The sequence below is a fragment of the Nannobrachium achirus genome, assembly GCF_963921795.1.
Source record: "Nannobrachium achirus genome assembly, chromosome: 15".
Taxonomy (NCBI): domain Eukaryota; kingdom Metazoa; phylum Chordata; class Actinopteri; order Myctophiformes; family Myctophidae; genus Nannobrachium; species Nannobrachium achirus.
The window spans coordinates 29,793,926-29,924,297 of NC_137822.1; the positions used below are offsets into that span (position 1 = coordinate 29,793,926).

The window sequence follows — 130,372 nt, forward strand, 5'->3', positions numbered from 1 at the left end:
ATACTTTTGTTATGACTGGGCATCTGGACGAGTGGGCACCTGGACATCTGGGCACTAGGGGCATGTGGACATTTGGACGAGTGGGCACCTAGTCGAGTGGGCACTTAGGGGTGGAGACATCTGGGAAACTGGGCACCTAAATTAGGATTGCTCATGTTCTTAGTGCCCAGATGTCCCACCATTTCCTGCATTTGAGTTGGGAACATATACTTTTTTATTTGGTGGGGAACATAAAGTAGATCCTTTTTTTGGTTGAGTAGGGAGGATGGGTGGGGATTGGGGAACATAGAACCCGGGGAACATAGAACCTTTTTGGGAGGGAAGTGGTGAACATAGAACCTGGGGAACATAGATCCTTTTTGGGAGGGAAGTGGGGAACATAGAACCTTACCTGGGGTACATAGGGAGGACCCCGACAGTGGCTGCAGTGCGCCATGAGAAAGTGGAGTCACCAGTCACCTCCTCTTGAGTGTGTGGCTAAGGTCACTAGAGAGGCAGTTGTATCTAATGTTCTGCAGGCGGCAGTGGTGACAGCTGGTTGTGCACAGGTGGAAGAGACAATGCTGATTGTTTTGTTCCCTCCCAGCTGGCGGAGACCGGTTGCTCTGGAGGGCCAACACGACAACAACTGATGTTGCTGGGCTGTGGCAGCACATGTTAATATGGAGACTGAGGTTGTGGCAACAGTCATTAAAGTTGTTTGAGGCAGTGGAGTCAGGTGTTGAATTATGAGGCCATGGGGCAGCCCAGAGCACTGAGGGTTCAAGCTCGGTAGGAGCAGCTTTGTCGCAGACGCTGAAGCGCCACAGGGTGATGATCCCATTGTCAAAATGTCTTATATTCCATCTTCTGTCCTAGAGCAGTGGTTCTCAACTTGTGGGTCGGGACCCCCAGGGGGATCCCCAAATTACTTTGGGGGGTCCCCAGATGTTTAGCTAAACGTTAACATTGTTTTCTCACTCAACAGTAAACGGACCAACAATAAGTGTACACATGGTATCTGCACATTTATTTTTGGAGCCGTGGGCGGAGCCCATGGTCTCCCTCTGAGTGGCAATGTGTGTCCTGTCTCACCAGTGAGAACTGTCCCGTTGAGTTCGAACAGTACCTTTTATGACCACACATGTTAAGGGAGGGGCGCTGTTTTCAGGCCAGGCACACACACGCACACACACACACACACACACAGGGGGGAACACATAGAATCAAAAACATAGATCTGGAAGTGCTCAATTTCACGGCTCCACTTCGAACCAAGGTTTGATTTTTACAAATAGATTGAGTCAAACTAAATGTAATGCCAACTCTTACAATTCCAAGTGCTTGTGCAGGGTGGGGGGTCCCCAGTTAAAATATGATTATTTGGGGGGTCGCGGCCTGAAAAGGTTAAGAACCACTGTCCTAGAGCACAATGGAACCAGTAGTCAGGGAATATTAATAAAAACCTGTGAATAAATTCCTTACCAAACAATTTCTTCACCAATGTGTTCGTAAAGGTGTCTAGTAACATATCTAACAAAGATTGAAATTCAACATCCCTAGCAAAATGTTTGACAGCCAGGGTAATTCTGGGTCTCATTCACTTACTATACACTATACTATAAGGGAAAAAATTACTCCAAAAAATATGCTAAGTGGGATGTGGGGGTCTAACTAGGTGTTTTTAATTATTCTGAATCAATTGCAAGCATTTGTTTTGCACGAAAAACATTCATTGGGCTAAAAACAGCCCATAAATTATGATTTAGTGATGAGTCATCACTTTTCACAGTGGTATGGGGGTCCATTTTTAGCCCAAGGAATGTTTTTCGTGCAAAACAAATGCTTGCAATGGATTCAGAATAATTTAAAACACCTAGTTAGACCCCTCACATCCCACTTAAAGCATATTTTTGGGAGTAATTTTTTCCCATATAGTGTATAGTAAGTGAAAGAGACCCAGAATTACCCTAGCTGTCAAACATTTTGCTAGGGATGTTGAATTTCAATCTTTGCTAGATATGTTACTAGACACCTTTACGAACACATTGGTGAAGAAATCGTTTGGTAAGGAATTTATTCCCAGATTTGACAGGTATTCTGCTAATTTTCCCTGACTACAGGGCATGTGTAGAAGGCTTTGATTCCCTCACAGTAACTGTCAGTATAAAGGAGATGTCCTGCAGAGTGTTTTATGTTATAGCTATAAGGCAATCAGCTTGTGAGGCAGCATTCGTCATTGGTTGTATGTTCTATCAAAACATCCATGATTCCATGTACCGCCGTGGGCAAACTGTCCTGGCGAACGCAGCGTTTCTGTAGTCCCACTGGGATTTCCCGACAGTGTGAATATTTGTATGCCTAAAGTAAGCCCAAGGGCTTCTCCTTTCTATAGTCTACACATTTGACACCTTGCATTCATCTGGAAAGTAGTTTAATACTTGTGACAACTGTGAGCACAGAGATTATTTTCCTCTTCTTTTTTTTTCTTCTTTTTTTGCTTGTGTGAAGAGGGAGTTGGACGAGAACATGGCAGGTGCTACTTGTGGGTCTCTGCCTTGTTGAAATGTAACCATTTTGTGAGTTCACATAGTTCACTAGCTGTTTTCTGCTCTGTGGTTTGGTTCCTTTGTAACCTCCGGGTTCGATTTGCTACGGAGTATCCATGCCCCTGCTTCTGATATCACCCCTCTGGTCATTCATTTTTATCTCCGGTGGGGATACAGTATGTTTTATCCCTAGTTCTGCTAAGACTGAAGTAAACACAGTACACATTTCATTTGGGGATTATTATAGGACTCAAGTATTTTTTTAGTATTTTTATGTAGTTATGGGTTTGATTTTCAACCCATTTAGAACAGGTACACTATTGTGTATCATTTATTTGATGCTTTAATTATTGAAAAATAGCAGATATACAAGCTCACTGCGAGCTTGTGGATCTGCTATTTTAGAAAAATCGTGAAAATTTGAATTTTGACCCGATTCTATAAGTGTCTTTTGAATCCTTCTAAGGTTTTTTGAAAAACCTATGTTTCTATGTCAGCAATCTGGCTAGTCATCGTCAAAGAAAAGGTCCTTTTCACTTAAATGGAGCTCAGTTAGTCTGTTCTTGACATGTCAGTGGTTCTCAAACATTTTCATGTCAAGGACCCCCAAAATTATATTTATTTGGCCACAGACCCGCATCTCAAAATATTTAGTTCCAGGGACCACCCAGAAGCAAAATTTGAGTTACAAACGTTTGCTTTGAAAATACATTATATTCAAAGATTTGCACACATTTTCACGACTTTTTCAAAAATAGCAGATCTACAAGCTCGCAGCGCGGCACTCGGTGCCACTCGGTGCCGCGCTGTGAGCTTGTATATCTGCTATTTTTCACTGGTTAAAGCATTAAATAATTCTAGGCAAAACATCAAACCCTGGATAAACTCCTGTCTCCTCAGCCATGAATTCTACCACACCGACTGGGTTTGGGGGGCCAATTTCCATCCCTGCTAGACATGTTGAATATTTTCCACAGTGACTTTGCTCACAGTGACAGGGGTGACACTAGCATGTGGTGACACTAGCTTGCACTGATGACTTTTCACCATGTAACCTGTGGGAGCATTATTGGAAATATAGTGAAACATGCTGTGAGCCAACCTCTGGAATGCTCTCCACGTTGATTCTCTAACTGCAATCTGCTGCATCAGTGCATACAGAGTGGTTGATATTGGAAAATGTAGACTTGGTTATTATAAAACATTTTAAATATATGATTTTATTTGTGTTAGCTATAATATAAAAAAATATAATAATCTCATTCCACATAGCCAAAAAGTCAATAATAAGGGGAGCATTTATGTTTTTGTAAAATATATCGACTCAATGGAAAGTTTTTTTTACCGTGTCTGAGTGTGTGTGTGTGTGTGTGTGTGTGTGTGTGTCTGTGTGTGTGTGTGTGTGTGTGTGTGTGTGTGTGTGTGTGTGTGTGTGTGTGTGTGTGTGTGTGTGTGTGTGTGTGTGTGTGTGTGTGTGTGTGTGTGTGACGTTGGTGTGTGACGTGTGTGTGTGTGTGTGTGTGTGTGTGTGTGTGTGTGTGTGTGTGTGTGTGTGTGCGCGCGCGCGCTTTTGCATCAAGCTTCAATTATTTGTCATGTGTTTTCCATCTGCAAGCAGCTTCAGAAAAAAAATATATTGTGTTTCACCTATATAGCCAAAATTCATAATAATGCCGATCGATCTAAATAAATAAATCCTAAAACTAGAAGAATACCTGTATGAATCCACAGACTTCATCTCATCTAATTCATAGGAATGCATACGTACCTCCCAGCCTACAGCAGTAGGGGATTGGAGTTCAGTGAGTGACGAATGTGTGCGTGTGTGTGCGTGCGTGTGTGTTTAGGCGCGTGTGTCACCACCAGTTGTCTGTCTGATAACTGCTGTAACCTTGGTGGCTTATGTTATGCCTTCAGGTTTTATCTGCTCCTGAGTCCCGTGTGTCACTGGAGGGGGAATTGAACCACGGAGGATCCTAGATGGAAGGTCAAAGGGTCAGTTAAGTCTACAGTTTCACTGACAGAGAGACAAAGGGACACAGTAGAATAGAAGTACAGTCCGTCACACTGAGGGACAGATAGGCAAATACAGTAAAGTCAGGGGCGTCAATTGGGTATGCAGGCAGGGGTATGCAGCTGACATAACCTGGGTCCAGGGGGGGAAATAAAAGTTACTTTTAAATATAAATCCATGAATGTCTCTTTGTCTATCTGTGCTAGTTATTATGTTGTTAAATTACAGTACAATAACTACAAATGCAAAATGTAACAAAATGGTCACTTTAACAAGGTATTATAATTATATTCTCCACACTTGTGTTCTCCCCAGCTTGACAGAATGGTATATTCCCAGGTTCCGCAGGTCAGCTGCACAGGTGCAATGCATTATTGTTAATTGTGGCACGTTTACTAGCTAAGTTTAGCTGCACTTGAAAAACCATTCCAGGCTGCCATATCCAGCCCAAGAAACCGTAGAAACCTGTGTAAAAAACTGCCAAAAGTCTTCTTTTTTTTTCAGCCATTGTGAAAATAGCCGATCTACATGCTCACTGCGAGGCGTTGTGAGCATGTAGATCTGCTATTTTCACAATAGAACCGTGTTATCCAAAATGTAACGCCTATTTTCCATGAAGACTCACATCTTTGCCATACCCTGTCCCTAGCTTTTGCTGAACTAACGCCACTGAGTAAAGTCCTCCTCAGTGATCATGTATTGATTTGTAACTCAGAGAATGTACTGTACAATTGTACACTCATGAATATCCAGGCTTCTACAAGTCATGGAAGAAAATGGAAAGGGACACACACCAGCGAATGTATGGAAAATAAGGTAGTCAGCTGTAACAGCTGAGTGACAGAGGGACAGGCAGCAGGGGTTGACACCAAGGTCTCAGAGGCACTTGCCCATCGGGCAAGTACAGGTCATGTTCTACTTGCCCAAAGGTCATACCCACTTGCCCGAAAAGTAAATCGTCTATTATAAAATGATAGGTAAGATTTTAATTATCCTTCTCAATTTAACACTTATTTCGTTACTCCACGCCACGTTCAGGTGTTTAGACAGATAATGTATCTCTTGTTGTGTTTATAGACGGTTGCGTGACTTGCATCCCCTCTCAAATGAGCACTTGCCTAGTCGGGCAACCTGAAAGCAAACTTAACATGGATACAGCCAGACAATTTGGCAAACCTCAAATCAGACCGGTCGATTAGCAGATGAGTAAAGGAGGAGGGCAGACAAAACTAGAGGAGAAACAAATGGGGACACGAGTGCAGACAACCAAGGAGACAAACACAGGGTGGATATGTGCACCCAAACAAACAAAATCGGTCAAGCAGATAGACAGGGAGGGAGGCACAGGACAGCCGCAGGACTTGGATGCATACAAGTGGGTGGACAACAAAGAGAGAAATAGGAAATTAGATTGAACAACAAACCAAGGAGATAATAAGGCCGGCTTTACACTGCCACTGAAATCTAGCCTGAATCAGATCTGAGTCACTTCAAAAGTGGAATCCGTTTTTTTTTAAATAGTCTAAATCCAAACATGTCACATTCAGGTCACATGAAATCCGATTTTGAAAAACCACATCCAGAGGTAGTTTCAAATCCGATCCATATCGGATCTGAGGACATCTGATTCAGTCTGAAAGCAGCAACCACATCCACCCCATAGAGTTATATGCAGGTCACATGCAAGTCTCATCAAACTGGCCAAGCGTCACTTGCTGCGCGAGCAGCGCGATCCGAGCGCGGCTGTAAATTACATCATTACAGAGCGCGAGTATTTACTATTTGATTACAGCGCACTGAGCACATGAGAAAAACAAAAGAGAAGAGAGAAAACACGTGAGCTAAACAGTGAAACGAGAGAGAAGAGCGAAACACAAGAGTAAAGAAAAGAAGAGAGAAAAACAATATTAACGTGTGTTTACTATGGTCTATTATGTCGCATTTCCTGAACGTAATCAGAACGTAATCAACCAGCGTCGACGTAGTGACGTAACGTCATGACGCCTACGTCGTTACCACGGTAACCAAAGCATACATGTCGCCGCAGAGCAGCTTTGGGCTAACGCTGTCTGAACGCACAGATCAGATCTGTGTCACTTGCAAATGCTGTGTGAAAACTCGTATTTACTGTGTGACTCTCAGGGACGCGTGATTATGGATCCAACTGGGAAAGATGGATGGAAACGGCAAAGAGCGCTCGTTTTCAGTTATTGTCCACGACATTGCAAGCGGCGCGAAGGCCAGCGGACCTTGGTCCTGCTCTTCGCCCCCGAGCGCCGCAGGCGCGAGTGGCCGCGAAGAGCGGGCCAGGGCCGGCCGCGCGACTTACGAAGCCATGGTGAATGCAATCGTTATATTTATGCCCAGGCCGTAAGGCCTGGGCAAGCGCACGATAAACGCCATGATAATTGGGTTTTGGTGCACCTCGCGCGGTCCAAGTGACTACAACGGAGCGCTCCCTACGTCCGGTTCAGCCAATCACAAGCTTCAAAAATGAGTCCGGGGCGTGGTTATCCATCTTTCCCAGTTGGATCCATAATCACGCCTCAGGGACGTGCAGAGAATGTTCGAGAGGCAGGGGATGACATTTCTAAAGGGGCCTTTTGTTGAAAATATCGAAAATAGCAGACCTCCAAGCTCACAACGTGTCGCAGCGCAACACGTTGTGAGCTTGGAGGTCGGCTATGTTTGGTACTAAACTATGCATCATCAAGTGAATACTGGAGATGTTGCATAGAGCATGTATTTCTACACAGAGAGGGCAATTCTCTTGAATGCTGCCTTGGGGTATGGCATGGAAAGGGGGCGTTTGTATTTCTTTCACCATAGTAAAAACTGCATTCATGGTCTGGAGAGGGCACTTTTTACAGAGGGGTAAAAGGGCAGGGGCTCAAGCCCCCTTTGATGTCTATGTGTGCACGTGGCTGGTGACTCTTTATGTGGGAAATGTTCTGGCTTCGCGCTCTGGCTTCACTGTGATGTCACACTAACAGAATCCCTTTTATGCCCATACCGGTAAATGGAGTTCCCTGATGTCATCAATATTAAGCCCATATCTAACAGGACTTCATATGGAAATGCCCATATATGGAGGCCACATCGGCCACATACCACACTAACAGAATCCATATACCGGTATGGCCAAGACAGCTCATATCTGTGTGGCTGGTTCTACAGACAGGGATCTCTATGTATGGGCATTAAAGGGTATGATGTCAGATGTCATAGACATCATAGGACTTTCGCATAACGAATAACTGAGTAAGCATGTTTGGGCTCTCACAGTATATCTCCATATACAGTACATGGATCTCAATATATGGGTACCACGGGTCTCCATATATGGGTAACTGGTGCGACCTCGCCCTTGAGGTCGCATGTCGCCCTGAGGCGTCTTACTAGTTATAAACACTATGGAACCACCTCTTTAACTTTTTAAGAGTTCAATATGTTGGAGATGTCAGTGTGGTCATAGCTCAAAGAGCTTCTTTTTCACTTACTGTAAGCAGGGACAATTTGGCACAATTACAATGCATTTTCATTTCACACAACACACGCACGCACGCGAGCGTGCACACACGCACGCACGCACACGCACACACACACACACACACACGCACACGCACACACACACACACACACACACACACACACACCGTATGTATGGGAATTGCTTTTTGGCCCAGCAACAGCGATGACAGTAGCCTGTTTGAAAGGTGCAGTCTCTTATCTCACTTTGCATCCCTCTCTATCCCCTTCCTGCCTGATATTTTCTTGTACTGTTTTTTTTTTTTTTTTTAATCCCAACATTTGATTTTCTTCTTTAACCGACATTTTTTCTTTCTTTAGTTTTCACAGTGTTTGGAACTGCAGGAGTAACCCTCAATATGAGGGGTGGAGCTAATCTTGCTGAATCAATCAGATCTAATTTATTGTGCACACTGCCAGTAGGTCACAGAAGTACTTGTACTTCCCATATTTGTGTTCCACCTATGTTTTATACTTTTTTTTTTAAATATTTTACTTACTTTTTAAGAAGAGGCTCTGATCAGGCTGAAACCCTGACCAAATTTCAAGTCATAGGCCATAGGTAATTATGCCATTGACAACTCAATTGATGAGGCGCCGACCACGGTGAAAATTAAAACCGCTTAAAAGAAAAAAGGCCTCCAAAAACACTATAATTTATTATTATTTTAAAGGGCATGAATGACGTTTTGACATTCCTCAGGTACTAACATCATAATATGTATATGACTGACGTCACAGGCTGACCATGTGAAGTCTGAGATCCACATTGGAGGCACACTGTTACCATGTGGATCGCACCATGTGATTTTTGCATTTGTGTCTCCATCCGGAATCAATCAAATAATTGTCTTAGGAAATGCGACAAAAACTAAATATATATACCGGTATATTATTGAACTGAGTAATCGATAGAAAATAAGTCATTTTGGTGGTGAACTACTGTATTCCTTTAAGGGTTACAAACGTATAGATGAATACTGAGGATTTTACTCCCAACCACTGTTTCCCTCCCTCCCCTCTGGACATCTTTTCTCCTCTCTTCGACTCTCCTCTCCTATGCTCTCCTCACCAATCCATCTCCTTTCCCCCCTCCTACTGTATCTACTCTTCAAGCTCGTCTTACCTTTCCTTTGCTTGTCTCCTTTCTTATCCTTTTGTTTTTCCTCTCATCCGCTCCCTTGCTTCTCTCCCAAACGCTCTGCTTTTCTCCAGTGTTGGAAAATGAACTCAAATGTTTTCCTTAAAGAGGTGGTGCCATAGTTTTGTACTTTTTCTGTTTTTCATGTGTCTAGGAGGTTGAAAGTACTTCATTAGACCCCCTTATGTGTTTTTTTTTTTTTTGAGAAATGATGTATTCTCTTAGTATTTGTTTGTTTTCTCTTGGAGGCTGCCACCTTGTGGTGAAAAGTGTCAGTTAAAAAACACAGATACTAAGTGTGTCACAGTATCAACTCCTCCCCTATTTACCATTCACCCAACACTGTGGGGTGTGGCTATATCAGCTGGGTCACCACCCACCATGCCATCCATGCATACTTAATGAACTGGGGGTGTGGCCACATAAAAACCCAATTCTAACTCTTTCTGTATTCTTTTTTGGAAAAGATCTTCCTCCTAATATAATCATAATTCCTGATAATCATGTTTTATAGGGGGGGGGGGGGGGGAATCATGGCACCACCTCTTTAAGTTAAAGTATGAATACTGCAATGTAGAAATACCCTGTTACAAGTAAAAGTCTGTTATTCCTAAATGTATTGAGTCAAAGTACAAAAGTATTGGCATCTCATTGTGCAGTATGTCCCATTTCAAGTTTCAAAAAACATTAATGCGTTGCGATGCGACACATTGTGAGCTTGTAGATCGGCTATTTTCAAATGGTCAAAATGTATAGGGTTGAAGTGGTTGAAGTACGTATGTTTTGTAATAATAATCAAAATCTACAAAGTAACTTTGGGATCTGAGATGTAGTGGAGTAGAAGTAAAAGTACCGAAAATTAGAAATACTGAAATAAAGTACAAATACCTCAAAATTGTACTTCAGGTTCAGGTTCAGGTTTATTAGTCAAATGCATATCCATACAGGTATAGACATACAATGAAATGCTTGTGCCAAGAGCACAACTTAAAGGCCCACTTCACCTCTGGGACAACCAGATCTTATTTTATTGTTGTTTGGGACACGATCAACACAATCGAGTTATTTTTTGTGTTCAATCTGTTTTGAGATTAGTATTTCAGCATGACTAGTGATGCATTTGCATCATATGATGCAGCATGATGCATCATATGACGCAAAATGCATCACTAGTCATGTTGGCTATTTTCGCTACTTATTCATGGTCTGGAGAGGGCACTTTTTTAAAGACAGATAAAAAGGGCAGGGGCTCAAGCCCCCTTCGATGTCTATGTGTGCACGACACGTGCCTGCCTCTACATCTGCTCTCGCCTCCACTCTCCTCCCATCAGCAGCCCTCAGCCAATCCAATCCCTCTGATGTCACACTGTATCGGATCAATCAGGGGTCATTGATCTTCCTGTATTTTGGGGGGCGTGTCTCTCTTCATTATTAAGCCAGACTATTACTCCCTCATTAATCTAGATCAGACCATTAGCCAATCATTAATCTGTGTCGACCCCAGCCTGATGATTGGGTCAGCAGTAACCCCTGACCCTGTTGGTTGCCGCGGCAACAGGAGTTTGCATTAGTCACACTACATTCCGTCTGTCAGCCGCTGTTTAACGGCTAATTGGCTGTTATGAGGAGTGGTTAAATAAAGGCTGTTAACCGGGAGGATTTGTTCAATTATTCGCAACGTCTTCGTAATAGATTTATCTCACCGGGACTGGACATACTAAATGATGTATATATACAGTATATATAAATTATCTATTTGTATTTATTTTTGAATTTTTTCCTTATCTTATGTAGTATGTTGCTTTTTATTTTGTACTGTCTGAAATGAAGATTATTATATATAATTACTTACTATAGGCTACAGTAGCAGATTATATACTGTACTGTACACACACGCACGCACGCACGCACGCACGCACGCACGCACGCACACACACACACACACACACACACACACACACACACACACACACACACACACACACACACACACACGGAGGATACATATCTTGTTTTTTTTAATCCCTCAGCCAAGCAGGGAGATCTACAGTATACAGTACAGGCAGCACTTGGTTTAGCTACTGTATGAACAGTTACAGATTTAACCCTATAGTGTATGCTTTATATTTCCATAAAACGCCCTCTAGGCCCATACCCGACAGTACACCAGGGGTTTTCAACGTTTTCAGGCCAAGGACCCCTTAGTTGAGAGAGAGATGAAGCAGGGACCCCCACAACAAATAGATACCATATAGTTTCATCGTTTGACAGCACAATCATTCATTAGTGTATTTTGGGTTCATGTCAATTTGTGTTTTCAGATATTTAACCACTTGAGCCGTCATTACCTAATAAACTTGACCTTTTACTCTGTACTTAGTCGATCTACAAGCTCACAAAGCCGCGGTGTTGTGAGCTTGTAGATCTGCTATTTTTGGCTAACGTTCTCAGAATATGGACTATAGGGTTCAAGTGCATGCGTATAAAAAGGGGGAAAAGGTTTCTATCACACAAAGATGTGGAGGACCCCCTGTAGTAACTCTGAGGACCCCCTAGGGATCCCGGACCCCCTGATGTTGAATACCCATGCCCTACACACAATAACCTTTGGTTTCCTTTGGTACAAAGGCCTATGGCTTAGACAGTGTTAGATGATGTAACGCATTGCGAGTCAAGGAGCTGGTGGCTCAGAGCTGATGTTGGCACTGTGTGCATTTCACTGACAAACAGGTGAATCGGATTTGTCACTCACAGATGTTTTTGTACCAGGGTATGTTTTATTCTTTTACCTGTCTCTTTCCTCCTCTGATAGGCTATTTATCTGCATAATATGTCACTGTGTTATGTAATTATATAGGCTGTGTTACTTGTCTTTGATGTTTTCTGCCAACGTGGCATTGCATTTATTTTAAGAATCAGAATGAGAATCATCCCATCCCATTAAGAATGGGAACGCAAGTGTCATGTAACCACTTTAACCATTATTTTCTTATACTTTGGTTATCCAAAAATAGCAGATCTACAAGTGTCACAGAGCAGCACCGAGTGCCGCGCTGTGAGCTTGTAGATCTGCTATTGTTGAAAAATCTGGAAAGTTTTTGAATCTTTGAATATATATATTTTCAAAGCGAACATTTTGAACTCAAGTCTTTGCTTCTGGGGGGTACCTGGAACAAAATATTTTGAGATGGGTGGTCAAATATAGGCCTAATTCCACAGGTCCTTGACATTAAAAACTTTGAGCAGTGAGCACCACAGATGAAGAAATATACTTTTTTAATTTGGAAAACCACTACGATTTAGAAGACATTTTAGGTATTTTTCAGGTGTAAATTGATTAATAATCCGAATGAGAATCATCTTTATTGTCACATCACTTGTGTACAGGTGTAAAGAAATGGGTGAGATTTGTACAGTATTTTGCATAAGCTCCATCAAATGTTGTTGTTTTCCAGAAAGGGAGAAGATGAAAAGGGAGGGTGGGGCGAGCAAGGAGAGGAGAGCAGAGCAGGGAGGGGGAAAAAGCAAATATTAAATAGTCCTAAACTTGTCAAACTGAACATACAAAAATCAATATCTACATATACTGTAGGCCTAAAAGACCAGCCAATATTGTATAAAAACGTTATTATTACAAAAATAGCTGATCTACAAGCCGAGCTTGTAGATCTGCTATTTTCAAAAGATTTGTATCCATATGATAACTTGAAATGGGACATTCTGCATAATGATACTTTCTACTTTTTTAACTTATAAGGTCTACATTTTGATGCCAATAGGCCTACTATTGTACTTTTACTCAAGGTATTGATTCTTTTTTTCCACCACTTGCTATGTGCATATTGGCTAATTAGGCATACGGTGCAAAGAAACCCCTTTGTTTTTCTAATTAGCTGTTAGTTTTTCGCCTGTGTGGTCCGACTCCGTGGTGGTACAATAGGCTACCTTCTTGTTATTTCATTAGCCTGTTGGGCCACTTATCGATCCTTTTGTGCCAGTGCAGTCAGTGTGGTGTGGTGATGACGGGGTTAAAGGCTCACCTCTAGTGCGGGGCGCGGACCGCGGTCTGCATGGTGCTGGAGTCTGAGCAGAACAAGTGTCATCAGGCCAGGGTGAGGAGGGAGAGGAGACACAGGAAGAAAAGAAAAGAAGAAAAAAAACACCTCTTGCTTCATGTTTTAACTGAGGAGGAAACCAAACAGTTACCGTGCGCCTGCTGCACTCTGGATGCTATAATATGGAATACATTTATTTTTCCCATCTATCAAATAGGATATAGCGCAAAGAAAAGAGAGAGAAAATCTTCCTAAATATTTTCGTTCGGGGGTGATGTATTTCAGTTTCTGGAATGTGTGTTTTTTTTAAAGCACTATATTTTGTCTGCTTGTTTTTCCTGAGGTTTTTCCCCAATTTTCTCTGATATTCTTTATTTTTATTTTCATCTCTGTGGGAATCTTACAATCCGTATATAGGTTCTATATGTTCAAAAAGGTTTTGCTGATGAAAATCCTTTGAGATGAAAAACGACGTCGGCACGACTTTGGAATTGGCTTCGTTCTTCGCATGTGCGCGGCTCGTGGCCGGTCTGGCGCAGCCTGTTGTCACGGGCGGGGGATAACGCACAAGTTGAGCCGCGGAGCCGGAGCCGGTCTGAGGAGCGGCACTGGGGCGCACGCGGTGGAGCACACCGGGGGGCAGGAGGGGCGCGAGGAGCGGCGGGGGGACAGCTCCGTGTTTCGGTCACGTTGTGGTGGTTGCTGTGGTGGTTTTTGTTGTTATCGGAGGAGGAGGAGGAGGACACGCTGATGATAATGACGACCGGCCCGGGTGGAGGAGGACGGCGGCGGGGTGGAGGAGCCATGGGTCCGAGGCGGGCTCCATCACTGCTGCTGCTGCTGCTGCTGTGCGCTCTGGCGCTGCTGCTCCCGCCGGGCGCCCTGTCCCACCCGCAGCCCTGCCAGGTGCTGAGACGGATCGGCCACACGGTCCGAGTCGGGGCTCTGCACGTCCAGCCCCGGCTGCTGCTCCCCCCTTCCTCCACCGGCGGCGGGTATACTAATAACGACGGGGACCCGCGGGGCGAGACGGCGACAACAGCCGGCGGTGGTGGTGGTGGTGGCGGCGGGTCTTCCAGGCGGGTGACGCGTGACCTGCGGGAGTTGTTGTTGCTGGAGAGGAGCGGGGAGACGACAACAAGTGGAGAGGGAGGAGGAGGAGGAGGAGGGCCGGCGGGCTTATTAATGGGGAGTCTCAGGACCAGAGGCTCGGGCAACAGGAGTAAGAACCTGGCGCGGCAGCGCCTCGAGGAGAGCGCCTCGCGGGAGAGCCGCGTGTTCGCGCCGCGGGACTCGGCGCTGCTGGCCGCCGAGGCGCTCAACCGGGCCGGCGTGCTGCCCTACAACCTGTCCCTGGAGCTCGTCATGGCCGTGGGCTCCGGGCTGGGCGAGCTGCCCGCTTCCTTCCCTTTCCTCTCGTCCTCGACGCCGGCGGGCGAGGGCGCCGAGCCCGAGGAGGAGGACCCGCTGTCGTTCCTGGAGAGCGTGTGTCACACCGTGGTGGTGCAGGGGGTCTCCGCCATGCTCGCCTTCCCCAGGAACCGCGACGAGCTGGTGAAGTTGGAGTTCATCTCCCAGGCGCTGCAGGTGCCCGTCGTCAGCGTGGTGCAGCAGGAGTTCGCGCGCCACAGCGAGGTAGGGTTTACTTTATAGCTATATAGGCTAGTAACAGGCCTATAATATGATATTAATAAGTTAACAATCACTAACATTAAAGTAGGCTAAAACAAATGCATGCCCACAACAAGTCACAACTTGTTGGTCCATTGTAGCCTGTTTTGTTTGCAACAAATGGTCGCGCGCGTCTGTGATTAGGCTATTAATTCAGTGGATCCAGGTTCACTTTGTCTCTCGCTCCCAGCGCGCGCGTGTGTGTGTGTGTCAGTGTGTGTGTGTGTGTGTGTGTGTGTGTGTGTGTGTGTGTGTGTGTGTGTGTGTGTGCGTGCGTGTGCGCGCGCGCCGTGTGTGTGTGTGTGTGTGTGTGTGTGTGTGTGTGTGTGTGTGTGTGTGTGTGTGTGTGTGTGTGTGTGTGTGCGTGCGTGCGTTTGTGTGTGCGTGCGTGTGTGCGTGCAGGAGCTCTGCACAAGGTGCTGTGAACTTGTGTGTAGATGTAGGCCTAGCTACTATAATGATAAAGTATAATTTGTCTAAGTAGACCTATGCTGTCCCCAAGGGAAGAGTTGAAGGGATGAGAGACTGCTATAGCCTACATGTTACACTGACTGAGGGTGTGTGTGCATGTATACATTGATGGATTCGTTCTCAGTGGAAACTCAGCACCATGGAGAGTGCACAGAACTCTGGTCTGGTCTGGTCCGGTCTGGTCGTGGATGTAGAGATTCCTGTTGCCATCTCCATTCAGAAACATTGCCATTCAGAAGATTGACTTCCATTATTCTAAATGGAGGTCTCACCTAAACCTAACCTAAACCTAACCCTAACCTCAGTGGGGGTATTTCTGAATGGGGATGGTTCTAAGTGGGGGTGTTTCTGAATGGAGGTCTGCCCCCACAGTTGTTTACCCTCAAATTCATGTGTGGGTTGTTGGATAAACAGTGTTTAATGTTTACAAATACATAATACACATGACAGCAATGTGTAACGTGTTTGGCATTCATTTAGCTTTTCCTTCTTATTTTTGGAGATAGATTCATCTGCTTTTACATTCTGCCACACACAAATAGCCTCTTTCCTACACCCATCTCCTTCTAAATCACCTGAATCACTCAATTCCTCTTTATATTGTGAAAGTATTAGCATTATCAATCAATGGCTCATCAGATTGTGTTAACTATTGTCATAAAAAGAGCCATGGCGTGATACAAGCTAATTTAGTGTCATCAATCACTTTGTTAGATAAATGTAGGTGTCTCATTTTTGGGGAGTACAATTAATGGAGCCCTTCAATGTGAAATGTCTTGGATGAGCTGCTTTCATCTGTTCCAAAGCGGCACACTGACGCCATGCTGCAGAAACCTGATATCTCACTGATGATGTTGAACAAACCAAGAGCAGATAGACCACACAGAGTGTGCCAAAATAAGGGTTTATTCGCCTCATTTCTAACAGTGAACACTAGGGATGGGACGATAAGCGATATTATCGTCTATCGTGATAAAAAACACTCACGATAATCGTATTGTGGTGATTGAATTTATCGTGATATCGTCCTCCGTCATGCACTGGGATCAATTCACCTTTTATTTGCTGAGCTGCATATCCGGTACCATTTAAACCCTCTATAATTGGTAAAAGGTACTTATAAAATCTTCTTTTCACTCTCTATCAAATGTCTTTGCCAAAAAATAGCCGATCTACAAGCTCACAACGTGACGTGTAGATCGGCTATTTTTTGGTCAAATGTTCCGCCCCAGGATAATAGATTTAGATTATCGTGATAATATCGTAAATCGCGATTTCTTTTGTCACAATAATCGTGATATGACATTTTCATATTGTCCCATCCCTAGATGAGATCAGTGTTGGAAAGCAACTGGTACATTTACTCAAGTACTGTACTTAAAGCTATACTGTGTAAGATGCTCAACTAGTGGTCAGTAGCCCTATAGCAAACCACGGTCGCGTCCGCGTCTTTCGGCCGTTTTTCGTACCTTCACACCCCCGCGTCTGCCTCCACCTCGCTGAGATCTATCTTTAGAGGGGTCCCTGGTTCCTGTGCGTTCAGGCATTCCGGAGAAACGGACTACTTCACCCTGCCTGGTAGGCGAGATTACCTTTTGAGTATAGAGACACACGGGCGACTACAAATATGGCCGCCATAGCGACCCCACTTCAAGATGTGCTGTGATTGGCCGGCAGTGTATAACCCTCGCTGTGATTGGCCGGTAGTGTGATGACGTAATTTTGCTGGGAAATCCCGCCCCTGTCACGGCTAAGTAGAAAGCATATAAAGAGAAGGCTTTAGAAGCTGAAAATAACGGAGTGGGTGTTCTAAAACTTTAGCGATTTAACAGTTAGGACAATTTTAAGATTTGTTTTATAAAAAAAGTTACATGGTATAACTTTAAAGGGGAAGACCACCCATTTTCAATATTGTACTATGTCATTAATATACCTTAGAGGAGTTGTGTGGAAATAGAAAAAAAGTTCCCCCCCTTCTGTGTTGCCTAGAACTGGAGGATTGATTTTGGGGTTTGTATTGTAAAGTACAACTTGATGACATCACACCATTGTACTTTACAATACAAACCCCAAAATCAATCTTCCAGTTCTATGCAACACAGAAGGGGGGGAACCTTTTTCTATTTCCAGATTTTCCACACAACTCCTCTAAGTTATATTAATGACATAGTTCAATATTGAAAATGGGTGGTCTTCCCCTTTAAGTACACTTTTGAGGTACTTTTACTTTACTGGAGTATCCCCAATTTTCAGTTATTTTACTTATACTCCGCTACATCTCAGAGGAAAATATTGTACTTTTTCTCCACTGCAATTATTTGAAAGCTCTGCTCTATAGTTACTATAGTTACTTTGTAGATTTTGATTATTATTACAAAACATACATTAACCACTTCAGCCCTATATATATACATTTCGGCCATTTGAATACTGGTACTTGGTACTTTTAGTACATTTTGATACCAATACTTTTGTACTTTTACTCAATGAATCCAGATGTATACTTATAATAGAGTATTTCTACATTGCTACTTGATACTTTTACTGTTTAAACATGTGAGCCCTTTTTCCACCACTGGATGAGATAAGACAAGATAAAATGAATGGTATGGCCAATAGATTGTATTATTTATTCAATATTATGAAACATTCAGAGTATGTCCTGGGACCCAGAATACGAAGTGTATTCTCCCTGCATGGGACAGTACTGTATATTTCCGAAAAGGGCTGAAACATTGCAAATATTCCAAGATCCTGTGTGCTGATTGATGTGGAACCTCAAAGAGTCCATGTATAGATCATGTTGTTGAATATGATAAAATGTCCAATGTTCATGTCACGTGTGCTCATGGGGATCAGAAGACAAAGCAGGTCCCCTTGGGTCATTTGTTAAAGTGCATTGAGGATTGGAAATCTCTATTGCTAACTTCAGGCTACAGGTTAACATGACAGTCTTGGCAGCTTTACTAGAAAAAGAACATGAACATGGATTCACATGTAGTGGAATTCACTTTCCAAAAGATGTAGAGTTTGACTAGTAGGCAGCAGGCTAACAGTAGAAAGCAATTATTGGAAATACCCTATATACAGTATGTTGTGATTTGCTTTGTTTTTCATTTGATAATGATGCTATTTTGGACTTTTCACAACAGCAGCCCCCCAAGACAATAAATCATAGGTGAAATAAGGAATCCAAACTAAAGAATATGTGAATATGGAAAAATAAATAAATAAAATAAAACTGCAACACACTCAATCACGCTGTGCCTATAATCCCATCTGCCTCAGTGGAAATGTAAACCAGTATTGTGCCAAATATGCCACTTTAAGATTATCTGTTGAATTCACCACTGGAATGCCAAACAATGACATTAGGATAATTAGACATTATTTTATGCTAATCCACTCTCAAATTCAAGGCTTGCAGAAAAAGTTATTTTGCACACACACACACACACACACACACACACACACACACACACACACACACACACACACACACACACACACACACACACACACACACAAGAGATAGATAGGGAAATGCCTTTAGGTTGAAAACACTCTGATTCATCACTGGTATTGTTCAAGTACAGTATGTGTGTGTGCACATGCAGGTGTGAGAACTAGGGCTGGGCTGGTTATTTCATAATCTGGATAGACAGACGGTCATGCACAATCGTGATTTATTATTGTCTGTTGGTGTGTAAGCAATTCCCACCGCAGTTAAGCTTAAGTTGAGAGTGCGTTTGGGTTCAATCAACGTCCTGCCTAAGCGTAATTGCCAGGTTTTAGAACAAGAGCATGACTTTTTAAATATGACAACAAGGCAGGTCGCATTGAGTGTGTGAGTGAGTGTCCGTCCAATCAAGTCACTGCTTCTCTGAGTTTAATTTAGCTTGCTGGTTTGAAGGGCTTCATATTAGTGGCCCTCCTAGCCACGAAGCAAGTGTGTGTGTGCGCGTGTGTGCGTGTGTTTGTGTGTGTGTGTGTGTTTGTGTTTGTGTGTGCGTGTGTTTGTGTGTGTGTGTGTGTGTGTGTGTGTGTGTGTGTGTGTGTGTGTGTGTGTGTGTGTGTGTGTGTGTGTGCGCGTGCGCGTGTGCGTGTGTGTGTGTGTGTGTGTGTTTGTGTTTGTGTGTGCGTGTGTGCGTGGATACATGAGCAGAGACCTCCTTGGTAACAGGCAACCACATTGTGTTCATTTGCACATATACACACTCTCACTCTCTCACGCACAGGACACGAATGAATGCACGTAGGCACACACACACACACACACACACACACATACCGCCTTCACCCCACCATTAGTTAGCCTGAAGGCTTCTGGGACACTTGCCACCGACTGAGCTACAGTAACGCGTGTGTGTGTGTGTGTGTGTGTGTGTGTGTGTGTGTGTGTGTGTGTGTGCGTGTGCGTGTGCGTGTGCGTGTGCGTGTGCGTGCGTGTGTGTGCGCGCACGGCACAAAATGAATGGAGAATTGGAGAATTTGTGGTTTGGGCACAGAGAGTTGAGAAGTTTGGAGGCAGCGAGGGGTGAATGGTTTAGCAGGTAAGAGGCTAGGGATCTGGAAAAGCTTGAGAACACCTGGAGATGAGTTGCAGTCGAGGGAGGGATGTGAAAGAAGGAACAGTGTTGGCAGATGGAAAATGTTAAACTATCGTACCAGAGGCTTCACATTTTAAAGAAGATCAACGTACTCAGCCAAAAGAAGAGAAAGCGCAGTGTAATTTCCTTCACAAAAAGAACGTTCTTCTTTATTGTAAGCAACAACGTTGTTCGAGATGCCTTCTTGAGAAAAAAACACACCACCTAGGCTGCGTGCAAGCAGGCAACTTCATCGTCTTCATGGACCCTATTACTTGGATAAAACAGATCTGGTCTACAGATAATGTAAATTAATTGCTCAAACACAGTAACAGCAGTTGTATAAGTTGTATACTGTATAATTATGATGTAATGCTGTCTATGCAATGCATTTAATATGCTTGCTGTAGCAACATTTGTACTGGTGAAAGTAATGCTATCTCTTTTCAAAATCATCCAAAGAGTCTCTCGGTGCATATCATGACCTGTGTCTGACTTCAACTTCAACCTCCGTAATATCAGAGGTTTAATGGGCTGTGGCAGCCAGTTTCTGATACAAGTAGGTTGTGGTCATTACTGGTCGAAGAGCATGTACACAGTTGCATAACGCTTACTGTACATGTAAACTTGGATGTATCCTCCCGTTATCTTCTTCACACACTCCGAGCTGTGCTCGCTCCTGTGGGGGCATGCACGTCATGCATCAAGCATAGTGATTGACTAGAAAGGCCGACTTTGCCTCTAAGTACAAATCTTCCGGATCAAATTTCCTTATCTTAATCCATATATGTGTGAAAGCCACAGTAGATCATGAATCAGCTAGCCTGGAAACGAGATTAATCTGCCACAGCAAAACTATATATATATATATATATATATATATATATATATATATTTTATATATATTCCATTTCGCCCACCCCTGAGTTGTGGGTGACCAATCAGAGCCCACTATTCAAAGTGGGACATTCTTTTTTACTGTGACGTTTGAATCTGTTTGTAATCGACCCTGGGAAATGAATCTTCCACACCAAAGTTCCAGACTAACATCTACGCAGTGATATTAGTCTGGCCATGCCAGGCTATGAATCAGCAGGGTATATAAATGCATGCACTTTATTATTTTAATGGCACAATTATCATACATTTGGGCATTATATGGCATTTAGTCAGGAACACTCACGTCAAAGTATATTTAACCATTTATTGCAACAAATGGAATATAGTTAAACTTGGCTCCACGTTAGAATTTTGTACACACATGCTTGCTAAGCAAAATCAGGGAACTTTAACACTTTGCTAGCTGAAATAGAATGGCTTGTTGTAGATTAGCCGTGAAATTTCTATTATTGTATTATGATCTGAGACATAATATTATGTTTATTGCGACCGTCAGGTCGCATTTACTACCAAAACCTCCACCGGCTGTCTGTCAGTCAGTCAGTCTGTCCGTCATGTCACACTTTTCCCCAACTCATATCTCCGCCACCGTTGCCCCAAGACATGCCAAACTTTGCACACACACTCCTTGCCTGCCAATCCACAACCTCCACCTCTCACGTCATACGGGCAGCCATAGTTACACCTGGAATGTTGAATCTCCATATATGGAGATAACCTACGCATCACACAAAGTCTGACCACACCAGCCCATACTTGGGCATGGACGACTTATATCTCCATATACGGAGATGGCCATATATGGAGATACGATGACATCACAGAGTCCACAGCTGATGATGTGGCGTGATGTCATACAATACACAAACAAGCCCTATATAAAGGGGCAATTCTCACCAGGGAAGAGAGCATTCCCCACTAGCTGAGTATCTTAAGATGGTTGGATGTGATGATAAGCTATAAGCTTAGTTGATCCTGGCGATAAGGTCTGAGTCGAGGAATGCTCTCTTCCCTGGTGAGAATTGTGGTAGAAATATTTATATAGTAACAAATAGTGCCAAAGTACTAATTTGGATGTGCCTGCAGCTGTCAATCCAACAGCTGACATCCATGGACTGTGACTTCTACTTCTCCTCTGTGTCAGCATAAAACCTGTACTAAGTGATGCTATACATGGTCATTGCAACTTAACCAGTCAGCCTTATTATATACTGTATGGTACTTAGTATAGATGTTTAGATTCTATCTCCATCTAGGGAGAGCACCTTGGTGTATAAGAGGTGTCCCATATGACACTTCAGGAGTGGTCTGCCCCACGGGGCCCAAGCTCTGGCCATGGAGGCCAGAGCTCTGTCTTTTGTGAATGCTGATACTCTGTTCAACTTTTTGCCTCTTTGATGAATAAACCGTTGTCAATTCTTCAAATCCTTCATCCTTGTGGAACATTAATATTTTCTATTAGAGAATTGCCCCTTTATATAGGGCTTGTTTGTGTATTGTATGACATCACGCCACATCATCAGCTGTGGACTCTGTGATGTCATCGTATCTCCATATATGGCCATCTCCGTATATGGAGATATAAGTCATCCATGCCCAAGTATGGGCTGGTGAGGTCAGACTTTGTGGAGATAAGCGACCAACGGTCGCTTATCTCCCGATTAGGGAGTCTTACTGGTAAACATGAGCCCGCCACCCCTCCTTCTTGGACCGCGCCGTTGTTTTTTCTTTTTTTTCAATCCCCAGGTCGCTAGCTCACGTGATTATCTGGATCTCCATTGGGATAGAGTGGCTGTTTTGGCCGAGGCGTCTTCTCCCCGTGCGTTTCGCGTGCGCGATCCGTTCACGTAAATGTCTGCTCAAATAATCCACGGATGACTCAAGAGTAGATATGAACAGATCAAAGACGAGCAGAGCTATAGTGTATTTAAAGGAGCCTCCCTTACTGAGCGAGAGCTCTGATTGGATTAGAGAGTGTGATCAGCAGATCTGTGAATGAGGAAATGATCTGACTGACGGCTGATTACAGCTGAGGCCAAGCCCCCGGAACCTAGGGGGAGCTCTGAAGCGCCATGGACATGGTTGCCGTTTGAGGTACTGCATTTGGGGCTTCTAACACGCGCGCATTCTAGGCTTCTTTGTATTGGCTGCGCGTTCATAGTGGAAGTGCTTGTTTATGAATTGAACACAAACTATGACGCAAAAAGTGTCACAGAAGCCCCACTACGTCACGTTTCTGAGGCGTTTCCAAATGCGGAAGTACGCTTCATGCGCTGGGTGAGCAACTCAATGCAAGTGGACGGGCGAGGATATCTGGTGTCCTCTCTATACTTATTATAACTCTATGGCTGAGGCGGGCGAGACTCATGTGTCCTGCATAAACTAACGCTTTGCTTCATTTGTTGTTTGTACATTGCTCAGAGGGTAAAATTATCATACAAATATAATGATTATCATACATCTGGCACTGATGAGGGTGCACAATACTGGCACTTAGCCACTTTCAAACAGCAGTCCATATTTTCATTCTAGGCAAAACTATTCAAACATTTTGAAAATAGCCGGCAGGTTGTGAGCTTGTAGATTTAGACAAACAATATTGGCTTAAAATATTTACATTCATTTTTAGTTACCCTCTATTATTATTATTAGGTCGATCAGATCACATCTCACCAGTGTTGTAAAGTAACTAAGTATATTTACTCAAGTATACTGTACACTACATTTTGAGGTATTATTACTTTACTTGAACAGTTTAAAATCTTCAGCACTTTTACTTCTAGTCCACTACATCGCATAGGCAAATACTAGTTTGCCATCTCCTTTTACAAGAAAACAACAAACAGTTACAGTATGTGATCATTTCACTCAATATTCCTAACAGGAATTGAACCATGACCCATCTTTACAGAACATTAACAATATTATTATTTTTGAGCACTTAATGTCCCGATAACTGACATGGGGGGAATAAATCTACTCAGTTAAACAGCTTGTATATCGTCGTTGTCGGGTGTAAACCTTTTATATCCAAGCCCGTTCGTTTTGTATTTATCATTTTAAAAATGAACTAAACTAGTGAAAATAGCAGATCTACAAGCACACAATGCCTCGCACCGCGAGTCGTCGTGTGCTTGTAGATCGGCTGTTTTCACTACTTTTGTTCGACAGCCTTATGATGAAGCAGGGCTTCACTTTGCGAAAAAAAAAAACATACACATTTTGAAACTTGGAGATACAAGGTTTCTGCCCAACAGTGACGATATACTTCTCACTGGCAACAAATGCAGATTTGTGCAATGTGTAAATTGAATCAGGGTTAAGTCAAATTTGCATAATGTCATGTAATAGATCTAACCATCTTTTAGCACGGCGCATGTAGAAAAAAAAAACGAAATTAGATGTTTAAAAAGAACAGATAAGCTTGCTCACCAGTTACTGCACACTGGGTGCGTGGGAGGGGATCAGGGTGAAAGCAGAATTGCTTAATTGTACCACAGCCCTGGGTAACTTGTTTTTCTTCTTGGAAGTCCTAGCTGCAATGTTCCTAGTATCTCCTTACAGACCGCAGGAGGTTGAACAAGTGATGGCTGGGGCGGGATGGATCTTTAATGATGTTGTGAGACTGCCGCAAGGTGCCACAGGCACTGTGAGGTGAAGTTTGAGTACCAGATAAAGATAGGTCCCGATGACGTCCTGTGCTGTGTTCCCTATCATACCACACTTTCACACAGTAATATGTCGGTATGCTCACACAAGAGCACTGCAATAGAAGTTCACAATTGATAATGCCTAATTGACACTTCAAGCTCTGCAAGTTTTACCTGGGAAATCCTTGACAAAACCTTTCCCAATAGTCTTCTTTAGTTTCAATCAAGTAGGTTATTTCTTCCGCAAATACAGTAAGAGAGCCATTAATGGTCTGAATTATGGTTGATATGGCTTGGCTTATATCACATTTGTTTAAACTAACTCCTACTAGTAAGACGCCTCAGGGCGACATGCAACCTCGCCCATCTGGCCAGTGATGTATAACGGACCAGTTACCCTTATATGGAGACCCCTGGGGTACACACCTCCATTCCGAAACCCCACCATTCCGAAGATTGACTTCCATTATTCGGAATGGTGGGGTTTCCCATTGTTCTATAAGACCCCACCATTCCGAAAATCAGAAACACCACCATTCCGAACATGCAGTTTTATTTTTCACCCACCTCCATCCACCCCCACCAACCTCCACCAAGTTTCACCCAGCCCCACCCACCTCCACTAACTTTCACCTACCTCCATCCAGATCCCTCCACCCACCCCACCCATCTCCACCCGCTTTCACCCACCTCCACCTACTTTCACTCACATCCACCCATTTTCCCCACCTCCAACCATTTTCACCCATCCCCACCTACTTTCACCCAGCTCTATTCACTTTCCCCCAACCTCCACCCACTTTCACCCAGGCCCTCCCACTTTTACCCAACTCCACCCACTTTCCTGCCCCTTGGAGTCGGGTGAAAGTGGGTGGAGGTGGGGGGGCCAAAGTGGGTGGATGTGGGAGAAAGTGGGTGGAGTTGGGTGAAATTGGGTAGAGGTGGCTGGGTTAAAGTTGGTGGAGGTGGGTGGGTGGAGGTGAAAGTGGGTGGAGGTGGGAGGAAGTGAGTGGAGGAGGGGGAAAGTGGTTGGAGGTGGGTTGGGGGGTGAACGTGGGTGAGGTAAAGTGGGTGGAGGTGGGTGAAAGTTAAAATAATTTAAATTTCGGAATGGTGGTGTTTCGGAATGGTGGTGTTTCGGAATGGTGGTGTTTCGGAATGGTGGGGTTTCGGAATGGTGGTGTTTCGGAATGGAGGGCCGTCCCCAGACCCCTGGTACCCATTTATGGAGATCCATGTACTGTATATGGTACATCCCTTTTATGCCCATACATAGAGATCACTGTCTGAACCAACCACACAGATATGGCATTGCCATGTGAAGTTAGATATAGGCTTAATATTGATGCCACCAGGGATCTCCATGTATGGGCTAAAAGGGATTCTGTTAGAGTGGTTCCCATGACATCACAACATACAATCCCTTTTATGTCCATACATGGAGATCCCCATTTGAACCAGCCACACAGATATGGACCATGTCTTGGCCATCTGGCCAGTGATGTATATTGATGACATCAGGGATCTTCATATATGGGCATAAAAGGGATTCTGGGGAATAGGTGATGTCACCAGTGATATCACCTGTGATGTCACAGTGATGTGTCAAGGGAACCACAGTGTTAGGCGTAACCTTCAGAGATACACGGATACATGGACAAGATGTGCCGGATATGTCATCACAAGTGACATCAGAGCATGATGTCAGAGCAGCAAACCCATAGACCGTAAAAATGTGTACACACACAGAGACAAGCTGTGACATTTCTCATGGTAAACTACGACCTTCGGTCGCAATCAATTGATATTCGCTCACTTGACCACCTAAATTGGACCCTTTTCAGTTGGCAGGCTGTGACAAAGCAAGGAGAGCATACAATTGCTGTAAGGCAGCAGGAGAAACCTTGTATCTCCTTATTTCAACTCATGGGGTTTGTGTTTGTTTGAAAATGAATGCCATGCTTTGCCTTACAAGAGTGTGTCCCAAAAGTAGAGAAAATAGCCAGTCTACAAGCTCACAATGTGTTGCACTCTTCCAAATCTCATATTTTAGCTATGTCGGATCATTCAAAAATTTGGAAAGTGAAAGTTCAGTCTGCGTTAAAAATATAAATATCTAACCTATGAAAAGTGTTACAAAATAACCTCATTGGCTCCATATTGGAACTTAAGGTTCTTTTTTTCTGTAATATCCTGAAAAGTCACGGTTTTGGGCATACCAGGTCTTATGATATTCAACTTGCATGGTCATGCGGTGCTCGCGAGGCGTCACAGTTCCAGCCTGGCACGCAGTGAAATGTTGAACACCAAGTGCCTGCCAGTGTCCAAGCACCCACTGTCAGTTACTCCAGCGCTGTGACCCAGATAAATAAGCCCAGCTCTCCAGCTGGGCTCTCTCTGGCGTGTGTTATTGGGAGTAAGTTAGAGGGATGACTATGAAAAATGTTTAATATCACATGGCATAGGGCCATATAAGCTCAATACCAAGTTGAAAAGCACCCCTAACTTTATCACGTAATGGGAGTACATTTAAAAAAGATGACATAACATTTTTAGTATCGCATGGTATAGCGGCTACAGATTAAGCTCATCACCAAGCAGTGTAGCCGCTATACGCTCGACAACACCAAGTGGAAAAGCATCCTAACTTCAACATCAAATGACTCAGACCTGTCATAGATAGCAGTATAGATGCTCTGAGTGAGCTAGTTTTGATTGAACAACACAGTAAAAATCTAACTCTGAACAGCATATGAATGGAAATAAAATAAATTAGGAAGGGTTCATTTAACCTCTAAACCCTCATAGTTAAATATGAATTGGATTTAATGTGTAATGTCAATGCCTAAAACAACAATGCCTAAAACATTATGTGGCACTTCTAAAATGCTGTATTTCTTGTATCCACATACAGTGGATCTACACGTACAGTATATGTCAGTGTATATGTAGAGATGAAGAGCGTTTTTGACAATCAATGTGCATGATAAATCTTCATAGCCGGTGTTTAACTGTCGGAATCATATGCAATTATGTTGCATTGATTTTCATTTGGTGCTCCTAACTACACCATAAGTGCGGCTTCTGAAGAAAAGATTGGAGAAGAACAGCAATAAATCATTTAGACCAGAGAACAAAAGACCCGTTTCATGTTTCTTTCTGACTCAAAATGTTTGCCATGAGTATGTGCCAGGGTATGGGAAGCTGCTGATGCTGTTGTTTACACGCACGCACGCACGCACACACGCACGCACGCACGCACGCACGCACGCACGCACGCACGCACGCACGCACGCACACGCACACACACACACACACACACACACACACACACACACACACACACTTTAACACACTTTACGGTGTAACCACTTTGAATTTAAATATTTCTAGCATGTTACTCTTCTTTAGCTTCTTCCTGACTCTGACCATGTAACGGTGTAACATTTCACAGTATTGTATCGACATACTACAGAGGACAGTAATTGATGTTATCCTCCCGCCCCCTTTCAATTAAACATATTTAGTCAGGAATACAGTTAGGCGCGTTCGGAGATGCTTGCTAAGCAAAATCAGGGAACTTTAAGCAAAACCCCCCATAGGGATACAATAGTAGTACAATAGCAACTAGAAGAAGTGCTCTTCCGAGCACATGTCTCCACCATGCCACGCGTCTTGGTGATGCTATAATAGGCAAATGTAAAAAGAGTGGCCTGTGTTCTTCACCAATCTTAGACCTTTCATGGCGCCACCATGAGGCTGATTTGAACATTTTGTAGTGTAATTTCTTCCTTGGCCTTTTGCAAATGTGCGCGATTTCATGTTAATTGCACTCTGCGTTTGTGATTTGAGGCATTTTGTCCAAAACGGACCAATCTTACAAATTTTGAAAGCCAATATCAGCCAATCAGGATGGAATATGGACAATCAGACAGATCGGTGTCGATCACATGACTTTAAAGATACTGTCTACCGATTTGCGTGATTTTTGGAGAAAATCTGTAGGAGTAGTGTACGAAATGTGTTTTGCAAACATCGGCCTCATGGTGGCGCTAGAATAGGGCCATTTGAAAAATGTGGGGCAGAGGTTCTGAATTGGCATCCAGGAGTGTGTGCGCTCATTTTGGCAGCGACCGGGCCAACGGCGCCGGAGATTAGCTGTTAACAAACTCGGAGGACGGACGGACGGACGGACGGACGCACGGACGGACGGACGCACGGACGCACGGACAGGGGCGAAAACATACTCTCCCCCTGCCTTCGGCTGGTGGAGACAATGAATTGAGATATTAGCTTGATTCAGCAGACATAAAATTGCAAGTATTTGAGCCTATGCCAGACACTGATCAAAAGGTGGAGGCTGGGGTGGAGGAGGCAGCTAAGCAGCAGCAGAACCGAAGCTTCGGATGAAAGACGAGCATAGCTGTAGTGAATGCAAGCTGTATTTAAAGGAGGCTCAATTACTGAGCGAGAGCTCTGATTGGATTAGACAGAGTGATGTAATGATTAGCAGATCAGTGAATGAGGAGTAGGAAAGGATCTGACTGACAGCTGATTACAGCTGAGGCGGGCGAGACTCACGTGTCCTGTGCGCGCGCGTGTGTGCGCCTGCGAGCATGTGTGCGCCTGCGAGCGTGCATGTGTGTGTTTAGATTCTTGCATTAGCATGTGTAACATTCACTTTCTTGTAGAGCTTGTGCATTTACTATTTTCACCAACCTTTGGCTTATTTTTGCAGAATGTTCTAATCATTAGTTCACAGACACTTGACACTGTACATCCCTGTCTGTTTTTTACTTTACTATTTTTCAAAGTAAAGAAGAGCCCAAATGATTCAGCCACCACCACACCAAGTATATCTTTTCTTTCCGACTACACATAATGCATGATGATAGGGCAGCTGCAAATTTCAAGAATTCAGCCTGAGGTGTGTGTGATAAACCATTTCAGACCCTTGGTACATCTGCCAACCCTTCATACCACCCAGGCCCCCCCTCCCCCTCAGGTCCCCGGTCCCTGGCTGGCTACTATTTCCAGCCAGCTGGAATGTCCAGTGTCCCCAGTGTTGTATATGGTCGTGTCATGCGGTCCCCACGCCGCCCCCAAATCCTTTTGAGCAGGTCCCCAGTTCAAATATGATTATCTTTGGGGGGTTGTTTGGGAACCCTTGATGTAGAACACTAGAACAGAGTCAGGGCAGTCTTGCCTCATTGTGAAATATCTTCCCCCTCGTTATTTAGAGAGCTGAACAAAGAGACGGTTGCAGATTTAAGCTGGATCATCACAGTACGGCGGGATAGCAGCCATGAGTAAATCCCTGAACCTGGAGCAGAGAAAGCAGTGGTGGAAAAAGTATTCACATTTGTTACAATACTGCAACATTCTATATTACAAGTAAAAGTTGTTGAATAAAACATTTCTAGAGTAAAAGTACAAAAGTATTGGTACAAAAATGCCCTTATCAAAAGTAGAAAGTACTCATTATGCAGTATGTCCCAATTCACAAGTTTAAATACAAATTGAAATTTTGAAAATAGCAGATCTGCTATTTTCAAATGGCTAAAATGTTCTGTATATAAGGCTGAAGTGGTTAATGTTTTTTTTTGTAAAAAATAATCAAAATCTACAAAGTAACTAGTAACTAAAGTTTTCAAATAAATGTGCAGTAAAAGTACAATATCTGCCTCCGAGATGTAGTGGAGTAGAATTAAAAGTATTGGGATTTAGAAGTACAAATACCTCATGTTTTTTGTCGCATTCCTAAGACAAAAATGTGATAACAATAAATTTACCCCCATTCATTCCGGATGGTGACCCGTTTCGAAACGGGTCACCATCCGGAATCAATGGGGGTAAATTTACTCGAATCAAATCTTTGTCTTAGGAATGTGACAAAAACCAAAAAATATTATTGAACTCTACTCTCCATGGCATGACTAATCAATAGAAAAAAAGTCATTTTGGGGGTGAACTACTCCTTTAAGTACAATACTCAAGTAAATGTGCTTAACACCACTGAGAGAGAGTAGTGAGAGTCAAATGCCTTCCAGACCGTGATGCCATACATGTGGCCTTGTTTCCACCAAAGAACAGATATATTCAACATCTGAAATGAATCTGGTATATATAATTTAACCCACTGAGGCCAAGAATTATTGAATGCCCTAACTATTGAAAAATAGCAGATATACAAGCTCACAGCGCGGCACCGGGTGCTGCGCTGCAAGCTTGTAGATCTGCTATTTTATTTTTAATCGTGAAAATGTATGCACATGTTTCAATATATATTTTTCAAAGCAAACTTTTTTTTAACTCAAATCTCTGCCTCTGGGGAGTGGGGAGTCCTTGGAACAACATGTTTTGAGATGGGGGTCCGCGGCCAAATACATTTAATTTTGGGGGTCCTTGACGTGAAAAAGTTTGAGAACCACTGATTTAGAGGAAGGATTTAGAAGTCGGGTCAAAGATATTCAAAGACACTAACACTAACCCTAACCCTAACACATTTTCATGATTATTCAAAAATAGCAGATCTACAAGCTCACAGCGCGGCACTGAGCTTGTATATCTGCTATTTTTCAATAGTTAAAGCATAAAATAATGGTTAAAGTGGTTCAAATCTAACGCGACTCAGGCGCGTTCCCGGTGTTTGAGAGTTAATTGGTCCTGAAGTTGTTTCTGTTTTCTGCTGCACCGGTAATGCTTCCCACTGTTGACAATCAGCAGATTATGGAGAGGAATAAAGATTGTCCAATTTGCATGCGTAATGAGGAAAGTGATTAATGAGATAAATGAAATTAACCAATAGACGACTCTCAGGGATCTTTTTGCATAGCTTGTGTAAAAGTTGTGGAATCAATTAAAACAAAATAGTTGCGAAGTATGACTCTGCATGTTTGTGTAGTTGTTTGTGTATATGTGCACAAGTCTATTTGTGTATTTGGGTTCCGTACATTGGCTATAATCAATCAATAGAGTTTATCGTTCATTAGGATCCCCATTAGCTGTGAACCGCTAGTCTTCTTGGTGTCCTCAGTATAAACATTATCAACTGTAAGTGCAGACAAGTTAAGTATTATTGCTTGATTATTTAGTTTGTCTATTCTATACAATGAATTTACAGTATAATACAACGGTCATGAAGTACAGAAGTATGGCAAATGCTCATCACAAGCTATCTGAACCCAAACAGACATCTTTACCCAGCAGACAAAAATAAATAAAATAAAATAACATATAAACATTTTACATGATTAAAAAATATATAAACAAATTACGATTGCAAAAACGTTTACTTGATGTATTGTATTGATCAGTTAATGTGATTAATCATGTGAATTCATTGTTTTGGGTAATGTAACGTACACAAAATCTGCAATGCTTGACCATCATTGTTTCGACGTTCGTATTGCTTGGATCCTACCCTGGCTGTAAAGAGGAAAGAAACAGTCAGAGTGGTCACTGATGATTGATGGGCTGTAGTAGAGTAATACTGGGCAAAGAGGCAAAGCTAATTTACAACTGCCCTGAAGGCTCTGCATTTTAAGACATTTACTTGATAAACATGACTTCATGGACATCTATTACACTGTCTTCCCCGGTTCTCCTACATCTTTGTAGTCTTTCTTCACAATTTACAATTGTAGTAGGGTTAGCTCTCATGATAATAAAAAACGACATTTTGGTGGAGGTTCTTCCTCGGCCTATACTGGAAGTGTGCATGTGATGTTTCAAGCCAATCCAGCGGTATCCAAGATTAGCTGTCCACACACAGACACACACACACACACACACACACACACACACACACACACACACACACACACACACACACACACACACACACACACACAGTAGTACGCATGCATGCACGCACACTTTCAGTTATGATTATGATTTTATTTTCACTTTAGTTTGTTTTACTTTAAAATAATTGAATGTAGGTGTTTGTAAATGCAGATGAGAAAGAGTTGTTTGGCACGTGACTCCCTCTAAGCTTAAGACGGTACCACAACTCGCCTATTATTTTAACACACAATGTCTAGCCATTACTTGAACCGCTTCTTATTTTGCATGATTTTGTACACTCGCCGGCTGCTTCTGGATGCATGTTTCGTCCCTAATTGGAAGTCCAAGGAAATTAAGTTGATGCTGTGCAGATCTCCCCAGGCATGAAAAGCAAGTTGTGATTGGTCAAATAATGACTGCTTCCAGGGGAAGTACATAGATTAGGCCTACAATGAAAGTCCCACCCAGGGGTGTCGCACCAAATTCTGGGCCCTGGGCACAAGGATTCACTCACATTTTGTGCTTAAAGTATTGAAAAATAGCAGATATACAAGCTCACAGCGCGGCACTGCGAGCTTGTAGATCTGCTATTTTTGAAATATTGTGAAAATGTGTGCAAGTCTTTTAATATTTCAAATCCTTCTAAGGTTTTTTTGAAAAACCTATGTTTCTAAGTCAGTGGTGCTCAAACATTTTCATGTGAAGGACCCCCAAAATGATATGTATTTGGCCACAGACCCCCATCTCAAAATATTTCGTTCCAGGGACCCCCCAGAAGCAAAACTTGAGTTACAAATGTTCGCTTAAAAAAATACATATATTCAAAGATTTGCACAACATTTTCACGACTTTTAAAAAATAGCAGATCTACAAGCTCGCAGCGCGGCACTCGGTGCCACGCTGTGAGCTTGTATATCTGCTATTTTCCAATGGCTAAATAATGAAGGCTCCTCCACCTTGGGCCCAGTAGTAACTCAGTCCCACTTTCCCCCCCCCAGTGTGACGCCCCTGGTCCCACCCTGTACATTTTGCCTCAGGTCCTTACCTAGGCTTTTCTTCCTCGTGAGACGAGAAAAGCCTGGGAATGAGGTTGCAATCCCGGTGAGATTGCTTGAATATATCCGTTTGATTGACCGACGGCCGTGAACATGCATCGCATGCACATCGCATGCTACGAACGGCTACGGAAATTACTTGTGACACGGCTGCGGTGAAGGGTCTTAAGTGAACTCTAAGTGACTGCTAACAACAGAAACACAGCGTGTTTAAAATGCTAATATAGTATATCATGCTTGGGTGGGGGACAAAGAATGAACAGGACTTATGCTGCTCTCTTAGCTGCTGTCTTGACGGAAGCACGGTGTATGGCTGTGATAAGCCATTTCCAAGCTCAGAATTTTACAGAGCACCACATTGTTGGGTCCCTGTCTAAAATACTCCCACAGTTTTCAAGGTTTTTGTTTGTTTGATTTTTAGTTTTCTTTTTTTCCCTTTATTATTATTAGGTTTTTTTTAACTGCTGCAGCTTATTCTCCAGGGGAATCATGCTTTGACGGGGGCGCGTGGCCATGTTGTGACACGTCAATATGCAAATCGCTGTATTTCTGTAAACTATAACATCACCTAGCCCTATAATTATGAGAAGTGTGAAAATATGTGCTGTTCTTAAAGCTGTGTGGCGGGACAAATTAGACTTATGGCGGCCTGCCATAGTCTAGGAAGATGTGTAATTAATGGGAAACACTGAATTTGATGAGACTAGTAAATGCCTGTCTAATTAAATTAGATTAAATGTATTGATCTCCAAGGGGAAATTCAATTGTTACAGTTGCCAAGAAAAAAAAAAAAAGTGCATAATGTGCACAAGAAAAAAATAATAATAATACAATCTTATAAAACAGAAGATCTGGTTATCAAAACAATACTCTCCCACACGGTACAGTCCCTCCCTATTCACGAAGAGCTGGTTCACATTGGGTCGGGGGCAGGGACGTGCTGGCCCCCTGATTCAGCCCGGGAAAAAGAGTTGGAGAGGCCCTCATTGAGTGCTATAGAGAGAGATCTCTCTCATAGCCTTGCTGCTACCCAAAGATTTGCCATTTCAGATCATGACAAGTGATAAGCCAGTGGGCCAATTACATGAGTTAGGCCTATATTTCGTCGTTGTCAGTGGAAACCTAGTATATCCAAAACCGTTTGTTTTGTATTTATCATTTAAAAAATGATTTAAACTAGTGAAAACTGCCGATCTACAAGCACACAACGCCTCGCATCGCAAGGCGTTGTGTGCTTGTAGATCTGCTGTTTTCACTACTTTTGTGTGGCGGCATTGTATGATGAAGCAGGGCTTTGCTTTGGGAAAAAAATTACAAATTTTAAACTTGGACATACGAGGTTTTCTGCCCGACAGTGACAATTTACTTTGTTGGCCGCCCAGCCCCCAAAATGGAACGAAGGCCGACATTTTATTTAATTTTTTTTCCTAATGGCCCGCCTGGACCGGCCAGGAATGAACCGGCAGTTCGGGAGTTGTCCCACTTTTCCCAATGGCCAGCACGTCCCTGGTCGGGGGCGTCCGTCACTGTCTTTCCAGCTCTTTTCCCCCCTCTCCCTGATGGAGTACAGGCCATTGATTATTGCTACTGTAGCTGACAACCAATAATCCTCTCAGCAGAGTAGACTACACATTGCAGTCTGGTCTTGTAGAGTGAGGAGTCGAGGTATATATCAGGACGACACGACGATGGACTCTAGATCAGTGTTTCTCAAACCTTTACATTTTAAGGTCTCCCCTTAACTCTGACAATATACAAATGGAACCTTGGAGTTCCTGGAATCCACTTTGAGAATCACTCTAGATCAGTGGTTCTCAGCCTGTGGGTCGGAACCCTCAGGGGGGGTCCCCAAATTATTTTGGGAGGGTCCCCAGATGATTAACTAAATGTGCAACATTGTTTTCCTCACTCAACAGTAAACAAACCAACATAAAGTGTAAGTGTATAGAGGGTATCTGGTGACAAGTGACAATTTAAGGACTTTTTAATACCTCTAAAAAGATAAATTAAACATTGGCCAATGTTTATTTGGCCAATCGATTTCAAGTGATGTTGGAGAGTCTTGTGTGTACTGTATGGCCACATTATTAGAGGCAGAAATTGTTGAAATAGCTGATCTACATTCTCACAACGCCTCGCAAGCATGTAGATCTGCTATTTTCACAATAGAACCGTGTTATACAAAATGTAATGCCTCAACTCTTAGTGCTCGTCAGGGTGGGGGGGGTCCCCAGTTAAAAAGGTTGAGAACCACTGCTCTAGATGATGGCTGAGGAGAAGTGCACCAGGATGGCCTTCTGGATCTTCCTCAGCTTGTGCAGGAAGAACTTGACCACCAGCCACTTGTTGGTGTTGATCTCAAGGTTGTTACTGTATGTGTGCTCCCGTTATTTTTTTTAGAGAAGACAACCACTACAGTTGTGTCATGATTTTGCTGGATGTGTCAGGAGTTGGGCTACATTCGTTTGTGTAGAGCATTGGTTCTCAAAGTGGGGTCCGGGGACCTTCAGGGGTCCATGAGGGAGTTCCAGGACGTCCCCAGCTAAATGATAGTTAGGAACCAAATGGACCCTTATGGGTCTATAACTCAGAGAGTGTACAAATGGAACCAAATGGACCCTAACAGGTCCATTTGGTTGCATTTGTACACTCTCAGAGTTAAAATCACATTGATTTTACAATATAAATGGGGGTCTCAGAGATAGAAATTCCATTAAATAGGGTTCCGTAGCCTAATGCATGTCAAATTGGGGGTCCTTTACAATGTTTGAGAATTACCGCTAGAGCTGTATAAAAGCTAATAAGTGTCAATTTAGAGGTCCTTGACATGAACAAAATTGAGAACCACTGTGTGTAGTGAGTATAAAACCCTTAAATGCATGTGCATACAATTGCTACACAGGCACTGAAAGTATTGCCCGGCACGCACGTCACATCACCTTGATGCCTGATCCGGGATCACCTTTACTGCAATTTTGTAGCAATCAGAAAACCTTTTGGAGTCTGGTACGTGTAGGCCTTTGTGTTTGCTGACAGACTTCAAACATCAGTTCTGCAGAAAGATAGCATAAGATCAATTTTTATCACCACAAAACTGTCCAGTCTTGTTTTCTGTTGATCATCTGGACAACCAAGACCATGATTTCTGTCTTGTCCTTAAAAAACAACTACACACAGTGATGATGTGTTGTGTTTGACAAGAATGTGAACATCAAAACAAGATACACGCTCATGGAATATATATTTTAAGTCATTCAGGGAGAGAACAGACAAACTTTTCAGCCCCAGGCCTTCATTAGTGTCATGCCAAAACTGTGACTCACACAATGCACAAGGTCCCCAAGCGGCTTTGTGAAAGCTGTTGTGCAGCTAGCTGGGATTTCAAGTGATGTTGGAGAGTCTTGTGTATATGAGTCCAGATATTGTCATCGCATTCATCAGTGGCTGGCTTAATCTTTAACTAAGTAGTAAGAGACATAATTCTTTTTTTTAAGGTTTGTTCTTTTGGGCGCTTTTATTATTTGATAGGACAGTAGACTGATAGGAAATGGGGGGAGAGATGGGGAGTGACATGTGGCAAAGGTCGAAAACATGATATTGATGTTGTGCTCCACTTTACTTGTAGGTGCATAAAGATCAATAAGAAATTAAAATGTCTAAGAAATGCATGCTTAATTAATATGCAAAGTATGTGGTCTGATGATGAGAATCACTAGACAAGACATCTGCATGTGATAGAGAGTGAATAGATAATGTTCTATTCTAAAGAGACATAGCCCTACTCCCATCTCCGGTAGCTGATTCCCAGGTTGACTGTGTGTGCACATTTTGTATATCAAGTATAGCCCCTTTCAAAGCTAAGATCAGAGCTGGCCCCTACCAACAGGAACCTCACTAAAAATGACAGGGAATTTCTTTAGACTCTGAGCCCTGCAGAGGTACCTATTGTGTGGTTATTATAACACGGCCAAATTAAAATGATGCTCATGCTGGCTAAGGGGACGGCCTGCCAGAGCAACTGCAGACAACGATAGTAGGAGAAATCTATAGGTAACCACAACATCAGCTCAAATGCATTACTTCTTTATTAATCATGAACATACGTACTTAATTATTATGATGAATATGACTTCTTCATGATGCAACATCGGGAATTAACTATTTTACTGCCAGATGTAGGCTAAGCTAAAACATTGTTTGCTCTGCCCTTGCCAGAAAATCTTTGTGTTTTCACATACCTCTTAAAATTCATAGAAAATTATCCATCCATTATTTCCATCTGCAAGTGGCGTTAAAATACGCCTGCAGGTCTTCTAGTGTCGGGCCCGGCCACGATAATCCAGTGCAGAGATATAGCCAGTTGACAGTGGCTTGTTGTCACCAAAAATCAGCACAAAGCAGAAAGGAAATTGAATTATCTGAGTTTTCTCCCCAATTTAGTCGCTATGCCAATAGATTCCTTCCCACCCACATTTCTGTGTTGTCACCAATTGACTCCTCCCGCCCAACTCTCCCTGCTGACAGGTGCCGCCTCAGCCCGTATAAGATTATGTGCAGTGACAATCATCACCCTCCCTGCCCAGCTTAACTCCCCTGAAAACAAGCCAATTATGTCTGAGTAGACGCTCGATAAAGCTGGATGCACCACAGTGGATTCAAAAACCCACAATCACTTTTATATGGTTTTAAATGTGGCTTTGGGCTTCCACCATTCATTTAGAGCAGTGATTATTCTGTCCTCAATTTAATATTTAATATTTCCTTTTCTTATAACAACGCCAGAATTTGTCAGTTCTCATCCAGTTTGACAGCTTATTAATTTAACATAATTGCTTCATGGTTTTGGTGGTCATATCATCTGCATTAAACAAGTATTGCTGAAAATAATTGTGTAAACATTGCCTACAGTTCAGTAAAGCACAAACAAAAGATTTGTTGTCAGGGTACCAACAAAAATAAATCTAAACATATGATTAGATCTGTGCATTAGGCCCCTGCACGGGCCTAAAATGTGGGCCCGGGCCCGGCCCTGGCCCGTGGACTTCAGTCCAGGCCCGGCCCGTGGCCCGTTTGGTGCTGCTATTTAAAGCCCGAGCCCGGCCCGAAGCCCGTCACCTTATTATTAATTAATTATTTGTGTGCGCTGCGCGCTGCTGCAGCTACACTCTCAAGGGGAGTCCATACTGTCACAGACCACCGAAATTTGCGTCGGAAAGGTCCAGTTCAACTACAAAATGACATCTCTTGCAACTTCTGAAAAGGATTACTCCTAATTTGAATTCGGAAAGCTGCACGCACGTCAGAAAGTCGAAACTTTCCGACGAAAACTATGGTCGGAGAGGACGGAGACTGAGAGATGTATGTACAGCCCTCTATAGCTGTGCTCGTCTCGCGCTCTGATTAAAAGAAAGAAGTCAACACAACACAACACAACAGCACAGCAAGTAATTACACACACATCACATCACAACGCAAGAAATCTTCCTCCACCCACCGTTTGTTATGTTACTGTATATCTTCACAGCAATTAGATATTGATATTATTGTCGGCTTGCCGCCCGTGGCCATCTCGTAAAATACAGAGTATCGTCGCACGCATCCCGTAACTGATACGGGACTCGGGAGGTCGGGGAATAATTACAGGGCGATTTATTTGAGAAATGACGGTGAAATGGGTGAAACTGCAGTAGTGCTCCTAATGTTCTAGTCTCGCTGTGTTCGCAGAGTCGCAGAGTAGACTTGTGTGACTGTGAGAAGAAAGAAAAGCCGTCAAGCCCTCGGCTCGTTGCGGCTCTCCATTGGCTAATGTACTCATGTCACGACCAATCAGAGCCGTGGTTACTATAGATACGGATAGAACCCATAGCCTAGAAGGCTATTAGCCTAGAAGGCTATGGGAGGCAGCACTCCACCACACTCCATTCTAGCTAAGCGCACACACAGAGACGTCATGTGTGAAATTCACAGCGCGAAATGTTCCGAGCATGGTTCTAAGCCCGGGCCCGGCCCTAGGCCCGTTGGTGAGTTTCGAAACGAGCCCAAGCCCGGCCCGTTTTGGCGGGCCGGGCCGGGCCCTGGTCGGGTCCCGTCGGGCTTGCAGGGGCCTACTGTGCATTTGTCTCGCATAAATAACCTTTTGCCATCAATGTATACGTTTGGCGAGGGGGGGAATACAAAGCACTCATTCTTGACACCGAAATCAATTCTTCATAAATCACAAGTTTGGCCGCAGCTTTTGTTGAGAGAGCAAAAAATGTGTTTGAGAGAACCTTTTGAAACTGAAGAGGCAGTGTGTTTTGTATAAGGGCCGGTCGATCCATACAGTGTGTAAGTGATATCAATTTCCATGCAGATAAAGGTAACACTGTTCTTGATGTGTATAATGATATTCATGGGTGCAGGTAAGCCAGTGGAGTTTGAAATCCATTATATGCAGCGAACTGTGTGTGTTCTTCTTCACTTCTTCACTAAAGCAATCTTTCTTTCTTTCTTTCTTTCTTTCTTTCTTTCTTCTTATTTTTCATACATTTTCCATCTGTACCAACCTGTTATATTTCTCTTCTCTTCTCTTCTCTTCTCTTCTCTTCTCTTCTCTTCTCTTCTCTTCTCTTCTCTTCTCTTCTCTTCTCTTCTCTTCCACCCCCTTACCCTGCTATCCTCTTTTTAAATCCATTTATTTTCCCAAATTCACCTCACCTGCCCCACCCACCCACACACACACCCACACCCACAAACCTCTCTACCATCTCTTCATCCTCTTTAACCTTCCCTACCTATTCCTCTCTCTTTCTCCCCTCTCACTTCTGCCTTCAAATCCCTTTCTTTTGTCTGTCATTCTCTCACGTCTCCACCGTTCCATTTCTCCTCCACCCTTCTTTATCGTCCCTCTCTCCTCTACGGTCTGTACCCCAAAAACCCTGTCCTTTTCACGTTCCCTGTGTCCATTTCTTTCCACTTTCCCCCCTCCGCCACTCACTCACGGTCCACTACCTTTCTCTTTCGCCCCGCCAGAACCCCCTCCATTTCCAGCTGGCCATGCGGACAGTGGAGGCTCCGCCGGCAGGTCTCCTCTACTCCCTGCTGATGATGAATGGCTGGTGGGACCTCAGCGTTCTCCTCTGCCAGGAGTGGAACGTGTCCGACTTCCTTTTCCTCGTCAAGAACAACACTCGCTTTCACCTGGGCGCCCAGATCAACCTGACTGCCGTTTCCTCCGCAGCATCGGATACATCACTGTCGTCGGTGTCGTCGTCGTCATCGGCCTCTTTCCCCTACTCCTCGTCCTCTTCCTCCTCCTCCTCGTCTCCGTCCTCTCCCGCCTCGTCCAAGGCAGACCAGCAGCAGGTCTTCATAAAGAGCCTGGAGGCCCTGCGGGACTCGACCACCACCGCCGTGGTCACGTTCGGCTGCGACATCCGCGAGGTGCGGCGCCTCTGGACGCTGGCCACGCGGATGTCGCTCCCGGACTACCACTGGGTGCTCGGCGACAGCCAGAACGTGGTGGAGCTGAGGACAGAGGGGCTGCCCCTGGGCCTGGTGGCGCACGGCCTCATGGGCTCGCCGACCCTGGACCACTACGTGCAGGACTCCCTGGAGCTGGTGGCGCGGGCGGTGGGGACCGCGGCGCGGGAGAACCCGGCCCTGGCACTCATACCGGGGACCACCAACTGTATGGATGTACAGGAGAGCAAAAGCAACTCAGGGACATACCTGGCCAGGTAGGAAGTTCTTTCAACAAGTTCACAGAATTATTGTATGGGTACAGGTGCTTGGATATCGTCGTTTTTGGGTGGAAACCTTGTATGTCCAAAACCATTTGTTTTGTATTTATCATTTTAAAAATGATTTAAACTAGTGAAAACAGCAGATCTTCAAGCACACAACGCCTCGCGGTGCGAGGCGTTGTGTGCTTGTAGATCTTCTGTTTTCACTACTTTTGTGCGACAGCCTTTATGATGAAGCAGGGATTTACTTTGCGAAAAAATTTACAAATTTGAAACTTGGAGATACAAGGTTTCGGCTGGACAGTGACGATATGATGTTAGCTCTCTCTCTTCTGTCTTTTTCTCTGTCTCAGTCAAGCAACACACAACTGATATATGACAGCTGGTAGAAGCAACGCTAAGGCAAAACGTGATATCAACCCTCCCCAAAGCAGTCGCACTCACATGCACGCACACATGCACACAGCTTCCCGACTGTAGCGACGTGATGGCAGAATAATGTGTTGAATTGCATTTAGCAGCAGCACTGTGAAGTGTGTAGCTGGCTTAGCTGCTGCGTTCCACTTTTTTACACAGCGGGCAGATATGAGCTATGAGACTGCGATCAGCGCCGATCACACACCACTGCATTACAATTAGAGTCTGACCTTTCCTACTGTGATCCTCTCCCCAAAAAGCCCTGGAATCAGCAGAACAAACGTCCCAGAAGTACCTTCCTCTCCAGGAAAAGCATTTATTTGGAAGGCGTAGGCTGGAGGGCTGATAGAGAACCCTCTGCCAGGTGTTTATGCTCTGTTTAGTATAAGCTGCTTATAAAGGGTTGCTCTGATTGATCTGTGAGAGTTTTTATAGACTGAAGAACTTAAAGATCAGGAGGAAGCCAGACCTTTTGTACCACACACTTGTACCGAAATCTTTAGCTTTTGGAGATTTTAGAGGTTTCATTTTGTGCAGAATTGTTTATGTGGATTTATGTGGCTGTTTTGTGGATTTATATATTCCACTACTAGTAAGACGCCTCAGGCGCCATGGCTTGGCCGTCTGGCAAGTGATTTATAGTGGAACAGTTACCCATATATGGAGACCCCTGGTACCCATAAATGGAGATCCATGTACTATATATGGAGATATGCTGTGAGACCCCAAACATGCTTACTCAGTTATTTGTTTTGTGAAAATCCTACCACATCTGACATCATACATACAATCCCTTTTATGCCCATACATGGAGATCCCTGTCTGAACCAGCCACACAGATATGGGCTGTCTTCCTCCATATATGGACATTCCCATATGAAGTCCTGTTAGATATGGGCTTAACACTTCGCCAGCCAAAATAGAATGGTGGTTGGTAGATTAGCCGTGAAATTTCTATTATTGTATTGTGATCTGAGACATAATATTATGTTTATAAACATGAGCCCGCCACCCCTCCTTCTTGGACCGCACCGTTGTTTTTTTTTTTCTTTCCCCAGGTCATTAGCTCACCGTGATTTTCTCGATCTCCGTTGGGATAGAGTGGTGGTTTTGGCCGAGCATCGATCTCCCCGTGCGTTTCGCGTGCGCGATCCGCGCACATAACGATCCATGCATATAGTCCAGGAGTGACTGAACAGTCGATGTGACCACTTTGGATAGCCTAGCACCTAGCACTCCAGCTCTGCTAGTGCTATCGTCTAAACAACAAGTGGGTGGGAGGAAGGAAGGCTGAAGAAGGAAAGGCCATGAGAGTCACTTCTGTTTCATGTCAGAGCAGCCACGAGCCACCGATGGACGAGCGGTGACTAGGGAAGGTTAGACTGATCGCTGATTTTCGGATCAAAATCATTTATTCCGGTTTTAATGACAAAGTCCGGGAAAGTACGGCGCGGCTGAGACTCCTTGCTCAGATGTCCGATATATTACGGTTTTAACATTAAGGGGCTCCCCGTGGCTTGGAAAGGGTTAATATTTTTTTTTTAAGAATATCTTTATTCATGTCAATGTCAAATAAACTGGGTTTACATCATTACAGTATAATCAAGACATTTCTTTTTTCTTTTTTCTCCCCAACCCATCCCTCCCCCCCATTGTCGTCATTGTCCTATCAGTCCACAGAACATTTAAGGTGAATAGAAAAAAAAAGAAGAAAAAAAAACAAAAAGAAACATTCACAGTAAAGTCATCAGTGGGTTGAACTATTCGATACACACATAGAAAGGGTTAATATTGATGACATCAGGGATCTCCATATATGGGCATGAAAGGGATACTGTTAGAGTGGTTCCCATGACATCACAGTGATGTCAAAGCGTGATGTCAGAGCGGCAAACCCATAGACCACGCCTGACTCTGTGGCTCCCCTGACACATCACTGTGGCTCCGGAGTATGCCGCTGAAGAAGGCGATGACTCTGCGCTGGGAACCAGGCTGCGGACCCCAGCTGTGATGTCACAGTGATTTGTCAGGGGAACCACAGTGTCAGGCGTGTGTTAGACAGATAGACAGAGAGAGATACGGTCAGGCTGTGACCGTTCACATTCTAAACTGCGAACTACGGTCGCAATTATACTGTATGGCCACATTATATAATTTATATGTATATTTAGCTAGTGACATTATACTTTTCTTGGTTGTATAATGAATTCTTATGGCATCTTAGAATAGCCCTGTCTGTGATCTTGCAAATCAAAAATATAGCACCAAAGAGGTTTACTTTGAACAGTTAAGCTTGGTGACTAGAGCAGAATACTAACACTGTTAAGTTTAGGGAGGTGTAATTCATATGTAAGTCATAAAAACAATTACATTATGTAGTTATACCAGTCTAATGTGCTTTCTATCAAAGCACCCACAAACGGAAACAATAGAATCATGTCTATCTTCCTGCGTCCATTGTCCAACAGTGCTTCACTGTTACACATGCATGCTGTGGGAATTGGTTGTCAGCCACAGGCAGCCATGGGAAAGTACATCTAGGTATGAGATAATAGCACTTGATAAAGATATCGGGGCATGCTGGGGAATAGGAAAGTTGGTTGTGAATGTGTATCACACACAGTATTATTCTCTGCCTGAAATGTTATTTTCTCTGTCAAGCCTCAGGCCTGTTTAGTAGGAGATGCAAAAAAAAGCACTGTTCTCAATGTACTGCTGTCCTTTGCACTTCTTTAAAAGTGGGCCAATTGCATTTAGAGGTATGTATTTAGATGTCGACTCATTCTTCTGTTGGCTGTTCCGGTAATCCCGGATAAAAACACCAGCCATAAGCACATTAGAGTAAATAAATACCCAATAGGAATAGATAGGCATGGTGACGGGCAGTTGTTTCGTGTGAGCACCCTCGCTGGCATCAGAAGACTGGGATTGGAGAAGTAAGCTCATTACAAGAATGCTGCTGATTCAAATCCCAGAACAAAGTTAATTGATCTTGAGACTAAATTAATTAGAAATGCTGTAACCCCTCTTCACCCTCAGTGGCTCCTGTCAACATTGTCTAGAGCAAAGGCATTTAACCTGTCTGTCTGTGTGTGTGTGTGTGTGTGTGTGTGTGTGTGTGCGTGCGTGCGTGCGTGCGTGCGTGCGTGCGTGCGTGCGTGCGTGCGTGCGTGCGTGTATGTGCGTGTGACCCTTACTCCCAGTACACTGATATCCCCCAGATGCTGCTGTAAATGATCAATGTTTAAGTCAATATGTGTCTGGATTCATAAGGGCTATAAGGACAGGAGGGAGTCCAGCTGGCTAAAGCCCGTATCATAGTCGGGTCCGCGGTGCACCGCGGTGTAGTCTTTTCGAGTCTTTTTGAGTCATGAAACTACAACGTTACATCATTCCTCACGGTGGAGAGCTTTCCACCGTGAGTCCCAACACATCTCTCTGTTTTTACTATCAGACAGACAGGCTCTACACCCCGTTCACTGATTGGTCGACCTGAACCGGTCTAGACGGGGTAAAGGACTTCACCGTGGGCCGTGACTATGATGGCCTGCACTTATTTTCTGACTTGAGGTGGATCGCTTTCCACCTCAAATTTGCGGTGGATAGGTCTCCACCGTACACTCTGATACGGGCTTAAGCCTATTGTTGCTCATACCACCTCATACCGTACATACACACACACACATCTCTCCACAACTTGTTCCCTCATGCATCATTGTAATGACATTTAAAAGCATGTCTGTCTGTGTTGTGACTATGCACAACAAGGCCTGTGTTACGTTATCCAACAGAAATCTACTTTCCCGTTATTTCTGACAGTCTGTCAATAAAAGAATATTATGCTTGAGTAAATCATACACAAACAAACATATACTTTATATTAGAACAATGGGAGGGGGGGCGGGGAGTGAGTTTGAGGGAGTGGAATGCCATAAACCATTCAAAGGGGCAAGGGATTGGCTCCAATCCTACAGTGATTGATTTGTTGAAAGCTTAATAACAGCTTGTCTTGTTTGAGCACCCAGGATATATATTTTACTCTCAATTCATGTACTTTTGGTGCGGGGGACTTTCCTTTGAGGTTGACTAAAACCCTATTGGAGGTGGCAAACATTGGTGTTATAGAAAACACTGTATTATTATTATTATGTTGTCAGAACCTTTCCCCCACGTTTTAACAAAATATAGAAAAAAAAAATAGATTGAATGACATTTAAATTAAAGTAAAATGTTTCTCCAAAACGTTAGAACGTGTAGATTTTCACTTCCTGGAAAGGGTAAAGGTTTTTTTTTACACTTGACAAGCATTCAGCTTGTCAAGGGTCTGTGTTGATCAGGTCGTAATACATTTTGGGGGGTCCCCATATGATTAACTTAATGTGCAACATTGTTTTCTCACTCAACAGTAAACAAACCAAAATAGAGTTCAAGTATAGATGACAATTTAAGGACTTTTTAATACCTCTAAAATGACAAATTAAACATTGGCCAAATTGTCAAATATTAGAGGCAGAAATTGTGAAAAAAATCGATATGCTCACAACGCCTCACAATGCAAGGCATCGTGAGCATGTAGATCTGCTATTTTCACAATAGAACCATATCTATACTATAATTTTGCGAATGTCTGAGTGAGTGTCTGTCTGTCTGTCTGTCTGTCTGTCTGTCTGAAACAGCGTTTCTCCTCAGTGGCTGGAGCAATTGATCTGAAATCGCATCACCATTAGCATATGAACACACCTAACATAACTGTGAAGCCCGTTTGTCACTTTCACAAATCATATACTGTATATTAGCATTTTTATGGTGTATCTACTATCTATTCTGCATCTAGCATGAGGCACATCTATTCTGCATCTAGCATGAGGCAACATGTTTAACCAGCTCTCTCTGTGTGTGTGTGTGTGTGTGTGTGTGTGTGTGTGTGTGTGTGTGTGTGTGTGTGTGTGTGTGTGTGCAGGCAGGCGGGTGTGTGCGCAGGCGGGTGGGCGGGTGGGCGGGCGGGCTGGGGGGGGGGGGGGGTAGCCATTAAACGAAACGGGTATTTCTTACATTGATGCTCCTACATATTATCATGCAAGCACCAGTTAAAGTTACTTTCCATCCCTCATATACTGTATGCACAGTGCACATCCCATAACCCACACACTGCACATCATTTTGGAGCTCATATCTTTGAACGGGTAAGGGCTAGTTATACAAAATGTAATGGCTCAACTCTTGTGTAATGGCTCAACTCGAACCCTGACGTGCTCGTCTGGGTGGGGGAGTCCCCAGTTAAAATATTATTATTAGGGGGGCGGGGGGCACGGCCTGAAAAGGTTGAGAACCACTGCTCTAGCCTACTATACTGTAGGTTCAGGTAACACGACAGCTGTCAGGGAGTAGCAATAATGTTTTCAAAGTCAAAGCTGTTAAAGATTGCGGAAAAATCTTGCTGATAATAATTACATTACTGTCACTCACTCAGTGACAACTCAGTGACTGTTAGATTACTTGGCTTGTAATGAGGGTTCATCCACATTCAGTGATATTTTTGTAACCTACAAACATCGTAATGACAATCAGAAACACTCAGAATGTGGTTTGGTACATAATATTTACTGCCAGAATTGATTGTGGACAAGTGTACTGCAGTATACTGTCTGTAGGTGCGCTAACAACCCAAATCAAGACTACCCGAGTCCCACATTAGTACAATATGTAATATGTATTCAGACATACAAGACAGCAGATATAAAACTCACTGATCATATGATATGGTCCACTACTGACTGACTGTTTGAGAGCACATTGTTGAAACACCCGAGTGACAATCACTCCCTAATGTGTACTATACAAACTGTGATGTGCAGACACCCCATCTCCGTATTATGCTTTTCGAAATGGAAGTCGTCAAACCCATAAACCACATTTCATGATCCCACACAGCCAGTGATGCTCAGTGATGGCTCAGGAACGTGGCCACTTTGCCATGTGTTTTCCCAATGGTGTCAGAGTTTAATCAGACCACTTTATAAGTCATAATAATGCCTCCATTTAATTCAACTATAGCATGTATCTCTCACTTTCTCTCTTGCTACTTTACAGTACAGCTGAACTAGGCTTGCCTAGTCTTGTTTGAGCTATATTACTGTAATCCTTCTTTATGTAATATGTCCACTCCACCGTCCCATGACTGTTAAGCTATAGCAATACTGTAGAACTCAAGAACCTGATGCTAGACAGGAGGGTATGGACAGTGGCGATTCAGGAGTCACCTCCCACCATCATTTACTGCTTTCATAACATTAATCTCACACAATAACATTTACTGAATTGGTTCATCAATAGCAAATAAAGGCAGACAGAGATTTATATAACAATCATTAAGGAAGAGTTTCTTCACCAAGCCATATAGCCAAGGGCATCACTATCGAAGGTTAAGTGTGCAGTTCTTTTGGTTTACAGACACAGGAGACATAAGAGATTGTACAAAGAGCAACTTATGTCAAAGATTTCGAGGTCACCATGGTGCTTAACTAAAAACAAGTTGCTCTTCACCAAATTAAATGTTTGAAACCAGTTCTCAGCATAGTTTTGCCTCTGGGCTGTCAGATATTTACTAAACCCACCAAAAGTTGGGTTTAGACGAGCTAAATATTCTGCTGAATGTTGATACTGCCTTGAAGTCATCAAGGCTAGTCTCGATAAAGGAGTGTGATGTGGGTGTGGGGTTATGTATTTCTGGATCTGTGCAAGGCTTGATATGGTCAGCTCAATGCTCCTCTAAATTAATCAAAAATATTGGTTGAAATTGAAACTCTCTGTTAACTCTCTGGGCTACATTAGACATTGGTCTTACTTGATCGCTTGCAGTGTGTCTGGATCAAAGATAAAACATCATTTCTAAAGGTCCTTGCATAACAGATCGTGACCAAAAAAAAGAAAATATGTGTATAATATTGTTTTGAAATATAACAGCTAACTTTAAACATAGTGATTAAGGATTCATTAGCAGCAAGTGAAGCCTCTAAGACATCATGAATATTAATTCTGTATTTTCATTACTGCATATTGTGTTGTCTCCAGCTAATAATTAAGCCATGAAAGTTCTTGACAGGGAATTATTACAGTGTCATCCTTGTAATGTACTTGACAAACAAAAAATGTTGAGCGGTGACAATTAATTTTGTATTCTGACATCCAGAGTGCTTTGTTCAGCAAACCTCTTATCTCCTTTTTGATGTTTTTTCCGTAAATTAATGTCCTGCTTTGTCATACCGTGTCACACAAAAGTAGCAAAAATGGCTGATGTACAGCCTCAAAACGTGGAGTAATGCAGGACGTTTTGAACTTGTAGATCTGCTATTTTTGCTATTTTTGAATTTGAATTCTGAAAAATAACCACCCAACAGCAACGGAACAGGCTGAGTTTCAAGGTCTGCTTCAAGGGGAGACTGTAGCGTCCCTAAACAAGGCTTGCATACAGTACTGTGCCTTTTCTTTTAAAGACATTAAATAATGGAATAAACTCCCGGTCAATCGGAAAACTTGTACAGATGGCCATATTTTCTCCTGTGAGGCAAAAAAGAAAGCAACCGGTCTTGTCAGCATTCATTTTCATATTTGTTTTTATAACTCTGAGTCTGTGTACAGTCGTGTTGCCTAGTAGGTGGTGTTTGGATTGTTGTATTCTGCTTTGTTTTTGGTCCAGCTGTGTGTGTGTGTGTGTGTGTGTGTGTGTGTGTGTGTGTGTGTGTGTGTGTGTGTGTGTGTGTGTGTGTGTGTGTCTGTGTGTGTGTGTGTGTGTGTGTGTGTGCGTGCGTGCGTGCGTGCGTGCGTGCGTGCGTGCGTGCGTGCAAACTTGGTTAAGTAGAAGTTGGTCCATTTCTTATAGTGTATGTAGAGGATATGTTTTGCACTTTTTTATTGTTTCTGTTCACCTGTTACCGTAGCTAGTACTGTAGCTACGTAAATCTGGTGCAAAACAGCTTTTGTCTTTGCTTGAGATCAATATTTTATGTACATTATCCCTGATACATAAACTATTACAGTTAAATTAAATGAGTGATTGGAAATGTAGATTCAATTAAGATATATTATTTATATTATTATTTATTTGACCGCATATTAATGAACATTATGTAGCAATGCAACGTAAATACACCGGATTTAGCAAGTAAAGCTAATTTACATCCACAGTCCCCCCAGAAAACAGACAGTACATTTAAACAGTGGAGTACATTTACATTACATTACATTAAATTACACAGGGAAATAGGGCATAAGACGTGACTACAGTCAACTAACAAGTGGAAACACAGAACAGGCTACAAAAAGAAAGTTGATATGTCAGAAATTAGCTCCATAATATGACGTACTGCTGTATCACATTATGTGACCGCAAGCAATGTTATTAGGGTTAAGATTATGTTATACCAGGTAGCAGTTTTCTGTTATCTGTAGCGGTTATCTGTAGCGTACATTCGGCATACATTAATTGCGTAATGCTGATTATACATAATTATGCAGACTCCCAGAGTCCCAGCGTTATAGATCATGTTCTGTGATTCAAAACAAGTGACTTAGTGACTTGTTGGGCCACCACAAATCACCCCAAAGCTTCAAAGTGCCTTGGCATAGATTGTAGTAAGTCTCTGCAAGTCTACTGGAGTGATGGAACACCATTCTAACAAAGAATATTCCCTCATTTAGTGTTTTTCGGATGATGAGCGCTGTCTTAGCGATGCATCCCCAATAGGTGTTTAATTGGGTTGAAATCTGGTGACTGCGAAGGCCATAGCATATCGTCACTGTCGGGCAGAAACCTTGTATCTCCAAGTTTCAAAATAGCATGTTCTCCCGTAAATTAAAGCCTTACTTCATCATACAAGAGTCAGAGTCTTGCAAAAAAGTACTGAAAATAGCAGATCTACAAGTGCTTGTAGATCGGCAATTTTCACTACTTTAACTCATTTTTTAAATAATAATACAAAAAGGAACGGTTTTGGACATAAGGTTACAAAGACAACGACGATATATGATTCATGTAATGTTCATGCTCATCAAACGATCCGTGACCCGCCCTCGTGCCCTGAGGGAGCTTGGTCATCATGGAAGAGACCACTCCCATCAGGAGAGATGTTTCATCACAGGATAAAGGTGATCACTCAGCATGACTTTGTATTGATTTGCGGTGACCCTATCCCTCTAAAGGAGATAGTGACCAAACTATGCCAGGGAAAATGCCCCCACAGCACAACAGAGCCAGCCGACCAGTCCAGACCCGCTCACTGTAAGCGTCAAGCATCGTGTGCCGTTTTCTTAGCGTGTATGCCACACACATCATGCACTCTCCAACTTGTGGATAATACCAGTAAGACTCCCTAATCGGGAGATAAGCGACCGTCAGGTCGCAGCGTGATTTTAGGGCAAAATGTGTAGGAGCAGTGTTCAAAAATTAGTTTGAAAAGATCGGCCAGATGGTGGCGCTATATGGGACAGATCCATGTTGATGACATGAGTGTAGACATACTGTGTACCGATTTGCGTGATTATAGGGCAAAATCTGTAGGAGCAGTGTCCAAAAAATGTTTTTGAAAAAATCGGCCTGATGGTGGCGCTATATGGGACAGATTCATGTTGATGACATGAGTGTAGACACACTGTGTACCGATTTGCGTGATTTTAGGGCAAAATCTGTAGGAGCAGTGTCCAAAAATGTGTTTGAAAAAATGGGCCTGATGGTGGCGCTACTGTATATGGGACAGATTCATGTTGACGTCTCTCTTGGCGCCGCCGAGGCGGACGCGTGGGTACTGGCCCCGGCTCTCCCGGTCGTCCTAGCCCGATTTACGGCATTTTATGTGTGCTGCAGTGGCGGGGGTCCTCCACTAGGGGCATACATTCTGGAGCACCAGGAGTCGGTGGTCCCCAGGAATTCCCCGTGAACAGCCCCGTTTGGGTGGTCATTTGGTCATTTTTGCACTTTTTGGCGGCGGTGGAAGGGGGTCCCTGGGGGTCCCTGGAGCTCCGGGGGTCCCTGGTGGGGTGGAGGTTGTGGATTGGCAGGCAAGGAGTGTGTGTGCAAAGTTTGGCATGGATTGGGGTAACGGTGGCGGAGATATGAGTTGTGGAAAAGTGTGACATGACGGACAGACTGACAGACTGACTGACAGACAGCCGGTGGAGGTTTTGGTAGTAACTGCGACCTGACGGTCGCAATGATGAAAGATGACTCATCTGACCATTTCACATTTGGCTTTTGCGCCGCTCAAGTCTCGGATGTGAATTTGTCTTTGTAATGAGGGCTTTATGCACTGCAGGGACATGCTGGGCCCCTGATTCAGCCCGGGAAAAAGAGTTGGAGAGGCCCTCATTGCGCGCTAAATAGAGAGATCTCTCTATAGCACTGCTGCTACTCAAAGATTTGCCATTTCAGATCATGACAAGTGACACTGACAAGCCAGTGGGCCAATTACTGTACATGAGTTATATTTCGTCGTTGTTTTGTATTTATCATTTTAAAAATTATTTTAACTAGTGAAAACAGCCGATCTACAAGCACACAACGCCTCGCGGTGCGAGGCGTTGTGTGCTTTGCTTTGCGAAAAAAATGTACAGATTTGAAACTTGGAGATACAAGGTTTCTACCCGACAGTGACGATTTACTTTGTTGGCCGCCCAGCCCCCAAAATGGAACGAAGGCCGACATTGTATTTTTATTTTTTTCCTAATGGCCGGCCTGGACCGGCCGGGAATGAACCGGCCGTTCGGGAGTTGGCCCGCTTTTCCCAATGGATGAGAGATGACTCATCTGACCATTTCACATTTGGCTTTTGCGCCGCTCAAGTCTCGGATGTGAATTTGTCTTTGTAATGAGGGCTTTATTCACTGCAATCCCTCCATAACATCCCTCTCTAGTCGTCGATGTACTGTTCTTGCTGACACAAGTATGATCATGTCCCGCATTGATTCTCAGTCACTCCGAGCATCAGCATTTTTATACATGCCAAAAAGGCATGATGTTTAAAACCCACATAAACCCTATACTTAATTTACCACATTCTCAAGGGCTCTATAAGAGGTCCCCGGCTGTTTTCACTCTTCACTAAATCTTTGCAGAAAAATAGTCGATCTTGCTACTTTTCTATTATAGGGCTATATGTTTGCTCCAAGGATAGGAATGCTAGGGTTTATTGGTTGTTTGATGCATTACACCTGTACGTAAGTGTCTGTATTCATAATTTTTTCCTCACTGATTTAGTAGGTTTATTTCCTTTACTTTGTCACCAGTCTGTATGTTGTTGTTCCACGTTGTCATATTTTTGATTTGTGTCAAAGTCAAACAGCTGAATACATTTTAGAATTTCATCCCTCCCCACACATGGACAAGTGCCAAAGTGCCAAAATGGCCATACTGTAGATTGTGTAATGTAATGAGGCTGGCTGAGCGAGACAGCCATTAAATCAGCTGCACCCTCACCCAGAGAATCCCTAGGCAGGAGGCAACAATAATGTGTGTTACTCCTCAAAACAATGTCTTATCAACAACAATGACTGTGCTGCAAATGTATCATAGGTTTGGCAAACATAGAAAATAGGCCCTCCTGTCACATGACAGGAGGAGAGTGAAAGAGAGCGAGTAAAAACCGCTACAAATATAGTACACACAAGTGACTGAAATTCTGAATCTGCTACTGTATATATCTGTGGCTGAGTGAAGTATCTTACTCGCACAAGAGACTGATATTCTGCGTCTTTCTTCCTTTTCGGAGCATTCACCTTAGAGTATTTGATAGTGTTTTGATAGTGTTTGGTGATGCCTCCCCCCCTTTGTTTCTTTCACTGTTCTTGAATATTTAGTGTAACTGCAAAACATTTGGAGCTTGTACTGGAATATATTTTATACCTCCGATTGTGTTATGTGACAAAAGACGTACAATCCCAACAGATGCAGCTGTGTTGAAAGAGGGCTTCCATGCTGGAAGACGAGTGGTGTGTTTTTGTGTTATGAAAACAAGTGGTGCTCTATAAAACTTCCAACAGTGTCCCTCGAGAAAGCACAAAACAAAACAGGTGGTTAGAAGAGACGCTGGCAAATACAGAGCTGGGTTTGCCATAACGCCACGAAGGTGGTGAGGAGGAGACAGATACAGCCGGTAATAGTTGACAGGCAAAACATATTTCGAAATGAAACATTCATACCAGGCGTACTATTTTCAGGCATTGTGGTTATCGACAAGACTAAGAGTCTAAAAGACCAAATGGACAAATCTCAGAGCAATCTCAGACTTTGAGGTAAATTATTTTGCGTGCAATTGGACATTTTGGTCCTGGCTGCAGATGGTACTAGAGGAAACGTAGTGGGGTCACCAAAATCACTAGGGTTCGTCTTCATCCTCCAGGGAGCATGAATATGCTGAGCACTGCAGGTTTCACGGCATTCCACCCGTTCAATGTTTATATAGTTGTGTTTAAGTGTAAAATATGACCTAATGGTGGTGGTGCTATAGAGGAAAGGCCATGGCACCACTCAAATCTGTCCAGGGAACATGATGGGGCACAATGAATCCCATGGCAATCCAGCCAGTGGTTTCTGAGATCACTTACTGTAAATGGTCAGGATTGCTGTATATCTGAAATATCTCGGTTTGATCCACCACTCCTCCTGGCATTGTGTCCTTGAGCAAGATATAATTGCAGACGTTAATGATCTGCATCTGAAAATGAAGTGAAGTGACAAATATTAACAATCTCTTGGGTTTTCCCTTTTTTCTGCAGTATTTATATGGACCAGACTGAAATGTAATGAGAAAAAGTAATTTGTTGCAAACCTACATTCACTTTTCTCCACCTTCTGTATGTGCCAAGATCCAAGTCCATTACCTAGAGCCAGAAACCCTTTTCTTTTATGCCAAATGGATTGCAAAAGCATTTTGGCCAACACTCTTGAGAACAAATCGGACATTGTAGTTTGCTGTACAAACTACGGAAGGTGGAGAAAGCGAAAGAAACAGGAGCACCTCATTTATGGTGCAATCGTTGGATAAAGTGATGAACATAGACAGTAAATGGCAGGTAAATGACAAAGTAGTGGAGTTGTGGTTGGAGAAATTCCTGCCCTAGACATTAAATCCAGCAAGATAGCTGGAATAACTGACAAGACAGGGAGATTGGTTGACATCAGAAAATGATAACGCTGGCAGGAGGAAATGGTGTGTGTGTGTGTGTGTGTGTGGGGGGGGGGGGGGGGGGGGGGGGTAGAAAATGCCGGCTGGTCGTTTGAACTAGTCCCAGCGTGAGAGACTGTGCAGCAGGAACCAAGTGTTGTCACCAGGAATTGACAAATGCAGAGACAGCATATGGCAGCTGGTGGCAGGTAGAATGCCTGGCCTGTCAACAGATTTAGTCTGATTGTCTGCCCCAGCCTGTGATCAAACCAGAACAGAGGTTGTAGGTACAAGTGGAATATTGGAAAACAGGGCGGCCAAGTCATTAGAGCGACTGTCCCATTCATTAAAAGGTCCCGGGTTTAATCCCTGCCTTGTGTCCTTGACCAAGACACAGAATGCATGTCGGCCTGGATAAGAGCTCGAAACTACGTGACTAAAATGTAAATGCAGATGGAACCGTCACATACCAATACACAGGCAGAAAAGTGACTGTCCCCTGTGCAAATATAGGGCGGGCGCCATTTTAAAGTAAATGAACAAAATCTAGCTGACACTTTACGGAGGAGGGGTGGTGATTGGCAATTATATTACCACAAGCAGCTTGCCTGGCGTCACCATGGTTATTGTGCTAACATAAGACACTATCGTCTATCGAGGTTTTCAGGTTTTGGTACGCAGCGTTCCATGAGTTATTGTGCTGGTTAAATAGGCTCTCCCTCTCTTTCCTCCCTCCCTCCATCTCTCCCCCTCTCTCTCTCTCTCCTTCTCTTTCTCCCCCCTTCTCCCTCTGTATATCTCTCTATCTCTCTCTCTCTCTCTCTCTCTCTCTCTCTCTCTCTCTCTGTCTGTCTGTCTGTCTGTCTGTCCACTCTTCCTCTCTCTGGTCTAATATTGTCTGGAAACAATATCTGTTTCACCTGTAGCGTCCACAAAAAACAGTTCCTGATAACATTTTAGGTGAGAAACAGGCCAGACAACTGCTCAATAGTGATTAATTTCAGATTTATTAACAGTGTTCAGGAGTAGAATAGGGCTGTCCATTGTGACTCAGACACATTCATGCTAGTGACAAATCATTCTTTCTGCACAATAGACGGGTTTCTGGTCCACGTCACGTTTGATTCGGTACCAAAATTAGCCAATGAAACCAGGCTTAACCAGCGCTCCCCAAAACAACAGGTTTGGGGATTGGACGGACTGATTACATGATACAGTCACCTGTGCATTTAGTCTCAATGTTTGTAAACAAGAAACCCGTCTATGACACAATCAGTGGTCTGCAGTGTGCTCATGTTACCCTTTTGGTATCGTGTTCATGACATTTGGAACCTTGACCGAGGGTATGCCAAAAAAAGTACCAGGTGCCAGATACTTTTTGCCTAATGGAAAAGAAAAGAAAAAGTCGAGTTGAGACGAGTTGAGCCTGAAAAAGAGCCCTAAAAGCCTTGCCAGCAGCTTTATAGAGACTGTGCTATTCCTTACACCCAACTGTAAATGGCTGAAGAGTGCTGGTGGTAGAGGAAAGGCTATGAGGCACAGAAAGCATTATGGTTCATCTTGCGGTCTGTATTATGAGAGTGTGTGTGCGTGTGTGTGCGTGCGTGCGCGCACGCGCGAAGATGACATTTTGGCCCCAGGGCGGTGCCATAGGAAATGTCATGGGTTAGGATTCATCCTCCGGGGAGCATGGATGCACTCAGCAGGTTTCGGGGCCCAACCTGCCCTTTAGATTTTGGAGCAATCCACAAGTCTGCCAGTAGAAAGGTTTGGCCTAAGGGTGGCGCTAGAGGGAGGGCCACGGGGTCACCAAAAGCAGTAGTTCATGGGAGTTCATTCATGCCGAGCACATAAAGTTTTGCGAGAAATTTGCCCATTAGATTTTAAGATTGACTGGGGTTGGTGGGGGCCAGACAGTAGCACCCTGCGGGCCGCAAATGGCCCACGGGCCGCATAATTGGGGAACCCTGATCTAAAAACTTGTAGATCTGCTGTTTTCGAAGGATTTTTATACATTTTATTCAATGGAAAACTTGTGAAATGGGACATTCTGCCTAATGAGTACTTTCTTTTTTACTTAAGTACATTTTGATACCAATACTTTTGTAAATTTACAAAGTACATTTTGAATTCCAGACTTTTCTACACCATTTTCTACATTGCAGTTGTGATACTTTTACTTAAGTAAAGAATTGTTGTACTTTTCCGACCACAACGTTCATTGTATTTACTGTCTGCTCCTTGAAAATGCCAATTGTTTATTTGTTTGTTAAGAAAGGGTCCTCATTAGTCGTTGCCAATGCCAGCAGCAGCAGCAGCAGCTATACAGACAGACATACGTAGCCTTCCTGCGCTTTCTGGAATCCAGGCCTGGTGCCAGCAGAGTATCAGTGAGGGGGCTTTTGAATAACCAAAGGGAGTGGCATTCCACGTAATACAACAACAATAATAACAACATACAGCCTCTCGTGGCACACACGAAGAAGAAAATACAGTTTGTTGCATGTACCTCCATGCAACACTCCATTGAAGGACACAAAACAACAGACTGCTTCCAATGTGTGGAAAGTGACTAAGTACTTTTACTCAAGTGCTGTAATTGAGCACAATTTTGAGGTATTTTACTTAACTGGAGTATTTCCAATTTTCAATAACTTTACTTCTACTCCATTACATCTCAAAGTTTGATTGCGACTGAAGGTCGCAGTTTACCTGGAGAAATGTCACAGCTTGTCTCCGTGTGTGTGTGTACACATTTTTACAGTCTATGGGTTGGTTCCCTTGACACATCACTGTGACATCACAGGTGATATCACAGGTGACATCACCTATGGAAAAGTAACTAACTCGCCAAGGCCCTGCTTGGCTTTACTAATTAACATACGTTTTATGCCCATATATGGAGATCCCTGTCCCAATGTCATCAATATTAAGGACACATCTGGGAATGCCCATATTTGGTAATGCCCATTATATGGGCATATATGGGTAACTGGTCCGATAAACATCACTGGCCAGATGGCGCGACCTCGTCACATGGCGCGAATTGGCGCGACCTTGTCACATGTCGCACTGAGGCGTCTTACTAGTTAATATTACAAAAACGCTTCAGAACTATACAGTATATATAATTTGGCAATTTGAAAGTAGACGATCTCGGGGCGCTCACTGACCTAGCGGTCCAGGCTCATACCACATAGGCTCTGATGCCTGACAGCGTGTCGCGGGATTCTGGTTTTCCCCCTCTGTCCAATCGGGTAGTAGGCTATCTGAAGTAAGTGGCTTTGGCACAAAATGCGCTCCCTGCGTTTTTAGGCTGCCGTACACAAAAAGAGTTTATCAGCTGGCAACCATATACCGGTACTTTGGTGTGACCGTGCCCTAACAGACCATTTATTTCTACAATTTGGTACTTATACTTTTACTCAAGTAAAAAATATGAGTACTTATTCGATCACTGACTGCTTCAAACAGTGCACCACAGGTGCATGACATTGATAAAACGTTCAGATTTTTTAATGTCATGTCAAAATCACAATTTACCTATATCCCTACAATGGCAGATAACATTTCTTTGCTCTCACAGCCACAGAAAGCTTTCTCTCTCCCTATCTCTCTCTCACACACACAGTCACAGAAAGCACAATGCATTTTTGTGGAGGGATTCAGTGCTCCGTGTGTAGGCTGCTCGCCCCAATAATTAATTGTGTGACTTTGGGTCAACTCCTGAGGGCCTAATGTTCAAAGACCATTAGAGGCCTGTGTGTGTGCTTCCTCCTGTAGTGTAGAGTGGTGGTCGGGTGTTTCATCATATAAAGGTGCGTGAGCCTTAGTGTGGATTAGGGCTGGGACGACATGACAATCTCATGTCACGATTATTGTGACGCATCCATTGCGTTGCGACGTGTTGTGAGCTTGGTGTTTGCAGCTCGGCAAATAAAAGGTGAATCAATCCCAGTGCATGACGGAGGATAATTTCACGATACATTTGAATCTCCGCTATAGGATTATTGTGAGTGTTTTTTATCACGATAAACGATCGTACCGATTATCGTCCCATCTCTAGTGTGGATTGTTGGAACTATTCAGTTGCACCACAGAAACACACATGGAATACTTTAATTATCTTGGCCATGGAGACTCCTTATAGGTTGTCATTAATACAGTATCTTGGCCACAGGAGCTCCTTATATTAGGTTGTCATTAACATACGTGTTGCCAGTTTAAATCTGCGGCCGAGCCAATCTAACAAAGCTATGAAAAAAAAAATCAGAATAGGAAATGGGTATGCCACCTTCTGGAAACCGGAGACTACAGTTATGCACATCATATTCCATAATTGTCTTCACAGAGCAGTACTGTGTTGATGTAACTAAGAGATTGCTTGGAGAAAAGGAAAGTTTTATATACAGTAGATGATGAAATAGCTGCGATCCAACTTTCAGATCGGTTTTACCTTTGTGGCTCTATGCTGTGCACTGTGGAAATACAGTAACAAGCAAACAAGTTGAAAATGCATACATACAGCAGTAGGCTGTGGTGCTGAAAGCTTTTGGGAACATGGCATCATTGACATTAGTACTGTATATGTGAACCAAGGCTGTAACAAAGTCTATAGTGTAAAACATACCTGTATGTTGACAAAACCTTTCACTTACAGGTCAGACACTTTCAGAAATCTATCCTATTTCACCAAACCTAGAGATACAGTTCGAAATGTATACGTTACCAATGTTATCTGTAAGTATAACAACAACAACACCTTGTGTTATTTCAACATGCATGTCTACAGGATGCGTGTACACGGCACGCTGCTACCCAGACATTAAGCCAGGGAGAACGACTGATAAGCCCTGACCACCAGACTGAGAAAGCTGCTGGAGAGAGTGTCTGGGAAGGTAGCAGGTAGACGAGAGAGAGAGAGAGAGAGAGAATGAATGCATGACATAGATAGATAGAGAGATGACAGACAGGGAGATTGAGTGCGGGAGTGAATGAAACACCTTTTAGACCGAAAGAGGCAGAAAGATTGGGCTGGGAGAGAGAGAGAGAGAGGAAGGTGGTTTCACTTAATCGTTTAGTGGCAACACCTGGAGACGCTCAGATGACCTACAGGGGGATAGGGGCCATAAAGATAAGATGCCGCCTGGGAGCATTTCATTTGGTTTATCTTAATCATGTTTTGTTTCCACCATTGACGGTCCTTGACAGGAATCTTGTTTTATTTTTTTAGAGTGACGCCAATGCAGCACAGTTAAACATAATCTTTTTGGCCCACAGACATATAAAGACAGAATAATGCTATGTAATGAATGACTCGGCAGAGGTCTTAAATATTCACTGCATGGCATTAAAAGTTAATGTTCCCTGCTTGGTGGAAGTGGGCATTGATTTATCAAGGAAGAACACCATGGATGAAGTTATTACAATACTGAAACAGGTTGTCCAGTTTGCGACAAGATAGATGTAGCGTTAGTACTTAACAATGCAGATGAAATATCATTACAGCTAATGATATAATACAATTGAATAGACTGTAAGTATATTTTAAGTATCCTACTTATATACTTCTTGTGAGGTAAGGAGGTTAGCACAATACCAGCTATGGGAGCCGTAGTAGTTGTGTTAAAATGTAGACAGTTGCGCTATGAAGCTCACTGCTCCAAAAACAGTATCACAGCTCAAAACTCTCTTATCAGTGAGTGTAGGAGTGTGTGTGCATGCGTGGGTGCATGTGTTAGTGCCAACTGTCTCCAAATCGGTAAGCTCTTGAAAGACTTCTGTAATTTTATTTGATATGTCTTTTGCAAGGCAAGTTTATGGCACATTTCAACAACAAGTTAATTCAAAGTGCTTTACACAGCATTAACCACAAAAAAACATTTATAAAAGATCATTTCAAAACAACAAGAAATGTAAAAGTAGAAACTGTCCCCTTCTAAATAATTGTCTCTTGGGAACCAACATGGATCTGTTATGGGTCCATTTGGTCCCCAGCTAAATAATTAGATAGCTAGGAACCCAATTGATCTACTATATTGATTTACGGATCCATTTGATTCTACAGTGATTGGGTCAGAGATTTAGAAAAAGAAAAAAGAAAGAGAAATGGGGGTCATATGGACTAAGGCCTATCAAACCTCGGTTCCCTGAAATTAATTTTTTTTTGAGAATCAATGTATTAGATAGATGAGACAGCTCTGGCGTAACCTCCACTCTTTAGATTATAAGATACGAGAGGTATGAGACCTTTTCTAGTGATCATCATTAGTTGCCTTCCATAACACTGGGTGGAACTGCACATGATTGAGAGTGTGGGGTAATTTGTTATTGTGTGCATCCATTTATCAACCACACACATACCAGTACACTGAGTACACACACACGCAAAGCATGCATGCATGCACACACTCAAACGCGCGTACGCACGCACGCACGCACGCACGCACACACACACACTCACTATCATTTATCAACACAACCACTACACATGCAATCATTTATCAAGTCAGCATCGACAGTCTCTCTCACACACACACAGATGCGCGCACACACACGCACTGACGCACACTATAGCAAAGTAAAACTGAACTTCCAACAACTGACCTTTTCTTATCATTTAGACGCCAGATCTGGTACTATTACCGTGGCCATGTGGTCCCGTACGTATGCTTCTCTGACCCTTGTTTCCTGTCAGCCAGGATGATCTATTAAACTGGCACGACCGGCAGTCTGAAGGGGTCAGATCTGGTGCCACGCTCGCTGCTAGCCACTATGTGTTCTCTAATCCCTGTGGCTCCCAAACCTTTTACCCCGAGACCCAAAAGAGAAATCTGTCTCCCTGTGACCCAAACTATAGCGAAAAACAGCCCACTATTTGGGAAACGGTGCTCTATCCTTCCTGATGTCTGGACCACCTGGACAGCACCCTGTTGTGTAAACTGTGGGTCTTCCGGACCCCTGTTGAAGACCCATGGTTTACGCAACAATATTGTAATTTTCTTCAGAGTTACAACAGGGGTTCCTGCCAATTTCTTTGTGTGAAAGTAAGCCATTTACCATGAGAGGGAGTGGGTTGTTGGCTGATTTACCACTGTTTCAGGGTTGCAAGTTGTAACTTGCAAGGATCTTTAGTTACAATCATTAATTGTTTCAGTGGGCGGGGTCCATGAGCCAACTCAAGGTTGTTGTCTGATTTACCACTGTTTTAAGCCAATCAGAATCCAGTATTTGAACATGTGACCACAAAAAGTGGTAGAAGGAACTTTTTGTTTTATTTACATTAACCACTTGAACCCGATCATCCCTATGGGGGCGGGGGAGACATTAACTCATTGATTGCCACCACACAAGATAAACGAGATATAGAGGTTTGTCCAGGTTTCCACGCCCGAGTTTCACGAGTGATTTATTTTATTTAATTCAATGATAAAACGCAATGGTGCAGATCCGCTCTAGACGCTCTAGCTCTAGACTGAACCAGAAACAGGAAGTAGGCGGCAAAAAACTGCCAATCCGTCCGCATCCATGTAAAATTTTGCTGGAAAACACCCATATCTGTTTCCCTTTCCTGCTTAGCGTTATCGGCACTTCCGTGCTACTTAGTTAGCTTGAAGCTTTGGACTCGCTGTGTTCGTCATCTCAGCGTGCGTCATCTACATGCACGATCATGCACAATATTCCTTGACTACTTTTTAAAGGTACGAAAAATGTAAATAGAGTGGCAATATTGCCTCAAAGTCTAAATTCAATGTTGGCAGTCAATGAGTTTTAACAAGTTGACGTTGAGAACTCTGGTCCGGAACAGAACCATTTTTATTGTCACGTCACAGGTGTACAGGTGAAGAAGTGGGTGATTTTTTTTGTTGTTGTTAATGTTTTTGTTTCAGATATGCAATGCTCGCAAAACAAGTGACTGTGGCAAAATAATATAACACCAAACGACACTATGACAAATGACAAAAAGCACATGAACAAGCTTGCCGGATGACTCAGAATGACTGCAAAAAACAGCCATCCATATTCACCACCAAAAGCCCGGGAGACTCCTGTCAAGGCCAGCGATATTATTGCCCGTAACAACTGCTGTGTCAAAAACATACTTGGGGGGGGGGGGGGGGGGGAATCATCAATGCATGCATGCTGATGGTGGCTGAGCCGGTGGTGCCCTGAGAAAGATCCTTTGCATGTTCAGCACAAAATCCCCATGAGCAGGGCTTTCTACATAATGAACATGAACAAATCCAAACTGCACTCGCAGGTGGCACGTGGATATCTAAATTACATGGAAATTACAACTGCCCCAGAAAACGGGGTCTCTGACTTTGACAGGCTGCATGGTTGAAGCCAAAGAAATCTCAGGTGTCTGGAAGAACGAGAAATTAGTTACACACACACACACTGTTGGGATGCAGTGCACTGTGACATGTAAGGAAAATGCATTATGAAATATTGTGGTTCATAATGACTATGTTTTGGAAAGGGTGGGGCTCCTCAAACAAAACCTATAGCATAGTTTTGTTTTTCCCATATCTGTCACAGCTTTCTTGAAGCCCACCACTGTAATACCAATCATAAAAGCAATTCTTCATAATAAACAAAAATATAATAGAAGCCATTGTTCTCGTACGCGTGTTAATTAAAAAACAACCAAACCTTCCTAGAGATGATGTCACTGGTAGGTGGGTTTCTGAACTGTCCACAGCGCTCCTCTGAGACACAGAGTCCATTGGCAATAATGGTGCCATATTATAATGAGCATTAATGAGGACCAATTATATGAAGATGGGTTGAAAAAGGCTGAAGTCTTCCTTTAAGCTATGCTAAAAATGCAGTTATAAGAGTCGTCTCTTCCAGTATCTGTTATGTTAAATGAAAAAGCATATTCTAGGTTTTGCCCTAGTCTTGTTAAAATACCAGACTGCTCTTCAGCTTCAAAGACCGAGATCATTTTATTCGTCATTTATGTAACTCTCATTTTACCCTTTTGTTGAGTGGAAGTGAGTCATATTTTCCAGTGAGCCAAAGGTGGATGTCATACAGTAACTTTCATGTAATGTAATGTGTCACAGCAGGGGCCTTGGGGAGAATAGAAGAGGACGTGGTGTAGTAGAGCTCAGCAGTCACTCTCCGGAAAGTAAAAATCCCATTGAAATTCTACATACTATTATTAGACATAATGTCGTGACCGTCCAAATAAGCTGAGGTTGTGAAATTATGGCATGTGTTCCTGTAGAAGCCACATTCCATAGCTCAAATGGTTTATTGTCACAAATTGTCTAGTTGACTGGCCAGACATTAGGGGTGGGCGATATGGAAAAATACAATATCACGATATTTTCCCAAGCTGTATCACGATACACAATTTTATCACGATTCTTTTTCACATTGGTTTTTATGGATATTTTTCAAGTTAATTAACAAAAACTGGACTCTCTGGGTTCCTTTTGGGAGGTCTAAATTGAACTTTACAAGTATATAACTCTGACAGTATACAAATGGACACTTACGGGTCCATTTGGTTTCATTTGTATACTGTCAGAGTTAAGTGGAGACCTTGACATTTTAAAGTTTGAGAACTACTGATTTAGACCAAAATGCAGGTTTAAATTGAAATCTCCAATGAATCTCTGTATTAAAGCTATACTGTGTAAGATGCTCAACTAGTGGTCAGTAGCCCTATAGCAAACCGCGGTCGCGTCCGCGTCTTTCGTCCGTTTTTCGTACCTTCACACCCCCGCGTCTGCCTCCACCTCGCCGAGAGCTATCTTTAGAGGGGTCCCTGGTTCCTGTGCGTTCAGGCATTCCGGAGAAATGGACTCCTTCACCCTGCCTGGTAGGCGAGATTACCTTTTGACACACGGGCGACTACAAATATGGCCGCCATAGCGACCCCACTTCAAGATGCGCTGTGATTGGCCGGCAGTGTATAACCCTCGCTGTGATTGGCCGGTAGTGTGATGACGTAATTTTGCCGGGAAATCCCGCCCCTGTCACGGCTAAGTAGAAAACATATAAAGAGAAGGCTTCAGAAGCTGAAAATAACGGAGTGGGGGTTCTAAAACTTTAGCGATTTAACAGTTAGGACACTTTTAAGATTTGTTTTATAAAAAAAGTTACATGGTATAACTTTAACGATTAAACAGGATTTCTTACAAGGCTCCCTCAATTGCATCACGATATATACGATACCTCTGAAAAGGCATATCGTGGAGACATTGTATCGTCTCGTCTCAACGATAATTATCACCATATCGCCCACCCCTGGCCCTACCAGACATATAACCCTTTACTATTACAAGGACTTTCTGAAACATCTATGGAGTAAATGAATAGGAAATCACTTCTGGAAGCTAGGCTGCATGTTCAAAAGGTGGCTGTTGAGTTCTCTGATAGTGTGTACAGTATATGTCATTTCAGTTACAAAGTAACTGGATCTTGTTCAGGACAACTGTCTGTTGTTTTTTCCTGCCTGAAACCACCTGAAAAACATGGAGTTAGCATCATAAATACTTTACCGTTTCAAAGTAAGGTTAATGAAAAGAGTATTACATGACTTGGTTGAACACTTGAATCACTTTTTCAATCAAGGCATTCTGTTCTGAATAACACGTCTGCTCTGCTTTTTACATCGCTATGGAAGCACATTTTTAAATCAATGTGTCAAATTATTGATGTTGTTGGCATGGCATAATATACAGTGCGTGAGTGATTATTGTCACATAAACCCCCTCAGGGTGAAGCAGGACTGACGGAGAGAATGATGCCTGCAAGTAGCTTAACCTCTCACACAGTGTTGATTTTGAGAGCGAATTTGTATTTAGTTTTGGCCATGGCCTTTTGAATAAATTCCATTTAGTTTTAGTCATATATTAGCCATCTACAATATTTTAGTTTTAGTCTATTTTTAATTGACTAATTACGATAAGATTTTAGTTGACAAGATTTTAGCTGGCCTGTGATGACTCAGCTGCAACATGTTGTGAGCTTGTAGATCTGCTATTTTTGTAGAGTGCACACAACCACCAGGATAACTCCTTATCCAGACATCTTAGTCATATCAAAACTTGACTACTGCAACTGTCTCCTTACTGGCCTCCCGGCATGTGCGTTTAAGCCTCTCCAAAATGATCCAGAATGCTGCAGCTTGATCTTCAACCACAACCAGCCAACATTTTCACATGTCTCCCCACGCTCCCTCCATTGGCTCCCAGTTACTGCCCGCACAGAGTACAAAACACTGATGTTGGCTTTTTTTCCATATAGTTTGGGAAAGACTTTGACCAATCTGGGAACTAAATGCTTACCAATAGCTTTCTTGTGTTCATGCTCGTGATGTGTTCATTGTCTACTGTCTACTATCACCTCTTTTTTTCCAACCCTACTCCCTTGGGAAACTTTGTGGGAGCCAATCAAAGTTGGGGTCTCATTAACATTACTATACAGGAAATAAAAAAAATTGAGGTGATAGTAGACACCTTTATGAACTCTGGTGAAGAAAGCTATTGGTAAGCATTTAGTTCCCAGATTGGTCAAAGGCTCGGCTAACTTTCCCTAACTAATACATTCAAAGCCTGATCCAACCCTACAAACCCCTCCCACTCACTCAGATGAGCTAAAATTGTAATTGTAAATTGTACTAGTCCCTCTCGAACATTTTATTTGTTGACAAAATTGACAGTATATTTAGTCATATGAAAATTAACACTGCTCTCAAAGCTTCTCAGTTGTTTTGGGAACAGGTTGACTGTAAAACAGGCTGGCAGGCCTGTCTGCCTGGGTTACAGACTGCTAAAGGAATAGGCTTGTACTGTAGATGTAGCGTTGGCGGAAAGCATTTTGAGAGTGAGGTGACACAGAAAATAGATATTTCAGAAAGGTCACATCACTACCTGAAGATTATATTGAAATGGTGTGAATCTGCTCGTGATGAAGTGATGCGCCGCGTTTTCCATGAATCCGAAAACGTTCCTTCCACATGCTGCGTCGGTTTGCTGATGTTAGTAATGTGCATGCGTGTGTGTGTGTGTGTGTGTGTGTGTGTGTGTGTGTGTGTGTGTGTGTGTGTGTGTGTGTGTGTGTGTGTGTGTGTGTGTGTGTGTGTGCGCGCACTGGCGCAGGCACGCTCTGGTATCTGACACCTTCAGACAGCCAGTAGCATGGCTCAGTGAGAGAGATGGCATGATCACTGAACCATGGGCTGTCTGACACTGTCACACACGCATACGCACATACACGCACACACACACACACACACACACACACACACGCACACACACACACACACACACACGTACACACATACACACACACACACACACACACACACACACACACACACACACACACACACACACACACACACACACACACACACACAGACACACACTCTCTCTCTCTCTCTCTCTCTCTCTCTCTCTCTCTGACACTAAGACCACTAATATAACACATTATTTGCGCAGCTGTTGATAACAACAACAATACATATGGAAAAAGTAATATGTTTTTTTTTATGGCACGTGAATAAAATACGCATGACAGCAGAAGAATCCCTCATTAAAACCTGTGCAGTTTGCAGATAACTTTTTTTTTATCTCTGAGGTTCTATGTCACATAATAATATGTATGATGAGTGAGAGTTAGAATGTGGTGTGTGTGTGTGTGTGTGTGTGTGTGTGTGTGTGTGTGTACACATACGTGTGTGACAGTAAGAGATAAGGAGTTTGGGACAGATTGGTCTCGTTGAATAATGAAAAAAAGGACATTCGTGTCGTGTGTCGTGGGGGTATAACAACTCCCCAGCTGTAAACTCCCATTTAAGTGACAAAATGGGATTATGGGCAATACGACCAACGCCACAACATCTATTTTGTAGCCGGCGGGCCTCGTGTTGGCTGGTTCAGCCTTGATATCTCCTGCCTTACACTTAGTCAGCAGACTGTAAAATGGCAGGACTTGATGAATCTGTAATGCTAACAGGTCTAAAGAGAGATTGATAGTATTGCTAGCGAGCTATCTGTACCCTGCAAGTACCCAGATGGCCCAAGTGAATCCACGGATGACTCAATTTATCTCCCCGAACCCAACCTCCCCTGCCTCTCTCCCCCTCCTCCCCCCTCTCTATCTGTCTTCCACTCTCTTCCCAGTTCTTCCAGTAGGCCTTTTCTTTTGTTTTCCATTCTCTTCATACTGCGATCCTTCTCCTAAGACTTTTTTTCTTTTGTCCTTTTGATGTGCCGTTATGTCAGCTGCTACCAACTTACTATAACCAAGCCAACAGACATCTGCAAAGAGACTTATAGCCATTTGGACACAAAGGCATCTAATTGGGTGATTTCTCTGCCTGCTATAGTGGAAGGGCTCCAAGCGATATATCCCGTCATACTGTATGCCCAAAACCAGAGTTAGGAGGACCAACCCTGCTGATTTTGATGACGGATTGCCACAAATCCTCCCGAGCAAATTCATGTTCCTTGGAAGATGAACCCCACTGATTTGATTGACTGCATGAACTTGCCTCTACCACCCTCAGCAGGGACGTGCAGAGAGGCAGGGTCTGAAATTTCTAAAAGAGCCTTTTGGTGAAAATGTCGATACCGGGGCGCCCGCTGGCCTGGTGGTCAGGGCGCATACCATATACTAGGCTGTGATGCCTGCTGGCGTTGTAATAGAATTCTTTAAGCATCATACTTATATAAATAATAACATAATAAATTGAATCGAATTCTTAGAGGGTGGAGTATAATGAATACAACATTTATTGAACAATCTTATCAAGAGCTCTGAGCGACACGCATCCCCATCTGTCGCTCCCATTTCTCAGGCATGGTCCCATTATATACACGGACAGTGTGACAAGAATAGTTGAGAGGGTGTATCCTAAACAATGTCTAAAGATACAATTCTGAAGAGTCTTCCATGTATGGACTGATGACGTCGGAGCGCGCGTGGAGCCACGGTCCCGACAGCTGTTGCTGAGTCAGTCTTACTGTATTCTTAGGTAAAGTGACAGACACGTGACTGCACATATAAAACAAATAGATTACATTTCATAGAATCTATTACAATTCCTCCCTTTGATCATATATCATCATATATGGTCATTAACAGTTAATGTAATCTACAAGAGGATCAAACATCAGTTTTGAAACACATTTAAATCTGGTAGGGGCGAAAATCCAATTAAGCATTTATCTTGGTAAAATTCCATCCTACGACCCTCAGGTTTGAGCGATCACTTCGTAAAGCCAGCATTTTGTTTGTGTATGTGTTTCTCCTGCACTCTTTTCCACTTGAATGAATGAGTCCCTTCTTAGGTTGGTTCGTAATGTCTCTTCTTCCCTTATTTGGGCAATGTCACGACACAGGGCTTCCATGCCCCTTTTCCGATCACAACGTCCTCATAGCAGTTGGATTGACAGCGTCCTTCATAGTGGATGGGATGCAAGGCAGTTAGGGTATGTCCCTTGCACAGTTCTATCATCTCATCTGGTTGGGATGCAAGGCGGCAATTCCATGGTGATTTCCCAGACATCTTTTGGTTTCCATACATCTCATTTTTATGGCTCCGTCTCATCTTTCATGTATGGTTTAATTTATTGGATTTCATAAAACTGGAAATAGAAAACTCAGCACCAAGGGTTATCACATCCTAACCTAGAATGATTTTTATAATCTATACAGCCATCAATATTCTGTATTTTCCAACATGGCAATGGGGAGCATTTATCACTTAAACAATATTCAATTTGTAGTACAAAATGGTCATAAATAGTGCAATAATGAATGATATCTTATATTTTTACATACCTTAATGTGTGGAAGTATTTTCTTACCATAGGGTTTAGACATATTTGACATATCTTTCCTTCCATTTTTTCCATTGTTAGGAGTGTTCCTTTACCATATTGACTCAATGTTTTTGGAAACATTTTGACATCTCCTGTAATTACATTTCATCTTCCCAACGACATTCCATAGCATAGACATGTTGTTATGGGTTTAGTTAGTTAGTTAGTTTGTGTTAACCACACATACAGTATGTTGGGAAGAAAGAATAAATCTGTTAAAACCTTCACCACTTGTGTTTTCTCTCCTCTCTTAAGACCCCCATAGTATTTCAGCACCTAAAAATTGGAAAATCCTTTCCTGGGAAAAACCAATTTTGAATTAAAACACATTGACACCTTCCCCATAGCTAAGTGATTCGTGGGAGAAAACAATCTTTCATTAGACAATCCCATGACATATAGAAGACATACAATATATTTCATTTCCGTCCAAAATGGGACTCAGGATCCCTATAGAGAGAAATCAAAAGTATAGTTAGCGTGACTTTTCTTTCACCTTCAAAGGTGAAAACATCCTAATTTTGAAAACATACTCCGTATAATGCATTCAACATTATTCTCCAACAAACCAGTGATTCTCAAAAACACTGTCTTCACTCATACATACACATATATTCGACCCATATATGCTCAATATACCCGGGTATCACTCAACCTCAGACATGCACTCCTTGCATTTCAATTCAGTGGGCAGTGGCCTGTGGTTCAGGCTCCTGTTATTCCCAAACATACAGTGACTCCAAGGGTGTACCTCCCACTTCTATCAGCTGGTCATTAACCCAGCAGGAGTCCCTCTGGCCAGTAGAGAACTGAACAGGTGACCAAACAAAAACAAACCTAAAAATGTCAACCAAACCTACATTATGTAGCTACTAGAGACAGCAATTCTGAATAATAATAGCCTAATAATCTAACCTGAAAATGTACTAGAGCCATTCCAAAATTGTAACTACTAGAGACTAGAGACAACAACTCTGGAAATTGTAACTACTTCTAGTCCTCTTATAATTAATAGCCTAATGCTCATAATTCTCTTATAATTCATAAAAAGGCTAATTCATATCTATAATTCTCTTATAATTCCTATCACCTCCCCCCTCTTTTTGAGAAGCACTGGTCAAGCTCACTCTCTCCAAACCGAAGCATTCCGGTCTTCCAATTGAGCATGACCTACAGTACAAGCTCACAACGGTTGCGTTTGTGACGCGCTGCTCACCCTGCTCGGCGCAACACAGAAGATCATCAATAACTATTAGGAGCAGGGAGATAAAAATACATATAGACACCCCCCATGGGGCTACCCCCATGGGGCTACTGTTGGGGAGTGGTGGGAGGAGGAAGGGACAACCGAGGAACCCATGTCGCGGGTTCCATCCAGTAACCTCCTAGGAACTTCATGGATAGTGCTTATTAGTTAAATAAGAGGGTCTAATTTGCTAATCATATGTTATCCTCTCAGCACTGATGTGTTTCACTACTAACTAAAATTCAAGTATATAAACAAAATCCTCAAAGCAGCGTACTGGTTAAGCCTGTAATTAATTTAACAACTTAAAATACTAAACCCCACACTGACCCCCATATGTATAGAAACACACCTTTTTCCCAAGAATCATATATTTCCCTAGAATCATATATTATTTTATCAGGCACAGGATTCCTTTCCTTGTTTTATGATTCCATATTGCCTATTGCCTATTAGTAGTGTAATACATTTAATACATAGATCAATCCGCTGTGGCAATGTACTGTACTATCCAACAAGTTTCAACATTACTCCTATAGATATCCTGTGAGAAAAAACAGAATTATAAGGCTAAGTGGAGGGACATTATCGCAGAGCTCCACTCCATGTGCACTCTTCATTTAATCACTGAATGCTAAACAGCAGATATCATCTCAACCGTGTCAATTAATGTCACCTGACGACCACACTGTTCCTGTCACTCAGCCATTTCCGTCTACCCTTGTGTGCTTACTATAAGTTTGAACAACTGAACTGACCTCCCCAAGCTGTTTCCCAACCAAGTCATGACAGTTGATCTGCGAGTGGCCACAACAGCTGAGATTTAGCCCAAAAATATATTTGCTCTTTGTGCTGCCTGCCTGTATGTTTGGCTATTACAGAGTTGGACAGTACCACACACTAGTAGGCTTCTACTGGAGTACCTGGGTTATCTGTTATGTCAATCCACCTAAAAACACTATTATTTTATTCTATCTTAGACCTAAGACCCCACCACCCACACAGAATCGCATTATTCCTATTTTAATCTTTAATAGACTTAAGAGATTATATTTGTGTTCACTCTAGCACGTTGGAAGAGAACAAAATGTGTTATTGGCCTACAGTAGGGATCTATTCAAATACGATTTTAAATCAGTTATAATTATCCTTAATTATATTGGCAACAGTCAGTCTGATACCACTGTTGTGTTCTTAAATTCCATGCCACTGCACTATTTTACATGATCTGGGTCCAATATTAATGACAATGTGACCCTTATCCTATGTAAGTGTAAAAATGTGGCTTCTATTGTTAGACAAATCTAACTTATTTCATTTGTGACCCCCCTTTTAAGCTCAAAGGACTAATATGGCCACTGCAGGGTTAAGGAACACTTTATCTGATGGGTTAAATAATTTTCAGTGAGACAATTCTCTCCACAGACTGTCTTGTGCCTTGAAAGGTTTAAAACCATCCCAATATATATAGTTATGGGCACTCTAACTACAAAGTATTTTAAATAGGGTCAAAATTTACTGAACACAACATATCATGATTTCAGAAACTCTACCAAATTCTACCTGCTCTTTAAACAATGTTACTGAGTTATAAGTAAATGTCCTATTTCCATATCGGTATGTATGACCCTGGCTTAGGATCATATTCATCCTCTGTTACGCCAAGTAGACATTTAGATAGTATAGTTCATCTTTATCATATGGAAGCCATTAATCACCTAATCAATCCTTTCTTCCCAGAGCCATGGGTACTCACCAACTTACTATGACCCCACCACCGCTCCCCCGTCACGTCAGTGCCCCACTGAGAGAGGAATTACTACAACCACCACACAGGAAAAAACATAATGATTAGCCATCCAAAGTGTTCACGATGTATCCTTCATGTTCCTTAGGAATGTTCGGTCTCACCAAAGGTTCTGTGTGCCCCCCACAGAACCAAAGCCATGCACCTGGCTTTAGTAGTCCTTGGAATTCTTGCAGTCCCAAAATGTCATTTGAGTAACATTCTTAGTGTCATGTTGTCCCCAGTCCAACATTGTTCTCCAGATGCGGAACTAGTCCATCTTGATGACCAGACTGTCAATGTGATCGCATTTGCCCTCTCCCAGTATAGCTCAAGTGACAGGTGAACCCCTGATGGACACGCAGTAAGCAGAGTAAAGGATTTCCCAAAGTCTATGTTTGAAAAACCTGGCTTCTCCCAATATGATAAAACAACACAACCAGACATTATCCTTATACTAATGCTACAATCATCTGCTATCTAATTATAATGCCCTGCAATCTCAAAAGTATTTTACATTTACACAGAATCCTTCTTAAGGCAATTCTGTCAATACTATGTCATGAACCGACAGTGTATTCCTGAACAGCTGTGTGAGAGAATTGTCACACTTACTTCTAGAGGCCCTGTACATTTTACAGTAATTGTACTGTCCGGAAACAGTTCTCTAGATCTGACCACATGTCCTCCATTAATAACAAATAATATAATATTATAATATTATGTCTATTTTTTCACATGGGAAAACCCCAGTACATTGGATAATTTCACTACCCATCTTACAATATTAAGTACATACATTCACCACTATTTAGTGCCCGTTTTTCAGCTCCCTTTCTTTAGATACATTTTACATGCCACATGCCACATCTAAGAATTTAAAATGGTTACACTTAAAAGCTAGTCATCCAACCAATCGGTTGTTTATCCTTTCTCAAAGAAATTATGTTGGCTGCTAAGACTTTAAAAATAAACTAGTAGCAGTGCTCCCCCGAGCACTGGTCTCCACACAAGCTGAAGTATGCGAAAATATACTGACAGGTTGGCAACCGTTTTTTTTTACTGTCTATATTAGGAAAAATTAGATTCTACTGAAACATTTAACTTCTTGTATGTGACATACTTGTGTAACCAGATTACACCATCACTTTGCTTGAGTTTCACTGAATTAGAGAAACATTTTATCAATAAAGTTTTCAGCCAACCATATATATTTTGCACTACTGTTTATTTCCTACCCTTACCCTTAGTCCTTGCTTGACCTATGAAGAGAATAGCCTGACAACAAGCTGACTACAGCCTATTTTAAATCAATGTTCATTAGTTCATATGGTCACTTTTATTTTGACGACTGCTAAACTGCAAAGCTAAAGATATATTTTGGACAATCTCTTCTTCAGTCCACTGGCTGAAATAAGTTACATTCTCCTTTTAAATGAGCGTACAAAGGCCAAATAGGCCCAAATATCGAAACAGCCATTCCACCCAGACTGACACACATTTGGGATGGACCACAGAAATGTTATTCTCACAGCAGGGGTTGTCTTCCACAGGCCCCCACCATTCCTAAAGCACGGCACCTGTTCCCCATGTCCAGCTATTCTACACTGTCCTATCCAAGTCAGCAAATAGCATAATGTCAATCACAGCCCAAGCTGTCTATTAATGAACTACTAAACCATTTAGACTGACGTCCACTACCATGTCTATGCTGTGGTTCTCACCCACAAATTACCTCACTTAATACCTGTCACAAAGCAATGCCAACCGATTTTACCGTAGTGTTAATAATTAAGAATAGACTGCTACCCAACCTTAATTTAACCCTGGTAAAATAATCTAAGTCAAGCTTTAGAGGTCAACCCAGAATGATCTGGTCAACACATACATGTAAATTCATCCATTTAACCTTCAAACATCACTGTTTACCAAACAATGAGATACTCTGTCACAACTAGCCTAGTTTCCAATCACTGCAGCTAACATTCACAGTACAGTATACAGTCTCAATAGTCAAACTGACTTCTATGTCCTACTTAAATATTAAGACAAAATTAAGCCTTCATTAACCATTATAAATTATAATCAATATTCTCCAACATGCCTTGAAAACCGCTGATCTACCGTTCTGCTAGAACAGACTCACAAGTTTACAATGGTCTACTCTCATGGGTTTTCCCTGACCCCAACGTGTCCCTGGGTTTTAGATTTAAATCAAATAATGTCTATTTAATTGTGCCGAGGTTTCCTTTGCTGTATGATTATGCAAGCGTTGACGCACGAGAACAATCGTCTCCTCAATGTAGGCCTATACGCTTCTTCGTATCGCCAACGCTACTAAAATAGCCAGCAAAGGAACCCTTGCCTGCTGTGACCCTGTATCTCATTTAAAAATAGCAGACCTACAAGCCCACAGCGCAGCGCATTTCACCGTGCTGTCAGCTTGTAGCTCTGACGGGTCCGTGAAGTGAAGTGAGCAGAAAGAACGTTTCCGGTCTGAGAGACGGCAGAAATATGCCAGGCTCCAGCCTTCAAACTAAAGGTGCAGTAGGCCTACATAATGTATATTATAGCCGGCTTTAGGGATACTCTTATTCTTAAGAGACCAGCGCCGGAAGCCTTATTTCTGCTAACGCTATTTCTGCTCATTTCACATAGGCGCTCTGTCACCCCCCCACCGCGCGTAACTGTTGTACGGCGAGAATAGAACGTAACAGAAGCAGACAGCTGCCGTATCAGGCAGACTCACAAGAGTTTGACAGGTCATAGACCTCAATTAATTAGGTATTGTTGTAGCTTTACCACTTTAGACAAATAATAATGTGTAATTTGTAGTTTTATAGGCTTAAATTATAGCCTAAAATCTTTCTTTTCCCAGCTGACCATGGTAGTCGTGGATTCTTTATTACCAATCAACGGAACAGTTTCTTCATTTCAGATATATTGATCGCTCGACCACGACTGACTAGTTATACAAGGTAACGGACTCTCCCGTCCGCCTGGTATTTTTTCCAATAGCATCAGTTATTTGATATAGGCCGAAAATGCATTTCCTTACATTCACGGCCTCACATTCACACCCCCAGCAGCTCGAGACTTATGCTTTTCACAAAAAAGGTAAGGTCAAAACCTATATTTTTAGTCTACCCAATGTCTTAATGACATAAGACCTTCTCCCAGGCCATTTTAACCCAGCGAGAGAAAAGAAAAGATGATCCCGATTCCTATTTTGGTTCTGGTTTCAACTACCCACTTCTAGTTGATTATCATAAATGCATAAATTAAATTCATACCTACCCCCCCTTTGTAAGCAACTTTCACAGGAGACGGATGCCCATAAAGGCACCCCAAAACATGGCCTACCAGAAAGATGCTCACAACACATCGAATTTAAAACATTAGTTGTACTGTATCAACTGTACTACATGGAATAGTTATTTAACAACCAAGTCTGGCTTTCACAGTTAAATATATACGACCATTTCATAATTACATATTTCACGTCTGGTTACGTTCATTTATGATCGCCTGATTACGTTCATAATTACTCGCCCACATGCGGCGTTTTAGAGAATATTTCGTCATGCAATATCCTATACCGAGATGATTATTGCCGAAAGGCGATTCCCCAATCGATAATCAACCCTAACCCTGGTTTCCTACAGGTACTGTACTTTAACAGAAACAACCCACGATCACGTGGAGCTACGTATTAGCTTTCACCCCGAATTACACGGGTACTGTACGTTTAAACAGTATACTTCCGAGATACGGTAGATACCTTCTATACATGCAAGGCATCTCTCTATTAAATTTTGTTCATGCAAGTACGACAGCCGCATGAAAATGTCGTGGCCTGTCCCGGGTACATGCAATTATAATGACCACGTCTGGCCTCCCAAATCATATTGTATTCACGATACTCTCACCCCGTTAAGTTCGACCGGCGATCCCTGTCCGTCAGCTGCTCTGAATCAATAGCCAGTGTGTCCTGTACAGAAAAAGAGAAAAGCTGACAGACAGATTATGCCGGTCCCACCAGAGTCGCCACTGTAATAGAATTCTTTAAGCATCATACTTATATAAATAATAACATAATAAATTGAATCGAATTCTTAGAGGGTGGAGTATAATGAATACAACATTTATTGAACAATCTTATCAAGAGCTCTGAGCGACACGCATCCCCATCTGTCGCTCCCATTTCTCAGGCATGGTCCCATTATATACACGGACAGTGTGACAAGAATAGTTGAGAGGGTGTATCCTAAACAATGTCTAAAGATACAATTCTGAAGAGTCTTCCATGTATGGACTGATGACGTCGGAGCGCGCGTGGAGCCACGGTCCCGACAGCTGTTGCTGAGTCAGTCTTACTGTATTCTTAGGTAAAGTGACAGACACGTGACTGCACATATAAAACAAATAGATTACATTTCATAGAATCTATTACAGCGTCGCCGGTTCGGTTCCCGATCCGGACGGCCTTTGCTGCGTGTCATTCCCCGTCTCTCTCCTCATTTCCTGTCGGTCTGCTGTCCTATCAAATAAAGGCATAAAAAGCCCCAAAACAAATCTTTAAAAAAAAGAAAATATCGATACCTCCAAGTTTGGAGGTCTGCTATTTCGGTACTTATTCATGGTTTGGAGAGGGCATGCCTGACCCTCAGACCAACTTTTTCTTCTTGTTCTTCTCTTAGTGAGGTTTTTAGTATTATCTTTATTAGTCCCCCCCCCCCTCTCTTTCTGAAATGCAAATTTGAGGATTTAATTAAAACGATTAGTTCATTAGTTAAATAATGTGCTCGTTTTGTTCAAAAAAAAGAAAAAAAGGCATTCATGTCATTGTAATTCATTCACATTGATCACATTGTGCTTGCCGTCGTCCCCAGGTTTCTATCCAACACGTCGTTCGAGGGCCAGACTGGCTTCGTGTCCCGGGACGAGCAGAGCCAGACCGTGCTCTCGGAGGCCCATCACTTCGTCTGGTCCCTGCAGCTGGACCCCCTGGGCCAGCCCACCTGGACCCGGCTCGGCCGCTGGCGGCAGGGCAAGGTCCTGATGGACCACGGGGTCTGGCCCAGCCACCAGGGGGGCGGGGGCGGCGGGGACTGGCGCCGCGCCCCCCGGCTCCACATGCGCGTGGTCACGCTGGTGGAGCACCCGTTCGTCTTCACGCGGGACGTGGACGCGGACGGGCAGTGCCCGGCAGGTAGGGTTGGTTTGAATGGTTATTTGTCGAGTTACTTAACAGTGCAACCACCTACAAGGTAACAAGAAAAAGGAGTAACAGACCAGTGGTCCTCATTGTGGGGTCCAGGTTCCTTTTCGGAGCTCTAAATTGGCCCTTACAAGTATGGACCCTTACGGGTCCATTTGGTTTCATTTGTATACTGGCAGAATTAAGGGGAGACCGTGACATTTTAAGTTTGAGAACTTCTGATTTAGACCAAAATGTAGGTTTAAAATGTAAATGCATTCTGCTATGAATCTCTGTATTAACAATTCAACAGGATTTTTTTTACAATGCTCCCTCATTGTATCACAATATATACGATATCTCCAAAAAGGCATACCGTGGAGACATTACATCGTCTCAACGATATCTAATCACTAGGGGTGTAACGATATAGTAACTGTATCGAAATATCGTTTTTAACTTAAAAAAATCGAAGTATATCGAAATAAAAACAGCTAAAATCTAATCGTATCGTTTTATTTTGTATCGTATCGAATCGGCAGTGCAAAGAATCGATTGTATCGATACTACCTACTTGTGCATTGTATTTATCATTTTTAAGGATACAAATTTAAAAGGAGGGGTTTAATTACTTTTCCTTTCCATATAGCTACACTGGTCTATCGATAAATGCATGTAATCTCTGGGTTCATGTCAAGGTGCAGCTTTATCAATATACAATGTCCATGTATTTGGCAGGTAATCACTTTGTTTACTTACCGGTATTTATATCCATAATAAAGCATGTTTCCCTTAAAAACCTGCACTATCCACACCTTTCACACAGATTTAATTTCTTTGCTAAATAGTTACTATATCACTTTTAAATCATTAAATCGAATCGTATCGTATCGCCATGAATGAACCAATATCGTGATATGTATCGAATCGCTATTAAAATGTATCGTTACACCTCTACTAATCACCATATCGCCCCACCCCTACCGGCAGGCCAGCTGTGCCTGGACCCGCTGACCAACGAGTCGTCGGTGCTGGAGGGCTACTTCCAGAACCTGGGCGGCCCCAACAGCACCGTGCCCACGGAGCTCAAGAAGTGCTGCTACGGGTACTGCATCGACCTGCTGGCGAAGCTAGCGGAGGACATGGGCTTCACCTACGACCTGTACATCGTCGGCGACGGGAAGTACGGCGGCTACAAGAACGGCCGCTGGACGGGCCTGGTGGGCGACCTGCTCAGCGGCGCCGCCCACCTGGCGCTGACGTCGTTCAGCATCAACTCGGCCAGGAGCCAGGTCATCGACTTCACCTCGCCGTTCTTCTCCACCAGCTTGGGCATTCTGGTACAGTAGCTCTCTGTCACACACACATTCTCTCTCTCTCTCTCTCTCTCTCTCATTATGGAACAGTAGCTCTCTGTCACACACACACACACACACACACATTCTCTCTCTCTCTCATTCTGGTACAGTACCTCTCTGTCACACACACAGGCACGTGCACACATAGACATCAAAGGGGGCTTGAGCCCCTGCCCTTTTATCCGTCTGTAAAAAGTGCCCTCTCCAGACCATGAATGCAAGTAGTGAAAATAGCCGACCTCCAAGCTCACAAGTTGTGAGCTTAGAGGTCTGCTATTTTCAATATTTTCACCAAAAGGCGCTTTTAGATATTTCAGCCCCTGCCCCTCTGACATTCTCTGCACGTCCCTGTACACACACATTCTCTCTCTCACTCTCTCTGTTTGTCTCTCTGTCTCTCTCTTTTATCCCCATCTCCTTTGCTTTCCCCCCTTTTCTCTGTGTTGTTGCTCACTCTCTCTCTCTCTCTCTCTCTCTCTCTCTCTCTCTCTCTCTCTCTCTCTCTCTCTCTCTCTCTCTCTCTCTCTCTCTCTCTCTCTCTCTCTTCCTCTATCTTTCCCTTTCAGACAGTCTGTCTTTGTACCCTCTCGTTATCATTCTCTTACCTTTGAATTCTTCTTTAGTGTGGGTCTGACTTCTGTTATTTTCATTCCTCCCAGCTCTCAATGACATAAACCTCACGTTCTTTTCCACGGCACTCTGGTCCAGACTTATATGTGGCTCACTGCTGTTCGGTTTGAGCAAGCCACAGATTATTGGATTCCGATGCACATTTTTATCATAATGAGAACAGAATTGAGAGCATGCAGCTTTCCCTGTGTGAACTTATTAACTCAGTCACAGCAGTGATTTATCATGATGGAGTTTGTCTATATCCGAAGTATGTGGGGAATTATAGATAATGTGTGTGATATTGAAAAAGAATACCTTGCTGTGAGGATTGATTTTTGATCGATCGAACGATCAAATCATTTGGCCAGTCAATCAGTCAGTCAGTCAGTCAGTCAATCCACCAACAACAATGAAGCATCCGTTTTTCTGTCTGTTATCGATCTATTCTAGAGAGATATACAGGGTCCACCATATACGTCTTCCTGTCTAGTTCACCTGCACAGACTCCAATAAATTAATTCAAAATACACAATGCAATTAGAAATATATATCTTCAATATTGAAATTATTCATATTAACATGACACATCCCCAGTCTTGTCAGATCCTCACATCATTTTTCACTTCTCTCATTCAAGTTTCTCAGTAATCTGCGAGGTCTGATTGTTAACACCTTGTTTCAATTATGTTTGAATCACCAGTCAATCAAAGGTTATGACTTTAGCTGCTTAGACTTTAGAGAGAGAGAGAGAGAGAGAGAGAGAGAGAGAGAGAGATTAAGTGATTTGAGGTGATTTATTATTATTGCCCATCTTATTAAAAAAGTCAATGCCTATGTATGGAAAGTAGCCTAGGAGTTCAAACTTGGATGACAAGCGTTGCTGTCCATGGTGCATAAGGGTGCATGGGGCAGTCTAGGAGCTCTATATGCTGCCTGTGATTATAGTGTACATGTTTATGTCACAAGAGTGCAGTGTGCTTTGGTTTCTGAAATGGGCCTCCAAATGACACAGGCTGCTACTGTGTGCACAATGCAGCAATTTTAGTTTGTTATTTTTTATTACATTTTTATTTTTTTCCGGGAGCAATTTAGAAAATGCCATGTTTGTTGTAATGAGACCTGCACCTTTGGTCTAGAGGAAATATGGCAGGGTCAAGAAAACAGAAGTCGCAGAGAAGAAAGAGAGACATTGGGTCGCAGGAAAAGACACACATTACTGAGTCTAGCTGAGCTCTATGTTTTAATGCTGTAAACAATAACACAGCTGCCCTGAACATCCCGACCTTTGTGAACCCATTTGCCCTCCAAAATACATAAATCACAGAAACAGCTGTTAGCTTGCTAGCGAGCTAAACTGTCTAAAAGGGTGAGGGTCAGAAACTGTCAATATTTGTACCTAAATGTACTCTGAGTCTACCCCTGCCTAGTGGTGTACAGTACGCAGCTGACTTATAGACCTAGGGTGCCTTGCCTTGAAGTCCAGGGATGCAGCAGAATACTTTCATAATATTTGGAATTTATCAATATCACTTCAGTTTAACCACTATCCTCTATACTTGGTAAAACAGACCTGAATTAAACTGTATTTGGAGCGTTCTTTTTCAGCCCAAAAATAGCAGATCTACAAGCGTACAACGCAAGTGGTTAAACGCCAAGTATAACAATTATTTTCCATCTGACGCGTTGTGAGCTTGTTGATCTGCTATTTTCAAACATTTTGTGGCCAACACATGTACTCAAGTACATTTTGAATTCCGGACTTTTACTTGTAAGGCTGCACACACACCAAAGTACCTATGAGAGTGGATTCCCCATTCCGCCAATGCATTTCAATGAGGATGGGGCGTTTTTTGCAGAAATCCTCATTGAAATGCATTGGCGGAATGGGGAATCCACTCTCATACCGTAGGTACTTATTCTCTGGTTTTCCCCTCTCTGTCCAATCGTGTGAGAGGCAGGCACGTCGCTGTCTTTGAGACAGAATGCGCTCTCTGCGTTTTTAGTCAGCTGCACAACAAAAGAGTTTATCCGCTGGCGACCATACTTTGGTGTGGGTGCAGCCTAACAGAGTATTTTTATATTGCATTATTGAAACTTTCACTTAAGTAACAAATGTGAGCACATTTTCCACCACTTATGTAAAGGTTGTGCCGTCCTGTTTCTATGTTTTCCAGGTGCGTACCCGTGACACGGCAGCGCCCATCGGGGCCTTCATGTGGCCCCTCCATTGGTCCATGTGGCTGGGCATCTTCGTGGCCCTGCACGTCACAGCCGTCTTCCTCACCCTGTACGAGTGGACCAGCCCCTTTGGCATGACGCCGCGCGGGCGCAACCGCGACCGCGTCTTCTCCTTCTCCTCGGCCCTCAACGTCTGCTACGCCATCCTGTTCGGGCGCACTGTGGCCATCAAGCCCCCCAAGTGCTGGACGGGCCGTCTGCTCATGAACCTCTGGGCCATCTTCTGCCTGTTCTGCCTGTCCACCTACACCGCCAACCTGGCCGCCGTCATGGTCGGCGAGAAGACCTACGAGCAGCTGTCCGGGATACATGACCCCAAGGTAAGAAAACCTAGCATACATGGGCAACTGGCGGCCCGGGGGCCACATGCGGTCCCCACCTTCACTTAATGCGGCCCGCAGGTTGATATTGGAGTACTGATTTATTATTGATTTCAGCTGTTACAATTCCAAACGTGGAAAAATGACCCACTTTAATTACTTCAGTCTATGTTTGTAGTCTCTTAATGACTAGTATTAAAATGTTATTGTATTTTTTAGGTTAGGGTTAGGGTCTGGCAGTTTTTTTTTAGTTTAGTTTAGTTTATTTGATCACTCACATACATTTATACAGGTCATACATCCACTTAGTCTTTGTTACAGGTGATCAAAAGGAATAGGCTGAAGCTGAAAGCTTATGGATGCCTATCCTACGTATACTATACATAGAGTGAATACATTGATTAGTTATAGAAGTGTTTAAATTTTAAGGATACATCGGCCTAATAGCAGATATGAGAAAAGAATGAAGGTACCTTGGGGCTAGGGCATGGAGAGCTATAAAAGTGAGGAGGAGCACTTTGAAGGTGATGCGGAACTTAACCGTAAGTCAGTGGTGGCGTTTGTGGGTAAGGGTGATGTCAAGACCCCAAAACGGCTTGTAAATATTGAAGCAGCCGGGGGGAACTACATGCAAGAGCATAAGAACACGCAGCTTCGGTCTACAATAGGTTTCAATGGACATTGAGTGGCGTTCGTGGCGTAATTACGTCTCGATTTAACACATTTTGACACGTGGATGTGCCAATTTCCCTCACAATGCACTGGAATTCTGCTACTTCCGCATGGTTTAAAACGCCACTGAGCACTTGCTACACTAGAAGTACAACTGAAATCTGTACATGTAAGTAAGAAATGTAGTATAGCACCATGGGGTCAGATGTAACTGTTGTAGATTGTAGGTCAAGATCATTTGGCTAGTCTCTACTGTGTGTCTGTAATAATGGCTGAGATCTGTATATGTCTATCAATCTGATCATATTTAGCTGGAAAAAGCCCGGCCTTGCTCTATAAAGCAAGGTCAGCTGACAATGTAACAATTACATAATATTATATTGGAACGTCTTTTAAACTATTTACATTTGATCTTTAACTATGCCACCGTTTTTCAGCCTGCGTGAGGGGATTAATACGTTTTCTGTTTTTGTTGATGTGACCTATTTAAAGATTGTTTTGTTTATTATGAATGTTCTGCGTCGTTTGACAGGGCCATGTAGAGAGACAGCAAAGGGGGAGAGGGATGGTTAGAAATGTAGGCCTATCTTGCATGTCATGAAAGCGGAATCGCAACAATATGAAATCATACTTTCAAATTTAAACTGAACTTTTTTTAGAAATGCTCTCCAGAGTGGAGTTATTTGAAAATGCTGTTTACGTTTTGCTGCACTGACTGTAACAGAACTTCCTGCTTCACAGTGCCAGCGTGCTTATCACAGAGATGCAGTGGTTGTTATGGCCCTGTCGATGTTATTCTATATTACACAAGATGTAGTTGCTTTCGGATGGAAACCTCGTAGCCTACTCTATGTCCAAAACCGTTCCTTTATCGCGACACACGGTGTGCTTGTAGATCTGCTATTTTCACTACTTTTGCGCAACACTATTTGTGTATGATGAAATAGGGCATTCGTTCACATTAAAAGTTGAAATATGGAGATTCAAGGTTTGTGCTTGATCGCAACGCTATGTTATGTCTTGCATTTTTATAATGTATTGTACACAGAGAACGTTTTCAAAAACTCTGAAAGTGTGACTGATTGAGGGATTGATTCATTATCGGATTACCAGATCTAGGCATAGGCAAGGGGGGGCAACGCCCTGTCTGCCCCACCAAACATGATGGCATGCAAAAATCTAAAATTTCTAAAATATTAAACTATTTGAAATGTTATGCAACAACTAGGTAGACGGATAGATAAACTGATAAGATATTAGAGAGAGAGACATAGATAGGTGTAAGACCCGTTGTTTGTATTGTGTGTTATAGGTTTAAGTGTGCCAAAATGCTTAGTTTTCTATGCATTTCGGGTGTTTTAGGGGGGTTTTCCCCCCATTTCTTGTCCGCCCACGCCGCCTCATGGCATGGGCTGGAGGTGACCCCCCTATCATTTCTTCCTGCCCCACCTAGTGCTAAAGGCTAGATCTGGCCCTGAGTTGCATTAACAACATATCTGCATCTAGCTCATTTACTGATACACAGTCCCTCCTGTACTGTCCCCAAGCTGAAGTTTTTGATTCTTGTCTAATGAATGTGAACAGTGTGTGTAGTAATAACAAGTATGGGCATATAGTACTGTACACTATAGTATATTGTTTATTGCATGTTCTTCCTCCATAGTTTGTGCTGTCTTTTCTTCTTTCTTTTTTTACTGCTGTTGTAAAACAATTTGCGCCCATTGGGGATAATAAAGCCTATTTGTTGTTAAGATAAATGAGTGCTGCTGGAAGGAAATGTAATTAGTTAATATATAAAAAGGAAAAACACCAAATATCTGAGTCAGCTAAAAGGGAAACTCCTTTTTATGCAGCAGCAAGAGCTTGGTTACAAAACATGATTTGATTTGAAGGCTTTAAATAAAAACAGTAAGGCTTTAAGTGCTGCCTTTGCATCCATTCCGTTCAGCATGTCGTCGTTGTCAGGTGGAAACCTTGTATGTCCAAAACCGTTCGTTTTGTGTTTATCATTTTAGAAATGATTTTAGAATAGTGAAAATAGCAGATCTACAAGCACACAACGCCTCGCACCACGAGGCGTATTGTACTTGTAGATTGGCTATTTTCACTAGTTTTGAGAGACCGTCCTGTGTGATGAGGCAGGGTTTTACTTTCAAACAAATTTGAAACTTGGAGATACAAGGTTTCTGCCCAACGGTGACACTGTTCTCACCAATACAATGCATTTCATTCATGAAAAATGCATACAGTACGTACATAAAATAAACTATGCACTCAAAACATATGAAAACCACATCTGTGGTTGTGTTTTTGTTTCTGTTTCAGCTACACCACCCCTCACAGGGTTTCCGCTTTGCCACCGTGAAGGAGAGCAGTGCTGAGGACTACCTCAAAAAGAGCTTCCCAGAGATGCACGAGTACATGAGACGCTACAATGTCCCCGCTACGCCTGACGGGATAGATCAGCTTAAGTAAGACAGCTTGTATTATCACACACTGTACGGCTGTGCATGCAGAGATACATATGTGTACCGCATCATGGACACATGTAGCCTACATAAGCAGATAATACGCATGCACACAGATCAGTAATGTTTGGTGAGCTCAGTGTACAACACTGGCCAAGTGTTTATTTCATCGACTAAAACTTTGACAAAGATTGTCTGTCGATTACCTTTTTTCACTGGTGAAAACTAAATGAAAATGAATAATAAGTCTAAAAAAATAATATTAGGGACAGGGAGGGACTAGTGGAGAAGAGATGCAGTAGAACTAAAAGACATGTTCCGTTGCGCTCGGGTGTTGCGCTCTGACAATAGCAGATCTAAAAGCTCACAAGGTGTCGCGCTGCGATGCGTTGTGAGCTTGTAGATCGGCTATTTTCAGCATGCATATGTAAAATCAGCTTCTGTATTACGACACCATCAAGGCCTGCCAAAAAACACTAAAATATGACAAAATGCTACTGTGCACTATACAGATACTAAACACCAGGGGCGGGTCTTGCAAGTGTAATCTGAATGAACATGAGACGTAAAAACATAAGCCAAATAATGTTGAATGTCTCCAATAAACTCCAGTGTGAATACGTAGTGTTGTGTGTGTCACAGACACAGACACGGAGGAGAAGTCACATGCCAATATAACACCAACGTAGTGCTAATAAAAAAGCCAGGATATTGTAATAGGCTTACTTTAAAGAGGGTGCAGTATCCAGCTTTCATCCACATGCTGTTGTTGGTGGAAAAGGAGCAGAAAATACTGCCACTGCAAAAGCAGACACGCATGCAGTCCCTTTCAAGGTGTTTTATTGTCACGTGCACAACAGGACAGCAAGTGACAGGAAATTCTGGTACTCTTGAGTTTACCTCAAAAGTGGGAAAAGAGAATAGAATCAAGATCTCTAAAATAAAATAAGATAAAGAAATATCTGAATATGAATTAACCTATTAAGACCTGGAAAACACCTAAAAAGGTCTTCTAAATCCTAACGGTTTTCTGAAAAACATGTTTCTATATCAGTAGTGTTCAAACCCTTTAATGTCAAGGACCCCCAGAATTATATGCATTTGACCGCAGACCCCCATCTCAAAATATTATGTTCCAGGGACCCAGAGAAATAAATATTTAAGTTACAAATGTTCGCTTTAAAAAAGATAGGCCCTAAAATGTTCTTGTATATCTGCTATTTTTAAATAGTTAAAGTATACAATGATGGTTAAATGGGTTAATCTGGAATATGAACAAGGCAGGCAGCACCATGCAATCTATTACGTATAAATGTACTTGCAGTTTTGACTCAGAGAAGTCCTATGGCCTGGGGATAGAGACTACCCCTGGTAGGTCAAACGGTGAAGTGAACAGCCCATTAAAGCGGCAACAAGAATCTTGATCCTCTGAGCCTTTCACCTACACTCCTCTGGGTGTGGAAGTATTGCATGGCTGGCGGCTCGTTTCGGGTAAAGTGCTGTTTCATCCAGCCTCTGTAGAGCCTGTGAACATGTGTTGAGCATCTTAGCTATGGCAGGAGTCTTCAACTTTTTCAGGCCAGGGACCGCCAAACTGATGGGGAGATGGAGCAGGGACCCACCTACCTTGTAGGGTGGGCTGGGGCTACAACATATTTATGTATAAAATGTTGTTTCATGTGTATAAACATAACATGTTATTGTGCATTCAATACTAAGCTATTAAAATAATACATTAATATATTCATGCATTTATTTTAAACATGCATGGACATGTGGCTGTACCACTGCCATTTACATATACCTTATTAACTGAGAACCAATGTCAATACTATCAATCTGTAACTAACATACTATCAATATATCACTAACAATCTGTCAATTGCACAATAATCATGTATACAAGCTATTCAAAATAGACAGAATCATGATTTTTTTTTTTTTTTCATATTTAAAGAGAGACCCCTGCTCTATGGCACTGGTTCCCAAACCTTTTAGCCCGTGACCCAAAAGATAAATTGGACATTTGCCCAGACCCCAAGCTAGTGAAAACATCTACAAGCTCACAACACGTCACTTCGCGAGAGGCTAAATGTCATCAAATGGTGGTCTGTGGCTCAAATGGACCTTGATATGAAAATGCTGGAAAACCACTGCTTTAGGTCATCTCATTGGTGTCTATAACCAGGCCGATAAATGGTAAACGGAGCATTTATATAGCGCCTTCATCCAAAGCAGTTTACATTCACACAACGCACCAACCTGCTCATGGGAAGCGGTTAGCGCTTCAGCGTCTTGCTCAAGGACACTCCAACGTGAAGCCGGTAGGAGCCGGAGATCAAAATGTGAATCTTCCCATTCTCGAGTGGCCGCTTTACCTCCTGAGCCCCTGCCTGCCCCCAGGATGGTCAGAGTCTTCGGCAAATTGTATGATGGATGGATTCTGAGCTACCGGTATGTGTGTGGCCACACACTGGTGGCTGGTCTGTCTGTCAGGAAGTCCAGGCTCCAGCTACACAGGCCGGCGTTCAGTCCTATAGATCAGGGGTCTTCAACAGGGGGTCTGTGACCCCTAGGGGGTCCACAGAGTTACTACAGGGGGTCCTCCAAATCTTTGTGTGATATATAAAATGTTTCTCTTTTTTTATAACAACCACTTGAACCCTAGTGTCCATATTCCGAGAACTTTAGCCAAAAATAGCAGATCTACAAGCTCACAACGCCTTGCAGCGCGAGGCGCTGTGAGCTATTTTCGGCAAAGAGGTTTGGTGTAGAGGGGAAAAAGAGCAGACTAAGTACAGAGTCAAAGTTCAAGTTAATTAAGTATTGACGGTTCAAGTGGTTAAATATCTGAAATTGACATGAATCCAAAATACACTGATGATCGTGCTGTCAAACAATGGAACTATATGGACTCTATGAAGAGGTTGTGGGGGCCCGGTCCCTGCTTCATCTCTCTCTCAGCTAAGGGGTCCTTGGCCTGAAAACGTTGAAGACCCCTGCTATAGATCTCTGAGCGTGTTGATAAGCTGAGAGGAGTGGTGTTGAATGCTGTGAACAATCGAACAGCATTCTAAACGTGTTCCTGGGCTCCAGGTGGGAGAGGGCAGTGTGGATTGTTGAGGGTCAGTGCGTCCATCCACCTGTTCTGTCTGTAAAGGGAGGAGATGTGTGCTTTGACTGGCCACACAAAGCACCTCATGGTGACTGGTGTAAGCCAGGTTTGATCTGGCTGGGTTGTGAATTGGTATTGTCGGTGGAGATATGTTTTAGTCTCTGCTTTTGGTCAGACCTAATTCAATTCTATTTTGGGAAATGTAGACTGTAGTATGAATAATGTTGATGTGATATTAAAATGTTTGATAATATCACATTTTTTACATTTTGATTAAATATATGTTAAATATATGTTTCACTTTCAAAAAAACTTTTGGTCATTTTATTGTCTAATCAGGCTTTTGATAACTTTTTTCATTTATTTGTAATACTTCTTTGGGAAAATGGAAAAAATGTTTAACACAAAAAATAAAAAAATAAATGAAAAAGGTTATCAAAAAACACGGCCTGCTCATGTATTAGGAGGGTATTATGAGTCACGAAAAAAAATAATGGGTGTTTTAAATTAATCTAACTAGAAGCTCGGCTGTTTCTCACTCTGACAGTTCTCATTGTTGTCAATTTACGGTACATGACCATGCCAAAGCGATAAAAAACAAAACAAGACAGGCTCTAATAACACCGTGGCTTCCCTGTGCAATCGGTGGCCATGGATAGCAGGTTACTAGCTGTGCAGTTTGGTGCCTTATCACAACACCACGGACCTCCGCAGAACAGTAAACATTTTTTTTTACTGGGCTGTGGTGTCAGGATTATTTTTTCTATTATTTTTTATCTTTTCCCTCGTTTTCTCCTAATTTAGCCATTCTGCCTATTCCTACTTCCCCATACTGTAGTCCCTTGTTGCTGATGACCGCTACTGTTTGACTCATTAAGGAGGGTGATGAGCACATGTCCCCTCAGATACGTATGAAGTCAGAAGCTGCTTCTTTTCACCTGGCGTAAAAAGAAGCAGTGCAGTGACAGAGATCCCCCTCCCCGCCTGATGTTCCACCCTCAAATACGGCCAATTGTGTTCGCTGCAGCTCACGGCCAAGGGTTCGAACCCCTAGTCCGGTGGTTTAAAAACCAAATGGACTCATATGCGTACATTTTGTTCAATATACACTTTCAGGATTATGGGGGTTCTAAAACATTTATAAGAACCACTGCCTTAGTCTGATGGGCAGCAACTTTAGTCCTGTGTCACCCGAGTGCACAAGATAACACCATTTTAATGTATGGCTGCATCATCACTTATTACTGAATACTCCTATGGCATGTTTTCAACTTTTCTGGCCCTATAATATGAAAGTGGCTTCTAGATCTCCATCACTAAACCTCCTTGAACTATCATACTTGCATTAAGAGCACCATTTGTTTTTAGTGCCTTATGAATGGAATGGAAAAGGATGGAATCGGGCTGTATATCATGTACTGTATTAACATGAATGTGCAAGGAATTTGTAGAATAGAACAGGGGTCTTCAATGTTTTCCTCCTTGAACTGTCATACTTGCATTAAGAGCACCATTTGTTTTTAGTGCCTTATGAATGGAATGGAAAAGGATGGAATCGGGCTGTATATCATGTACTGTATTAACATGAATGTGCAAGGAATTTGTAGAATAGAACAGGGGTCTTCAATGTTTTCAGGCCAAGGACCCCGTAGCTGAGGGAGAGATGGAGCAGGGTTACGTATTGCTACGTATTGTATAATGTTGTGTTGCATATTAAAAATGTTCATAGATTTCTTAGACAGCTTAGACTAAACTTGTTTGACAGCACTATCATCAGTGTAGGTTGTTGGACTAATGTGTATTTTTAGACATCGAACCACTTGAACCGTCCACTCTTCTTTTCCCTCTACACCAAACTTCTTTCCCAAGAATAGCAGATCTACAAGCTCACAACGCCTCGCAGCGCGAGGCGTTGTGAGCTTGTAGATCGGCTATTTTTGGCTAATGTTCCACACAGAATAGGATAGGGTTCAAGTGGTTGGGGTAGAAAAAATAAAGTTCCTATCACACAAAGATTTGGAGTACCCCTTGTAGTAACTCTGAGGACCCCCTAGGAGCCCCGGACCCCCTGTTGAACACCCCTGGAATAGAATCTACAAGCTCACAACGTGTCACGGTGTGAGATTGTATAAATCAGCTAGAGAGATCGCAGAGAGATTTGTAGTTGTGCATGGGGGAAAAGGCTGAGGACAAAGTATAGACCCCTGGGGGACACCCGGTCAACAAAGTAAATAGTGTTTATGACTAAATGCAAGGCAGAAATGTAACTTAATGATTCCTGGTTACACACTGAACACAACATTAACGATTAAATGCTACGCAGAACAGGATCCAAATGATGATTATAAATCATCAGGGTGGACACCGAACACAACATTAACGATTAAATGCTTTGCAGAACAGTATCCAAATGATCTTCATGAGCCGTTTTGCCGGTTTTGTCAACACACCGTTAGCTGGAAATGAAAAGACCCTCTGTCCCTTGAACATTCATAAAGTAGCTAAAGTAGCTATACCATCTATAACAGTGTTTCTCAAAGTGGATTCCAGGGACTCTGTGGGTTCCTTTATGGGGGTCTAAATTGACAGTGTACAAATGGAACCAAATGAACCCTAACTGGTTAATTTGGTTCCATTTGTACACTGTCAGAGTTAAGGGGAGACCTTGAAATTTGAAAGTTTACCAGTAGGCCCATATGAAGATGTGACTTGCAGTAGCGGTTGTGTAGGCTGTTTTCCATTCCTCCCAGGTTTCATGACTGCTGCAATCTTGCGGTGGTACAATTACTGTGACAGATGCTGTCCAGGAGCACACACACGTCCAAATGAATGATTTCAAAGGGGCGCAGGATAAAAGACATACTGGTAGAGTTCAAGAAAAGAATACAAAGTCTGCACACCCTGTTCTAGCTGCTCCCAAAGTGAATTTCATAAGTAGAACATTCTGTGTGGTCTTAATCATGAATTTTGAACATATGGGGATAGGCATATATAAATGATCAGGACATGGAGAGGTCCCAAAGTCAGACTATTGATAACTTTGGTAGCAGCAAGGGTGCGGCGTGCAGATATTCTATTCTTTTCACGATTACTCTGACAGCCTTTATCTCCAAAAAACTTTCCTTTTCCATTTGAAAATCGAGGTTTGATGTTTCAATTGGTTTATTCCAATTGTACTGTCAGGATAGCTAGCTAATAAGACTATCTTGTAGCAAAGTGAATCAGATGGAATGTATACCGTGGATATTGTATTCAGTATCAGATTTACATTTGCACAGGCGGTTATGTAAATATAATAACAAGTGAATTAATTGTCAAGACTTGTACGCATAGAGGCAGTGGACAGCGCTTTCGTTGTGTAGAATGTGGGATTAAAGGGAATAAGCAATGCTTATAAATCAGAGATCAGGGTTGCCACTCTTGAGGTACTGTACCGGTATATTTTCTGATCTTAATTTCTATAATCTTACAATAAATGCGAGAAATCTCTGTGAGTATGTATGTATGTACCGATGTTTCTGGTACACATTGGCACATTTCCTGGGGCAATCTGCCCAGATCAGATCAGATTTTATGAAATATGTCACACACGCGCGCGCACACACACACACACACACACACACACACACACACACACACACACACACACACACACACACACACACACACACACACACACACACACACACACACACACACACACACACACACACACACAGTACACCACTGCGTCCATCACCTCTGATGCCTATATACCCTCGCTTTAATCTGTCTCCGAAAATATACTTCTCCCCCTCCCTGCTACATTGGATGTACTCATGAACACAAATCTCTCTTCTCTCTCTCTCACACACACACATCACACACAAACTTGTACGCATGCACGCACGCATGCACGCATGCACGCATGCACGCACACAGACACACAAACAAACAGTACCCAGCAGCTGTATATTATAGAACCAAGGTTCACGCAATACTCGGCAATATCTGAGTGAATTCTATAAAAACATGAAAGAAAAACATAACTGGTAACTAAGTTCAAAGCCGTTTGACCAAAAACAAGTATTGGTAAAATAAATATGCCCCCCCCCCCCTCCACCCTCGTTGTAATCTATCACTTACAACCGTTCCCCATCCTAATGGCACCATGATTTTTCCCCCTTGTGTATGCTGTCATCTAAAACTGCTTCCGCATTCACCTCACACCCTTGTGGAGCACAGCAGAATGTGGGGGGATACGGGACTGGGGTGTGGTAGGCTTAAGGGCTGGAAAGCATGGAGTCTGACAGGAATTCTTATTTAACTCGCATTGTGCTGACTAGAGGAGTCATGGGAAATCTAATCCCGTACCGTGTTCGTACACATTAACCCCGGCGTCCCTGTTTTGTTCATAGGCAAAAACTTTCAAAAAGTTTTCAAAGATTTTCTAGAATTTCTTTTAAATGTTATTTTGTTTTACAAACTCACAACGTATCACATCGTGACGGGACAACGAACAAGCATCGTGTACTGTATATTCCTCAAATGCCAAACACGTCATTTTTCCCTTGTAGCTGTCAAAACGTCACCGCAACGTGACACAAACATAAACATTAGTACGCCAATAACGTAGTGACCATGCACGCAGCGTGGCCTGCTGTGTTTTATTTGTTACACATCTTACGGTTCCTATGAATGTGTGTGATACTTAATAAGGGTAAAACATTTAAAATTAGAATGGAAAAAAGGGAATTAAATTTGGTGGGGAAGGCATGTCTGAAGAGGTGGGTTTTGAGGGTGGTTTTAAAAGAGGAGATGGTGGGGTGCAGCCTGGATGTGAGTTGGGAGTGAGATCCGTAGGGAGAGGGCAGCAACTGAGAAGGCTCTGTCACTGAGGCCCTGAGGCTATTTCAGTAGTCAAGTCTGGATGTGATGAAGGCGTGAATGAGTGTTTCTGCAGCAGTGTGTGACAGTTTGGGTCGAAGGCGGGCAATGTTGCAGAGTTGGAAAAAAGTCTGTTTTGGTGATCTTTTTTTTATATGTGGGGCTGGAAGGAGAGGGTGAGATGAGATATTCTTTATTAATCCCCAAAGGGAAATTGAGGCGTTACTGCAGCATAACGGGATGTGAGGTCGATGGCTCCAAGGTTACGGACTAGGGTGGAGAGGGTCACGATGAAGCCATCAATGTCGAGGGAGAAGTTTTGAGGGGAGCGTGTGAGGGAGTCTGGATCAGTGATGGGAACGTTATTGCAGTTGGGTTTTTAGGACGTTTATTTGCATGATTGCATCCATTGTTTTTATGTCAGGCCGGCAGGTGGTGAGGGTGGAGAGGGTGGAAGCAGTGATTATTGAGGAGGGGAGGTAGAGCTGTGTGTCGTCGGCATAGCAGTGAAACTGCTGGTGGCAAAGGATCTGTACAGGAGGAGGGCACATGTAGACAATGAGAAGGAAAGTATAAGCTTGTAGACCGGTTATTTACTGTATCTCTTCACTTGACATGATTAAAATATACTGAAACAGCCTGCTGCCTGGTAGCATCTAAGTTTGCCTTTTCTATGGCTGTTGCAATATGTTAGGTGTAGGCCTATTTGTCAAGAAAACATCATTACATCAAAGCAGTGAGTTAAGAATAACTTAAAACTTGTTTTTTTTTATTTAGTCAGCATAACATCCTCAGGAAGGTCACTCTTAAGTCTAGTTTGCGGTTGCACACCAGGAACAGTCTTTTGTCGCTTACATCATTCTTCATGATTCAAGCTAGAGGAGAGAGAGACCCAGATAAGCAGACATTGTTTGCGGGGCTGTGGATGCTGATATCAACTTCAACCGGTGTGTCTGATGCTATAGGTACTTCTAATGTATGTCCATCCATACCTCCAGGCTATGATCTGACTCTAAACACTCTCCTGTGCCCTGATAGTACAGACTTAAATTCACAAATATACGGTAGCAACCCATTTTGTGTCTCCAACACATTATTAACTCTTTTACCACTTCGAACGTTAACGCTCGTCCCAATTCTGAACGCGGCTCAAAGCCAATACGAACGCTCGTTCTTTTACCTTATTTGATGACTGTAAGCTGATGAGGGGTCGCGCGGGTGTGTACAGTAAAAACATCTCCCGTAATGCTGCTTTCAAATCTCCACCACACGTAAACATCAATGATGTCCAATTCACTTCCTGGCTGTTCTCTGTGGACCTGATCTAGATTATGCATTTCTATGCTCTGAACGACAGAAAGAGGGGAGGGCCATTTCACATCCATTCTTTGCATAAGGCTGCCCTCTGCCACCAGCTTGGCTAAAGTACACATATATTAGATCCAATGGAGAAAAAAAAAGTTTGGAAATAATCAATAGATCTTTTTCTATAACATCGCAAAGGTAAGCTGCTTTTTGTTGGCACCAGCCCCAATAAATAAATAATAAATCTGGCAGTAAAACTGTATATACATAAGTAAATATTCCCTTCTTATTTTTTAACCCTTCTTCTATTTTTAACAAGGGCTTACTGTACGTTTTTAATTAATAATGCATCTAAGACACCAAATGTACTCTTGTTTTGGGTCTAGAGCTGGAGAAGTTGGTGAACGTCTGCTACTGACTACTTCTGGAAGCTTCTGGCAGTGCTGAAATTGTATAAAGTGATATTATAGACTTTCCCTATTCAAGCATCTTAATTTTAATTTAATCTGCCTTGGCCGGGTCCTCCAACAAACATAATTGGCAGTGTTAAAGAAGTTGGAAGGGTATTGTGTCCTTGTCATTGCACTTGGCCATGGTGCCTGTTCAGTTGGGAGGGGATCTGGGGAACCTCAACAACCATTGGTATCGATTATTTTCTTAGCTATCATTCTATTGATTACTTTTTCAGTGGTCACATGTCCAATTAGTGAAACTGACAAAATTACTGTCAGGTGGGAAGACCTTCTTAGCAATTATTACATGGATTACTTTTTCAATTAATTGAGAAGCGCATTTTATCTATATACCGTATGTGACTAGGTCTGGTACTTTGTTCCTTATGTCTGCATTGGTCATTTTTCTTTTTTGTACAGATTATCCAAGTACAGAGTCTAAGCTTTCATATGATGTATCATTTGTTGGAATTGGAGCATATTTGAAGAAGTTATGGACATTTTAAACTTGTTGCACCATAAACCCCAAAGTGCTTAAAAGGCCATTTGAATCCAAGGAACATTTTTACACCTCTAAGTAGCCAGAAGTGGGTGTGACAATGGGAGGGACAATAGGTACTTACCTACACCCCTAAATCACTCCCCCCAAGTCAAACCACACCCACAGTGGTATAGCTGTCAACTTCAAATGTACTTTTATTCCACTACAATTATTTAAAACTACTATTTAGTAGTAGACCTGTGGTAATATATTGTGCTATAGTGCTTGCAGCCATGTCAGAAATAGTGGCCAGTGGTCTTTTCTACCTCCTCCCCTCCTTATATGCTCATCCTGTCATTTTCTTCTTTTTGTAGTTTTTATTTTTCACTAAAATAGTGTATTACAAAAGTACCTACATTTTATAATTAAGTAAAAGTATCAATACTGCAATGTAGAATCACTCTGTTACAAGTAAAAGTCCAGAATTAAAAAATGTACTTGAGTAAAAGTACAAAAGTATTGGTATCCAAATGTACTTAAAGTACCAAAAGTAAAAGTACAAAAATGTTTGAAAATAGCAGATCTACAAGCTCACAACGCGTCGCACCGCAATGCGTTGTGAGCTTGTAGATTGGCTATTTTCAAATAGCCTTGGTATAACATAGGGCTAAAGTGGTTCATGTATGTTTTAAACTTTAGTTATTGTGATTTAGCATTATTGGGCTAAATGTAAAGACGCTACGCTGCGCCAACCGTGAATTCAACACAATCTGCTGTTGAGCAGTTTAACCAATTTGCTACGTACGTCTACACAAACGGTCAGATCACAAAGATAAATTGCTTAGTGAAGGCTCACGGATGTCACCATAGGGTACGCTCCAGCAGAATGTCCCGTAATGATCGTATTATTTAACGAGGAGCATTTTAATCCGATCGGTCGGCGTTTCCTTAAAAAGGTATTAATGTATCTAAGTGCAGTACACCTCGCAACCGATGGGGTCGCATGGCTGAAAAACAACAGAAAATGGCATCTGATCGGATTAAAATGCTGTTTATTAAACAATACGAAAGATACGGGTAATTCTGCTTGAGCGTACCATACTGTGACATCTGTGAGACTTCAGTAAGCACTTTATCTTTGAAATATGAACGTTTTTGTAGACGTACGTAGCAAATAGGATTAACTGCTCCACACCAGGTTGAAGTGAAGGGTTATTACGTGAGCAACACCGTAACTCGAGCCCTATCTAAATTGGTCGGGCTAACTGTGCCAAATGTAGCATAATCAGTGTTTGTGTAACTTCAGTCAGAACCATAATCTGATGGTTCTGACAGACTTAAACTCCTCGCGTTGTGAGCTTGTAGAAGAGCAACAATTCCAGTTGTGTATACGATGCCTGCAGTTAGCGCTAGCTAACGTTAGCGTTTGCCGTTAGCCACTGCTTCTCATAATAAACAGCCAGCGTTAGCGTGTAGCTAACGTTAGCTTCCCATTAGCGCCGGCTGTTCCATTACGAGAAGACATCATCGCTGCGTCTCTGTGTGCCCGATAGCGACTCGGAGAGTCGGATCACGACGTATAAATCAAAAAATAAATCCTTCCAGAATACTGTCTTCTGCAAACCAATAACATTAGCGAGATGAAGTTAGTCACTGAGATGTGTTTACACACTAGAGAACCAGATGCACCACTGTATGGGCGGTGCTCAAAGCGTGAAATACGAGACAATTACTTTTCAGATCGCTATCTCTCCTCCCCCAAAAACCACGTACAGTTTCTTCCAAAAGCAGCCTAGTTTAACAAATAAAACTAGCCATTGTAATACCTCAAAACAACTATCTTTTGACACGAAACCCTTGTTATAAATTCGAACTTGTGTGAATTTGAAAAAAACGAAAAATACAAAAAACGACTTTGACTTCATTTTCTCACTTTTCTGCCGTTTTAAAATTGGCGACATTAGGACGGTTTCACCAGCCTGGGACACATATGTTTACTATTTATACATCAGCAAAATCTGTTTGTAAAACGGTGTCGTGCAAAAATAGGCGATCAGCAACTCACAATGCATTACATCTCGACATGTTGTAAGCTTGTAGTTCAGCCTTTTGTGTTATTGTTGCTACTGTATTCATAAATTAGCTGCTGCACCCCTATAGTGGCGGCATGTGATGCAACACAGATCAGATCACAGTGCACGAAGGCAGAATTGACAAAATTGGGGAGCAAAAGGAAATAAATAACCAGTTGTTAAAAAACAACAACAGCAGGGATTCATCATTATTAGTATTTTAAATCCAATAGAGACTCATTAGCTACACATTTGCAAAAAAAGCAGACTGTAGTCTGGGGCTGACTTTTAACTAATGCTTTGATCATCAGCACTTTTGCCTGTCCCGCTGAGGACTCACACTTGACTAGTTTATAGCACCATGTTCCCCCACATTAAATATTTTGACAGTATTGTAGAATCAAAGTTGAATCAGCTTTAAACGAACATAAATAGGACTTTTTTAGTATGATGCTGATGAAAGAACGTGCTATCAGAATGATTATGAATGACTACATGTCTACATACATGCTGTAGCCACCTGAAAGGGTTTTTCAAATCTAATAAGCAACCTGTCTTTCTACAGCCTCGCAACAGCCAGACTCTCCCAGGGGAGAGTCTGGGAGTTGTCCATAGACAACGCATTACGCGATGACATAGTTACTTACTTTGACTGACAGGTCCAGTCAGTAGCCACCAGCGCATCAAAACATCGTCGGCAGAACAGCAAATACGTCTTTTCCAGACAGAAATTCCAAAGGTGCAAACCAGGCCTGGCATTTCGTCATTTTAGAGGCAAGGCCACTTGGCCTTTGGTGTTGTCCATTTCTTTAGGGCACAAAGGTCAAATGCCAGGGCAGGAAGGCCATCAAATAAAACACGTTTTAGTCAAGTGAAAGAATTTGTTGAATTTAAGAGTTAGGCATGATAACCTAATCTGCAGTGAAATAGATAAATGATGGTATTAACAATCTGATCCATGCTCAGCCCTGCACCAATCAAAGTCACTGGATTGGTTTAAAGATGGGGACTCTGGGGAGTTGAGATTTCAGAATCACACTGGTGTCTACATGACAAGAAAGAGACACCGGTGTCAACTGTCTACATTTTGACAAGAAAGAGACAGAGGAGAAAGTGGTACAGTAAGCTGGGGCATTAAGGCCACTGTGGCCTCAGGTTATGCCATTGGTTTGAGGGGCACAAGGCCAAACTGAGGGCAACGGCGGCCATGGCCTTCATGGCCTCCGTGAAATTCCTGCCCTGGTGCAAACTGTTCGTTTTTAAGTTATGAGATGCTGTTGATTTCAGATAAAACTTCGCTTTATGCAGCTTTTATTTGCGATTTGTGAACTCGGTCGGACATGGGGTCCGCCATGTTTGTTTACAAAATGCGAGAGCTGTAGTAGCCGCTCGACCAATCAGGAGCGCTGTGAGGCGGGTCGCTCCAAATGCAGCCATTTGATTGGAAATTAGAAACCCAAGTTCTAATAAAGAGGCTCGATGGGAGGGACACCAGACCGAGAAAGGAAGCACATTGGTGATGACGTAGCTCGGGATGGCCTGCGAGGATAGTCTTTCTATGCTATCAGACTTGCATTTCTTTTGAACCTTTCTTGTTTACACAACTAGTGGTATCAAGAAAGCCCAAAGAGACGCCTTCAAAAACTAGAAGAATAATTGAAGTACAATTGTTGTACTGAGTACAAAGTACCTCCATATGCAATTCTCAAGAAATGTAATTTCCAGCTGAGACATGGCTGATTATGTCATTCAAACCGTGACCTGCTTTACCCAAAGGTTATCTCTTCAGGGCAGCCTATTGATGACTCTCACAGTCTCAGAAAGAATGTGACACCAAGTTAATTATCTCTTCAGTGCACCCTACTGATATTTCCAAATTTCCAATCAGAATCAGAATCCAAACAAGTTTCAGGGACATTATGTCCTTACCTTCTCAAGTTATTGTGCTCACAGACAGACAAAAGAAGCTGAAAACATAACCCTAATTCCAATACCAAATTTAAGTGGTTACATGCAGTACTTAAAGTTTGATTGATGTGTCATCTTGGAATCACTTATTGTCCCATATACTATAACAACATCCTTGTATTGGCTGTTATCCCTCCTCTCTCTGCCATTGTTGTCTCTCTTCACTGACCCGATACAGTGGACATGCCAACAAAATACTTAGTGTGAGTTCTTGTATCATTTCCAGAGAGGACCCTCAGAAACTGGATGCTTTCATCATGGATAAAGCACTGCTGGACTACGAGGTCTCCATCGATGCAGACTGTAAGACACTCACCGTTGGAAAGCCCTTTGCTATTGAAGGTAAATCAACACAGAGGATTAACACACATTACTGAGCCTATGGAAGCCTTGCAACAGAACACATTTCAGACTTTACAGAAATGACTGATTTTAGGGAAACATTTACTATAGAACGTTAACACACATACTGTAACTGACTTGGGAAATCATTTGCCATAGAAGACCATTAAAATACATGAGTTTAGGGAAACATTTGCTATTGAAGAAATGTGATGTAAATTCTATATTCCGAAATAGGTGCTATTGAGACCATTTTTAATTAACTTTTTAAAAACTTTTTTTAATGTATTTTTCTTTCTTTTTTGATGTGCTACCAACGATAAAAAAGGAACATTAGCTCACACTCTGCTTAGATGAGGGAAACCAATTACTAATACTGTTACTAATTACTAATGTACAGATGGGGGGATGATATGTAGATAATGTGTAGTGCTTAGAAGTAGGGGAGCACATCTATACCGCTTTCCCCCCATCTACAGCAATCTCTTTGCCAAAAATAGCCCATCTACAAGTTCACAACAGAAAGAAGGAGAGAACGATTTACAAGCCAAGGCAATATAACCTTTAGTGCAGATGGAACCTTTGGGACAGAACGGAGATGCATCTGTGAGTGGTTCCGTCTCATTACCAAACAGGGAAGGATTTTCTAAATCTGTCACACTTTGCGAACATGCTAACAGGACCTAAGGTACCCTCTGACATTTCTAATTAAACGCCTGTGTCTTTCTCAACCGTGATGTTTGGTTATTAGCATCGACAGCCTTGCTAATGGTCACCCTGTCCCTGACAACGGTTCTCTTTACTCTTTACACACAAACGGCTAAAACCAATTGAAAAAGGACACCGTGCGAGGCTGGGATATTGAAATCGACACTGAACTGTTGCCCAGCGAGCAATAGTTGGCTATTAGAAGTCGGTCTAAAATTGGTCCAAAATTGGTCTAAAAGTGAATGTTTTTAGACGTCTAAGCTATTTCAGTGGCTAATCAATGTCTAATCTAAGCTTAGACGTCTAAAAAACGTTACATTTTCGACAAATTGTAGCATTTTTCGAAGGGTTTGGACGTTTATTAGACATCTAATAGCCCGGATAGGAATGTCATTACATTACATTATGTGATGTCTGTAGAAAATAAGCTTTATGTTGATGCCAAAGAATAATTGCTAAACAATTCTTTACAACTGTGGGTCTTGTGTGTTTGTGTCTACATAGCAACACTGTCGGGCAGAAAACTTGTATCTCCAAGTTTAAAATTTGAATTTTTACATAAAGTAAAGCCCTGCTTCGTCATACAAAACTGTTGCACAAAACTAGTGCAAATAGCAGATCTACAAGCACACAACGCCTTTCACTTCTAAATCTAATTCTAATCTAATCTAATTCTAAAAATGATAAACACAAAACAAATGGTTTTGGACATAACAAGGTTTCCACCCGACAACAACGACGTGTCTGTGTGTGTCCTCCTTCCCCCAGGCTATGGCATTGGCCTGCCCCAGAACTCTCCTTTCACCTCCAACATCTCAGAGCTGGTCAGCCAGTACAAGTCAGACGGCTTCATGGACACGCTGCATGATAAGTGGTACAAGGTGGTACCCTGTGGAAAACGCAGCTTCGCCGTAACCGAGGTAATTAACACCCTGCTCCGGCAGTGTACATGTAAAAACAGCACTCGGAAAATGTAATAAAAAAAGGTTGTCGGGGTGTGTGTGCGCGCGCGCACACACACACACGTGTGTGTGTGTGTGTGTGTGTGTGTGTGTGTGTGTGTGTGTGTGTGTGTGTTTGCGTGCGTGCTTGCGTGCGTGCGTGCGTGCGTGCGTGCGTGCGTGTGTGTGCGCACGTGCACAAGCCTGTGAGTGTGAGTGTTTTTGTCCTGCATTTCCTATTCAACACTCATATCGTTTTACAACAGATTTTCAAAAGGATTTTTCTCCACACCCTGTAGGGACACGAAACTTAATGAGAACTATGTTCACAAAAAACAAAACTTAAAAGATGCTACATAACAACAAACAAGCTTCGCTTAATGAGCACACAAAGGACTTTTGCATTTCTGGTCAGGAACAGTGTACTGTTTGGAGACTGGCTCAGCCTGTTGGTGCACTGACCCTATGCTCTTAGTAGACTGGGATCAACTTAGCAGTTTTCTGATCTGATAGGATATAACGTCACCAGGCTGAAAAGACACACTCTGCCAAAGCCAGAGGCGTCAACAGTTTAGGGCCTACCCATAACATGCATGTTACTGTAGCTCATCTTTCACTCCGTTTTTCACTCACCTTTGAAAGATCATAGAACAGGGGTCTTCAACGGTTTCGGGCCAAGGACCCCTTAGTTGAGAGACAGATGAAGCAGGGACCCCCACAACCTTATCATAGATTCCATATAGTTTCATCGTTTGACAGCACAATCATCAGTGTATTTTGGATTCATGTCAATTTGTGTTTTCAGATATTAAAAACTTGAACCTCTAATGCTGTACTTATAAAACTTGACCTTTCACTCTGTAGTTAGTCTGCTCTTTTTCACCTTTACACCAGAGCTCGAAAATAGCCGATGGGCTTAATATTGATGACATCAGGGATATCCATATATGGGCATAAAAGGGATTCTGTTAGAGTGGTTCCCATGACATCACAGTGATTTCAAAGCGTGATGTCAGAGCAGCAAACCCATAGACCACGCCTGACACTGTGGTTCCCCTGACACATCACTGTGACATCACAGGTGACATCACATGTCACAGTGATGTGTCAGGGGAACCACAGTGTCATGCGCGTGACGGAGATACGGTCAAGCTGTGACCGTTCACATATTAAACTGCAACCTATGGTCGCAATAATATGGAGATAAAAAGTATCTGCCTTCATGTCAATATGCAGTATGTGCAGCTATGGACAGTTACAGCTTACATCGTGGCAGTATCTTTTTGTTTTCACCACTTAGGAATAACAATGTTTGTTTCAACAACATTTGCTGAAAGTCAAGTCGTCCAGCCAACTATCTGCTCTCACTGTTCAGCGCTCTTCCGCACAATGCAGTATACGTTCTTCTTCAGCCTTCAGCCTTCCCTCTCGATATTACCATATCCTGCAAATCTACGTATGTGTCACATGTCATCTTCGCTCTCTCTCTGTCATATCTTTCCTGACTGTCCCTCCTGTGCTGGCCAATAAAATGCTCATTCCTTAAACATAATCTTTCAAAAGGCAGAGAATGCTGCAGCCTGTCCCCTGAGTTTCCAACCTGTCTAAATTATTCCATGCCATTCGTCTTCCTATCTATCACTGCACCCGCTCAATCTGGCTGCTCGTATTGGAATTGAAAACCCTCTCACTTGGTGAACAAGGCCACAAGGAAGCCACATGGCAATAGCTCTGGGCCATGCTACCCTGCACTGTGGTCCTGTCAGCCACTACGGTTGCCTTCTCCATGGCAAAATGGCTGACACTTCACCTGACCATTGTTTGTGTCAGAATACCACTCACCACCACCCCACCCCTCTCCTGTCATCATGACTTTAAAATATACTGTAACCTCTGTACCTTAAGTCATGAACGTAACAAAATGAAGGGTAACTATTACTTTGCATCATTAATTTCAAGACCACTTTCTAGCATAGGCTTCAGTGCTGAGAGGACAGGCACCATGGTTGAATGCTGATAGACAGTGCAAATAGCATAGTGATGCTGCAGTGTTTTGTACCAGTTTAACCAACTACTGTAGTAGTCAATACCTTTATTCTTATCTCTGAAGAATGACAATGAAGATTTTTTACATAGCGACTAGTGAGAGGTTGAAGAATGTCAGCTTGAACTGATGGACATGCATGTCATGCAACTGAAATGTCAATTGTGCTCTTGTGATTTTCAGAAAATTCACAGTATCTTGATCAGTATCTGTATCATGGTCAGTAGCATGGTCAGTAGTATCCTGTCAATATCATGGCAGTATCATGGTATCATGGTTAGTCAGCACGGTCAGTATAGTGTCAGTATCATCTGGCATTTATTTTAGCTAAGATGTTTTGAATTGCTATCGAATATTTTAATTAAAATGAGATCGACCTAACAGTTACGGTTTGTGTTCAGTTTGGCAAAAACGTCTTACCTCTTCTAACTTTGTGCTTTTTTTGTTAATTAATGCCGTGAAGCAACACATTTTCAGCTTATAGATTATCTGTTTTTGTATTTGTTATAAAATAAGTAACGGTTTTGGGGGTTTCCAGCAAGAATATAAGGTATGGTTTGACAGAGCCAGTGTTAGGGGTCTATACTTTACCCTCTACACCCACAAATTGTCGATCTACAAGCTCACAACGTGTCGCAATGTGACTGTAGATCTCCTATTTTTGCTGAATGTTCACACCAGAATAATTGGGTGGGGCGGGGATAAACAAAAAGGAAAAAAGAAAACCCCAACTATGGAAAATACGAAGGCTGATGGATTGTCTAAACTGACAAAGACATATCTACTGTCACACAACCAGCTCTCTGTCAACCCCAGGAGGGGAAGTAATAAACTAGTCCACATAAATGATTCATTACTCCATTAGCATTTTTAAGGTCACACGTTCTCTTACATAACAATAATTTGACCTTACTTTACGGGAATATTGGAAGTGTTTCTTGATTTATTTATTTGTATTATTTTGTGATAACATATAGAATTAACCATCCCCTATTGATTTGGTTACCATCAACTGACAGAGAATGAGATAGACCAAATAGAAGATTTATGGAGTTGTCTTATTACATCATACAGTATATCGTCGTTGTCGGGTGGAAACCATGTATGTCCAAAACCGTTTGTGTTGTATTTATCATTTTTAAAATGATTTAAACTAGTGAAAACAGCCGATCTACAAGCACACAACGCCTCGCGCCGCGAGGCGTTGTGTGCTTGTAGATCAGCTGTTTTCACTACTTTTGTGCGATGGCCTTATGATGAAGCAGGGCTTTACTTTGCCAAAGAATATACAAATTTGAAACTTGGAGATACGAGGTTTCTGCCCGACAACGACGAAATACTAGAAAGAAGGATATGAAAGCTGAGAGTGTGTGTGTGTGTGTGTGTGTGTGTGTGTGTGTGTGTGTGTGTGTGTGTGTGTGTGTGTGTGTGTGTGTGTGTGTGTGTGTGTGTGTGTGTGTGTGTGTGTGTGTTTAAATATTACACAAAACACAGGTCATGAGCCGGGCACGAACCATATATGCTGTGGTGCACATTGCTTTAATCTGCTGATCCACGGAGGAAACCCCATGGTGGGGGATTTCTTTTTTGGACAGAGTAAAAAGCTGACCTAGCTTCTTTGGTTTTTGATGTCAGGCAGTTGGGCATTATACAAATTATATAAAATGTCTTGTGTCCCCAGCTTCCGCTATGGCTTAAGCTTTGGTTCTGTGTCTGTGTGTTCGCAACGAGGAGGGCGACAGGTTTTTCGATTCTCTGGGAAGTGAAGACTGAAAGCTGTTGTCAGGCCGCATGAAACGGCAACTTCAGAGCTGTTAAGCCTGATTTATGGTTGGTTGTGCATGGTGTTGTGCACATGGAAATGTAAAGCTCACAGCTTGTAGATGTGATGGGGCTAAAGAAAAATAACACAATTAAATATCAAATACTGCCTCAATAAATTGAATTTATGAAAAGACAAATGTATTTCTATGATAAATAAGCCTATGTAAATTTCATAAACTCCTCCCCCCTGGAGGTGGGCTTCATATATGCACAAAAAGAAGATCTTCAACCTCACAACACATTGGCGTGGCAGAAGATAATTCTGGGGTTTATAAACCAAATGTTAAGGATTTAGCAATCACAAAGAGCATTTTCACCAAAGTTCAAAAAGCTGGGTCAAGTATTACAGTAGGTTATCAATTGCATCTTGAAGGCCAGTGTGGCTTAAAAGATAAATATGTGGATTGAACACCAAAGTTTTGGGATTCGAAGCTCCCAATGGAACATTTTCACTAGGCAGACCACATTTTCACTGTCAATCAAAATGCTAAAAGGTGGATTAAGTATTAATTTTCAATGAATTCTTTAAGTTCTTGTGGCCCAAGAGATAAATCAAAGATTCACATGTGAAAGGTGATGGGTTTGAATCTCATGATGACATTTTTCACTGTCCATTTGAATTCTAAAATGTGGGTTAAGTATAACATTCCCGATAATTCCTTCATGCCAGCATGGCTCAAAAGATAAATGAAAGGTTTGTGTACCAAAGGTTGAAGGTTCAAAACTCAAACAACACAAAAGATCGATTCAAAATCAAACAACCCAAAAAACTGCAAAAACCTCAATAAAATATCCTGGATTAGGTCAAGTGTCAATGGGGTAAAACAAAAAGTACACAAACATGCAATAATGAATCCCTCAAAAGATTCAAACAGAAATGTGAAATATAATTAATTTTTACATTTATAATTAAATGTAAATTTAAGTGATCCCTGACTAATACGACAAATATGCCTTAATACATTATAATTGTCCTCTATAACTACAATGTAAAATTAAAAACACCTCAATTATTTTATTTATTCTAGAAATAGCTAATCTTTCACTCAATAGGGGAAATGCCCGTCGCAAGTTGATGATGTCATAAATGTCAAGTGTGATCTATCCCTATGGAATTTATGGCATGCATGTGAAAATAAAAACAAACTTAATACTTCCTATGGTTAATATGAGCATCAAATCAATATTTCAAATGTTTTTGTGTTTTGTTTTTTTGCACATGCATGCCATAAAAATGACACATGACATTTATGACATCATCAACTTGCGACAGGCATTTCCCCTACTGAGTGAAAGATTAGCTATTTCTAGAAGAAATACAATATTTAAGGTGTTATTAATTTTACATTGTAGTTATAGAGGACAATTATAAGACATATTTGTCGTATTAGTCAGGGATCACTTTAAACTCCTCCACCCTCTCCTACCGGAGCTAAAAAAGGGTGTGACGAGGGAGGCGGGCTGCTTTCATGCATTTCGCCTTAAAAAGACCAACGTCAAAGATTTTCAAACAGTCCGATTCAAACCCACAACCTTCAGGTTGTGAATCCTCTGCTTTACCACTGCACCACCAGGCTTTTCACACTATTGCAATTTTGGAGGTTATATTTAAAGTAGAAAAGAGCGGGCAGGTCAACACCTCTAATAGCTGGGTTAAGTATTAGGTTGTCAGTTTCATACCACAAGATAAATATGTGGTTTGTACATAGAAATTTTAGGGTTCAAAGCTCCTAAATGAAGATTTTCACTAGCCTGGGTTCCAGCCCGACTGAACTCCACCCCACGACTAGGTGTGTGAAAGAGGCTGGCAAAACCAGGCATCATTTTCACTATCCATCCAAATTCCAAAAGGTGGACTAAGTATTACGTTTCAGAGGTTTCTTAGGAGTTGTTGTGGCTCAAGAGATAAAGCAAAGGTTCACATGTGAGAGGTCACGGGTTCTAAACCCATGATGATTGTTTTTCACTGTCCATTTGAATTCTAATAAAAGCTGGGTTAACTATGACATTCCCTATAATTCCTTCATGCCAGCATGGCTCAAATGATAAATCAAAGATTCACATGTGAAAGGTGAGGGGTTCGAATCTCATGATGACATTTTTCACTGTCCATTTGAATTCTAAAATGTGGGTTAAGTATAACATTCCTGATAATGCCAGCATGGCTCAAAAGATAAATCAAAGGTTCATGTACCAAAGGTTGAAGGTTCAAAGCTCAAACAACACAAAAGGTCCATTCAAAATCAAACAACCCAAAAAACTGCAAAAACCTCAATAAAATATCCTGGATTAGGTCAAGTGTCAATGGGGTAAAACAAAAAGTACACAAACATGCAATAATGAATCCCTCATAAGATTCAAACAGAAATGTGAAAAGTAATTCAATTTATAATTAAATGTAAATTTCTTAAACTCCTCCCCCCTGGAGGCGGGCTTTATCTATGCTCCACCCTCTCCTACCGGAGCTAAAAGAGGGTGTGACGAGGGAGGCGGGCTGCTTCCATGCATTTCACCTTAAAAAGACCAAAGTTGAAGACTTTCCAATAGTCAGATTCAAACCCACAACCTTCAAGTTGTGAGTCCTATGCTTTTCCACTGCACCACCAGGCTTTTCACACTATTGAATGGTTGGAGGTTATATTTAAAGTAGAAAAGAGAGTCGGCAGGCCAACAGCTGAAAAGACATAGCAAACACCTCAACCCCTGACAGAATGCCTGAATCTACTAGATACACCCTCTTATGACCAGGGTTCATATAGGCTTTAGGTTGTTCTTTAAAACCATCGTATTAGAACACCCAGATTTACACTTTCATTGAAAGCAAAATTTGTTTAAAAAACGTAGAAACTTAGTTTCAGGTGATCAAAACTATAGCAGTTTCAATGTTTTTTGTTAAATCAAGTGCATTTGCAGTTTTCACTTTTGACAGTTGAATACAAAATATGACTAATGTTTGCAACTAGTTTCTCATTGTGGTATTATAACCCCAGTTTCATTGATTAACTAAATTAAGTTTATTTGAGAAAACTTCTGAATTACGTTGCTTTGAAAAGGTAGACACCTCCTCTGGCTCTGGGGGGTGAAAACATGACACACTGAAATAATGCTACAAATTGAAACAAGTATTTTTCACACTAATCATATTGTCATATTACTGACATTGTGTCCAATCTGCTTGCAAATTGATACATGATCAAGGCCTAGAGGTCAGATATTCCATGGTACTGACTTACTATGCTGGTGACTAAGATACTGTGTATGACACTAGCTATGGATTATGGCAAAGAGTTGCTTCTGTGGCAGCAGAACTATGTTAGTGGCTTGTAAGCTCACGGTTTGGGTTCTAGACCACATTTTAAAAATTCACTCTCCATCTAAATTCTGCATGCTTTAGACTTTTACTTTGAAGTAATTTGTAGTTTTTGAAATATTTAACTTTAAGCACCGAATGCATTGTCAATGACAATGGCCATTTAAAAGAGAAAGAAATGAGAAAACCCATGAGAGCCAATTGCTCAGATGTCAATGCTAGGATTAGAACTCATGACCTTGTGATAAGAAGCCAGGATCTCTTCCAACTGAGCTACCCAAACACTCCTACTCACATGCCCAGTGTCATGGAGTCTATTGATTAGACCACCACACCATCACTACTACCACACTTTACAAATGTGTCTTCGTACTGTCGAAGTGTTCTTATATGTTAACTGTCCGTTAGTAAAGTTAAATTGAAATACTCCAGCACATTTTAATTTCTTTCTGTAAAAGGATAGCTGGACATGCAGAGTTCTTTATGAATTAATCCAGCACCATTACCTGTCAGGAAACGGGGAAGGACACAGTTGCCTGATGGTCCTCAAGTACCTTGATGGAATGGGACTTGAACCTGCAAATTATCTGAAGCAGAGGCAACAGATAAAGCACACCACACCATTGCTCCAAGGCACCTTTGGACCCTCTGCAGGTGTCTTGTGCTTTTGAGTTGTTCTTTTTATATTTTGACAGTACAATGATGGCAGCCCTGATATACGTTATACTGTGTGTGTGTGTGTGTGTGTGTGTGTGTGTGTGTGTGTGTGTGTGTGTGTGTGTGTGTGTGTGTGTGTGTGTGTGTGTGTGTGTATGTGTGTGTGTGTGTGTGTGTGTGTGTGTGTGTGTGTATATATTAACAGGTTCTCACCCCTAATGCTTCATACAACCGACGCTATCTTAAATACTGAATGCTTCTCACCATAGACGCGGACGGATTGCCTAATGTCTCAAGGGTTAGACGCATTGGGTGGTCTAAGAAGAAAGAAAAAAAAGGAGTTCCTGATGCGGGATTCGATACCGCTCTGAAGGCTTCTTGGTTTACCAGCCACCCGTCGCTACCGTTCACGCCACTATAAACGACGGAGCGGCGCCGATGACCCCCGTGAGTCGCCACCGAGGCGAGCGATAGCGAGCCGAGTTGCCGCGACGAGCGGTGGGAACGGCGCATGAGCCGACTCAGCCGCGTTACCGAATTACGTGCCGTTATGGACAGAATAGTAAATCTTGACCAGGGGACTGCTTCCGCCTCCGAATGTGGCTCAAAGAAGGGACTACGTTATCATTCCACGTTTTGTCAAAGATAAAAGCACAAAAAAAAAGGAACTTCCCAGTCACTCTGGTTAGCTCAGTCGGTAGAGCATGGAGATACAAATCCAGGGACCGTGGTTCTATTCCCCGTGACGGCCGTCAGTGAAAAATATTCCAGGAAACACATGTCAGCGCATGCGTACTAAGACTCTGTCTCGTCCAAAAACTCTCCGTCCCCGTCGCACCCTAGACGCAATAGTCACTCCCAAAACTTCATAGGGGTAAAGGAAAGCAAAGACACGGCGTCGGGAGGGTGAAGCAAAGGGAGTGAGAAGGTGTTATATATATATATACCAGCCAGGATATCTGGAATTATTTTCCCCTGCATTCCTTGGATCAAACCGCGACTCCCCATATAGGCTGTGCGTGGAAAATCTTGTTAGTAAAAATGGTCCCAGTCTGTATGAACGGTTCATGCCCCACCACCTCTCCACGCTTGAGAGCCACACATCAGGCGACTCAGCCAGCATACCAGTATATTGTCTGTTCCATGTGAGCGTGAGGACAGGGGTTCAAATCCAAACCTGGTCTATGTTTGTCCTTTCTCTTGCCTTGGTTTCCTATCTGTCTATATCGAATAACCTATATGTAAAGCATAAACATGTAAACATATAATGTTAAAAAGAAAAAGCTGATAATCACTTGCTTGATCAAGCACCACTTAGCTTAGTCTACTCTGCATCAAGTTTGGAAGTCAACATATGAAAAGCTCACAGAGTGCTGTTACAGCAGCATGTAGCTTAGTGGACGGAGAGCTTGCTTCATATGCAAGGTTATGGGATCAAATCCTGTTATTAGCAAGAGGGAGTCAAATTTTGAGTGCCAAGTCTCGAAGGACAGATTGAAAAGCTCACTTTGTGGGTTTTTAGGAAGGGATACTAATGGTCCACCGGTCTACATGCCCTTTAAGGGTGTGAGGTGTCATGGGTTCGAAGCTGCGGGTGTGGTAGATGAAGAGCTGTACATTCGATCAGTCATATAATGTAATACTTATCAGTAACATATCCTATACTTCTATAGCATGAGAGAAATGTCAGTGTTATTTTGAACATTTTCTCTCCAAATCCCTATTATGCCAAGTCTTAAGTCACACACATGCAGTCAGTAACACAGACACTGTGTGTCTGTGATCATATACAGTATTTCTTTCTTTCTTTCTTTCTTCTTTTTTTTTTTTTTTTGCAACGTTAGTTTTATTTTATTTTATCGAACATAGCCGTTCTTACAGTGTTCAGGCAGCCCCAGCTTAATGCACGTTAATGTCTTCAGGGGCTGCTGCCCTGGTCACCAAGCTCTGGGGGGCACCAGATGCCTGGCCAAGAAAACAAAAAGAAAAAAGAAAAAAAGACTGTGGTATTGCAAGTTACAGTGCCAACATCTTATCCTACGCATGCACCTGGATCCTCTGGTATGCAGTGACCCGTATCAGCTTTGGTAGCAGCAGCTATAGGCCCTGAAGCACACTATCCAAAACACCACAACACTATTAATGTCCATGTCCAGTTCTCAGATCCGTACTCACTCAGCCCCTGGTTGAACCGTCTCGCACACTCTCTTCTCCTCCAGGCGTGTTAGTTGACCAGCCACAGACCACCTTGAAGTTATTGATGTTAGCTTGTTTTTGGTAGTTACTGAGTGAAGCTCCAAACAAGCACTTTGTGCCAATCTGTGAGGTTTCTGAAAAATATCATCCATTTTCAGATGGTGGGTCCGCTGCCAAATACATACAATTTGGTGTCCGTCCTTGTAGGGTTTTCTGAAAAGTTGTTTGTTACTGCTGTTGGTAATGTTCTTGATGTGGTGTATTGCACTCAGAAAAGCATAATGTCAATTGACGCTTGTGCGCCATAGCAGCTGATTATTGGTTAGTAGAGTAATGTGACCAATGAGAGCACTCCCCTGTTAGGCATTATGTAGAATTTATAGTGAGCTAGAAAATGTTTTATTATAAGTGGTAATTATGCATCTAATCTTTTTTCCTTTTTCTTTTTTTTTACCTCTGTCCCTACATCTCTTTCATGACTGCCCTCCACCCATCTGCCCTTCTATCATCACTCTGTCTGACTCGTGCTCTTCACTCCTGCATCTCCTCTCTTCCTGTCTATCTATGATGCTTGCTTTCTATCCCCCCCTCCCTCCATCTCTCTCTCTCTCTCTCTCTCTCTCTCTCTCTCTCTCTCTCTCTCTCCTCATCCGTGTCCCTCCCCTTCCTCTTGCTGACTCCATCTCTCATGTCTTTTCCCTTGTCTCAACCTCTCACTTTGTCTCTTTGCTGTCTTCCTCCATCTTTCTTTTCCACCTACATCATCATTCATCCCCCCTTCCCCCCCTTCTCTCTCTCTCTTTCTCTCTACAGACATTACAGATGGGTATAAAGCACTTTTCCGGCCTGTTTGTGATGCTGTGTGTGGGTGTAGCCTTGTCACTGGTGACCACCGTGGCCGAACACATTGTCTATAGATTCGTCATCCCAAGGGTCAAGGAACCACGCTTCAAATACTGGCTGCACACCAGCCAGGTATGCACGAAGGCACACACGCACACGAACGAACGCACGCACGCACGCACACACACACACACACACACACACACACACACACACACACACACACACACACACACACACACACACACACACACACACACACACACACACACACACACACACACACACACACACACACACACACACACACACACACAAAAGACAATTTCTGGGGTGGTCTCTGATTGTTTTGAGGAAGGACGGATCAATGCACCTCGGAAAGATTGAAACTGGGGACCTCAGCTGAACTCTTCTCTTACCTCCGTCTCTCTCATTCATTAAAACACAGAACACACACTCACATGCACACAAAGAAATGTATGTTGAATACTGATACGTTGTGCATTTAAAAGGACATAATACGTTGAAGGATGACTTCACCACTTTTCAACCTATCTTCATGTCGTCGTTGTCGGGTAGAAACCTTGTATGTCCAAAACCTTTCGCTTTTATCATTTAAAAAAATGAACTAAACTAGTCACAGTTCAGAAACCCTCATCATCGATGATGTGACTGGTAGGTGGGTTTCTGAACTGCCCACACTTTTCTATTTTATCATGAACATTAGTGAGGACCAATTATAGGAAAGTTTTTATTGAAAAGTAGTGAAGTCGTCCTTTAGTAATACATGAAAAACATTAACATTTATTATAATTATAACCTGTAATCATTTGTGGCTTGTTTTCCAGAGGTTACACCGAGCCCTCAATTCTGTCTTCACCGATGACAAGATACCAACCATCACCAAGCCAGAAAAAAGGTATCATCTACTTCCAATTCAAAGTCAATTAGATTGCAAATTAATTGCAGAGCATTCATTATTAGTTATTTAAAATACATAGTTATGGCAAGTTAACAATCTGTTGTCCTGGTTCTTTTCTTTTCCTATTCTATTCTCTCTTGCTTCTGTGCAATGTATATTAGGCTTTCAGTAGTTTCATGGATAATCTAACATCTAACCTACTCGCTCAATTGACCAAACTGACGGGAGTGTAATTAAACTCTGTGTGTGTAGCACCACATGCAGATCCTGCATCCTGAATGTAGTAATTCTAAAATCAACGGGGGCTCCCTTACACATTCATGCACATCGCCCTTGATTAGTATCATGTGAAGAGTGAACGACAGATTAGTAAAACGCATCATCATTTTGTTACCCAATTAAGGGATTCTGGATCCAACCTTGTATTGTTATGGGAATCTAACACCATCCGCTGTTAATATGGATGTCTGTTGCTCACTCCACCAGTACACATTTTTGAAGTGGATTCTGGTGGGTTTGAAATTACAATGAAAAAAAAGTATGAAAAGCATTACCTTGGTATACCTTGATTTCACCATTACTGTGAGTACAGCACATGCCAAGAGTTTCCCTTAAACCATTAAAGTCTATCAGCCCTGACAAAAAAGGATAGTCATTTTGTGTTTAAAGCAAAATGTGCGCATACTGCACATCCTTTTAGGTTCAATTACACGTAAAACACCCAAGGCAATTGTTGTACGAATGAAGCACAACCAAAACACACATACACGCGCGCACGCACGCACACACACACTCAAGACAATGTCTGGGGCACGCACGGCGCACGCACACACACACACGCACGCACGCACGCACGCACGCACGCACGCACGCACGCACGCACGCACGCACGCACGCACGCACGCACTCACGCACACACACACACACACACACACACACACACACACACACACACACACACACACACACACACACACACACACAGCTTCACTTAAAATGCACACAGGCACTCTCTAACATTGGGTAGCAGGCTACATATTTTTGGAGCACTTGTGAAAATTAGCGGGTTGGGAGTTATAGTGACATCAATTAACATCCAAGTAAGTAGCAGTTAACGGAGCAGCTTTTAATCTGGAGCTAAATGAAATGGTCAGAGTCTGTTGGAGAGCAATTATCAGCTCTGAAAATTGGATGAATAATCGCACGTTGACATAACCCCAAACTGTTTAAAACGGAGAGAGCGAGATGGAGAAAGGGAGAGTGTGAGAAAGTCAGACGATGTGGGAGGGAGAGAGAGAGATCGAGAGAATTGGAGAAAGAAAAAAACAGAGCGTGTGTGAGAGACAGAGAGATAGATTTCTATTAGTAATGCCTAAGAGCTATTTTCTCATTTGTGTTTTTCCAAGAACTGCATTGAGTGAAATAGTGTTTCAGAACCATACAGCACTTTAAACACAATATCGTCGTTGTCGGGTGAAAACCTTGTATGTCCAAAACTGTTCGTTTTGCATTTATCATTTTAAGAATAAACTAGTGAAAACAGCCGATCTACAAGCACACAACGCCTCGCGGTGCAAGGCGTTGTGTGTTTGTAGATCTGCTGTTTTCACTACTTTTGTGCGACGGCCTTGTATGATGAAGCAGGGCTTTACTTTGCGAAAGAACGTACAAATTTGAAACTTGGAGATACGAGTTTTCCACCCGACAACGGAGACGATATGCAATGCCTCATCCAAGGGCATTTCAAGAATGACAGCAGTGTTAATTATGTTTTTTCTCTCTCTCTTTTTCTTTCTGTCTTTCTTTTTACGCTTCTCTGTAGCAGCCAGAAATTCACCAATGGTCATTTCTCACTTGGCATTAATACAGCATCAAGTGGAAGGTTATTGGTTTTCAAATTAGATGTACGATGCCAGAGGTAGGACTGACAAAGTAGGAACAGATGAACAATCCTAACTGTCAGTTATTATGTGCCTGAAGGGAAATAACTGACCCAAGTGAGTTCACTGCCGAGTATATTAGCCTGTGTTAGCCTTTGTTAAGCAAAGTAACTCCTTTACTTTATTTTAATGAATTGCCTTCCCTTCTACTCTATTGCATATGCTATATCACTGCCATACGAAACACCACACACTGTGAAATACTGGATTTATGCTTTTGCACTGCGGAATTGGAATTACTCAAATATATGTTATAATTAGGAAGGCAGGGCCATGCGGAGGATGCCTGTGGTAACGAGGATAGATTACCTACTCTGGTATAATTATGGCCAGTCAGTTGAACTTTGGAGAATACCGCCTCACACTCGGTCAGAGAGTCAGAAACCATTACTGTCATATTGTCCTGTATCCTGCCAGAACCTGGTATCTCCGCTCAAATAAAACAATGCACACTGTCTGAAATTGTCAACCGGTTGGCTTGATTGCTGCGTGGTAATCAAACCATTTGTTCTCATGTGAGACAAAATAACTCAGAAATACCAGTGACAAGACCAATTTGAACTGTAGATACATTTTTTCTTTTCTTTTTTGTTTTTTACAGAAAGGGTAGAAAAAAGTTCAATTCATGGTGTAGCCCCTTTAATCATGATTTCAAAACGGGTCTTTTGACAGCTGGCAATGAAGTATTCATTGCATGGTTGTCTTAGCAATATTGTATAAGAACAGATAACATTATGTTGAATAATGCTGATGTTATGTCTTATTTGTGAAGCATTTACTTTTTTTCAAATACATCTATTTGTGAAGAATTCACTTTTTTCAGATAAATCTCTCAATGCCCTTAGTAATAACATTGGAAACATTTTTTCCAGCTATCAAATCTAGAACAAAGTCTAATATGTTTCTAGCCTTAAAGTTACTCGTACAAATGTAAATTTCTTCAGAAGTCAGAAGACGATGAACCAAACAATCATAGATACACATAACAAGAATAGAAAAAAATACTCTGTCAAATTATACGTTTTTAGCTTTTCACCACAGTCTGTTTACCTGGGCTAAGCATGGTTAAGGAGGGTTCCCAGCAGCAGGCACATTATTGATTTAATTTATTTCCCCCATCAATAAGCATGCTTTTACGATGATTGCTACTCACTAATTATTTTCTTCCAGATATTCCCCATGTCGAGAGGCCTTGTTGAGAATAGCTTACAGTATAGTAGATACCGTACAGTATGGTAACACTGGAGCACTCCATTTGCTTCAAAGATTTAAGCACAAAATATTTAGAAAATAACCAATAGGAAGATCACAATGGGTCACAATGCAACTATTATGGCACAAACTAAATAATATAGGCTTATGCAAGTACAGTACCGTACATACATTATGTTGGCACAATATAATGTACAGTACGGTACAGTAGTTAAATTGGTTACTCAGTTGCAAACAAACACCTTTCGACCAAGTGCATTTGACTCTGAGAGCACCTGTCATCTCTTATCATCTTATTTAACAAAGAAATCCAGCATGTGGTGTCGGTGACCATTTCTATAATTTGATATATATTTCTGAATATCAGATATTACTAATGGTGTCTTAGGAATGGTGGCATCATTTGCAAGTCACATATCGTTGCTGTCAGTTGGAAAACTCCAAAATCTTTCCTTTTTTATTATTATTTTAAAAACATTGAAAATTGTGAAAATAGACAAACTACAAGCTCACTGCGTCACAATGCGTCACATTGCGCCGCGTTGTGAGCCTGTAGATCTGCTAATTTTGCCAAGCCTACCGTGACACTCTTGTATGATGAAGTAGGTCATTCATTTATGAAAAACCTGAAAAGGTTTCCATGCTCAGCACAATCTAAGTCGGTCATTGGAACCCTGTGTTTGCCTTTCATGAGCCAATCTGTGTAAATGAGGTGTGTGGATCTAATTAGCATTTTTGTTGTGTCAAGTCAGCGTAGTGGTTTTACAATCTTCAAAGCCATTGGTATTTTCCGTAAAGGAGTAGTTCTCCCCCAAAATGACTTTTTTTCTATTGATTAGTCACGCCATGGAGACTTAAGTAATAATAATATTGTTTGTCAACCTATGTCTTCAACAGAAAGAGTGGGACACGTACACCTTTGTGTTTCTTGGAATTCTGCTTGGAGAAATCTTGTTCCATCAGTCCAGTACTACTTAAGAGACAGACACTAAAAAGACAACCTTACAGTGGTTCTCAAAGTAGATTCCAGGGACTCTGAGGGTTCTTTTAGGGGGGTCTAAATTGACCCATACAACTCTGAGAGTGTACAAATGAAACCATCCCATTTGTACACTGTCAGAGTTAAGGGGAGACCTTGAGAAACACTGAACATGTATATGAATCTGTCTTTCTGTCTGCCTGATCTCCAGGTGCAACGAAGGCAACAACCAATCAGCGTCCTGGAATCGCTCAGAGTCCTCCCACTGCAACAGGCGCAGGATCCTCCCACAGGAAGTGCAGCAGAATGACCTGGAGCGACTTCCCTCCCAGGAGCTCCTTCCTCCTCCTCCGCCTCCCTCTCCCCTGTCTCACTCCCGCTCCCTGACCAAGCTGGACAAACACCTGCCCCTGGTGACCACCTCCAACGGCCGCTCTGACCTGCTGGGGCTGGGTTTGGGGCAGGGCCCGGGGTCGTGTCCTGGACTGGGGGTTGCACCAGGCCAGGGGGGCTCTGGGCAGGGCCTGGCCCCAGGACAATGTTTGGGACTGGGCGTCGGAGACTGTGGCCCTGGCCTTGGGGTTACCGTGGGCCGTAACCCACTGGTTCAGGAGCTGTCAGAACTGGAAGGACAGATTCTCATAATCAAGCAGCAGCTGCAGTCGGCCATGAGGAGGAAGAGGGAACTAGAGATGGAACAGTACCAGTCGGCGAACCAGCCGACGAACCAGGCCAACCCGCCCGTAGCGAACCAGTCCAACCAAGCTAACCAGTTTGCTCAGTACAGCCAACCCCACCAGCAGACAAAATCACACACCAACACTCCTTGAGTTGGGAAAACTCCTCTGTTCTAGAGGAGTTTGGTTATAACTACAGACCGCAAACAAGGTCCTAAAAAAATGGAGCACTGATGCTAGATTCTCCCCGGAGTTCTAGAATCAGAATCTCCTCAGGGCTCTGGAACTTAGAATGCTCCCAACTGAATGTTGGTTTGAAATGTTCTCCAGGGAATATAGCTCTCTCAGACACAAGGATTTCCAGTCGAAAACTCCTGTGTGTCTGGATCTACTGCTAGAGGGTTTGTCCATGTTTGGAAAAGAGCAAGCCAGGGAAACTGAACTCAGACCATGTCCGAGGCCCTCACTGAGCTGGTCACTTCCTCCGATGGAAGAGCTGTGCATTCTCTCCTCTACATCCCTTCGTCTCAACATTCTTCTCCTTTTCCACCATCTCTAATACTTCTCCCCATTCTTTTCACCTCTACATGTTTTACTTTCCTTTTCTTTTTGAGTCCTCCCATTCCTTTCTGTTGCTTCCTGTGTGTCCTCTCCCTGCAATGTCGTCCACACATTTCTCTGCAGGAGTATTGATCTTTCCATGAACACGAAGACACCTAGACATAAAGGCACCTTAGTATTTAAGCTTGATGGGCTAACTCACCTGAGTATGACTTCCATGTATTCTCAGTGTATAAACCCAGCCAGCTACACCTCTGTATTGTTTGCGTACTGAAGTAACAGTGTCAGCACTGTGAGAATTTAAAAAAAAATAAACAAAAGAAAAATGCATTGCTAGTTAATTTCACCAGTGATGCCACAGTATTTTTTTGATATTTGACAGTGCATTATCTATTGGTTTGGCTTGGTCTTAAGGTCATAGTTTTTTTTTTTCTATGGGAGTTGTAATGTTGGCCGTTACAGTACAAAGATCAACAGGGGGGTGATCTGAGATAATATGCTTTAGCAAGACAACTATATTCTGCAAGAATGGCTCATTGGCATCTCATGGTGGATTGTTGGAAAATGCCAAAAAACCACTCTGTTTTTATGGACCTCAGTCTGTACTACTTTTCTCCTGCACTTCAATCCTGCACTCAAAAGGTTTTGTACTGAAACCTATTCATAATGATTATGACGTATCAGGGTACGACTCTCATGTATGACCCCTGTTTTGTATTCTTCTGTTCATGATGATTGTCGGTTCAATGTTGCATAACATACCTCTTGACCTGAAATACATGCAAGATACACATTAAATGAGAATTCAACCACAGGCCTTCAACCTTTTCAACCCAAGACCCACGTGAGAAAGCTACAGTAATAGGCTCTTTCCTTGGGGTTCAGCCTCTTGAATTAAATTGATGTCGGTGCTCTGGTCACAAGGGGGACCCCGCGGTAAGTATGTCCACAAATCATTTCCAGTACCAACTGATAGTTTAAAAAATACATGCTGGAAAGAATAAACACAATATAGCTGCAAAGGGATCCAAAATGATACTCTTGAGATCTTTTGAGAATGGGTCCAATAAAGACCTTTCTGAGATGTCACAAAGACTATAGAACTGGACCTGCTTTCATGAACAAAACCTGTTCTGTTGCTTTCTTGCATCAATTCTGTTCATGGGATGTTTTCTGTTATTAAAAAAAAGAAAATTACCTCTCTTGTTTGAACTTAATGTTATTGAGCCATCCTTACTCCTTCAACCTAAACATGTGACGTCTTGTGCTTGCATACAGGTATACGGAACATGCAGGGTTACCCATCTCAAGAATGTTGCAAGTTGATTTTCATACTGTAACTGTGATGACATTCATTGAATACAATGGCTTCCTCAAATATCAAACAAACCACTTATGTTTGGATTCGATCATGCTGCACCAGGTGAATAATTGTATAGTATGCCAGAACACAACCCGGTCAACCAGTAGCCAAAAACAATGGGAAAATCCCACCCAGTTTGAAGTGAGTGGTGCCTTTGAGTAGAATGAATTCTGTCCATTAATGGAGTAGTTCACCCCAAATTATTGTTTACTCACGCCATAGAGACTTGAGTTCAATATATATACTGTGTGTGTGTGTGTGTGTGTGTGATTGATTGATTGATTGAAGACTTTATTAGAAGTTTGCATAGGAAAAGGTACAGTTTCATGACGGTACAGTTCACTGGTACAAGGTCTACTAAAAGGAGATCCATGAAAAGACTAAGCTTATTTCCACTGGAAACCATTGAAGTATCTCATATAACATTGAATGACAGACAAATAGAACACAGTACTATGCAGTAGATATGTAAAGAAAAAGAAAACAGTAAGTCTAAACAAACAGTATATACAAAGAAGGGGCAGGGGAGGGTAGGGTTGGGCTAGGTTCATTTTTTTACCAGTTGCGAACGGCTGCTGCCTGTAAGTGGTTTTTCAGGGCAATTTTAAAGGATGCTAGTGATCCACACTCCTTTATGGCCTTCGGTAAGGCTTTCCACATTTTGGTGGTATAGCAGAAAAACGAGTTTGACCCTTTGTTGGTTTTTACTCTGGGTTGGAAGTGATCTGTGGCGCTGCCTCTGGTGTTATAATTATGGACATCCTTAATGTTTATAAAGTATTTTGACAGGTACTTGGGTATCATAGTGGTGTAGTGTATCTTGTACACCAGGCCCATTGCAAGTTGCTGTACTCTGTCATCTACTCTGAGCCACCCCACTCTTAACTGGTGAGTAGCGGTGAGGTGAGTCTGATAGGGAAGGTTAAGCAGGACCCTAATTAGTTTGTTTTGGGCTGTTTGGAGTTTTGTTTTCAGGGCTTGTGGGGCGTCACGATACCATACGTGGACTCCGTAGTCAAAGAGGGGCTGGATTATTGCACCAGCTATGGTCTTCAGTGTGTTGAAATTGACCATTGGGGCGATCCTCTGTAGGAAACGAGTTCGTTGGTTGATTTTATTTATTACTTTAGAAGTCATCTTTTCACTGGAAAGATTAGCTTCAAGGATGCATCCTAAGTAAGAGATTTCGTCTTTTCGTGTTATGACCTTGTCACCCACTTTGATTGTGAAGTTATCGACTTTTTTGAGGTTATGATTTGATCCAAAGAGGATGGACTCAGTTTTTCCCAGGTGAATTGATAATTTGTTGTCATTAAGCCATGTGCAGATCTTACTTAGTTCATGTCTTTTCAACCTGCAAGTGGTCCTTGCCCGAGACTAGGAGAGCCGAGTCATCCGCGAACAGGAACAGGTTGCAGTCACAAGCAGATGCCATGTCGTTCACGTATATTAGGAACAACAGAGGTCCCAGTATGCTACCTTGAGGAACACCACAGCTTACTGGGAGGGGGGGGGGGACAGGGTACCGTTAATCTCCACCACCTGTTCCTTCCCCACCAGGTAAGACTGCATCCAACTCACTGCTGTGCTGTCAAGACCGATGGCTTTTAGTTTCTCAATCAGAATAGAATGATTTACGGTGTCAAATGCCTTCTGGAGGTCCATCATGACCATGCCGCTATATTTGCCGTCATCCGCTTCGCGTTTGATTTGGTCAGTCAAATAGAGAAGGCATGTGTCAGTGGAATGAGATTTTCTGAATCCAGATTGGAACTCGTAAATCATTCTCATCGAGATATCTTGCTATCTGTTCGTAGACTATTTTCTCCATGACTTTGGATATGGAGCTAAGAATGGAAACGGGACGATAGTTTCCAGGGTCTAGTTTGCTACCTTTTTTGTGTACATGGGTCAGTGACGTGACGCCCCAAAAAATGTGTTTTTAAAAAAACTTTAAATTGCAGGCATAAAAGTTATTTACTTTTGTTCTACTCACTCTCAACCTTATGGAAATACATTTTGTTTTTAGATATTTTATTGGAATCAGACTTTATTCAGCAGTTTGTTGTACTTGTGCCTAAAATCGTCATATGGTGTGACATGAAAATAATTGTTCATAAAATGAAAATGGAGTACATCTTTCTTAAGTTACTCACTTTATCAAAGTCCTTTATCATAACTAACCAGTGATCCACTATAGTCTTTTGAAAATTAATTATATCTGTATATTTTTTTCATAATCGACACTCTGTGTGAGGCCCATGTTCATGATCTTACAACATATTTTAAATGTATTCTGTCAAAACTTTCTCTAAAATTACACAAATATTTGTGACTCTTCCTGATAATATTCTCTATGTAATCCATAAACATCCTTTTGGTTTAATCATTAATAAAGGTATGATTTTTCACTATTTGGAATGTCACACCAAATGATTTAGTGTCACACCGTATGATCATATCTTCATGTGTCAAAGCAAACTGTGTTTTAACCTACCTATTAGTGAGTACTGAACTTTACTGATTGATTAAACAATTACCCAGGATAACATGGCCTTAATATTTCTGAACAGGATATTATTGTAGGGCTTTAACATGGGATAAGAAAGAATTGTAGTAGTAGATGGATGATGAGGATGTGCACAGGAATGCTACGCACACCTAAGTCTTCTGCCGGCCCACGGCAGAAGGATCCTAAAGAGACAATAAGGCGCATAGCCACACTTGGAGCCAAGGCAACATTTTATTAACACCAATTAGTGGAAACAGAACTCAGCATTCAGGTAAATTGCTTTTTTCCGAAGTCTCCTGAACTTGAACACAGCATTTTGTGTTGAACAAATGTAATTAGGAATCATGACATTACACGACATCTCCACTAGCTAAAGAGTGCTGGGTTGCGCAACTCCGAAAATAGCTGATCTACAAGCTCTCGCAGCACAACGTGTTGAGAGCTTGTAGATCAGCTATTTTCGCTAGTTTTGTCTCGGGTCCTACCTTAACACTGTCCACTGTCCAGTCCAGTGAGTGAAAGTACAAAAGTATTAGATCAGATTAGATTATACATTTAGACTGTATTGTACATCAGCCAGTCGTATTTGGTGAGGGTAGCAAACCGGCTGCCTTGTTGCGGTTCTGCTATGCCACAGACAACCTCCTGCTCTTCGTAGAAAATGCAGTCTCGCCCCTTTGGCTCCTTTCTCCTTGCTGGGTCATTGTTTAGTTTCTCCCTGTACTTTCTCGTTCTCTCAGCACTTGTCATTTTCCAGCTGACAAAAGAAAATGGAATGTATAGTTTAAGACAAAGAGAAAATATTGTTTAGATTGAAACAATATGTTAAGGTTTCTGTGAAGGGGTTTCTGCTCTGTCTGATGAATTTGAAGTATCACTGAATGAAGCTAAATTACATTTTATGTAAAAATGTTTAAAACAAATGTTTAAATGTACAAAAGAAACATGGAACTTTGTTATTTATTGTTATATATGTAGTTAAATACAGTATAAATAATATGGTGTGACAATCAAGTCATATGGCGTGACAAGCAGACATGTCACACCATTATGATTAAGTGTCACACCATATTACGTTTTCTGCATTTAGGTTTACCTTGAGGCTACTATGTACACATTAGCATGCTAACAGCATGCTAGCTATAACAAAGCAACCTAGATCTACATGGAAATATGACCAAAACTTCAAATAACTTAAGCTTTTTTTAATGAAAAGGTGTCACACCAACAGACATCCAAAGTGGTGAGTTTGTCAAAGTTTCAACAAGATGGCATTTCATGAAAATGTTAAAATCATAACTCACCTCAGACACCTGTCTTGCAGTTGTGCTGGGAGTGCTGAATAGCCTTACAGAAGAAGGACCTCTCTAGACAATAGGTGTCCAAATAATTGACAGTTTAATTTGTCCAAACTAGTGTCACACCAAATGATTTTGGTTTGGGGGACAAAATGTTTTTGTTCATAAATGACTGAAAACATTATGCTTTGACTTTGAAAAGATATAGGCTCACAAATAGACATTTTTTTTAGCCTAAATTCATTTTCAAATGATTTTTAGCAATTCTTTTTCTTAGTTTTATTCAAGTTCCCACTTTGAGAAACAAGGTCAGGACAGTCACACCATATGAGGTTTGCCATGTGAGGAATGAAATGTTTTAATCTTGAGTAAGTTCACATAAAGCTTAATGTCCTGCACAATATTCAGAACGTTTTTGACAAATATATTTTTTATTTATACATGTTTGACACCGAGGACAGCGAAAACGTTACGTCACGTCACCCACCCACATACATACACATTGTCACATTTACCCCTCATTGATTCCGGATGGGGACCCAAATGCATTGGGGGTACATTTACTTTATAATCAAATTGGTGTGAGTAATCAATAGAAGAAGAGTCATTTTTGAGGTGAACTACTGTCTAATGTCAAGGCTGATCAACAGCGCACCCGGCGGTATTGCAGCAGTCGATGCCGTCCACAGTCATACGAATACCATATTCATACGGACAGACACACTCAGTCAAATGGTGGAGCAGCTGGCACTGTTCAAATTAAAATACACCACCTCACAGTCCATGTATAAATGTACAGTACACAGTGTTCAGAATGATTGACTTCACTGAAACATTGGAACCATGAAAAGGCAACAAATGCATTTTAGTCATAATTGAACACTAGTCCAGATGGATCAAAGCATATTAATGCAGGGTTAAGTCAGCCAAGAGGGTGGCAAAAAATAAATTGGAGTACAGAGTACTTTATGCGTAATTATTACAAATAGGGAGAAGTACCATAACTTGGCAGTCACTAAGGCATCAGCTAATGGGGATCCACATAAAGCAATAATTTGGTCCCAAAGGGAGTGAATTAGGCGGGACCAAAACTGGTGTTAAGCAAATTATGTAATATTAGGAAAAACAGTCTCGTATACAAGGCTGAATAAAAGTGCAAGTCAGTTTCAGAACATAAAGATGTTTAATGGTTTTCAAAATAGTAGCGTGCACAGACCAGAGATGTAAACGAGTCTTAGGTCACGAGTCGAGTACAAGTCACGAGTCTTAGATCACGAGTCGAGTCGAGTCTGGAGTGTTTGGGGGGTAGAGACTCGGGTCGTCGAGTCTTTAACTACGAGTCACGAGTCGAGTCGAGTCGAGTCACGAGTCACATATATATATATATATTTTTTTTAATAATGTAGCCTCCGGTTCAAACACAGTTATATGGCGCATCACGAATCACCCGGTACAACTACTCGCACTGTCACACAGATACAGCAGGAGCCATGGCAGGCTAAATTAAGACACATGAATGTATGTACTCACAGTCACGCTACGGAGGCTGTTAAAAGTTCCACGATTAATAATAATGGATCCATTTCCCCCAGGAAACATCTCTGAAGTAGCTCTCCTGCCTCTACAGTCTCCATCCTCGGTTGAAAGTTCCTTGGAAGCAACGCAGTTATGTCCAATAGTAGCAGGGTCCCCGGCCGTCCCGATCATCATCCGACGACTTTCTTTGTTAATAAAATAATCCCAAAGCCAGCCACACTTGCTTCAGTTGCTTGACACTTTTTTGAATGCAGTACGAAAGGACCTCAATGACAATGTAAACAAGCCATTGTGCTTTCTTGTGTTTAAATCCTTTTAGTAGACCTTTGTAGCTTTCTGTACTAACCTTTTCCTAAGAGAGCTTGAGCTATGGAAGTATTCAAATGTTGTTTTTAATATGAATTGCGAAGCAATCATAATTAATCTATTTGAAGCAGCCGCCTGCCGAAGCAACATAACACTTTACGGCAGTTACTGTAAAACTTATCGCTACGGGTTAGGGGTTACCATAGCGACGTGTGGGAATAGGCTACATTTTACATCACTGTTATGCTGCGTTCAGATGGGCTCAGGCAAGCGGTAGACGGCAAACGGCACCACCTGCTGGACGGTACGGCAAGGTAGAACAAAATATGCCCGACGGAACGGTACGGCAACATTAATTAATTATTTAAAGCGCTCGCGCAAAATGAAAACGCGCGCTGCGGTGGTTGAGGTGGCTCCATGCATGCTGCTCTCTCTGCTACTGCTGGCTGTGTGTTTTGTGTGTGTTGGCGCTCTGCTCGAATTTGTCCCGTGAGATGGAGCTACGTAACATCCGGTTCCAGATTCCGTCCTGTACCACGGTAAAAAGATAAATTAATTTAACTTTGAACGGCACGTCTGCCGTTTACCGTCACCGGTTTCGACTGCCGGACTACTGTACCGTTTGCCGTTCTACTCCCGTCCACTAAAATGACTTCCGGTTTGCCGTCTACCGCTTGCCATCTGAACGCAGCATTACACGTTTGTTACTGGCGACCGGCGTATATTAATTAAATTATGTACTGACTGTTTCATTCATGATCACTCTTTTACTGTATTAATATAAACAGACAGTATGTCAGGATTGAAAATTACTTAGTCATTGATACAGCATAATTTTCAATAGCAATTCAGTGACAACCTATATGAACTAATAGCCTACTGCAGGTTTATTGTTCAGCCTATAAGCTTCTCAAAATCAACTAGATGGCTTATATTGTTTAGCCTATAGGCTCCCAAAAAATCAGAGTTGCAAGCTATTAATCCACTCATGGCGCGTCGGCGTCTAGATATAATTTCCCCCTTGGGATAATAAAGGTATCTATCTATAGATTGGAAAGACGCACATATACGCGCGAGCGCAACAGATAAAAAAAAACAATTTAATAATCATCTAGCAGTGTAACAGTAGGGCTGGGCATGGTAACCTCACGTTAATGCTTTAAACAATAGGTTACGAGGGGTTAATGAGCTCAGCTATAATAGCTGCAGCTGGTGGAACATTATTAAGAGAGGAGAATGCGCTCGCTGGAGAGAAACCCGACATTAGATAAGCAGGTTCTCATAGATAATCCTATCATTTTATCAAATTATTAAACAAATGCCAAGTTAGCTGAAGTAAAATAGCTGATGATGAGCTAAACATATGTGTTTTATTTCGCCGTTTTAATATTTAAATCTTACGATGAAAGGTCCATGCAGACGGCTGTGTCTGCCACGCTTTGCGAGACAGACTGCGGTTTTCCCAACGGCCCTGAGGTGGGGCCGCTCTGCGCGGTCCAAGTGAACACAGCAAAGCGCTCCTGGCCCCCACCATTGTACCGTAGTACGTTGAGAAAAACAACACGGTCGCCGCTCAGCCGCGCACCAGAGAAAGAAAGAAGAAAGGAGAAGGAAAGGCCAATATTTGTCGGGCTTGTCATGCATTATAGTGCTTAAAATAAAGATTGTTCACGTCGTGCTCACTCGAGCTCATAAGACTCGTGAACTTCACGAGTCTTATGAGCTCGAGTCGAGTCAAGTCTCGAGTATTTGAGGGGCGAGTCCGAGTCGAGTGACGAGTCTCCAAAAAGGTCACTCGAGTTGAATCGAGTTACGAGTCTTCAACTCGAGTCCCCATCTCTGGCACAGACTAATACTAATGGTTAACAACTTACAGTAAAGGCTATGAACCCTAGTCTGATTTAGTTTGTTTTACAGTTTAGGTTAAAAACTATAGACGAAGAAAAAAGTAAACGGGTGAGTAGATTTAGGTGCCAATATGTGCAGACAGCAGTCAGCATGCACATAGGGGCCTAAATCTTACACACCTTATTAATTTGACCAGCTGTTCTGCTCACATCGTGGTGTACTGTGTATAAGATCTTATGCAGCCTGCCATATTTTTTAATCCTTCTGTAAAATCCAGAACCCGAAAAAACAAACTAAAAAATCTGCCTAGAAGTCATTACCTTTAAGCCCTATTCAATTTATTTCCAAAATAGCCGATCTACAAGCTCACAATGCGTTGCGATGTGATCCATTGCGAGGTTGTACATCTGCAATTTTTGAATAATACAAATAAAAATGTATTATTATCATCATATTATTCATGTTATTTATTTATTTTAATTTGTAAGTAAAAATGTCCACCCAAAATAGGGTGGTTAAACCTCTACATTTTGGGTAATTCTATTCCATCTGTGTATTTTCTCCAAGGCAGTGGTTGGTTTCCCAGCCTTTGGTTCTCAGGAACCCCTGGTACCACTGGGTTTTCCCCCTAGCAAGCCTGTTAATTCCATCCACCTGCAGTGAATGTAATTAAGTTCCTCGTAGGATTTGAAACCAAGCTCTGCCAGGGGTCCTAGTACACATTTGGGGGGAAAAACTGCTACAACCACTGCTAAAACCATTTGAGTGAATTACTTATTAAAGCCCTATGTTATTTCTGGAGTACATACACATTTTTTTGATACCATAGCTGTTGCACCATCACATCTCTATCGTTGTACTGTATGTTGCATGCTATGCTACATTCAAAACCCCTTACTCACTCTCATGGATTACCATAACATCTTTGGACAAGCTCAAGGATGTGAAGGATTTGCTCCCTGACTGATACTGTAACAAGTTTCCAACCCTTTTGTGATCAAGTGCTGATGCTGTGTTTCTGATACCAGAGAAAGGCAATCGATAGACAGATCAGCAGCTACTGTAAATCTTTGTGTACTTTGTTGGAACGTTTCCAGAAGGTGATTATGAGGCTTCACCTGTGATTGCCCTAAAGCAGGAGTGAGCAACCTTTTCGAGCAACCTTTTTTTGATCATTTACTGTCGATGTTTTGTAAGGCTGCCGTATGATTACCGATGTCCAGACAGTGATACCAGAATAATATAATTAAGTAAGTAAATCATTTAATAATAATAAAATCTAACAAATGAGTCAATAATTCAACCACTTAAGCCCTATTCAAAAATTGCCGATCTGCAATCTTGTAGATTGAATATTTTTGAAAACGGTTGCCTATGGCCAAAATACTAGGGTTCATGTAGTTAATAAATAAAGGTAAGATCGATTCTGTCTACTGTAGCTGGGGAGAAAATATGTATGCACATCAAATAATAATGGTTAATAATGGTTGTTTTTGATCATCTCTCAATTGATCACCTCAATGGCCGAACAGGATCACCCGGAAGATACAAAAGAGTTGGTTGAGCCCACCGCTGATCTAAAGCAGTGGTTCTCAACCTGTGGTTCCCCAGGGTCCCCCCCAGGGGGTCCCCAAATTATTTTGGGGGGTCCCCAGCTGATTAGCTTAATGTGAAACATGTTTTCTCACTCAACAGTAAACAAACCAACATAAAGTTTAAGTGTATAAAGGGTATCTGCACATTTCTAAAGTGACAATTTGAGGACTTTTAGTACCTCTAAAATGACAAATTAAAACATTGGCCAAATTCTCAAATATTAGAGGCAGGAATTGTGAAAATAGCCGATCTACATGCTCACAACGCCTCGCGTTGCGAGGCGTTGTGAGCATGTAGATCTGCTATTTTCACAATAGAACCGTGTTATACAAAATGTAATGCTTCAACTCTTATTAGTGCTCGTCAGGTTGGGAGGGTCCCCAGTTAAAATATGATTATTTTGGGGGTCACTGCCTGAAAAGGTTGAGAACCACTGATCTAAAGTAGCCTACATCCATTAGTCTGAAACATCCCAACACTCACAGGGACCGTTGTGCTCCTCAACATTAATCAATATTTGGTCCATGCAGCATCCTTTACTCTTATTGCTCAGGGCAGTGCTGTCAACCTTTACTGGATCAGGGCCCGCTTGAAAATCACGAAAACGGTTCACAGCCCATCGGCTCGCCGTGTTAAAGTGGTCAGATGGGTGGGCCCGGCGGCCGCATGCATCTTCAGAGCATCTTTTATATTTTTAACCCATTATAACTGGGGAGGAAAGCTGTGGTATTTTAGCATTTTGCATTCGCTGTTCAAGAATAGATGTACAAGCCCACAGCGTGTCACTTGCACATCTGCAAATTATTTTGTTATTTTGTTTTGCCAATTATTTGGGGGCCCACGTGCCACGCACTCACAGCCCACCAGTGGGCCGCGGGTCGAGAAAACTCTGGCTTTCGGGAACTGGTTCTCAACGAGGGTCCAATTGGTTCCATTTGGACATTGTCAGAGTTGCAGACCTTTCAGGGTCCATTTGGACCCCTGGTGGTCCCCGGACCAGACAGAGAGAACCAGGTGTCTTACTGTGTGAGTGTCGGCACTTGGCAGGCATACTCACCACATGT

General features: G+C 42.3%; 1 protein-coding gene across 1 annotated transcript; it reads left to right on the top strand.

Moving 5' to 3' along the window:
* Nucleotides 1-14,070: 14,070 nt before the first annotated feature.
* Nucleotides 14,071-118,441, top strand: grin3a (glutamate receptor, ionotropic, N-methyl-D-aspartate 3A; the record flags this gene model as incomplete). Its single annotated transcript, XM_080743535.1, has 11 exons — nt 14,071-14,901; nt 40,402-41,108; nt 77,459-77,778; nt 78,757-79,106; nt 81,911-82,294; nt 85,292-85,437; nt 99,920-100,035; nt 101,512-101,663; nt 112,529-112,690; nt 113,407-113,477; nt 117,823-118,441. The coding sequence occupies 11 exons, from the start codon at nt 14,071-14,073 to the stop codon at nt 118,439-118,441; spliced, it is 3,858 nt and encodes a 1,285-aa protein (XP_080599661.1).
* Between the last annotated feature and the right edge of the window lie 11,931 nt (nt 118,442-130,372).